We start from the raw sequence: 144,179 nt of genomic DNA on the forward strand, positions 1-144,179 counted from the left end.
GCAGGAATGAATTGAGAGAAAATCAAACAAAGACTGAGTCTTGCTTGGGGAAGTCTACGCATATCTTTGATGCCCAATGGCTTCCGCGTTACTATTTACCTTGCTCAGTTGCTAAACTGATGAAAATGAGGGGTTGGCTGAGAGGCGTGTGTATATACCTTTATAACACATTTGGGACAGGAGGGTCTGTGCCTTTTCACAAAAGTCTCTGTCATTTTGATGTTGTCAGTACAAGTGAGATGCATACTGTTTGAGATCAGGGGCTTCGGAGATAAAGCATCTGGCAGCTGGCTCTGTATGTTTCAGATGCAGAATCTTAGGCAATGGACTGAACCTCTCTGAGCCTCAGTTTCTTCATACATAAAATGGGAATAACAGTAGTCTCATGGTGCCGTTGCGAGAATGCACAAGACAGCACCGGTGAAAGGCGTGGCACGGGGCCTGGCGTACCATACAGTCGGGGCGGGGGGTGAAAGAAAGCTCACGTCTTTTTCAAAATAAACATTTTATTTAAAAATATATTTATATATTTTTTTAAAAGAACACATGCCAACTTTGGTACTTTAGCCATTGCTTCTTTTCCTGGTAATCCACCTTTCTTTCTGGTAATGGATAGTTGAGCAAGGGAGACAGACGTGAACACAACACACAGCTCCCCCCAGAAAACATATGCCGGCTTTTCTGATTTCCTTGCAAAGTATGTCTTTGGGTTTCTCCATCAAAGGGCTTCAAGCACCCTTTTTCCTCACTGTAGGCCCTCTGGAGGGGAACTCTAGGGAGCAGGGTGCTTTCTCTTCCTTTGGAAAACACTAGAATAGCATCCAAGTTCCCCATCATTATACTCCCTCTTTCCATAAACACTTTGGAGCTGTTAAACCATTCGTAGAGGAAACTCGGGTGACCAGTGTCCATGATGGGAGCTGGTGATTAAAGAAGCATGAGATGTTCAGGAGTTTGTTGGTCCTAATCCACTGGGGAAATCACCAGATCCTAGAAGCAGAATCATTACTTCTATGTTGTTGACCCTAGTGAGTCCTCTTACAATTTCCCTGGTAGAGGGTAGAGAAATTCTTCCCAGGTCTTTCCCTGTCTTGAAATCGTCTTCTTGTGCATCGTCTCAAGCTAGCCAGGAGTCCTCCGGAAATGTGGATTCTAGAATCAAAGTCAGCTTCCCTAACACAACCTGAACAGTTCCCGGAACTATAGGACCATCTGGATTTATAGGAGATTTGTAGGAGAACTACAAGAGAATGAAGACCCCCAGACTCTTTTTATTCTGAGTTGACTCATTCCTGACAGCAAACGGTGTGCCCGCCTTTGTGGGCTTCCCACTGGGAGGAATAAAGAGGGGGGGGGCTGATTGCTCTTCTCCTAAGGGGCCTGGCTTACAGTGGGCACCCCTACCCCACCCCAAATGTCCCTTTTGCAGAGAGAGCTTGTAAAGTCAAAGACAGGGACCAGAAAAATGAAGACTACATCCTCCACACCTTTTTTTTTTTTTTTTTTTTAAATCATAGCAAAGGGTTTCTGATTTGAGGACTGGGAGATTCCAAGTGCTCTTGCTTGTAGGAACCACAGCTCAAGTCCCAGAACCTGAACCGTGGGTACACCTCGTCCGATTAGTGGTGGACATCTGGGAATCGGTGTGCTCGCCGCAGACCAGACGTCAAGGAATGGCCCACGGGGTGAGTTGACTTGATGTGGGAGTTTCAGCCAGGTCTGTGTGTGTTTCTGAAGAGTTGGTGGAGTTTAAACGGATCTTGAAAAGGACTGTCTTAAATCATCGGGAAAGGGTTTTGTTTGTTTGTTTGTTTGTTTTTCCAGATCAGAAAGAAATGTCTTTGAATGTCAAAGGCCACCAGTGCAGAGACCCGTGACTATTCAGACGGAGACTCTCTTGGCTTCCCTCTTTCTTTTCCTCCCTCTTTTGCTCCTTCTCTCTCTCCCTTCCTTCCTTCTTCCTTCCTTCCTTTCTTCCTCCCCTCCCTTCTGTCCTCTCCCCCTCCCTCTCCTCCTTAAAACAGAACGCGTGCCGTCTCAATGATATTGTTAGAAGCAGGGCTACTACGAATGACCGCTCGCTTAAGGAGAGCATGTGCACAGATGCATTTTCTGACTCTGCTGAGTAAGCGCGAACCCACGCGGCCGCAGCGACATTGGGGTTGGCTGCGAACTCTGTGGGGCCTGCGTCACCACGGGAGTCCCAGAAATCTGGAGAAAACCACATGCGGCTCCTTGCAGCTCTGAGAGTGTGAAGAAGCTGGAACGTGGCCACCTTCAGTCGTCTCCGCGCATCCCCCTAGTCACGCCCCACTGGTCTCCAGAAAAGAGGACGCACTCAACGGTTTAAAAAGTACTTAAAATAAAAACTCCCGCTAGCAGATAGAGGACTTAGCGTGGTCTGATTCACTCGGTGCAGCCGACTTCTCTGAGTTTCTTCCAGGTATCCCTAGTTTTATACCGTTAAGTGCCGCATCTGACAGATGGGGAGAGAGAGAGGGAATCGGTGTGCGGGGCCTGTGGGAGGGGGCTGAGACCAGGAATCCAGGGGTCTGCTCTGTGATGCGTGTGCAGTGCTGGTAACATCCTACCGGCGTCTCCAGACAAGTGCACCATCTTAACAAAGCACAGCGGCCTCCCAACCAAGGCCAGTCCTTCTGCTGGAAATAGCCCGAGTAGGGGACCCTGCGAGTTTGTTTTCCAAAGGCGGCAAGGGCGCAAAAATAACATAAAGTCGTACAACATGGCACATGATAAAGGTACTGACTGGCAAGCTTCGTCCAGATCCTAATAAAATGTCAACATCTTTGGGACCAACAAAAGTGAGGAATGTGTTAGTAAGAGTTTTCTCCTTCCCAGGAAAGACGGGTAATGCTTCCCTCTCAGCTCCTGGTTCTGATGACTGACATAAGAGAAAATGGAAAGAAAAAAAAGAAAAAGTACAGTGTGGATCTCTCAAAGCAGGGTGCTGATCAAGGAATGTCAGAACGGTCTTCGTGTCCCTCTGATGCTTTCCTACAAGAGACGGTGTTCACCGTTCCCGGCAGCTAAGGGTGAAGCTGTTGTGTCTCTTCACGTCCATAGTCCTTGTCAAGATGAGCATGGCCATGGTGAGCAAGTGGCCGTGAGTCACGGGGCTCGAGCTGTCAGTCATACACAGAGAGGCAATGTGGGGTCTGTTGATGAATCAGGAACTCATAGTAAGAAAGGCCAAGTATCATTTCACATCAAGCTGGGGCTTAAGGGCTTTGGGTAGAGAATGCTCTGTAACACTGTGTACATGTAACATCGTGTAGAGACACAGACACATGGCATGGATACAGACACGCATATGTCTACACACATATGCACCCCTACCCCCCACCTTAGATCTGCCAGCATTTCAGAGTAGCGGTCCCCCAAAACACTCTGTGTTCACACATGTTTACAAGCTAACAATGGAATGACTTCTAAAATCTTTGGTTTATCAAAAAGAGAACTTCTAGAATCACAATGTTTTTGGTTATCTTCTCCGTAAGTGCACAGTGAATATTTCTTTTTTTTTCTTTTCTTTTCTTTTTCTTTTTTTTTTTTTTTACAAAAGAAGAAAACAGTGCCTTAAGTGATTTAAATTAAACAACACAACAACAAACCAACCAACCAACCAGCAATAGCTACTCTCTACGGCATGCACTAACGAAACGGTGGAGCCACAGTGAACGTGAGAGAGACCGTCCTGCCCTTCGAGTGTTTCGACTTCCCGCAAAAGCACGAGGTAATGAGGGAGGCGCGGGAGACCATTATTTTTCTTCTTTCCCTCCTTTTTCCATGTGCAACTGTGTTTCTTTTCACCGGCCCAGACCTGCCATCCTCTCTCCTCGCAAATATCATTCAGATCTATCTTTACAACGTAGTGATTTCCAATTTCCCCCAAACCACCCAAATCACTGATTGCTATATAAAATGAGAGCGGAACAAGGTTTGGGGGTGATGGGCCATGTCGCCAGTTTGTTTGTATTTTTCCCCCTCCAAGGACATTCTTTTGCTCCCCCCCCCCCCCCCCAATGATGCTATATGGAAAATGTGTTCTCTGGGAGAACCTGGAGTTTGGTCTTTTCAAAATATGGCTTTATTAGGAATGTGGCAGCTTTTGAGAGCTAAGGAGTCCTCTTGATGTTGGGGCAGAAAAAAACGTTTCAAAAGAGGAGCAAGAAAAGATTGGTATTTTGAAAGAAAAGTGGGAGAAAGAAAAATGGAGGTGGACCCCCAAGTCCCTTCCCCCCAAAATAGCTGGACCCCCATAAATCATCAACCTGTTGTAGGAACCCCTGGTATTTATTCTCATGACATATGAAACAAGGGTTTCTAGCACTGTCTGAATGATCCCTGGTACGGCTTCCTGAAGCTAGAGATAGCCTTCCCAACTACTCACGGGGTCACCTCCAGTCCTTGAAACTAAAGGGGGTTGTGTTGGGGAACCTTCCATGGCAAGAGGTTTGGGGTTTTGTTTGCTTTAAGGTTCTCAGCTGTTTCATGGTGTTTATGACCATGGAGACAGCAGGAGTGACCTGGTGACTGGTTGACCAAGAGGGAAATTCTCAGTGGGGTTCTGTGGACCAAATGTGGGTTCTTAGCTGTGACCAAATAGTCCCGGGTTCCTGGACTGGAACCACCTCAAGAGGGTAGCTTTGAGGCCGAGTTGATTCTCTTTCCCTGGGAATGGATGGGTTCTGTCCCTCTCTCCTACCTCGAGAACCTAAGAGGGGCCTGATTTCTGTTTAAAGACAGGGAGGGAGGCTGGGAAGCAGCCTCCACCATGGGTCTACTCTCCAGAAACACCGATGGTTAAGCTACAGTCCCTGTACCCCAGAAGAGCCCCACTTCCATTCCGCACTGTGTCTAATAAACCCATGAGAGAGGCTTCCATGATGTGAGACTATGCCCGGACAATGTCCGAGAAAAATCATGGGCTACAAAAATATTGGTATTCGAAAAGGCAGTGAATTTTTTTTTTTTTCTTTTTGGCATTTCTGATCTGAGAAAGCACATCTCTGAATGCATTGCTGAAATCATTGAGAGTAACTGACTGCGATTTGCTCTCGTTGCTGGTCACAGACATCTCCACTGTTTCTTTGCAATTCCCTCCTCCTCTTTTTGGACGATAGGAGTGCATTGGGGATTGTGTGTTTTTCCCCCCGTGAAATCCCCACTGGCCTCCCTTAGCGCCTCTGCCCAGGCAGTCTACCACTGCTGTAAGTGGAGGTCCATGGGGGAATTCAGATTGAGATCCGTGACATCCAGGAAATCAATGTTGAAGATGCTGGGGCCGCCCGTGCCGAGGGAGCTAAAGCTTGGCGTGGAGCTTGGTGGCGTGAGGTCCAGCCACTCCATGGTCTCCCAAGGAGACTCGGTGAAGCTTAGCTGTAGCCCACTGCTGTCCACGGAGGAGGGGGAGAACTGAGTCTGCATTGGGGACAGGGGGCCTGGCAAGATCTCATGGGTGCTGAACAGGTCTTCCGCAGCCTTCCCAGAGAATCCATCCATTATCCCATCGAAAGGAGGCTCTTCACTCCCGATTTTCAGCAGGGCAACATCGCCCACCTTCCCTAAGGGGCTCTGGGAGTTTAGTAAGACTTCAAGGTGCTCATCGCTGTCGGCGCCGTAGTGATCGAAGGAGAGGTGGCCCCCCGAAGAGGAGGGTTTGGGCAGGGCAGCTGGGGAGCTTCGGGAAGACCCAGGTATCTTGGGGACTTTTTGAAGACACGAATGATCATCTCTAGCATCAGCTGGCATTTCTGTTGGCAAAACATGATGGGAACTGTTAAACCATTTCAGGTTCCGCCATAGGGATCTTCGGGAGGAAGGAGTCATGCTTAGACACGAGACGGACATGTGTCTCCGGCTGTCATCCAGTCTCATCCCTAAAGAGCCCTATCTGTGTCCAGTTCTCCCTGGTCTCTCTCCAAGCCCTTTTTTCTGGAACTTCCACTCTGATCCAGCCACCTCGCAAAGCAGGTGCCTTCACCCGCTCCTTCACTGACATCTGGCTGTCCCCCGAGGACACTGCATCCTCCTCACACCCACAGGCGGGGCTCATTGACTTCAGAGCCAGAAGAGGAGTCAGTCACTGGGTGCCATGCCATGTCACTTTCTGATTGTCGGCCTGCCTCCTCCTCATGGCTCCTCAGTGGTTCTGAGGGTCACTCGGCTCTCCCTGCTCAACCCGCGTCTCCCGGTCTCTCTCCTGCATCCAATGAAAACAACTCCCCAGTTCCCTGCCTTTCCTGCTTCAGCTCTTGTCCTTCCTATGACTTCAGCATCCTAGGAAGTGACTTGACTGTCTACTGGCCTCTAGTGCCTTGACATCCTACCCCCCCCCCAACTCAATGGGTTCCTCCATTCCCACTCTGTTGTACACCCTGGACTCTGTCATCCCCAAATACTACATCCCCCTGAAAGGCACGATCTCTCGCTCTCTGTCCTTCTCTCCCATCCCTCTAGTTCATATATGAAGCACCCCACGACAGCAGTTTCTTATCCACCTGGGGCCACTCCAACCTACTGACTCTACTTCGTTCTCCAGCCATCAGTCCCCCTGGCTCTGCTCCATCATTATAGCTGCTGTCTTATAAATATTCTCTATCCCCTGGCTCTTTTCTCCTTGTACCATACTCCCTTGGCAAAACCCCACACCTAGGGACACCTGGGTGGCTCATATGGTTAAGCTTCTGCCTTCAGCTCAGGTCATGTTCTCAGGGTCCTAGAACTGAGTCCCGCATTGGGCTCCCTGCTCAGCAAGGAGCCTACTTCTCCCTCTCCATCTGCCTCTCTCCCTGCTCACATTCCTTCTCCCTCCTCCAAATAAGTAAAATCTTAAAAAGAAAAAAGCCCACACCTGGATAAATCTTAGTTCCAAAAGAAACATGACACAATGGAGCTGACTGGTCTCACTTTAAATGTATGACAACAGACCTACCAATTGCACTTAATATAACCTAGCGTCCTGTGTTTCTCCAGAAAATTCATCTGTGATTGATTTATAACTGTCCTCAAATGATGTTTCTGTCCTCAAATCTCCTATGCTCCCCTCCAGTGCCCTTACCTTTACTGACCTGACCATATAATTCATTAAAAATAGAAAGGTGTCTTGGGGTATCTGGGTGGCTCAGTCAGTTGGGAGTCCCACTCTTGGTTTCAGCTCAGGTCCTGATCTCAGGGTTGTGAGATGGGGCCCGTGTCGGGCTCTGCCTTCCGCAAGGAGTCTGCTTATCCCTCTCCCTACCCCTCTGTTCCTCTCCCTGCTCACTCTCTTATTTAAAAAAAAAAAATACATATAAGGATGTCTGATATCACCCTCTCCTCTTATCCATATAAAAATACATCAGCCCATCTTTTCCTTCTTCCTCTTGCTACGAGGGAGGAACTGCCAGTTTACTTGCCTGCTGTGCGTTCTGCCTTCCCTGACTCACAGGCTCCACAAAGGTTGGACTTGGTCGGAGCAGTACTGAGCCCCGGACAATGCCGGGCCCTGCCTTCTCCAAATTTTCAAGGTTGTTATTGAGAGGCTCAGACCTGAGGTTTTTGTTTTTTTGTTTGTTTTGGTTTTTTTTCCCCCATCTACATGTTCTCCTTACACGACCTTATTCATCTATGTGGTTTCAGATTCTGGGCACATACCATGTAATTTTGAAAAAATAAATGAATGACTAAAAAGGAGGCAAAAACAACATGTCGATCTTTATCTTTTCTTTTCTTTTTTTTTCTTTTATGGTCACAAGCTGGAAGGACATCTAAGCATGAACGGACCATCCAGCAGGAGGTCAGGAATTGAATTTCATTTTGAGTAGGTAGCACAAAACTTGCTTTGTCTGTTCTCCTCTTATTATTATTATTAAGAGGATAGGGAGATTGGGATTAGAAAGGCAAAGAGAAATGGAACGGCAAGGGAAAAAAAACTTGGGCAAATAGACCACAATGAGGATGCAAACTGGTAACATGATTGGTGGCCCAGCTCGGAGGACAGAGGGACAAGGTCAGGGAGGAATCCCCCACTGGGTCTTCTTTCATCTGCTCCAATGTGGACGGCGAGCTCACATGAAGTGACACTTGACCCCCTCTTGGTTTTGGGGTCTGACTTCCAGCAAGCACCTGACGTTGGTCCTAAGGTTCACTCCCCAGAGCACGAGCAGGTGCCGACCCTCCCCAGGGGCAAGACACAGGCGGTCTTACCTCCACTTTCAATGAGGACGTCCAGGAGCTCATCCATCTGCTGGCTCCGAGTCATTTGCTGTTGCCAATTAAGCAGAGGGGAACAGAGAAGTGAGAAGGTTGGCCCCCTCTTCCGCGGGAGTGCGTCAGAAGCAGCACGACGGACTTTGTGAGCTAGGTTTGGTTAAGGTGGGTTTTCCCCCTTAATTCTGATAAAACACAACATAGAATCTACCATCTTCATCATCTTTAAGCACACAGTGTGGTCACATGAAGTACGCTACGTTCACATCCTGTGACCGTTCCTACCATCTGTCTCCAGGACTTTCTCATCTTCCCCAATGGCAATGCTGTCCCCACGAAACGTGAGCTCCCAGCCCCTGGCGATTACCATTCTGCTTTCTGTTCCCATGAATCGGGCGACTCTAGAGACCTTGGAGAAGTGGGGTCACTCAGTGTATTTCCTCTTATTACTGGTTTACTTCACTCTGTAATATCCCCCTGTGCCCCCATGTGTCAGAATCGCTTTCCTTGTTAAGACTGACTCGTATTGGGGGCGCCTGGGTGGCTCAGTGGGTTAAGCGTCTGCCTTCAGTTCAGGTCCTGATCCTGAGGTCCCAGGATCAAGCCCCTAGTTGGGGCTCCCCTCTTAGCAGAGAGTCTGCTTCTCCCTCTGCCTCTCTTCCCACTTGTGCCCTCTCTCTCTCTCTCACATAATAAAATATTTTTTAAAAGACTGGGTAGGATTAATTGGATGTATTCACCACATTTGGGCTAACCATTCATCTACGGATGCCCCCCAGGTTGCTCCCGCAGTTTGGGAATAATGCCGCCGTGAACAGGACTTGAACTTGCTGACCGCGCGATTAAAGCCCAGTGTTCATCTCAGATGGGGAAACTCCGGGAGGAAACAATCCAGCACAGGAGAAGGGGAGAAGGCAGAGTGCGCCCCAGGAGAGCCCTTCAGAGTGAGCTTGGCGGGGAGGCTTCCACCCCAAGAACAAGGTTGCTTCTGCTGCTTCTTTTTTTTTTTTTTTTTTAAGATTTTGTTTATTTATTTGACTGAGAGCGAGAGAGCCCACAGTCTTCTCTGCCTGCCTCACACACCTGCTATGCACACCCGGCACCTTTCTGCAGTGGCCCATTCTCACCGAGGGGCCCCCGACACACACAGTGTCGCCATCTACGAACTACATGGAGGTGAATAATGAAAAACAAGATCCGTTTAGGCAACCTGTTTCCCTCCAGAAAACAAATCTTCCTAAGTTACCTGCTTGACGGCATCTTCATAGGACGGAGGCTGCGTTATCTCTGGAACGGTTGAAGTGGACTTGGAAAACGTTGGAGATGGAATGGAGAACTTTGGCCCCGTCTTCTCAGAAGAAGAGTGTAAACCAGCCATCTGTGGAGGTACAGTGCAGAGAAAGAGAGTCAACTCGTGGGGTCACAGACGGTACGGCTTCTGTTTTATAAACTCCAGGCTCGAACCTGGAACAACTGATTGGAGGGGGAACAAAAGAGAGCTAGGGTTTAGAAAACAACCTCGATATACTGACAATGGTACACATCATGGGTCTTCTACGGACAAAGGCACATAGCATGGGCGCGTTGTGGGCGTACCCAGAGGCATGTTAGGATGGGAAACTGACAGACTCCTTTCCCCCTCCAGGATGAACCCTCTTCGGTTAGGAGAAAAGCCAATAAAGTAAGACTCCAGTCCGATAGGAAGAAGTCCATCACCCCGGGAATTCCCAGAGTACTTACCCCACCCCAGAGCATTTCACTCCTAACCAAGTGCATTTGCAGAGAGGGGGCGCCGTTGCCGGGCTATGTCTTCAGGAACCAGCCTCGTGTATGGTGAGTGCTTTATGAAGTGCCCGGGCCCTTTTAGGGCACCCACCCGTGATTTCCACCTGCTGCGATGTACTACGACCTCCTCCTTTTTCCACCGAGAGTCTGCACTGTGACTCGAACTTCCTGCACCTTTCTCTACCTTTCCACATCTCCGCATACCTTCCTCTTTCCCGCGCATTATTTTCCCACACGCCTCTATTCCGATCTTCGACTGCACGGAAACTGGTGCGTTTGCCGTGTCATTTTCACCAACAGACCACATTCATGTTCATCCTTGAGATTCCCAGGATGACCCCCAGCAACGGCTCCTCGGAACACCCTAACTTCCACTGGTACATCCATGTCAATCTGTTTCCAGTGAATTTGTTTTTACCTAAGATGTCATTTATTTCCGCCTTTGGACCCCCTCATTTGGAGGACAAGACCACAGAAGAGGGAAAGAGGCAGAGTTTAAACCCTTCTCCAGGTGCCTACCTTTTGCTGGACCCCTGGGCTTTTGGGACGAGGGGTGCCCCCAGCACCATGACTGCTGTCCGCCTGGGCTCCAGAGAAAGAGGGGTGCAGGCTGGAGGGCTGGGGAGAGAAGCTCGCAGGCCGGCTCTCATGCGCCCCTGAGTTCTGGAAGGAAGAAACAGCCAATGAGGCGGCCTCTGCTAACACACTTGAGAGCTTTTGCTGAGACTCCTGGCCCCTTCCCTGGTATCTTATGTTTTCAACTCTCCCTAGATACCATGACCAGTCTCCAATCTGGATTCGTATGCATCACCCATTGTTTAAAAGCCTTCCATGGCTCCCGTGCAACCACAGCATAGGGTCTGCACCTGTAACCAGTGTTCTAGATGCTCCAGGCTGGGTACCATTTCCTTTAAGAGCGTGAATTCTATTCATCCCTCCCCAAACCTCCCTCTGCATGCCTTGCACATTGGACCTCCCTATCTTTTCCTGCATGGAATGTTCTTTTCCCGACTCCTGTTTGTTAACACTGCCCTTCTCACTGAGTCCCACCCCTCTGCAAAACCTTCCTGCCCTCCCCCCCTCCAAAAGACCTTCCTGGACCTTCCTAGCCCTTCATGACCCATGTGCTTCCCCCACCTTCCCCAACTCTTCGTGCCGCATATGACGCCAGAAGCATCCATCAGGCATGTTACTCTATATCGCTCTTTATCCTTTTAACTTGGAATTGTTCGTGTCCCCAAGGAGTGCTCTCTAAGCTGTGAACCACTGCACAAATGCTAGTTCTTCATGTTTCTACCCACATCGTTGGGATGGTCTTAGGGTCCCGAGCTGTGTTTCCAGGACTATTTTTACCTTTGTTGCCTAGGACACCGGGATGATGATGAAGTAAGCTTCATCAACAGGGATGATAACCCTTGGGATGTCCCAGTCCCCTCCCAGGGTGCCCACTCAGAAGCAGGCGCCATTCACTTGAATGTGCTGTCCGAGGCTGTAGAAAACAGATTCCCCTTGTCCAAGGCCGCAGGCCAGAGAACATTCAGTGGGAAAAGGGCACGCCCTTTAGCATCAGAAAACCCTGGGTTCCTGTGACCCTGGGCTCCTGGGTTAACCTCCTCGAGCTTCTCTTTCTTCCATGGTTAAGTCAAGAATAGAGAACTGGAGCTCATAGCGTTGTGACAATTAAGGAGAGTACTTAAGGAGAGGCAGGCCTCTCCATACTGGTCACCTGGCAGGATCCAATCCTGTGGATTTTCTTCCCATTTCCTTCCTCATGAGGTAGATTTGAGAACTTGTGATGACGAAATTTTCTGTCTCAGAGAGCCTTAGGTAGACTTTCCTAATGATTTTTTAGCTTCGAGGACAAGGGAAGTCTCTGATGCTCCCCTGGGTCGAGTCTTTGTACTAGTTGCTCCTGTAAGCCGTCCCTACAAAGCCTCTCATTCAGCTCCAGCCACAGTGGCCTCCTTCCTGGTCCCTGAACACCCACCCACGACTCCCACCACAGGGCCTTTGCCCTTGTTGTCTTTCCGTTGCCTGCAATGCCTTCCCCCCAAATATTCACCAGGCGCTCTCCCTCACTGCCTCCAAAGATTGGCTCAAATGGCCCCAGACCTTTGACTTAACGTCGCAAATCTGAAATGCTCCATCACCACCCCTCCCTGCCTTTTCTCCATAACATCTATCATCCTCTAGAGGCGCCTGGGTGGCTCAGTGGGTTAAGCATCTGCCTTTGGCTCAGGTCATGATCCTGGGGCCCTGAGGTCCTGGGATCAAGCCCCACATGGGGCTCTCTGCTCTGTGGGGATCCTGCTTCTTCCTCTCCCCCCTGCTCATGCTTTCTCTCTCTCTAAAAAATAAAATCTTAAAAAAAAAAAAAAAGATCTACCATCTTCTAATACATTATACATTTTACATGTTTATTTTATTTACTGTCTATCTTCCCATGAGAAGAGGGACTTTTGTTTGGTTAGTGCCTGGCACATTGTAGGTGCTTGGTAAATATTTGCACTCAGCACACCACTAATGGAGATAATAGTAACTTTCCGTTGGCGCTCTTGATAGACTGGTTTGGCCTATGGTAAGGCTTTACCCCGAGGAGTCCCAACAACAGGGGATGGCAATCTGGCCCACTGCCTGTTTTTATAAATAAAGTTTTATTGGAGCCCAGCCACGTGCATTCCTTTACAAGTTACAGTTGTCTATTCATGATACAAGGGTCCTACTGAGTTGCCAGACTCAGGCACCCAGGGCCCACAAAGGCAACACGTTCATTTTCTAGCCCTTTACAAGACAATTTTGCCAACCTCCACCTGGGAGAAGAGAGTCCCGTCTACTGCCAAGACCAGAGGCTGCTTTGGGCTTCTGGTAAACCCTGCCCATTAAAACTCCCAATGTCAGCTCTTCATCCTTTGCCAGGCCACCCCCCCCCCTTGCAGGAAGCTGGGTGCTGGCTGGGGAGGGGGGGCCTGGGGGCGGGAGCTCTTACCTGTGCAGCGCACACCTGGCTGACAGGTGAGGAGATCCTGTGCCCTTCCCCCGGGGCGCCCGAGGAGGAGGGCAGGAAGTAATGGTTGTTGGGTGACGGGGGCAAACTGATGTGCTGCGGGCTTTTGACAGCGCCCAGCGGCGAGTGCTGCGGGGAGCACTGGGGGCTCAGGAAGGTGGAAGGCAGCGCGTCGCTGTGGCCCGAGGCCTCGGCGCAGGGAGCAGGCCCCAGGGGCCGGCGCCCGGCCGCTTCGCCCGCCTGCACTTGGCCCTCGGCCCCCTGGCCTTGCCTCTTCCCGGGTCTCTGCTGCGGCGCGAAGGGGCAGCTGGGCACGGCGTCCTCCTGCTTGATGGGGACGGCCAGGAAGGGCGGCGGCTTCTCGGGGCCGCCGGCCCTCTTGTGCTTCTGCAGCTGCATCCGGAGCTCCTCCACGTGGCGCTGCTCCTGCTGCAGCTTCCAGGTGAGCTCGTTGATGACCTTCTGCTTCTCCACCAGCATCTTGTCCTTCTCCGAGTCCCGCCCGTCCGGCTCGGGCGCCAGCGAGCCCCCGCCCAGGCCGCCCAGCAGGCTCTCCTCGGCGCACGCGTGCACCGGCGACGGGTGCAGGCAGAGGGACGGGGACGCGTCGTTGAAGGTGTCGGGCAGGGACCCCGCTCCCGACAGGTCGGACGAGGCGGGCGAGATCGGTGGGCTGGAGCTGGTGCTGCCGAAGTGATAGAAGCCGTTGGACAGGGCGCCGGCGGACGGGGACGACTGGTAGCCGGGCAGCGCGCCGCTGGGCGTCACGGGAAAGGTGACGGTCGTGATGTCCCCGAAGTTGGCCACGGGGTTTCCCGCACAGTCCTGGAAGGGCCTCAGCCGGTCCATGAGGGCCGTCTTGGTGCCTGACACGGGCAGACCCCGGATTCGGAGCTGCTGTCTCAATTCCGAGACCTACAGAAACCAGGGCGCGGTTAGTGGCTGTTCAAGGACAATCTTAAAAAATATTGTTACATTTGCTCTAAAACATCACCGGTGGAACTGCACAACGTCCGCTTTTCTATCACTCGCTTACAATTCCCTCCCCTCCCCTGGGGCTCGATAGGGTTTTGCACCATGCTTTTCTGTGCGGTGCTTCCCCTGCACGATCCCGGAATCCTACAAAGGGACAGCCCACTTGAAACCACATGAACATAGAGGTCGCCTACCCTACCGGCTTCCAACCCCCACTCTGGTCCTCGCCCCATTCTGTAGATGAGAAGACTGATGTCTGCCGGGGTTTAGCCATCAGCTGGCAACCAATCATCCCAAAGCACACTGGGTCTTCTGCTCTGAGGCCACTGCTCACCCTCCCAGGCTCTCTCTGTCCTCTGTTCTCCAACTTGAGCAGGTGCAGGAAACGGGCCATGTGCATTTTTAACAGGTTCCCAGGGAATGTTGGTGCCACTGGTCCCGGGACCCAGTTTTGAGAACCATGGTTCTACATTATCACTTAGGTCCTGTTTTTTGTTTGTTTGAAGATTTATTTGAGAGAGCGAGCGAGCTAGGCTGAACCGGGGGAGGTGCAGAGAGAGGAAGAGAGAGAGAATTTTAGGCAGATTCTCCCAATGAGCATGGAGTGGGACACAGAGCTTGATCCTAGATCATGACCTGAGCTAAAACCAAGAGTCAGAGACTCAACCGACTGAGCCACCCAGGCACCCTACTTTACGTCCTAGTTTTAATAACGGGCTAGATGATAGTCATAGACTGAGAAAGAATGTAATGCAGGGAGTCCCTCAGTTCAAATCCTGACCTTGCCTCTTTCCAGTGCAGAGTCCGCTCTGTGCCTCGGTTCCCCTTCTGTAAAATGGAGACGGTATACCGACCTGATATGTTTTTGTGAGGCCTGAAACGGCTTAACAGTTGTAAAGTGCTTGGAATAGTGTCTCGCAAATGGTTAGTGGGGTGTAAGCGTTTGCCATTATGATGTTGATTCACGTGTGATAATTTCATCCCTGCATTTTTTATAATATTCATAAATGATGAGCTATAGCTATCTAAAAATAGCTGTACTATATTAAAACTAAATTAATGGTAGTGCCTATGAATGATGGAATACCAGAATCCATGTACTCTGATGTTACATACGAGAATGAATAATTGCTGATGGTATATTACTTTTTCTTGATTTTTAAAATTTATTTGGGAGAGAGAGAGAGGGAGCATGAGCAGGGGGAGGGACAAAGGGGGAAGGGGAAGCAGATTGCCCGCTGAGCAGGGAGCTGGATGCGGGACTTGATCCCAGGACCTTGAGATCATGACCTGAGTGGAAGTCAAACATTAACTGAGCCACCCAGGCGCCCCTGTTTATGGTATATTTTTAGGTGAAAAATAGCTTAAATTGCTTGATTCTATTTTCCTAAGAATTATATAAGTTTATATGTGTGTATATATTTAAATGTATGCTTGCAGATGAAAATATGTGGATAAAGATAGACTAAAATGTTAACAATGGTTCTCCTTATCTCTAACACCCTAAATAGGTCACAGAAGATATTACTTTTATAACTGAAACAGGAAACATTAAATATCCAAGTGTCAATAATTCCATAAAACAGCTAGAAGAATGTATAGGGAGACAGCCTTCTGATATTCTGTACGGAAGGCTCTTTTGAGCCCAAAAGCAAAGAAAGCTATCCTAAAAATAAGACAAAAATAAAAAATCCCTCTAAGTCAAAAACACCAAAAAGAAAATGCAAATGCAGATAGCAGTGTCAGACAGAAATAATCACAGGACAAGTAATAAAGTGTTAGTAAGCTCGATGTACCAAGGTTGCTTTAACAAACCCCCAATATAAACCAACACTTCAAAATGGATAATGGGTGTGGTCAACTTGCCACAAACAAAAGATGTATTTTTAAAAATTTATTTATTTGGGAGAGAGCAAGAGCAAGAGGGAGAGAGAGAGAGCCCAAGCAGGGGAGAGGAGCAGGGGGAGACAGAGAAGCAGGCTTCCCGCTGAGCAGGGATCCCTATATGGGACTCGATCCTAGGACCCCTGGGTCATGACCTGAGCCAAAGGCAGACACTTCACCAACTAAGACACCAGGAGCCCCTTTTATTGGCCATTAAAAAAAAATGTATCTTTTGTGGGCACCTGGGTAACTCAGTCAGTAAAGCATCTGCCTTTGGCTCAGGTCATGATCCCAAGGTCCTGGGATCCAGTGCCGCACTGAGCTCCTTGCTCGGCAGGGGGGCCCGCTTCTTCCTCTCCCTCTGTTGCTCCCTCTGCTTGTACGCGCTCTCTCTGTCAAATAAATAAAATCTTTTTAAAAGATTAAAAAAATAAAAAATGGCCAATAATGGACATGTACCAGCATTAGTAACCCAAATAAAACAATTATGGACATATTTTTGCACTAATGAAATTGACAAAGGAATTAAGAATACTTTGTGTTAGGGAAGTAGCAGCAAAAATAAGCCAATAAAAATGTTTTTTAAGAAAGTTCCTTAAGGGATGCCTGGGTGGCTCAGTGGGTTAAACCTCTGCTTTCGGCTCAGGTCATGATCTCAGGGTCCTGGGATCGAGCCCCGCATCGGGCTCTTTGCTCAGCAGGGAGCCTGGGTACCACACCCCCTGGCCCCCGCCGCCTGCCTCTCTACCTACTTGTGGTCTCTCTGTCAAATAAATAAATAAGATCTTTTAAAAAAAAAAGTTCCTTAATACCTTGCTATTTCAAGTGTGGTCCTTAGACCACCAGCTCCAAGGACATCTGGGAGCATGTTAGGAATGTGGACACTCGGGCCCCCTCCCCACAGCTACTGTATCAGAACCTGTATTTTACCCAGAGCCCCGGGTGATCCAGTGTGTATAGTCATGACAGATAAATGCCTCAGCCCACTGCTTCTGGCAAGTAGACCGGCATAGACGTTCAGGACAGAAATTTTTACAATATGTATTCTTTGGCAAGAACTTTAGTTTTTTTTTTCTTCTTCTTCCTTTTTTTAAAGTAGGCTCTGTGTTCAATACAGGGGTCGAACTCATGATCCTGAGATCAATACCTGAGGTCAAGAGTCAGACGCTCTACTGACTGAGCCATCCAGGTGCCCCTGGCAAGAACTTTAAAAAAAGTTAATATGTTTTGGTTCAGGAATTCTACTCCCAGGAATTTAGCCTGGAGCAGTAATCGGATACATTAAAACAAATTTATGTACGAATTATATATATATATATATATATATATATATATATATATATATATATATTTTAAGATTTTATTTATTTATTTGACAGAGAGAGATCACAAGTAGGCAAAGAGGCAGAGAGAGTGGAGGAAGCAGGCTCCCTACCGAGCAGAGAGCCTGATGTGGGGCTCGATCCCAGGACCCTGGGATCATGACATGAGCTGAAGGCAGAGGCTTTAACCCACTAAGCCACCCAGGCGCCCCACAAATTATATTTTTAATAGCAAAATTGGAAACCAAGTTAAGTGTCTGACAGAGGACTGTTAACTAGGTGGTAGAATGATATGCTATGAAAAATAAAAATTCCAGGATGCCTGTGTGGTTCAGTTGTTTTAAGTGTCTGCCTTCAGCTCAGGTCATGATACTGGGGTCCTGGGATGGAGTCCCCCATCAGGCTCCCTGCTCAGCGGGGAGCCTGCTTCTCCCTCTGCCTGCCGCTCCCCCTGCTTGTGCTCAGTCTCTCTCTGACAAATAAGTAAATAAATGAATAAAGAAAAGCTTAAAAAAATAAAAATTTCATTGAATATTGCAAATTATGAAAAATGCTTATGATATATTAAACAAAAAAGCATGCCAGAAATTCATGTTCACAGGATTATCCTAGAGCAATAATTTTTAAATTTTTTTCAACAATAATTGTCCACCTGTATTTTAAATTTATAGGGAAATATAATCTGCAATGCTATCTGTGGGTCAATTATCTTTTAAAATACTATTTACTTCTCCCTACACTGTTCTCTTTCGACAGTAAATAATCACTTTATAATCATTTAAAAGGTATTTGAGGATTACAATGTATTACAATATAAAAGGGTTACAAGTCACACCACTGCAACTGGTAAATATATCAGCCCCCTCTTCATCTTTCTGGCACCGTCTTATCTTTTTTATTCCCCCCTCCAAGATTTGCTGGTTTGAAAAAGTACAGAACGGCAACTCATTATTGTTTTAAATTTGAATTACTTAAAATTAATGAGTTCTACATTTATTTTTAGAATCTGCTCTGGCACTGAATATTTTAAGCTACCTCATTAAATAATGCAATTCATATTTGCACTCGGTTTACCTTACATTTCAGAGTATGATGCTGTGTGGGCTTGCTGGGGACAAAGGTTTGTATACATCTCTTTCCTACACTCCCTGGTGCTTTCACCGCCAATCACTCTTTCAACTGTTTATTATGGAAAATGTCTATCATACACAAAAGTTGATGAAAAAAGTAGAATGAACCCCTTGGAGCCATTCACCAGCTTCAACAATGATCCATCTGTCCAATCTTGAGTCATTTATGCCCCAAATCACTTCCACTATATTTCTTAAATTATTTTGAAGCAAATCATATAATGTGATCTGTAAATATTCCAGTTTTCTTTCTCTAAAAGATAAGTGCCTTTTATTTAAAAAAAAAAAAAAAAAGATAAAAGACCATTATCACACCTGAAACACACGAACAACTATTTCTTAATATCCATCATATTTTTCCAGTTTTAAAATTTCCCTTTATTTTCTGCTTCTCTCTCCCATGCTCTCTGGCTCTCCGGTTTCTTAGAAACAAGAGAAAAAAAATCCATATACTGGATTAGCAAAGAGAAAAAACCATATACTGTAATGTTACCATCTATAACTTAAAGGAAAAAAAGGTTTATTCATTTGGGGGAGAGACAGAGAGAGAGAGAGAATGAGCTGGAGTGAGGGACTAGGGCAGAGGGAGAGAGAGAATCTTCCAGGTGAGTGCGTGGCCAGACACAGGCCTCCATCTCACCACCCGGAGATCGCGACCTAAGCTGAAACTAACAGATGCTTAACAAACTGCGCCCCCATGAGCGCCCCCCCTCCCCTACGTATAACTTTTTAATGAAAAACCAAACTCTTCTCAGTGCTTTTCTCCTTTTACTCCTAGTCAGCAAAACATGAGCCTTTTGGGAGAATATCTACTTTTGATACCTTGTCTTTCTGATGACCTGTTTTAAGGGTCACCTTCATGAGTTCCTCCTGTGTCTTCCTTTTCTATAAAGTATGGTTAACCACCCACTTCCTTTATTTCTCTCCTTCTTCCCTTCCCACTCTTTCCAACTGCTCTCCTTCTGTCTCGTTCTGCCTTGTGGCTTCAACCTGCCCCACTAGGCAAACAATTCCAAAATTTCTGTGCCTAGGCTGACAACACAGTTGAGCTGAACTAGATCGGAAACTGCACGGACACTCGCTAGACGTTCCCCCTTGGTCGTCCTGGTGGTACCTGTGACTCGGTTTCCCCAAACGGAATGCATCTGCCACCATCCCTTCAGATCAGCTCCCCATTCTACCCTCCCAATGTCTGCCCCTGGTGTCACAATCCCTGGTGACACCTCTCCCCATACACCTGGAGGTCAAGTCCAATGAAGGTTTCTCTGTCTGTCCCTCCCCTTTTCCATCCTCATTTCAAGTGACAGTAGCGAAACCTTTGCGATCACTCAGTTGAAAATAGAACTTCTCTCCAATCCAGTAATCACAACACTGGATAGTTACTTAAAAAATTATAAAAACAGGACTTCAAAGGCATAGAGGCACCCCTGTGTTTACTGCAGCATTATTTACAATGGCCGAATTACAATGGAATATTACTCAGCCGTAAAAAAGAATGAAATCTTCCCATTTTTGCAACAACATGGATGGAGCTAGAGAGAATTATGCTAAGTGAAGTCAGTCGGAGAAAGACAAAGACCATGTGATTTCACTCCTCTGGGGAATTAAGAAACAAACAAAATGAGCAAAGGAAAAAGAGAAAGAGAGAGAAACCAAGAACAGACTCTTAATTATAGAGAACAAACTAATGGTCGCCAGAGGGGAGGGGGGACGGGGGACATAAGTGATAGGGATCAAGGAGGGCACTTGTGATGAGCTCTGGGTGTTGTACCGAACTGTCAAATCACCATACTGTAAACCCGAACCTAATATAACACGGCATGTTCACTAGACTGCAATTTAAAATAAAAGAAAACAAAATAAGAAAAAACAAACAAAAAGCACTCCCTTAAGGCCAAACCCCAGTTTTCTCATCTATAGGCTGGTTCACTTGCACAGCATTTAGTCTCTTTTTTGCGGGGGAGGGTAAGCACGACATTTATTCACTTAGCGCATGATCTCAGTGCGCCGTGTGCCTGTGGCATGAACCGTGAACTCGTGACTGACCACCATCCACACTGGACAGTGTGCAGCCCATGCAGGGAAGTGAGGCCGTCAGGATAAACGTCGTCTGTCTCCTGAATTTAACTGCAGACTTCCCACTTTAACTTAAAATACACAAATCAGTGTTACCCGAGAAACTGAAACTAAATCCTATGAGTTTACCAAACTTATTTATGCTGTAAAGGTTCTTTGGCTTCTACACAAGGAGATGTAAGTCTGTTTTTAGTGGTCAGCATTCTGGATTGACTTGTGGGCTCTGGACACACCAGGCAAGGTTGTCAAATGACCAGACGAAACCGGCACGGCGTCTCCAGGTGGGGGAGAAAATGCAAAGAATCTTTTTTGCGTGTTAGCCTGAGTCCTGATAGAACTAACCTATTTCTCCCACTTTTCTCCCCTGTGCTATTGGGGCCAGCTTTAGGTTTATCAACAGTATCTTTCTTCTAGGGGCACCTGGGTGGCTCAGTCGGTTAGGTGTATGACCTCGGCTCAGGTCGTGATCTCAGGGTCCTGGGATCGAGTCCCGCCTCGGGCTCCCTGCTCCTCGGGGAGTCTGCTTCCCCCTCTGCTCCTCCCCCCAACTCATGCTCTCTCTCTCAAATAAATAAAATCTTAAACAAACAAACCCATCAACCCAGTGTCTTTGTTCTATACAGCATACCATTTTTGAGCTCAAAAATTATCTAGGATGATCATGAGTTATGCCTTATTTATTTAGCCTCTTGGAGGTCCTGATTTTTAGGTTCACATATGAAACCTGTCTTGCAGCGTGAAAAATGGAAGCAAATCTACACAGCATGGTCGACTGATGGTTCACAACTCAAAAACTGGCAGCTGCTAACCCCATCGTTTCCTAGTACCGACGCTGATCTATTTTGACTCCAACCAGCCCATCATTCTGACCATGTGCCCATCGAGGAAACCACCTTCGGCCACTCTGCTAGATGGCACATCACCTCTGGACGATGTTGTCTGAGATCAAGGCAACTTCCGATCTACCTGACCCCGAACTCCCATCGTAAGGTAGACAACTTTTTAAAAACAAAAACAAAACAAAAAAATTTTTTTTCCAATGTGGGGCTTGAACTCACAACCCTGAGATTAAGACCTGAGCTGAAATGATGAATCAGATGCTTCACCAACTGAACCACCCAGAAGCATCCAAAAAATCTTTTTGCAGGGAGCCTGGGTGGCTCAGTTGTTAAGCGTCTGCCTTCAGCTCAGGTCATGATCCCAGGGTTCTGGGATCGAGCCCCGCATCGGGCTTCCTGCTTGGCGGGAAGCCTGCTTCTCTCTCTCCCCCTCCCCTTGCTTGTGTTCCCTCTCTCTCTGTGTTTCTCTCCGTCAAATAAATAAATAAAATCTTAAAAAAAATGTTTTTATTAACTGTGGTTAAAGACGTACAGCATGAAACATCCTTTAATCACGTTTAAGGATACAGTTCAGTGGAATTAGTAAATTCACACTGTTGTGCAAATATCACGGCTGTCTGTCTCCGAAGCATTTTCCTCATTGCATGCAGAACCCAGGTACCCGTGACACACTAACTCTCCGTTCCTCCTCCCCTCAGTCCCTGGCAGCCACCCTTCGACTTTCTGTCTCTTTGAACGTCTCTAGGTCCCTTGTGTAATTAGATTCATACAATAGTTGTCCCTTTGTGTCTGGCTTACTTCGTTTAGCATATTGTTGTCTGGGTGAGAGCAGCTGATTTTATACCGTCATGGATTTAGGACCTGCGGAGTGGAGGGTGGGTGGCCCGCTGTTCTGGAGGGCATTCCCAGAAGCGTGGCCGCCTTATCCAGCCTTCCGGAGGCTACGTTGGGACGAGCTCAATGAAACCCAAGCATTGTGATTCCAAGCGGAAGGGACAGAGGAACGCGATATCACAACCCAAGATCCATTTCATGGGTGGGTGTCAGCCACTGGTAGCCATAGAATTAATTTTCTTTCATATGAAATAATCCCCACCGCCACCTTTCCCCCAAGGCAGATAATGGCTGAAGGCTGAGAATGGGAACGGAAGGTGACAAATAAGGACTGAGAAAGCCTGGCCCCGTGAAGACCCTGGGGAACTATAGGAAATTGGCTTTTGGGGGACAAGCGATAAGGTCCTTCGGGGGAGGAGAGAGTAACAGGTGGGTGGAAAGCAGGTGTACAGGTGGGATCACAGACAACGGAATGAAGCATCGAGCGGAGCAGGTGTGCTCACACGTTAGAGGAGACGAAGGCACCGCAATTGCCTTCAGTTCTTTTGTAAGTACTGGAAGGATAAACACGTGGGTTGTGAGCGCTGTTCTGGAAGGCGTTAGGTTCAGCTCAGAGCCCAGGGTCCATCCCAGTGAAGGGACATGCCTGAGGTCTGTGATCCAGAGGAAACTGCTCCCCCACACCCAGCACTGAACGCGTCTCTGTCACATTTCAGGGCCGACGTTCTCAGACTCGGGGATTTCACAGAACCGCACGTTATTTCAAATTATGCAGCCGACACTGGGTTACCAACATGTCATCTTGTTCCCCAAGACTCACATCCTTCTTTAACAATACCCCTACTTAACACAAAGAAACAAAAGTCTACCAGCCACATTCAACTTCCGCCCACTGCTGTCATCATTACCAAACAGGATCTTTCTTTAGTTGCGGAACATCGGGAGGAAATAAATACTTTGAATAAAGATCTGCCGCGGTATGCTGAACACACTCAGGTTTATGAAAAGCCTTTTACATGGTTCTTGCTTTTCCCATTTCACCAGAGACTGGCTGACGTTCATCATGGAGCTGACTGCTGGCTTAGAACATTCTGGAAGCCCACATCAATCTTACCGCTGCTGTGTGCGCTAAGTTCTGCCATGTATATACGATTCCATCGGGTTCTCACAAGAACCCCTGTATGCAAATGAGCGATCCAGGAGGCAGAGAAATTAAGAAACTAACCCGAGGCTGCATAGCCAGGGAAAGAGCTGAGTTTTCGGAAGCCCGGGGTCTTCTGCTTTGTGAGTCGGGGCAGGGGTTCTCAACCACAGCAGTTAAAATTTTGTCATCTACTTGAGTCTCCCCCATAGCTTCTCCCTCCCAATGTCTGATTCAAGAAATCAGTTGGGGGAAATGTTAAAAAGCTACTGATGCATTTGTTGGGGTGCCTGGCTGGGTCCGTTAGTAGAACAGGTGACTCTTAATCTTGGGGTTGTGAGTTCGAGTCCCACGTTGGGTGTAGAGATGACTTACAAATAAAATCTTGAAAAAAATCTACCGATATATTTGTTGAAAGATAGGAAAGAAGGGGTGGAGGGAGACAGGGAGGGAGGAAACCACACCATATCCTATACCTTCAGATCATCTAGGTTTGATGGCAGCGGGCCAGGTTTGAGAGAAGAGACACCAGTTTGTCCAGAAAAGCTGTTTTTGACAGGAGACAAAGGGGTATTGCTCAGTGGTGTTGAAGTAGAGTTTGGATTTCTGACCATCTGTTCATTTGGCTCCCTGAAAAACAAACAGAAAAGAGGCACTTAAAATACAGCCAAATAGATATATGGGGGTGTAACGCCATGATTTACAATAAGAAATGACACATTTGGTCCTTGTCCTTCCTTCTGGCACAGAGTTCCTAAAGTCCTCGGAGTCTCCTAAGTGACGGGAGCCACGGGGGTGTCGTCTGTCATGCAGGCGAGGTGACTTCGTGAAAGCCCCAAGGTCACCTAAGGATGGGGGCCGGATGCCTGAGAACCAGCCCTGTGATTTGAGCTGGAAACTTCCAGTCCTCCCCCTTGACCCCTCGGGAGAGGAGCCGGGCTGGAAGTTGGGTTGTTCACCAATGACCAATGGTTTAATCAATCAGGCAGCCCTGCTAACACCTCAAAGAACGGAGTTCGGGATTTCCAGTTGGTGAACCCAGGGAGCACGACGAGAGTGTCACACTTGGGGTGGCGGGGGCAGGGAAGCGCCTTGTCCTTTCCCCGTCCCTTGCCCTGCGCGTCTCTTAAATCTGGCTGTTCCCGGGTAACATCCTTTTATAATAAACCGGTGGTCTAGTCAGTCAAGTGTTTCTCTGAGTTCTGGGAGCTGCTCTAGCGAATTCACGGAACCCGGGGAGGAAATTGTGGAAACCTCTGACCTATATAGCCCAGGCCACCAGAAGCCCAGGTCACAACATCTAGGCTTGCGATGGGGATCTGAAGTGGGGGAAGGTGGGGGTAGTTTTGTGGGACTGAGCCCCTCACCTGTGGGATCTGATGCTCTCTGTCCAGGCAGATGGTACCAGAATTGAGTGGAATTGCAGGGCGCCTGGCTGGTGATGTGGGGAAAGCTGCCTCCCCCCCACCAACACTGGAATTGGGTGGCCAGAACTTTTAGTGGGTAACTTGCATTTATTTTTTATTTTACTTTACTTTATTTTAAAGATCTTATTTATTTATTTGACAGGCAGAGATCACACGCAGGCAGAGAGGCAGGCAGAGAGAGAGAGGGGGAAGCAGGCTCCCCGCTGAGCAGAGAGCCCGATGCAGGGCTCCATCCCAGGACCCTGAGGTCATGACCTGAGCCGAAGGCAGCGGCTTTAACCCACTGAGCCTCCCAGGCGCCCGGGTAACTTGCATTTAGATCAGGTCACGTGCTAATGGCCTGCAAGGATCAGGCAAGAAATCAATCAGCAGGAGAGGCAGGTTGAAGACACAAACTGGGCAGGCTCAGTGCCAAGGGGCAAGTGACACTCCAGATGAGTCCCAAGGAGACAGGAGGGAGCGGTAGAGACTCTGGCATAGGGGAGAGTGTCCTGCAGGGCAGGAGTACCCCATAAGGCATGGTTGTATTCAGCTCTCAGCATCAGTGCCCACACAACCTGAGGCTGAGCAGACACAGGTGCAGGAACCCCCGCCCCAAATTTAGAGTTGAAGGGAATGGCCATTTGAAAGGTGACTGCCATGGGAGTGCCGTCTTGGGACCCCCAGACTCAATCTTTGGGGCTGGCTGTCACTCAGTCACTCAGGTCTGTTGCTTTCTAAAGCATATGGGCCAGGCAAATCCAAGAAACAGAACCACCCTGACACGGTTTCTCCTCTCGTCCATGATTCAGTCTGACAGCGCTAATCCTTTCTCTTTTCCCAGCGATACCTCCTCACAGGGCTTCGATTTCCTTGCTTCCCCCCGGCCTTCTGCTCCTGAAAAGGTGGGCATGGTTCCTACATAGAGCCCTATTCCAAACCTACCAGATGAGGACGGGGCACCATCGGGGACTTGCTGGGGTCCCAGGTGCCGGCCCCGCGTGCCTGGGACACGGAGCAGCCCTCCCCAGCCGGCCTCTGCTCGCCCCCGCTGCCCTGGGCCCTCCCGACTCACTTGAGCTGAGCTTGGTGAATCCCCGGGTAGCCGAGCCGGTGCTGCTGCTGCTGCTGCTGGCTCAGGATCTGGAGCTGCAGGAAGAGCTGCTGTTGCTGGAGCAGCCGGGCGTAGGCCGAGTCCATGGGCGGCGGGGACTTCTCTGCCTTCTGGTCCGGCGGGATGTACTGGTGGTATTTGAGCTTCTTCACCTTGGGCTTGGGGTCCTTGGGCTTTTTGTGGCGGTTCTTACTGTCGCTCAAGGACTTGGACTGCAATAGGGGGGAAGAGATGGCAGGTGCTTTAGGTGGGGCTGGGGGGTGGGGGGCGGCTGGGTGTCATGGCTAGATCGCGAGGAGGTTCTGCTGTAACGGGCTTCGTCGAGTCCCGGAGATACAACAGAGCAAAGGCACAAAGCGCAGTGAGATCTTGGGGACTGAGGCTCACCTACTGCAGGTGCCTCACTCTAGAGTGGGGAGGGGGGAATATGACTCTCAGAAGGGGCTCCAGGAGCATCTCCCTCCCAGGGCAGAGTAAGACGGAAGCCTGGGTCTCGGCTAGGAGACGTTCCTCGGCTAAAACCGACAGACGGACACGATCTGATCCTGACATGGAGTTGTGAGGGAGTTCCTCCCTCCGTATACACGAAATCACCTTTAGTGAGACACTCAGTAAATTGGCTTTATGAAGGACATCCCCTTGGATGAAATTAAGCTTGTCTTTGATGCGGATTTTTGCAGATCTGGGCGGAAAAGTAAGATAGCCTCCCCCTTCCACCACCACGTCACATATGGATGTAACCCCAGGAACTGACAGCCTCTGAGATCATGATACTTGACTTACCCTGAGAAAGGTGAGTGTCCCCCCCACCCCCCGCCCTGCTGCCCCCGGGGATCCTTCTAGAAAGACACTAGAGACATAAGGACAGGTCTCAAAGGATTACACCTATACCTGTAACCTACTCCTGAAATCAAAAGGCCTCCCTATTTTAGGAGACAGTAGACCATGACTGTCATCAGCTGAAAAAAAATCTTAGTTTTCCAGCCCTGACTTTAGGGAAGCCTGATGGATGTCTGACAAGCAGCTTGAGAATTTGGGGCAAGGCGCAGCGGGAGCCGTGATACCAGTGTTGTCCACGAGAGGGAGCTCCAGAACACCTGGCAGGCAGGTTCCCACGGGGCAGCTTCCCCTTTTTAACCACAAAACACACTTCTGAAAAGTGACCTGTCCATGGGTGCCTGGGTGGCTCAGTTGGTTAAGCAGCTGCCTTCGGCTCAGGTCGTGATCCCAGTGTCCTGGGATCCAGTCCCATATCGGGCTCCTTGCTCCACAGGGAGCCTGCTTCTCCCTCTGCCTCTGCCTGCCACTCTATCTGTGCTCACTCTCTCTGACAAATAAATAAATAAATAAAATCTTTAAAAAAAAAAAAAAAAAGAAAAAAAAAAAAGAAAAGTGACCTGTCCAAATCGGTCTACAACTTCCATTTCTCTGACTCAGCGTGTCCTACCCCCTAAGCCTGTTCTGTGTTTTCTCAAGGAGGCTTCTTCGCGGGAAGTATTAAATACAGAGCACAAGAATCTCCACATGCTTGGTGGTTCAATTTCTCCCCCTCCTCCATCGATTAGCATTCTGGCTAATTAATCAGTCTTCTGGGCTCCTGGGGAATCTCCACGGGGCTTCTGCCATCAGCCCCGCCCTGCTTTGTTCGAGCTCAGCGTCTTTTCCCATCTCACCCTAGGACTTGCCTCCTTGTCTGGGGAGCTGCAGGCCAGTTAGGGATAGGAGCTCTCTCTCCATGTTGCCTTCCTACAGGGACGCTGAGCATTCCAGAAGTTACTCCAGCTGGACCGCTTTCTTTGGAGAGCAGAAGGCAAAGCCTACAGAACCCATGGGAATCCTGATTCCATGGACCTGTATCAGTCTATACTCTTTTTGAAACCAGAATCTACAAGGTGGTAAGTTAGTCTGATGTTTCTCTCTCTCTCTCTCTCTTTTTTCTATTTTCTGCCTAGAACTGCATGGCCAAAGGGAGGGGAGCACATTCATTTCTCTAAAGCAGAGATGAATACAAGATGCAGTGGTTTCAAATCCAGGCACAGATGCGTAAAGTAGGTTAGTGTAGTGCAAGAGGGCATGGTGTGGTCTGTGGCTAAAGGTCTGTGACTTTTTTTTTTGCAAGAAGGCATTCTGATTCAAAGCTGCTCGTGCCCTGGGCCTGCCCCACAGGGCAGAAGCCTACAATCTGTTTGCCTGCCCCGCAAAGACAAAGTCCCAAACCCCCTCTGTCATAGAAGACCGTTCGCCCAACCGCCTGACCCCTCCCACCCAAGAGCTTACCCCTCCCACCTCTTTTCCTTGTGATTTCCTGCTGCCTGCAGTTCCCTCCTGCACCTGCTACCTGACTCGGGATTCTCCTCTGAGTCCGGCTCACACCCCAGCTTCCCCGAGAAGCCCTTCCCAATTCACAGTAAGGTCTCTCACGGGCAGTCTCATACAGCGTTTTGGGGATGTCTGATAATGGTCGCACCGCAGCAAGCCTTGCTCAGGGGCTGGGGGAGACTGAAGTCCAGCCCCTCTTCTGCTTCCTGCGCTACTGGCCCTGATGGAGGTGGTGCTCCGTCCCTCCCCCCAGAAAGGGGACTCTCATTCTCTATTGTGGTAAAACACAAGTAACAGGAAAAAAAAAAAAAACAAAAAAACAAACCCCAGTAACTATTTTAAAGTATAAATGCACGACATTGGGCAAGCTTCATCACTATGTAGTTCCAGAACCTCTTCACACCCCAAAAGGATACCCCATCCCCCAGGAAGCAGCCTGTCCTCATTCTCCTTCTTGGGGTCCCCAGACACTGCTCCTCTGTTCTCCATGTCTGTGGACTTGCCGGTTCAAAGTGGTTGATAGAAATGGAATCCTACATGATGAGGCCCTCCATGTCTGGCTTCTTTCTTTCAGCATCATGTTTTCAGGCTCATTTCTGCAGCAGGACTTCATTCCTCTTTATGAGTGAGGGACACCCCATTGTGCAGGCAGGCCACACACGGACCCATCCTTCCGCTGATGGACACCTGGGTTTGTCCCAACTTCTAACTACTGTGGCTAGTGCTGCCGTGAATATTCACTTCCAAGATCTCGTTAGAACACCTGTTTTTCAGTTCTGTGGAGCATATACCTAAGCAGAGGAAATTCCGGGTCCTATGGTAATTCTGGGTTTAAGTTTTTTGAAAACACCATGCTGTTTTCTGTAGTGGGCGCTCCATGTGTGACAGCTCCAATCTCTCCACATTCTCACCGATACTTGGAATTTTCCAGGATAGCCATCCCAGGGGGTGTGAAGTGGTATTTTGTTGTGAGTTTGAATTTTGTTTCTCTGGTGACTAATGACACAGAGCACCTTTTCGTGTACTTATTGGCAATTTATTTATCTTTAGTGAAATGTCTATTCAGTTCCTTTGTGGCCCATTTTTTCTTAGTTTCTACAGCACTGTATGGGTTAGTGGTGGCTGTGACACTCAGACTATAGGCTTCTTGAGTGCAAGAATCATGGTGTGTGTGTGTGTGTGTTAAGATTTTATTTATTTTGAGAGAGAGCACAAGTGAGGGGGGAAGGGCAGAAGGAAAAGGAGAAGCAGGCTCTCCTTTGAGAAGGGAGCTCGATGGATGTGGGGCTTGATCCCAGGACCCCACGATCACGACCTGAGCCAATGGCAGACACTCAACCTACTGAGCCACCCAGGCGCCCCAGGAATCATGTTTTACTCAGCTTCGATATATACCTTCTAGGAGCCTAAAACTGTGAACCTGTGAACACCTTTCCCTTACGTAGGATTTTACAGTTTTGGGATATTCTTGTGCATTCTCTCAGTAGTCAATAGGGAAGGGATGTTTCCCCCGAGCTGGGCTGCTTCCTTCTTTGAGAAGCCCTCGCTTCCTTTAGAGATGATGAATAGCAAACAACCATGGATTCATAGACAACGACACGTCAGCAGGGAGACTGGCTCTCATGGAAATGACCATTCCCGTGAGATCAGTTAAACGTGTCAATCCTGCTCTTTGTTGAAACTGACCTGTCCTTCCTCTGGGTGATTATCATGCAGTGAGGTTGCAGGAGGTACTCACTTGACTTAGACAAAATTTAAACACATTGGAAACAGTAACAAAATGTCTCCTTGGACCCAACAGTAGAAATTACGTGAGCCATCTCCTTCCTCCACCCGCTGTGAGCAAAGTTCACCGACAGGTAATGTCAAAGCTGCCAGCCTGAGTGAATTGCAAATGAGGTTTAAACCACTTAGGGAGTGAGTTTGAGGCAAGATTCAGGGACGTTTACAGGAAACTGAAAGTCCTGCCATCCACTTCTGTGTATATGAGTGTAGTGGAAGGGATTCTGAGACTCTTACTTTAACACTGAATCTTACGATCTTTTGGAAAAGTTTTCATGAGAGACTTCTCAGCTGGCATTAAGGGGTGACCCTGGAGCTGAGATAATTTGCCCCAGACTGATGAGAAATCATTTGGGAGAGGGGCACCTGGGTGGCTCTGTCATTAAGCACCTGACTCTTGATTTTGGCTCAGGTCATCATCTCATGGGGGCTCTGTGCTCAGTGGGGTATCTGTTTGAGATTCTCTCTCTCCCTCCCCCACTGCTCCTCCCCTCAACTCTGAACAAAACAAAACAAAACTAGTAAGTTGTTTGGGATAGAATATTATGAAGAAAACCAAACGATTATGAGCAGGTAGTTAATTATTAGGAGGAGAGAGTTCTTTGTGAACTAATAAGTATAATGCAGAGGAAAGTTAACCAAGAATCAGCTATGATGCTTATGGTTTACTGTGCAGACAACCCCTCCCTTTATCTTCAAAGGGAGCCAGGCTTAAATGATTGAGGTATTACATGATCCAAAGCCTTCAGATCTGCTTCTCCTGCATAAAACTCAACTCCACCTCCCACCTAATTGATGACATTTACAAATCCTATGTGTGTTCCCATCAGCTGTGTCTTCCTCTAGGCTGACCTTATGAAGTCTTTTATGTCAGGCACACATGGGCTGAGCTGTAATTCCAAAGAAATGCAAGCACATGGGTTTCTCTTCTGCAGGAAAGATCCATGGCCGTGTCTGCACAGATTAACAGACTCTTGGTCCGCATACATGCATGGCGCCTTTCTCCTCTCCTGACTTGTGATGCTCCCGGTAGGCTGAGTGACTCTCCCCCCTGACTCCCACTGAACCACCACAACTAGGCTGGAAAGCTCTGCTCCCAGCTGGCTCATGGAGCGAGCGGTCAGGCAGGTGCTGGGGGGATGGTCTGTCCCTACCTTTACGGCAGCGTGCACAGTGATCGGGTTGCCAAGAGGGCCGAGCCCCTGCTTCCCCGTGTCTGACTGGCTGCTGGGCTGGGAGGCTGAGTCTTTCCTGTCATTTTCGGAGCCAGAAGAATGATCCTGAAATCCAAATTTCAGCATGAGTCGGATGCAGGAGGAAAACTGTAAGACGCAGAAATAGAGTCAAGTTCCTTCCTCCCTCCACTGCCACATCCATAGCTCTGCTGTTCCTGTCTGCACTTCATGTCCAAGTCCATATTCAAGTCCACATGACCTCCCCGGGAAAAGGAATCATTCATATATATATGATATAGTATGATAGAATATGTCAACCAACTCAGGTCACTTCTGAGAGCTAAAGGGGTTGTCATTCATCATCATTCCAGAAGACAAGAATAGAAATGGCCTGTTTGACACCATCCCAGACAGCTGGTCCCCCTGTGAAGGGTTCCACCTGTGACAAGGTCCACCTGTTGGACTTGCTAAGGAGACCGATAAGAAACAGAAGAGGGAGGGAGGAGTCAGTGTAGGAATCTGGGGAGGAAAGTAGGACCAAAAAAAACAAACAAAAAAAACCCTCGATAAAAATGGTGTTAGCACATGGACGGAAAATGCACGCGTATGTGTATATGTGTGTTTCTGGGTATATATGTTTGTAAACGTGCATATGTGCATATGTATGTGTCTATATGTTTCTATGTGTGTGCATGTGTATATGCATGGGTCTGCATATACGTGAATGTGTATATATGTGTGAGTTTGTACATGCATGTTACAGGTATGCGCATGTGTACAGATATGTGTGTTTGTGTATATTTACACACACATATGTAGTTGTACATGTGTACGTGTATACGGGGGGTGTGCAGGTAGTGTCCTGAACAGCCTTTAGGAGAGACAGGTTTCTGTATGTGGAGGACTGGGGAAAAGGAGTAACTGTCTTCTCCGTCCCTCTGTCCCTCTTAACCAAACCTCTTAACCGTCCCTCTCCAGCAATCCGATCCTGTGACCAAGAGGGACAGGGGATGCACGTGCTCTCCCTCCTGGAGATTCTCTGCCCTTTCCTGAGCCCTGGCACCTGCAAAGTCCTGGAGAACCCTTTCCCCTCGAGCCTCAGTGTCCTGATCTGCTCACTGGGGCTTCTGGGTGTAATGACAAAATGGTTTTTGCCCTGAGCCTAGCATTGCCCCAGGCTCATTCCCTCTGACCCCTTCTCCTGGCTGGGTGAAGCAGAAAAGAACTTGTCTTCTCCTGAACCCATTCTTCAATCAGAAGCTGAGGAATTTACCCTCAGAATAATAGATACGAGAGATCTGAAATACTGTTTGCTGTTATCAGAGAAGCGGGGCTGCGAAGGCCGGCTGTGGCAGGCAGAGGGAACACGCTTCCGTATAACCCAGGCACAATGAATGTGCGGCTATTTCCGCTCTGTTCGCTCGCGGCTTCTCCCAGTCCACACCGTCTCCTCAGCGTGCCAGCTTCGCTCGCTTCAAGGTGTGCAGAAGGGCAAGACGACGGCACGGTTTCCAGAACCGGTCTCTGCCGTGAGCACTACCCAAGCTGTGCCTGATACCCCTCTGGCAATGTGCAGCGTAAGCCACGTTTCAAACACAACATCGAATTTCAGGGCACCCCGAAATTCCCGTGAAGCTGGCAGGACCCGACTCTCCCTAAAAGGGAGGCTCTCTGCAGCGTCCGTGGGTAGGAGGAGGACACATCTTGCTGCTACACCTGTGCAACTCCTTCCCCCTTGTGTATGTGTGTGCGTGTCTGTGTGTCTGTGTGTGCATGTGTGTGTGTGTGCACGTGCGTGTGCGTGTGTGTGTGCACATGCCCACACAGATCTCCTCCTAGGGGCTGCAGGAATACTATCACACAAGGCTGCTAGGCTGAGGAAAGCCCCACCAAGCTATGCTCAGACTGGGCTGGAGGTGGACCTGGCAGTGGTTCGGCAGGTAGAAGTCTGTAAGGGAAGAACCATCTCGGGGCTCCCTGCCATGCAGCCAATCAGCCCTTCCTGCTCTGCCCTCCCCAGGACCCTTAGAGATCCCTCCGTGCGTGGAAAGCCTGTGGGCTTTGAAATCGGTCCTGCTCTGGCACATTCTATCCGGGAGATCATCATGACTCATCTGATCTCACGGAGTCTCTTTGTATTTGTCCATAAATTTGGCAGATAAAAGGCATGCACTTGGCAGAGCAGACACTTCAAGAGTAAGTCAAAGGGTTATAGTCCCGAGGGTTCTCTTTTGGGGTCTTCTAGAGGTTTTGGCCACCGCACACAGATCGCTGGACTGGATGGGGACAAAAGAGGCATGAGGTTCAAGTGCCATCAAGAGACATCGTAGGGGTCTCTATGCAAAACCAAGGGTGGCAGTGTGCTTTTAAGCCTGTGAAGACAACACAGGCTGAGGTGGGGTTTGTTTACCTGGACGGGCCCCAGAGGACCTGCCAAAGGGGTCTCTGAGGCTTTCGTGTCTGCAGGGGATCCCGCTGATCCCTGGGGGTCTTCGCTCCGAGCCTGGTCTGGAGAAAGCCCGTCACTGCTGCTATCCTCTTCGAAGGCAAATGCATCTGCCGATTTGGAGAAACTCACCTGGTTACCTGATGGGGTAAAACCCAAGAATGGGGTCAGTGGCTAAGGCACATAGAAGGGCTTTCTGGAAATGCTTCGCTGTGTCCTCCCTACCAGGAGTGCACACATCTGTCTCCTTCGATCTGTTTCTAGCACAAGGTAAGAGCGAAGACAGGTTTTAACTTTATGTGGCGTCTCCTCGATTTACTCCAAATGGGAACTCGTGTTTATAAAAGGGACATGTCCGGCAGGGAAGAATGCAGGGTGTATTAAAGGTCTTCCATCGCTTGTTCAAGTTTATCTTCAGGTTTATCTGTTCCTGCCCATTTTTGGTGCGAGCCCGGTTCTCTTTCTGAAACACAGTCAGGGAAGATGAAGGAAAGAAAGGGGCTACTGGATACAGGACGAGGCCAAAGGAGATCGCAGTGGGAGGAAGCCCGTCTCCCTCAGGTTCTATGAGACATAGAGCGGAGATGACAAGGGGCCCCCAGCATCATGTTCAAATACAAAGCAGGGCACACAGCGCACACTGTGTCGCAAACTTCATTCTTTGGGATAAGCCAGAGCTGCTACTGAGTCTCAATTCCTAAATGTCAGAATTAGCTCTTGTCGCCACGGTCACAAACCCCCTATCAACGAACACGTGGCTGTTTATAAAAGCCATAAATATGTCCCAGAATCTGCAGCGTGATCATATTGTTATTATTATTTGGGTTTTCTTTGTATACCTCCTATCTCTGTGTCTATTTTGGAAACCCTCAACAGCTGGAAAGGCAGAAATTTTTCCTGAGCAGCCTGCGTGGCCTTTGGAGGGGACCAGGTTCATCGGCTTGGGGGAAGGGGCTATCCAATCAGGTGGGACTACAATGCCATCTTTATACGTCCCTTATGGTTTGTGTGTGTGTTTTTGTTTTCTTTTCTGTTTTGTTTTTGAACATTGCCGAACTGTATCTGGCTTATTATCTAGCTACTCAGTACACGATGTGCTCAGGCCCCAGAAACGCTTCTGACCCGATCCCAGGCTCAGCTCTTCTAAAGGAATTTAGGTATTATCAGGAAGTTTCCCAGCCCGGCAATCTGCAATCACATGGACAAGAACTTTTGACTCCTGCTTTGGGCAGATAAGAGAGGGGGGCTTCCGCGGTGGAGATTGGAAAAGTAGCAAGGAGCGGCAAGAAATGGAACAAATGTGGGTTGGGGCTTGTCATCACTACCACTCCTGGTCTCTGTCACGGACCCTCCAGACATCCAAGTGTCAAAGCAGGAAAGAGCCAGAAGGGACACAGCAGGTGGAAATTCCAATAGCTGCTCCCTCCGCCCCCAGCCCTGGGCACCCCACTAACCTGGAAGGACTTGGGGACCAGCCTGGCTGGTCCACCCCTTCGAGGACTGTTTTTAAACTCGTGATTGCTTTTCTGTGATGGCAGACGTAATAGTTACTTACCAGAACCTCTCATACCGTAGGAAGATGATATAAATCCATCCCACTTCCTGCTAATGATTTGGTGACTCTTCTAGATCTAGTTCTATCCATGTAACAAAATATACACACAGGTGCAGAATATTTCACTTACACGGGACTTGTGAAATAGACCTTCTGAAACTTGCTTTATTCTTGTTACAATGTTACTTAGAGTTCTTTCCTTGGGAGCATGCAGAGATAGTCCTCTATTTATATATATATATATATATATATATATATATATATATATATATATATATTTATATATATATATATTTATGTATATATATTTGGTAATAGCTACACAGGACTCCATTGTATTGTTGGAAACTTTATTTTTCTCCTGTTTTCAGAGGTGTCCTTTTCTAAAGCATAATAAAAAATTTGAAATAAGAAAAAAGTACAGAGAATAATGTAAAAGATTTGTTTACTGATTACCTGAAATAAATAAATTTTAGCCTTTTTGGATATTTACATCAGCAACCCATTCGTTTCCTGAGAGAGGGGTTTCCTTCGGTATTTGATAAATGCCAACTTTTTAATTGGAGATCGGGGGTCACTCTTCCCCACCTCCAGTACTCTCAAACACTCCCCTTTCTATTTTAAGAATCCAGCCTTACACCCTTCTCTTCTCTTACAGGGGACCCTGGGCTCTACACATACACCTTTATTTGTCACTGAAATTTCAAGTCCTACCTCTGCTGGTGGAAGTAAAGGCTTGGTCCCTGTTCAAAGGCTTACAGATGTTATTAAGGGCCAGGGAGGTTGGTGGGGGACCTTAAGCCTTCCCCCCGCAGAAATCACAGCATCGTGCTGGGTGTGTCTGGCACATGCCCTGGGACAACATCACTTCCATCCTCAGAGAACCCTTCATGTGAGTGTGTTGGTCCCTTGGGGCCAACAGGGTCAGGGTCCTGCAGGACAGGACCCTCTATCCGAAAGCTCTATCGTATTCCCTCCTGACGTCCCCCAGTCTAACTGGATAGAGAGCTTCTCCATGAGAGCTGATACTCCAGGGGACCGCTACTCCCCCACCCACGGACCCCCACCATCTCACCCACACCCACGCCGAGCATCCCATCGCAAATATGCCACACATCAGAGGAGGTTCCTTGAATGGCAAAGGCGTCCGAACATTCTAGCACGTGAGGAAGACACTTAAAAGAGGCAGGCAGGGAGAGAGAGGGGGAGGATGGTTTCTTATCGGCAACATCCCACTTTGTGTCAAACGGAGCGATGACAAACGATAAGAATAGTTTTCTTTTTTGTTTGTTTTTTTAACCAGGAATTTACTTAATGGTGGTGATAGTAACAAAAAGCATCAACTTTGTTGGGTCTCATCGTGGTCTTGTGAGTCAGAGGAGGGCTCATTTTCTCATCACTGTTTTGGGGACGAGGACATATAAGGTCTAACGCCCCATCGTATAGGGACTGCGCCAAGACGGCAGTGTGAATGCTCAGAGCCACCAGCAGAGGGAAGGCAAAATCCACTACCCTCCCTGGAAAGCATCACGTGGCAGCCTGCGCTTCAGGGAACACCCGCTGGGTAAGGGAATGGGGGAGGTAGCTGAGAAAATGCCCCTCCTTTTCCTGCACACATAAGGATAGCTCCAAACTCCACAGCCTTTAGTACTTGAGGTTTTGTAAGGGACTGATGGTGACACCAGGGTCGAGGACGCAGAAGCCGGGACATTCAGGGGAGGGCTTTCCCTGGCTATTTTGTTCCCATCCAGCTTTCCCACTGTGGGAGAAGGAGAGAAGCGGAAGTAAAATCAGATGTGATGCCGAGAAGAGCTGATCTCCATGGGTCACCACTGGGGACATTTGTCAAGGACTAGAACCACCTGGCCAGGGCCGTCCAGGACAGACGGAGGAGATCTCAATGTGGAGAAGGTCCAGGAGACTCTCGGAGGCGGCGGGATTGGGTTGAGTGTGAAATGACCACCAGCCATGGACAGGACGACACAGAGGGGGGGGGACATACTTGACCTTCATGGCAGGGGAGGGGGTTGGCGAAAGAAAAGTTAATGGAGTGTGAACAGCAGAGTGGCAAGGGGTGGGGAGGAGGAGATCCCCCCGTCAGGGGACAGAATTATTTTGGGAGCCAATCCCTGGAGAGACACACAGCTTCCAGGAGTCTACTTTAATCAAGTGACAAGCAATCATTTAAAGATGTTTTTCTGCCCAAGTCAATGGAGAAGCCGTGCGTTCATGGAACCTCATATAGGGAGTTGTTTACACCTGGGTGAGCCAACAGAGTGAGGGTTAAGGCCCCACACAGAACTCCTACTTGTCTCATCTCTAAAAGGCCCATGTGCCAGGTCAGAATACACCATTGAGAACCATGTTGTTATTGTGTCGACACAAAGACCCTGCCTTGGGGGCCCCTGCCAATCGCCACCATCTCGGGCTACAAGTGGCTTGGATTTGTGACCAAGTAGCTTAGAGTAAGCCCCCACACGGCTGCACTCCCACAGCTCAGTCCCTTTTGGCAGGAGAAACAGAACAGCAGAGAGGCGCGGGTAGCCAAAGGCAGTGGCTTCCTTTAGAGATGATGAATATGGTATCTGTTAAGCGTGGTCAGTAAGAACTTCAGTTCTGGACTCCAGATGGCTTGGTTTGTTTCTTGGTCCTGCCCCTTCAGTTCTAGTGTCTGCTGGCAAATTATTGAACCCCCGAGAGCCTCAGTGTCCCCACCTCTAAGATGAAAACAGCAGCCACAGTTACCTCTCCAGGTTTTAAGGATTCGAACAACGGAATGTGCAAAGCACCTCGCCTAGCCCCTGGGTGGGCAAGCGTTCCGTCATCCCTAGCCAGGGTGATGACGGCTACAGCCTTTGTCAGGAGTAGCTGCTTGTCTCAAGTTTGCCATTATCGAAAATAAATAAGACCACCCAGGAGGCAGCTAGTCCTGAGATCAGCTTTGCAAAGATCAGTGCAACTCCGGAGCTGGAAAAACTGATTTGTCCTCCCTGGGACCAGACAGTCCCCGGAAAGGCTGCTTGTCACGCCCTCACCCTCCTGGTTCAAGCCAGGCTCACGTGGAGAGGCACAAAGGTCGCCTTATCGCGCTGCTTTGGGAACAGCCGAGTCTGCTGACTTTGCGCTGTGACCCTGGGCCTCCGTTCCAATCTTCCCCAGCACAAGGCTCCCTGGGAGCCGCTGGAGTGCGGTGTGCTGGCTATTGTCCCCACAGACATGTCAGGCCGTGCGGTGACAAGGACCTGCTTTGGGAAGCCCTGACATCATCCTCTGGCTATGACCACGGGGCCGGCTCTGGGCACTGGCCCCTGGGGGATGTGGACCTGGCGACACTGAGCTTTCCCTGTCCCTCTTGGAAGCAATTAGATGAATGAGTCAGTTGTACTTTCTTTGCATAAACATTTAAGATTCCGAGATTAAGTGAGAGAGCTGGAGTCCTGGGTACCTTGCTGCGGGAGACCACGAAGCGGGCTGCGGAAAGGGACCTGGCTTGCTTATCTCCGTACAGGATTGCTCCGTGCCCCGCAGGAGAGCTATTTCCATTCCGGCAGGCCACCTCTTAATGCCCTCTTGGAAGAGACTGAAGGAAAATCCCTTTCCAAAGGGACAAGGAAATAGCTATGGTTTAAATGTGGCTCTTGTGGAAAGGTATTTTAATACAGGGAAGACATCCCCATCTCTCGAGGATAGATTTTACCTTCCAACAAAGACAGAACCTGCGGCCCTTGAAGGGGATCGGAGGCCTTTGCTACGGAAATGGGGTGAATGGATGTTCCCAGGAAGGAGGATTCCTTGTCCTTCAGATTCCTGGCTGTTCAGCAATGTGCCTTCAGCTCCGGTTGTAACCTTGCTGCTAGGACCACATGAGTGGAGACAACGCCTTAACCCTGAGAGGACAAAACCTGTGTTAGAGCTCGAGGTTAATTCTCGAGGGAGGAAAGATGGTCAGATGTGTGAAGATACTTGCACGGTGTTTTGCTTCCTCTTTGCAGGACCCCGACCTGTCTGAGCTCCCTCTCAGGGATGTAGCACCTGTCCCCAGCCACAGGTTCCTCCGTGAGGCGGCCAGTGACCACTTCAATGGGCAGCAGATGCCCCCAGCACAGAAACCTGTTCTTTACAGGTGCCTCATTGGGCCTCTTTCCCCTAGGATCACGTGCACTTTTGAACCAATTTCTCCTTCTGGAATGATAAATTCTGTCCACAAGAAAGTTATGCCAAAGCAAACTTTTTTTTTTTTTTTTTTTAATGACAAAGCAAATGACTCTACCATCTGGCTTAGGGCTGTGATTATTGTCTATTTGCCTTCAAATAAATGATCAGAGCCTAAGGACTATCAGCATCTCTGAAGGACAGGGATTCTTAGTAAATAGGGATTGTTTTGTTTTGCTATGAAGTCTGCACCTGGAGGGCAGGGAGTGTGAGTGAGCAGAGGTGAGTGTAGGATCTTTTGGAAAGTGTTGAGTGACAGCTGTAAAAGGATGTCTTCCGGACGAGTTCTTTTGGACTAGAAATACTGCTCCTTATGTTAAAGGGTTATAGTGACACAAAGAACTAATTTATCTTTGATGGCTAGATTGTATATTCTGAGTCACACGTTCAATTTTTTTTTTTTTTTTTTAAAGGAGCTGAGTAGCTGACTTGGGCATTCCGCTGGCTGCCTGGGTCAGACCAAGGGAAAGGTGAGGACACTTTCGCAAGGAGGGGTTTGTCTATTAGAGCTGAGAACCAGCATCCTCCCACTGTTTGGAAAAAACCAGGAAAGCCCACAGGGCTTGTGTTTCACTCAAGCAGAAGCCAGACCTCTGGACAATAAATAGCTTCTGTGGACGCTTCCAGGGATGCTCCTGGCAAGTGAAGAAAAGACTCCAATGGCCAGTGAGAGAATTAAGCTACGAGTCAGCTCCTGGGGTCTCCCACTGAGGGATCTTTAAGTAATAACGACCCTACAGCAGCTCAAGGGGGCCCACACCAAAGTCCACTATGTAATTTCTGCTCTCCTAAATCCTCAGGCCCCTGTAACATCAGATTTGGTGTTTTGTTTCAGCATTCTGTCTTGAGAGTCTGGGGCGGTTAGGGGTTGCAATATGGCGATTTATAATAAAAAATATACATTTGGAGTTTGTCTCCTTTCTGGCACAGAGCTCTGGAATTTTCTAGGCGATGAGAGCCACAAAAGTGTTGTTTGTTATGTTAACGAGGTGGCTTTTGGACCTCACCTGAGGATGGGGCTGGGGCTGGGAAAATTTTCAGTCCCACCCTCTAACCCCCAGGGAGAGGAGAGGTGGGCTGGAGCCTGAGTTCATTCACCCTTGGCCATCTTTCTAATCAGTCATGACTCTGGAATGAAGCCTCCATTAAAAACCCAAAGGGATGGGGTTTGGAGAGGTTCTGGATTGATGACCGTGCCGAGATTTGTGAAGAGTGGTGTTCCTGGAACGCAAGGAAGCTCCTCATCCTTTCCCCATACATGGCTGGTCCCCTGTATCTATTCCATCTGACTGTTACTGAGCTATCCCCTTTTATAATAAACGGGTGATCCAGTATGTAAATGGGTGTCCTGAATTCTGTGAGCTACTCTGGCAAACCAGTTGAGTTCAAGGAGGGAAGATGAATCTTGGATTTGCAAATGGCGGGTTGATCAGAAGCCCAGCTGACGCGTGCTTGTGACTGGTGTCTGGAGAGGAAGGTGATCTGGCAGGACTGAGCCCTTTACCCCTGAGATCTGATGCTGTTTCAGGTAGCTCAATTGAGTTGAACTGTAGGATGCCCAGCTGGTGTCCTGTGCATTGCTTGTTGGAATGGGCGACACCCCCCCCCCCCAACCCCATGTTGGAAGGGGTCGCTCAGACCCCTTTAATGGCTTTCCGAGAAGGGGAAAAAAGGAATCAGGGACATACTCCTCTGAGACGTGCCACGAGGAGGCCCAAGCCTTCTATGGAAGTCAAATCAGGAAGCCAAAGCAATCCTGAAAAGGAACAAAACTGGAGTGACCACAATCCCAGATTTCAAGATATACTACAAAAAAGCTGTAGTAATCAAAACAGTATGGTACTGGTATAAAAACAGACACATAGCTCAATGGAACCGAATGGAAAGCCCAGAAAAAAACCCACACTTACATGGTTAATTAATCTTCTTCAATAAAAGAGGTAAGAATATGTAATGGGAAAAAGACAAAGACTGTCTCTTCAACAAATGGGGCTGGGAGAACTGGACAGCTATGTGCAAAAGAATGAAACTGGACCTTCTTACACCACACACAGAAATTTAAACTCAAAATAAATTAAGGACCTAAAGGTGAGACCTGAAACCAGAAAAATCCCAAAAGAGAGCTCAAGCAGTCATTTCTCTGACATTGGCCATAATAACATTTTTCTAGATCTGTCTCTCCTGAGGCAAGGGAAACAAAAGCAAAAATAAACTATTGGGACTTTATCAAAATAAAAAGCTTCTTCACAACAAAGGAAACAATCAACAACCTACTGAATGGGAGAAGATATTTGCAAATGACATATCTGATAAAGGGTTAGTACCCAAATATATAAAGAACTTATACAACTCAGAACCAAACAACCAAATTATCCAACTAAAAATGGACATTTTTCCAAATAAGACATCCAAATGGCCAACAGACACATGAAAAGATGCTCAACTTCACTCATCATTAGGGAAATGCAAATCAAAACTACAATGAGGTACCACCTCACGCCTGTCAGAATGTCTCAAATCAACAACACAAGAAAAAACAGGTGTTAGTGAGAATGCAGAGAAAGGGGAAACCTTCAGGCACTGCCGGTAGGAAAGCAAACTGGTACAGCCATTGTGGAAAACAGTATGGAGGTTCTTCAAAAACTTAAAAATAGAATTACCACATGATCCAGTAATTCCACGACTGGATATTTACTCCAAGAATATGAAAACATGAATTCACAAAGACATATGCACCCTGATGTTCATAGCAGTAGTATTTACAATAGGCAAATTATGGAAGCAATCCAAGTGTCCATCAATAGATGAAGGCATCAAGAAGATGTAGTGTATATATACAACGGAAGATTACTCAGCCATAAAAAGAATGGAATCTTACATTTGCAAAAACATGGATGGAGCTAGAGGGCATAATACTAAGGGAAATAAGTCAGAGAAAGATAAATACCATATGATTTCACTCATATGTAGAATTTAAGAAATAAAACAAATGAACAAAGGTGGGTGGTGGGAGAAAAAACCAAGAAACAGACTCTTAACTATAGAGAATGCACTGATGGTCACCAGAGAGGAGGTGGGTTGGGGATGGATGAAAGAGATGAAGGGGATTAAGGGGACATTAATCATGATGACCACTGAGTCATCATGTTGAATTGCTGTATTGTATACTTGAAACTAACATAACACTGCATGTTAACTCTATGAGAATTAAAAAATAAAAAACTGGCGAGGCACCTGCGTGCCTCAGTCATTAAGCATCTGCCTTCGGCTCAGGTCATGATCCCAGGGTCCTGGGATGGAGTCCCTCACTGGGCTCCCAGCTCAGCTGGGAGCCTGCTTCTCCCTCTCCAGCTCCCTCATGCTTGTGTTCCCTCTCTCACTCTCTCTCTGTCATAAATAAATAAAATCTTTTAAAAAATAAATAAATAAAATTTTTAAATTTAAAAATTAAAAAAAAAAATCCCTTTGTGTATTGGGAGAAGTTCTAGATCGGTCTTGGGTTGGGCAACACTTGGTCTTTCCTAAAACCAAGAGGAAGACCATGACCAAGCGTTTGGCTCAGAGTCGGGCAGAAACATAGAAACCAAGCTGGAAAACCTAAGCACATCTGGAAAAGCACATGGAGAGAGGATGAAATACACAGAAGAACAAGCCAGAGGGAAACACTGCCCTGACTCACCGCTTCACCACGGGGAGGGCATTTGATCACAAGAAGCGACAGATTGTAGAGTGGGCTCCATAGCTAGTCTGTGAGCTACTCTCTCTGTCTTTCTGACACTTCATATGAGGCCATCACATTGCCCATAAAAACCATTATGCACATGGAAAGATTATTGCTATATCCTCCACCTCTTTCCATGGCCATTTGCTCCCTTCATCTTCATGGTCTCCCTACTCGGTCTTAAAGATCACTGCCTGGGAGCCTCCTAGCTCTCCTTGCTTTTATGCAGCCTCCATTCCTCCCAACGACCCTCTAGCAAGCACTCTTGATTCCTTGAACATTGCACTACTTTTATTTTTACATTACCCTTTAATTAGGATATGTAATTTCTCATTATGGGTCTGTTGACTGCCAGTGTCTCCCAACTAGAACATAAGCTCTGCTGAAGCAGAAATGTTCTAGTCACTGCCATATCCCAAGCACTCAGAATAGTGTCTGACACAGAGCATACTCCATAAATAGTAAGTGAAGAAATATATGAATGGAAAGACAATCTTATCTAGTCCATTGGTTTAAATGTTCGTACACACGGAAGTCTCCTAGATCTGTAGTTCTAGATCAACATTCTCCTGCATTCTAGTTTGATAGAACCCCATGTTTACTTAGTCCCTTGCCTTTGGATTTTCTATGGGCCCCTCTAAACCCATAGTTGAAACAGGAATCTATCATCTCTCCCCATATCTGCTATTCTACTCATGGCCCCCATATTGATAAATGGCCACCATTGACCCAGTTGCTCAACCTAGGTGTTATCTTTTGCCTTCCCTTTGTCTCGGCTGGTGTATCCCACTGATCATGCAGAATCAATTTCCTCTCTGAGTCCTTCTTTTCCATACCCCCTGTCATGACTCTCATTCATGCTTCCATCAACTTTCCTCAAACAACTCCAGCCATCCCCAACAGAAGACAGTACTCTGGCACTATTTCCCATCTCCTGAGTCCACTTTACATTGAAGCCAGAATGATCTTTGTGACTCTTGTCCATTCCCTTCAGAGGAATTGGAATGTAGAATGATGGCTTTCCTGCTCTTTTCTTGCTCAAGTGCGAAGTCGGGAGATCAGAAACCGGACTCATTCCCTAATGTATTGTCAGTGCCCGGCTATTTCTTTACATAAGTAAAAACCAAATCCACCATGAAAAAAGGCCCCAGAAGGTAGGTATTAGTGTTGCTGGGGTTTCAGAGAGGAGCAACTGAGGCATTTGGGATTAAATCGCTGCATGGCTGTGTGGTCAAAGTCGCAAAGTCCTGCTCTGAACATGAGAGCAGTGGGTCCCACAGCAACTGTACCTTCAGGGAGCTTCTTGCTCTGCCTGTTGTTGTTGTTGTTGTTGTTGTTATTATTTTGCTAGCCCTCATGTTTATTGCTTTCTACCCATTTCCGCTGACCACACTCCTGCTCACACACCCTCCAACTCCTTACCTGAAGGGGGGCCTGTTGTCCAACCTTCCCTCTGCCCCAACCTGTCCCTACTGCGCCTGAAACTGATGAACACTCTTGACCCTCAGCTCTGCTCATGGAGATTCTCCTGCTCAATGACCGTGACGAGAAGCAAAATTGAATGAATCCAAGTAGAGACCAGAAACCAACGACCACCAAAACAAGTTCATGAACTGCTTCTTTGTAATAATAACCAATTAAAAAGAAAGACTTTTAGCAAGTGTGATGAAAAAGGGAGGGAGGAAGGGAGAAAAACGCACAAATCATCAAGGCATGGAAAACCAGAGCAGAACCCCCGATCGAGGGCAGCTTAAAACAACTGTAAGCCAAGACTTTATACAACTTTAGGCTAACAATAATTACTCAGTGGAGTAATGAGAATTTTTTTTTTTAAATACAAATTTTAAAAGCACCTGGATGGCTTGGTGGGTTGAGCGTCCAACTTTTGACTTTGGCTCAGGTCATGGTCTTGGGGTTGTGAGACTGAGCTGCACATTATACTGGAAAATCACCATTCAGCCAGGAAAAAACCTTTCCCGGCCATACATGCTGTTTTCACGATGGAATATGAGCAGAAGTGTTGTGTTTCTTTCTAGGTGGAGGCTTTTACAATAGGTCCATGGGCCTTTCCATTCTTTCTTCCCCCTCACTGGCTAGATGCAGAGGATGAGGGAGCTCTAGGGCACAGGCTGACGAATTACCGCCTGTGAGCCTGCCTTTGTAAGTTAAGTTTTATTGGAACGTGGCCATGTCCACTTGTTGACTTATTGCTTATGGACCTTTTCACACCACAGCAGCAGAGCTGAGTAGTTGTGATGGACAGTTTAAATCACTCAGCCTATCTACTGTGTGGCCCTTTCTTTTTTTTTTTTTTTTTTTAAGATTTTATTTATTTATTTGACAGAGAGAGATCACAAGTAGACAGAGAGGCAGGCAGAGAGAGAGAGAGAGAGAGAGAGAGAGCTCTCTGCTGAGCAGAGAGCCCGATGCGGGACTCGATCCCAGGACCCTGGGATCATGACCTGAGCCGAAGGCAGCGGCTTAACCCACTGAGCCACCCAGGTGCCCTCTGTGTGGCCCTTTCTTAAAGAAAGTTTGCTGTCCTGCTCTAGGAGACAGGGGAGCAGGCAGACCGAAGGGGTCTGTGTGCCGGTAAAATCTGCCACTAAGGAAAATCTCTTCTGGATCATTTACGAACAAAATGTAAACTTGTGTTGTTAAGCTGCTGAAATTTTGTGGTTGGTTTAGCTGCTACTATTATCCTAACTAATAATAAAACAGATGCAAATCTCAAATAAAATATCAGATATTTCCAGAAAAGAATTCTATGTAGGATTTTTTCCACAAGTGCAAGGTGATTAGAAAAGAGAGCAATGCTGTATTCCTAGGTCAAAGAAGAAAACTCATGCGATCATCTTTCTGTGCATGTTGAAAGCATTTAAAAATTCAGCACCCATCTTATACACTACTCTTTCGTAGGATGGGATAGAGAAATACTTCCTTAGAATACCTATCTACATACCAAAAGCTAGTACCATATATAGAGATGCATGAGAGAAGAAATCCCCATTTGTGACAGAAACAAACAGAAAAATAAATGTTATCAACCTACCCAAATCATAACATATATATAATAATAAAATACTGATTAAATCCCTGGCAATGTGCAAATAGAGATAATTTTCTACTATGTAATATGTTAATAATTGCTAAAATGCATTGTTCATTATACAGTATGAAATGATATAAACTATGTGCTTTATATAATTCATATATAATTTTATATAGGACATACATCTACGTATAATATAGATTTTTATATATAATAAAGTATATGTTAAGTTTGTATAATATATTGTACACTTTGTAATTCACATATAAAATTCATATAATTCACAAATATATAATTTGTAAATAAAACATGAAAATTATATATAATTTGTTTGTTATAAATATACTGTATATGGTTTTTTAGGCAATGCTAAGTATATAATACATTAACAAAAACTTGGTGTTATTTTCAAGTATCAGGCATGCACCAAGGCAGAATAAACAAAGCGAGAGAGAAATTTTCATTTGTAGGAGACATGATGGCATACCTAGTTAGTTGAAGATAAACCGAGAAATTATAGGAATGACTGAGAAACTCTCCAAAGTTAAAAAATTAATGAGCAAACTCAATAAATTTCCTATGCGTCAGCAATAATTAACATGACTTTACTAAACAACAACAACAAAAAACAAACAAACAAAAAAAAAACAAAAACCTTACTAAGGGAAATAAAAGATCTCTTGAATCCGTAACCTCTGGTTATGGAGAGGACTCTGGAACAGTGACCCAGGGCAGGACTCCTGTCCCGTGAGAGGCCCCGCCCCCAGGACCCGTGGTGCCCCAGAGCCTTGGCTGCCCTCAGATCTCAGAGCACAGAGGGACGTACGCTGTGGGTTCTAACTACCTTTTATGGCCTCCTTCACAGCAGAATCTACGGGGAGTATGTTCTTCTCCACCAGCTCCAGTGGCCCCGGCCGGAGGGCAATCTTTTCATTGAGATCATCCGCGAGACGGGCTCTTTTTAGCTTCATCTGAGCGGTTGGGATGGATCTCTCAGCAGTGGAGCCTGCGGGGTTGAAACCGGAAGAATCAGTGCTACCGATCGGATGGCAGCTTTGGGTTTACTTTTTGCTTTTAGGCTTTTGTATGCGCACCCTAAATGAATGTTTCCATGCAATCATGGTCATTTCACATGGATTAGCAGCAAAGACCAGACACTTCCAAATAAAGGCAAATCGAGGGGCCCCGGAAGAGTTAGAGAAACATGCTTTGCACCGATTCTTGAAAAAAAAAAAAAAATGCAATTTGGCAATTCTGTGGATAGGCAGTCCCTTTGACCCTAAGCTGCAGCACAGGGATGCCCGTCCTGTCTCTCCATTGCCTGGCATGGACGGAGTCTGCCAGATAATTACCTATTATTATAATTATTTGCAGTAGTATTACTCCTTAAGGTTTGGTGATGTTGTGATACTAACGGACGCCAATGTCAAGGTCAACTATAAAATTAAAAAAAAAAAATCCCTTTGAAACAGTTACTTAATAAAACGGGGGCATTTTTAAAAATGGAGTCCATCCGGGGGGTGGTTTCTCATTATTTGGACGGCGCTAAAGGTCTCTATCAAGTCCTGAACTGCCCATATATTCCTCTCCTGATTACTCCCTGACTTATTTCTGTGTAAGAACATGGAGGAGAGCCTGGTTGACGAGCTGCTGCTGTTCAGACAGACCTGTCAGGATTCTAGCTTTACTCTAGAAGAGGAGATATTTACACATTTTAGGTATTTGCTCTAGAAGAGGAGATACTTACACATCAGCCTCCCAGCCCTCTCGTTCTATTCTCATCAACCCACTCACCCAGACCGCGTGTCTGGCGGCTGATCTAGAAATCTCCACACGGGAGCGGTCTCGGGATGTGGTATGGTTGCAACAGCTCAGGTCTGATCTAAAAGCTGTCTCTGTAATGCACCTGACATGGGGTGGGCAAAACATCAGTACTGCGGACCAAGCGTAGGTGTGCTGAGACTAGGTCCTCCCCGGACCTCCTCTAACGTCCCCTCAGGTCATGGTCAGGGCTTCTCGCTGGGTCTCCTGGCTCAGGGGTCTTGCTGATTCATCCTGTGCATCATTTAACGTTGAGAAAACACTCCTCCCTTGAAACCCCTGCACAGCGCTCCTCTGTCTCACTCTGGCTGTGCCATGAATGGAGATTCCCCATCCCCAAAGGACTACTCCAGCGACCCTGGTCCTTCCCTTCTGTCCATCACGTCTCACCGAGTTCACCTTTGTACCTTTGCTTAGTTTCCTCAGCCTGGAGAGCTTCCTACCTGCTCCCCACCACAAGCCCGGCAGCCTACTCTTTGAGTCTCAGCACAAAGCTTGCTCTTACTTGCCCCTTTCGCTGCGACTGCCTCTAGCACGTAACAGCCAAGGCTTATGCCGCTGCTTCCAAAACTGGACCACGAACCTTTGCAAAGAGGGGTCATTTTGCATCCAGCAGATCCTTGGTGCCCGAGGGCACTAATTCCTAATTTCTCTCTAAAAGACAGAGGATCCCATGGGAACCAGTAGAGTCATGCAATTGAACAGGGGGCCATGGGAGTTCACAGCCTATTTTAATTCCAGATGGTAATGATGTAACATTTCTCATGCCTTTTTTTTTTTTTTTTTTTTTTTTTTTAATTAAGTAGGCGCCATGCACAGTGTGGAGCCCACACGGGGCTTGAACTCATGACCTGAGATCGAGATCAGAACTGAGATCCAGAGTCCAAGGCTTGACTGACTGAGCCACCCAGGCGCCCCTCTCATGCTGTTTTGATTGTAGTATTATTACATACTCGTCCCTCCTAAGTGTGGGAAATACTCAAAGAGTATATGAAAGACAATGAAAGCATCGAGAAGCTTCCCTACTTTGAGTCAACGGTTTTTAACTATTTGTATTTATTGTTAGGGCTATGGATTCCTTCCTTCCTTCCTTCCATCCACCGTCTCTCCCTCCGTTTCTTCTTTCCTTCCTTTTTCTTTCTTTCAAGATTTTCTTTTAGGTCATCTACACCCGACGTGGGGCTCCAACCCACAACCCTGAGATCAAGAGTCCCGCGTTCCACCAACTGAGCCGGCCAGGTGGGTGCCCCTGGGCTATGTTGTGGGTTTTTTTGTTTTGTTTTTTTCTTTTTTAAATCACAGAATCGGACTACAAATATTGTTTATGTATATGTTTGTTCATCCCTGAATCTGACCATAAATATGGCTTTGTTTTCTAGTCTTCTTCCCTGAACATCCTTTTCTTATTAGATCCTCTTCCTTTTAAAGCCTCATTTATAGTGTGGCTGCGAGGCATTCTGTGGTACGGACCCTGCGTCCTGAATCCAGCCTGTCCCCCAGTGTGGGGACGTTTCACTGCTTTCCATGCTTCAACATCAGAAAGAACCCCTCCGTAAACATCACTGTATATGCATTTTTGTACGCCTGGTTATTTTCTTTAGTTAACGTACCAGAGGTTCATTACCGGCTAAAGGACGGACACACGGGGGAATCTGGTACACGGGTGGGAGAGACATGCACTCAGGGAGCATCAGGAGGAAGCAGAGCTGAGATCAGCCCCTGCCTTCCTGATTTGATTGCCTCCATGGCCCTCGGGTGACTCAAACGAGCGCTCCGGAATAGGAGGGGACCTTTATCAAGAGGACATAGAAAATAAGAACCTCTGGCACATGAAGAGCGGCGGGCATGCTGGGTCAGCTTGGGTGTGGGCTCACCTTGGAGTATGTGCATATTAACCACGTCCGCGCGGTGGGGCCTGTTTCTGACCTTGTGCTTGAGGGAGTCTTCAGTCTGTGGGTATAAACACAGAGCACGTTCCACTAGCGACCTCACGCGCTTGAACTGCCCCGTTTTGACTTTCAAAGGGCCTCGATTTCTCTCAAAGGGGAGAACAGTCCCTGTTTTGACAAACAGGACTTGCCAGTCTCTCTGGTTTCCTGTGTTGCGATGCAGGAAGGTTTGCAAGAGCCTCGCCAGTAGTTTTAAGATGGAAGAATCCAGTAAAGAGGGAAGAAGTCCGGACCCCACCAGGGCTGCGCACTGAAAGGCCCGGCAGGCATGTGCTGACGAAACATGAATAAAGTTTCGATGGTACAAAGTTGGTTGTGCTCTAGTCAATTCTATTCCTCGGACTCTTAAAACAGCCGTGAAACTGACTGAGGTTAGAGATGAGACGTAGCCCGCGTCCATCTAGGAGAACATGACTGCCTACTCCCGCCTCCAAGGACGCACCTGCCTTCTCTCTTAGCACCTGAGAAAATGTGATCTAGTTCTGGGTTTTGATCCCACTCTACTGGATCTCCTACTGGACTCCTGAAAGGGGTCTGGAGGCCACTCCCGTTCTGATAGAAGTCGGTTGTTATCCAGGTAGCAGGGAACACAGCCTCTCAGGAGTGACTATGAGGATGTACAGAGCTCAGCTCCTTTCTCCTCCCACGATGTAGCTGCAAAATTAGAACTCATGGACAAAGAAATCCCAGGAAAAAGGCACCCCCTCTGCATCTCCTTCTCATACAGGGCTGATGCCGGTTAAATAGTGTTTATTCTATTATTGATAAGTTCAGTTTGCAGAGATCTACTATGAAGGTATAGAGTATATGCCAATACCTCCTTCCCCAGCCCTGATTATGTTAAACAAACAAAAACAGAAAGAGACATAAACCAAAAGCCTTTTGCCTTAAGGTACCTGCCAATCAGCCTTGTATTCACAGACCCTACCTTAGTAGTACATTGGATTTTTAAAAAATCTGAGTGTAAGAAAGAGCTAGACGGCTTTCCGAAGTCTGTCTGCCTTCTTCAGTGTCCTTGCCACGATCTTCCCAACATCCGAAAGACTGGGGACACTTTCTTAAGCTAAAAAATAGTTTCAAAGCGAAAGGTGGTCAATCACCTTTCTCCAGTTTTCTGTTTGTAGGACTAGGATCCCCTGTGGTGTGGTGGAGGTCTGGGGAAGAGGGCCCATGTATCAAGTTTGTGGTACAAATTCTGCCTGCTTTAGCCAAAGCTGAACACTCAGAGATCCATACCCTGGAGTCCCAAGTTCAGAAAGAGGGAAGTTTGAAAAAAAAAAAAAAAAAGAATTTTACCTTGTCACTATCCAAATGTTTTCTTTGCTCATGGAACTCAGTTGGATTTTTCAGTGCTGCAACGGAAAGACAGGGACGTGAGCAGAGGCGGGCTAGGGCACTGAGCAGCGAAGACAGGATATGCTGGTGTGCTTGCTGAGCTGTGCAGAGGATGGATGTGAGCGCCTTTACTAGGCCACAAGCAATCGAAGAGGAGAGGCCCCGGAGGACACCAGCTTCCCTGAAGCCAGAGGATACAGAGGGGGGTGGAATTGAGCCCGAAAACAGGAGCGGCAGCAGAGGCAGACGTGCGACAGGAGACAGGTGGTGGAGACAGGGCATTCCGAGATCCTGGGGAGGTGCGGGGACTTTTGGGAGGCTGGACACAGATCCGGAGTGAGGGACGGGCAGAAGGGGTGCTTAACACCCTCTCCCACTTGGCCCTGCCCCTGAGTGCAGAAGTCTGGGTGGAGGCTGCCGGCCATGGGAGGGGCGTCCCAGCCTGCAGGGAGGGACTCGAACTGGGGATAAGGTCCGTGACGGGTCGGACGGGAACATGCAGCTAAGGGTGCTGGGTGAGAAGCACAGAATCAGACTTGGAGGGCAGGAAGGGGCCCTGGAGATGGTGAAATGAGCTCCTGCCCTGAACAGGATGTGGAAACAGAGTCCACAGAAATCTGCTGACTTGCTCAGGGTCACACAGTTAGGGCTAAGAGCCTAGGTCCTCTGACAACTTCACTTCTTCCAAGGTGTGCTGTTGAAAACATTAGCACCCAAGAGACCACACCCGGGTCAGCCAGAGTGCACAGCAGCCTGGAGAGCCTGGACCCAATGCTGCCTCAGACCTCCCCTCTTCTTCCTGCTCTCCACCATGGTGGGGAACCTCTTCTGACTTAGCAGAGAAGCAGAACATCGTTGGGCAAATTCCGCATCTCTTATGAGTTTTCCTGAGCCCCTGAAACAATCATTCCAGAGCCAAAGACAATCAAATCTGCATTCTAAGTGATAAAGTTGGTGAGAACTCAGAAAGCCGCATGGAATACTTTTCTGAGTTGCACGTCTGGACAAGCTGATGAACCACAGGATGCAGCAGATGTCCACCTGTAAGTGGTGGGCAATGAACTATTCCTCCAAGGTTTGGCCAGCTTAAAAAATTGGGTTTCTGGACAGATCAGCCACATGGAGGTGGACCTGTGTGAGTCTTGTTCAGTCTTGAAGGTAAATTCTAAATCTGAGCACAGATTTCAGGAGCGCTTGCTGCACATCAAGCAAACGGCACGGCAGTCCTGGCAGCTGGTTGACCACCTTATCCTCTACGGAGGGTACAGCTTGGGAAGCCACTAAGGCGTGCTCTCTCTCAGTGTTCCTGCCTCAGGGGACCAAAGGAGTGTCGGGCCGAAGGAACGTGTTCAGTAGTCCCAGCTGGCTGCCTACGACCTTCCTCACTTTAAGCAGAGATTAAGGGGCTTCCCTTCTTATAGGAAAAACAATGGAACTTGCTGCTTGAATATCACAGTTCCCATTGATCAAACATGTTTCTCTTTGCTGCAAAATCTGCCATTTCCAATGCCCCCTTGCCCACACCCTCCGTTCGTCCCTGCTCAGTAGGGAAATCATCTGGAGAAACGGGCTGTCCTAACTCACTGCTTAGGCATTTTCTCTGATTCAGGTCGGGTCGCCACTCCTTGTAAGGAGGCTGCATTTGATCACGGTTGCAATTTATATTGGTGGTGTTCTGAGAGCAACTCCCGTATCCCCAGGCAACCAGAGCCTCCAAATCCGCTTCAGGTCCGGGGGCCCTGGTAAATCTGTACAGTCAGCACGGAGAGGTCTTCACCTCTGTCCGAAGACCACAATCTGGTGGTCATCTAATTTGGGATTTCGTATTGGTGTTGCTCTCATCACTTACATTCTCCAGAAGGAAATGATCTTTGTGTGACTATATTAAGTGGTTAGAAAGCATTCACACATCCTTTTCCTTAAGCAGCAGCCTTAGGGGAGCAGTACGAATCCATCCCGCAGTATCACTTACATTCCAAACTCAATTGGTTTTAATGGGGCTTAGGAATTAGGAGGAACTTCTCTTGCCCCCTGGGGCTCTTTGGTTCCTATTAGCAGAACTTATTAATTGTTCAAAGAAGCAGTGCATTTCCTGTATCTTAGCCTTGGAGGGCTGTAATTCATCGCTTCTTGGTGTTAATAACTTGTGAACTGATTTGCACGGTCCAGGTCTCTGATGCCAGGAGCACAAAGGTCTTCTGGAAACTTCTATCTCAGAGACACAGTGGGAGACGCTATGTCCATTTGGCAAGGACTTGGGAAGAAAGCCAAAGAGGTCCGCGCACTGCATTTTACCATACGCTCATCTCCCCGGGGCTTAAGGGATGTCATATGGGGTGCTGGCTTGGGGTCACCCCACGGAGAACCATCCTGCCACGGCTCTGTGACTGACATTTGCTTTTTCCATGGCTCTAGAGAATGTGGGTTTTAGCCAGCTCCCCTGAGGGCCAGCAAAAGCCATAATGCACCCCCCCTCAAGTCGGCTTTTTGGAAAATACACAAAAGACCTCTTGCCGCCAGCCTTGGGAGTATCAAATGGCAAAATTTTGTTTTGGGAGATGTTGACATTTAAGATGGAAAAGGAATTTGGATTTCTAAATTGAAAAAAAAAATAAGTCAATGTGATTTCCAATTAAAATATGGTTGTAAATTCAGTCAGCCACACATCTAACTTGCTCCCCCCCGGAGGAAGATTAATCACTTCTCACAAGGGAATTCGTGTTCTCGCCTCAGCGTTTAGTTACGGCCTCGTCCTATTTCAGTTCTGCAGTTCCAGCTAATTTGGGGCAGCTGTATGTATAAACATTTGCTTACGAGAGCTCAGAAAAAGATCCCAAGGATAGAACAGGCCTCCAGCTGTCCTCCGCTCTGGACCCTAACCTCATGCCTCCAACAGGAGTCCGGGAAAAGGAGAACACGGGCCCTGGGGCCACTGAGGCATCAGTGAAGGGGACGGGCCAACCCTCCAGCACAAAGCGGGGGATTGAGACGGGGAGCCCGCGGTTGGTCAGCTCGGGGCCACAAAGGCAGGGCCATGCCTGCCTACTCTCACGGGCTTGCTCCCTCCAGGCTTGCAAGACAGAACCCAGCAACTTCAGGATTCCAGATAAGGACAGACATGCAGAATCATAGGGCTGGTGTCCTAGGGCAGCACCTCGAACGGTGGTTCTCAACACATGGCCCCCAGACCGGTATCTTTAGTCTCACCTGGAAGCTTGTTAGAAATGCCGAGGCTTGGACCCTACCTAGACCTCCACAGCCTGACCCTTGGGGGCGGGTCCCTGGGGTTTATGTTGGAACTTGCTGATCCCGATGCCTGAGTTTGAGAACCACTGGTCTGGAACCCGCCAGGGTGGTGCGTCCGGGTCTAGGGTCCTCTGGAACCTGGGCGTTCCAAAGGAGAGAAATGAATTTCTAAGACTAAGTTTCAGCATTTCAAAGAGCCGAAGGAAAAAGGTCTGTGTGCCTGGAGAAAGGCTGATAAGGCTAATGGAACAGTCAGTCCCTTTTCCTTGTGGCTGCCTAGGCACGTAACAGCGTGCCTTCGTGATGGTTCTCTCACCAAAAAGCATGGACTGTTCAGTTTAAATGCCATTAATGAATCAAAAACGGATATATGGGTTCCTCATTCATGAATGTGGGGTTCTCTGGGGCGGAGGGTAGAACGCAAAACAGTTTCCAACACGAAGGACCCGTGGCAGCGTGGAGTATAATGAAAGTCGTCTTGGGTGACTAAACATTTGGGAACTACCCATCTTGGCTCTGTCCCTGCTTTGTCTCCTCAGACACGTGCGAGAGTCTCCCACCTGTACAGCAGGCTTAGTAATGTTGGTCTTCTGTCTGTCTCACTTAGAAAGACAAACTAGATGGTGAACGGTTTTCTTCCGAGCAGATGAGATGTGCTCTGCTTTGGGAAATGATGCTCTCTCTTAGGCTGTCGACTAACTGCTTACTAAGTACCCAGAGGACAGTCCCAGGAGTCTGAAGAACTTAGCCTTGTCGGCTCTCAGACCTGGCTGCACACTTGGGAGAGGTTCATATGTGAATGCTCCGGGATTTCTACGGAGACTCTGAAAGTATGCATGTTGTGGCTGTCTTCCTAGTTTCTAGGGCACGAGGAACCCAAAGACAGAAGAAGGAGAAAGATAACATTTAGGATTTTGGACAACTTCCCCCCGCCACTACCCAGTATGGGCTCGCCATGGAAATCCAGAGTGCCTTGGCCTGTCTCTGAACTTGAGAGGTTAGACAGGGAGGGAGGAGGCAGACAGATCAAAACCCTCGTGCCATGTGCTGCTCAAACAGCCAAGAGTTGTGCGCCAGGTGCTGGAGGAAGCAGCCAAGTCAGATGGATGCACAGAGAAGAAGAGGGAAGACTTTGCATAGTCGACTTCTCAAAACTATCATGAAGCTGCATGTGGTGTGGTGGAGGAGTGTGCCCAGTCATTCTTGCTGCTACCCAGGAGAGATACCACAGAGAACTCGGGGATTTACCAAGGCTTTGCTGTGGCTGGGATTAGTCTGCAAAACAAATAAGGTGGCACCGTTCATAGACAGCTCGTCATAGCTTTCCATTCATTTACACTGATCAGATCATGGACGCAAGCTGCCCGGATGGTTCATTCTGGCCAGTGGCGGCTTTCTGGAAGTTTCCGTGGAGACGCCACAGCTTCTCTGGGCCCCCGGTCTACTGCACTTCCCTTGTTCTCATGTTCCAGGACCACAAGCTACCTGTTTCCTCCTCTATCTCTCCCCTGGGTTTTTACAGATGAGCCCCCACTTTACTAGCAGAGGGAGAGGGAAAGAGGAAGTAGTTCCTTCCTTTGGTCCCCTCGGAGACTCAGTCCCATGCATTGGTGTGATGTTTTCCAAAATCGCTGCTCAGAACAATCAAGCAGGGGTGATCTGGGGCCCCTTCCAGACGGTAAGCATCTGAAACGGAACTCACGTCTGACTCCTGTGCTTCCCCCAGGGCCTTCCTCACAGCACAGGTCAGAACACCACTGAATTGCTACTCCACAGAGCTCATTATCCATCAGCACTGAGGCCTCCCAAGGGGTTGGAATAAAGTGGTGTTGTTTTGGATTCCACCAGGAGAGGGATGCCCAAGGAAAAGAACTGTGGTGGAGAAAATCTGCACGAGAAATGGCGAACAGATCCAAGCCCCACAAGTCAACAGGGAAGGAGGCTGGTTCTGTCCTAAAGCCAGGAGAAAAACAGAGAACACAGATGTCTTTTGAAGCCTTGACCCCACAAGGGAGGGGCAGGGAAGTGCTCCCTTTGAATCCTGGCTGGCGGTGGCAGAGAAGGAAACTTGAACTCTCCATTTCGAGATTTGCAGGTGGGATTCTGGAGACAAGTCCAAGCAATAGTTTCTTAAAGTAATATTTCTGAGCTAATTATGAGAGGGTATTTCACTGATATTTCATGACTATTCTGACAACGTGAATTCTATAGTGGTATTATAAATGTGAAAACAATCTTAGAATCTGGCCAGGGCCCATGTTCCTGGTCCGAAAAACCTCTTTCCACTATTGAGTTGCTCTGGGGCCACTGTGTTGGCCTCAGAACTCTGCTGTTCTTGACTAAATTCAAGGAACAGTGAGTTTATATTCATTCAAAGCATCTGAAAGGGGAGATCCCAGACCCATAAAGGACATAAGTGAGAAATAAGTAAATGCCAAAGGGAAATATAATTAAGGGGGGTTAATTTTGGTTGTGGTGGACTGTTTGTTACTTGTCAGTAACTTTAAAACCTGCAGGATACATGCCCAAGTAGAAGGAAGGAGTTAAATTCAATCCGCTGAGACCAGTCCCACTAGTCAACAGAAATTTACACATGGTTCATTTCATCAGAGTCAGGAGGGAGAGAAACCTTATTCTTTCATCATCAATTTGATGTGCAAGTGACATAAGATCTACCACAAGGCTAAAGCAGCAGAACTTTTCCTTCACTCTTGGTCATGGTGAGGCATACATGAGGACAGAAAATCGGACGCCATTTTGTTAAAACCATTGGGTTTTTCTTGGCATTTCCACCTACGTATATTTTTAATTTCCCCAGATTCCAACTGAATTTTGGGGCCACAAAACGCTTGAGGGAAACCTAAGGAATTGCTTTTAAAGTCAAGCAATTCCTTTGGCATCTCTGAAAAAAGAGCTCTACACGGGGCCTGATGCCTCTGCAGGTTCTCATCCCAGCTCTGCCACAAATAGGAGTAGCAATGCCTTTGAGATTTAAACTAATGGAAAACTCAAGATGAATTCTGCCAAAGGATAGCAGGTGTTTCTGTGGACTGGTTAAAAAACAGTGATCCTATGCAATAATAGCACAGAGACCAGGAACACTTTGCTTGGCCATCAACCTTCCATTAAGGTGGTTTATGACAAGCTTTCAAATCTGGGGGGCAGAGGATTGCAGTTATTTCAAATTTTATGGATAAAGTGAGCTTGTACTCATAACTATATTAAAAATTCCACCTTGAATTACACTTCTGTGTGTTTCCTATCACCTCTTCCCCTAAAATTTTGAGTCCATCCAAGGGACTGTCTTGCTCACTGTTGCCTCTATGGGGCCCGGCACACTACTCTCTGTCTAGTCTGGTTTGTAACAAAATTTGTTGCATTTGATTGGCTTGATAGAACCCCAAGTCCGCTGGCTCTCCTTTCCTTCCCGATTGCTTGTCTTGACACATGCTCTGCTCTGCATTTAGAGGGCACATTTAATCTCTGGTTGGATTGACAAAAGTGAACCAACTCCGCCCCCAATCTCTCAGCAGGGGGAAGATGCGTCTTGCGTCTAACTTCCTGAGAAGAGCTAAATTGCCAAGGTCTGTCTGGGCTGGGCATGACTTGTGTTCCTACAGCAGCTTTAGTATTTTTCCACAGCAGAATCTACACCTTCAGAAAGGCTAGTTGAGAGGAACTAGCTGAAGACTTGGGAAAACGGATGACACTTAATTAACCTTTATCATTTTGCCGCATTAAAAAAGAAAAAAAATCATTTCGTTCTCATAGGACTTTTTTCTCCAGTAATTATCTTAATGGTTCAATGGACTAAGGAAGCAAAATTTCTGTCGAGCAGGGTTTTGTTAATAGGTACACTATTTGATTCTGGAAATCCCGGAGGACAAAATACCATATTCCCCCAACCCCCACTGGACCCTCCTCCACAAACAGACATTGAATTTACAAAATGCACATAGAGGTGTTATTTTAAAATATACCCTAGGGATCGTTCCTAATTTTCTTAGGTGTTTTTACGGATTCTCAGAGATTTAACCCCATAAACCTTAAAAAATAAAAGGGGAATAAAGGGGTTTAATCTCATCCAAATGCTAGCTACAAGACGCAGGTTCAGAGTACTTCTGTGACAAGTCAAGCTATGTCACTTGTGAGCAGCCTGGGCTGACTGAGAGGGACTGGTTCTCTCTACCTCACGTGCCTTTCCAGAATCAAAGGAAAGAAACCCCAGTGGGGGAACAGATGATTCTAATAGTGCCCAATTACAGGTGCTCCTCACAGACTTGAGGATGTGGGCACAGACTATGGCCCTCTGAGAGGATCTTGCTGGAGCTACAGTCTTCTACTTAGTGAACAATTCTCGGTGATGCTTAATCAGGTCAGATTTTAGATGCATGTAGGGATTCCGAAAAAGACCGGCCTGCTCAGCTTTGAGTGACAATGTACTTATGTGACCGGAAGTCAGCAGACCTTTGTTCTCTCCTGTTTTTAGCACCTCCGCTAGTGGGCTGAGATGAAACAGACCACCCAGGCAGGACTGTATGGGTTCTCACCACCATTGTACACACTGCGCATGCAGCCTTTAAAGCGCAGGCTGAGTGGTTCTACTATTAAAGTCACCTGCTGTTTACTGTTTGGAGGGCTTAGCCATGAACAAAGAGCTATTTTTGAATTATAAAGGAAAAGGCTTGAAACATTCTCAGTTCTGTTCTGGCTCTGGGGCACGGACTACGCCTAAAATTGTAGACCTTGGGTCATGGGGCTCCAATATTTATTACTAACCGCAGGACATTTGACTGGGCCAAACTTTCTGCCTGTTGCCTGCCGGACTCTGCAGTAATAGTCATGCTGCATCTAGATTACTGCAAGTGTCACTATGGGTTTTGATTTCTAAATTTTGTTGGGGAAGGAAGTTAAAAGGTATGACCTACAGGAGCTTGAACTGTGACTTCATTCATTTGGGGCCCCCTTCCTTCTGGCCCTATGGATAATCAAGAGTTAGATTTAATCACTAATTTGGTAGGAAATTTTAAATTTATCTACTAAAAGATATGATAATTCTTCTTCTTTGACCCCAGTTATGGCCAGTGATTCACTATTATACCATTAATGCTAGAAAGCCATTGGTTCTCAGTGTCCCAGAAAGGAAGCACTCGATAACATTCAATTAATTGTGGACTCAAGTGCCCCAAACGGAATGAGAACCAAGGAGGTAAGAGGGTGGACGTGTGACTGATGCTTCTGGAAGAACAGGGATGACATTCTAAAAGGAAGAGAGGGGTGAAGGGTGCCCACAGTGGACTATGTTTACCCCAAAAACAAACCCACCAGTGGGCATTTCAGCTACAACCTATGTCATGAAAGAGAAGCCCCTGCAAGTGAATAGAGTCCGGGGCAAAGCATCCAAGGTTTGGGGTTTCTGCTGACACTGAGTCTATGAGGATCTTGGGAGAGACCCATCTATACACTTAGGCTCAGTGACTCCACAGAGGTGTTTTCCAGCTCCCAAATTGCATGGTCCCCTGTAACAGATCGGTGAACGAGAGACACAGCTACTCACGTGGTGTTATGCCTTGTCCGGCCAGCTGTTCCTGGGTCCTCCTCTGCTGAAGTCGTAACTGCAAAACTTAGAAAAGAAAATGTTAGTTTGTAAGTTGGGCTATGTATGACTGTAGTTGTTTATATTTACATCAGAATTTTTGCCAGCTCTTCTCATTTGTTCTTATCTTTTTAAAGATTATTTATTTGTTCATTTAGAGAGCGAGAGTGCTCGTGCAAGGGGGGGAGGGGCAGGGGAGGAGGAAAAAGAATCTCAAGCAGGCCTCACACTCAATGAGGACCCTGACTTGGGGATCGTTCTCAAGACCCATGAGATCATGATCAGAGCCAAAATCAAGAGCTGGATGCTTCAATGAGCTGGTCCAGGCGCCCCTTGTTTTATTTTTAGAACAGTCCTGAACTTCTGCAGGAGCTACGTTTGTATTTCTGTTACGGACATGGAGAAAGGAAAGAGGAGAGACCCCGAGGGTGTTGCAGGGATTTGCAGGAAGACTGTAACAAACCGGAACTGGGAACACTCCTCTCCTCTTCTGAAGTGAATGTTGTTCCCAGGGGACTATGCTCCCTGCCTCCCTATTCACCACCTCGAAGATACACAGCAGCTGATTCTGCTGGGAATTCACCTGCACTTTCAAAAGGGAGAGAGAAGGAAGAAAGCAATAGGCTTTGGAGTCTCATGCGGGTTCAAATCTCATTTCTAGCCCCTTCAAAAGGTGGACAACCCTGAGCAAGCTGCTGAACCTCTCTGACCCCTGGTTCCCTCATCTGTAAATGGAAATGAGAACAATGCCTGCTTTGAGGTTTGATAAACAATGTGCGCGAGTCACTTAGCGCAGGGCCTGGCACAAAATAATGCATCGATAAGCAGGGGTATTATGAGCCTCCGGGACCCATTTGGAATTTCAAAGACATACTACTGGAATCAGGTTTGCTTAGAAAAGTTAAAATACTGTAAATTCTTTGAACTTTATATTTTAAAACTTTGTTGCTATCCATAGCACAAATAGATTATATATATCATATACATACAAATAGTTAAAAAAAAACTATACTTAAAATTAGGAGTGTAGCATTTGTGATTTTCTCCAATTCCCTCCCTATTTTCCCCCTAAAAATTCTATCTTTGGACACTTAGCCTCTCCCTCATGGGTGTTCCATTTCCTCGGGGAGATTCTTCTTCCTCGTCTTTTTTAATTAATTAATTTACTTGAGAGACAGAGTGAGAGAGAGAGCTCACATGTGAGCTGGGGGAGGGACAGAAGGAGAGGGAAAGAATCTCAAGCAGACTCCTTGCAGAATGCAGAGCCTGATGCGGGGCTCGATCTCACAACCCCGAGACCATAACCTAATCAAGGATTGGATGCTCAACTGACTGAGCCACCCAGGCACCCTTCTCAGGGAGATTCTAAGTTTACCATCTTGGCCCCAGCATTTAAATTGCTCAGAATAAGGATAGAACGTTTACAAAAAGGGGCATTGGTCTAATCAATTTGTAATGAAAAGAGAAAACAAGGAACTGCCTTTAAAAAGAGAAAATTAAGGCAGCTGGGTGGCTCAGTGGGTTAAGCCGCTGCCTTCAGCTCAGGTCATGATCCCAGGGTCCTGGAATCAAGCCCCGCATTGGGCTCTCTGCTCAGTGGGGAGCCTGATTCCTCCTCTCTCTGCCTGCCTCTCTGCCTACTTGTGATCTCTGTCAAATAAATAAATAAAATCTTAAAAAAAAATAGAGAGAGAAAATTAGAATGGAGAGAATTAGAGAAAAATAGGAAGGCTATGTGGGCTGACTTTCAAGTTGATTTAGTATCTCAGAGCAAGGCCTCAGAGCAAATACAGTCACAATACTGAAAGAGCAATGGGGAAAGATAATCTTTTAAAGTGGTGCCATGGTTTTGAATTGGACGCTCATCAATCTTCTTCGAGAGACATCAGTGTTGTTGAATTGTTTTTAACTATGTTTGGTTGCTAGACTGTGCTTCACCATACCCTCGTTTTACTCCAAGTTAGGACTGGACAATAAAGAAGACAAAATAAATGAAAATGGTATGAGAGTTTGTTATGTAAGCCCTCCTTCAGAAGAGCCCTCCCACTAATAAAACCTGTAACCTCTGAACAAAATATGAGATATAACTACCTGAGGATTCTGAACTGGAAACAGAATCAGGCACCTTGTTGAAACTTGGAGTTGAAACTTGGAGAAGTGATTTGCATGGGGTGAGTTTCCTGTTTGGGGGAAAACTGAGGGTGACCTGGAGTCATAAAGTGGCAGGTCCCCAGCAAATAAAACTCTAATAGAAAACATGCTCATCTTTCTGGCCAGAGAAAGCAGAGAAAGGTACCTGGACAACCACGGCTGACCATCATGGATTGAAAGGGATGTCATGTAGGGGAAAGAGCTGGAGAAGGAAGGGATCCCCTAGCTATGGGTATGAACTCACCCAAGTTTCAGGTTGATCCCTTCATGATGTTTCCATGGGGCAGATTCAAAGCAGCACAGCAAAGGTTTAAAATTAAACTGAAATTTGAACCTCTGCACACATAGACAAAAAAGGACTTAATGTTTGGATCTACCTGGACTGTATACTAAAACAAAACAAAACAAAACAAAACCAGCATTCTCCAGAGGATTGTAAAAGAACTCAGAGTTTATGTAACACAAGACAGAATGTCTAGGATACAATCCAAAATTACTTTACACACAAAGAACAAGGAAGAATCAGGAAAATGTGACCCATTTGAAACAGAAAAGACAATTAACTAATGCTAGCCTTGAGCTGACCCAGATGTTGGAATTATCATACTAGTACTTTAAAGTAGTTATTTTATTTCTTCTTTCCTTCTCCTCTCCCAACCCTTCTCCTTATTTTTACTTTTTTTGGGGGGGTGGTGCATGGAGGGGCAAGGGAGAGGGAAAGAGAATCTTATGCAGGCTCCACATCCAGCATGGAGCCCAGCTCAGGGCCTCATTTCACAGCCCTGAGATCATGACTTGACCTGAAATCAAGAGTTAGATGCTTAACTGACTGAGCTACCCAATCACCCCTAAAGTGGTTATTTTCAACTATGTTCGATGAAGTAAAAGAAAACATGCTTGAAATAAATGGAATGATACAAAATCTCAGCAGCAAAACAGACACATAAAAAGAAGACAAAATGGTAGAGTATCTGAAATAAAAAAAAATATCCATGAATGAACTTAATAAAAGAAAAAAAAATTAATAAAAAAGAAAAGGATAGTAAATAAATAAATAAATAAAAGAAAAAATATTAATAAAAGAAAAAATATCATGGGCACCTTGGTGCCTCAGTTAGTTGAGGGTCTGACTCTTGATCTTGGGTCCGGCCACACCGTTGTGAGTTTAAGCCTCCAAAAGAATAAATATTAGAGGGAATGAATCAATAAACTTGAAGATAGATCAAAATTAAGAAGATAGAGGAAAATGATGGAAAAAATGGACACAGAGAGCCTCACGGACCTGTGCCACAATATCACAAAGTCTAACATTGGCTAATTATAGTCCCAGAAAGAGAGCAGAGAAATAAATAATGGCCCCAAACTTTCCAAATTTTGTGAAAGACATAAATTTACAGATTCCAAAATGTCAACAAACCCAACAGACATATTCACAGAAAGCCACACTTAGATACACTGTAAACTAATGACTAACCCAAAGATAAAGAGTAAATTCTGAAAGTAAAACAACACATTATATAAAGGGAAATACTGATTCTCAGTCAGAAAGCATGGAAGCCAGAAGATAAAACAAAAACAAAATGCAAGACAGAAAATAAAAGTCAACACTTCATAGGAAATGTCCTTTAAAAACAAAGATAAAGTTAAGATGCGTTCGGGGAAAGAGAAAGTGAGATCATTTGTTGCTAGCAGATTTTACTGTAAGAAATGCTTCAGGAGGGGCACCTGGGTGGCTCAGTGGGTTAAAGCCTCTGCCTTTGGCTCAGGTCATGATCTCAGGGTCCTGGGATCAAGCCCTGCATCGGGCTCCATGCTCAGTGGGGATCCTGCTTCCTCCTCTCGCTGCCTGCCTCTCTGCCTATTTGTGATCTCTGTCTGTCAAATAAATAATAAAATCTTTAAAAAAAAAAAAAAGAAATGCTTCAGGAAATCTTCAGGTTGAATGGAAATGAGAGCAGAAAGAATCCTGGATATTCAGGAATGAATAAAGAGTATCAGAAATCATAATTATTTTAAAAAAATATTTTATTTATTTATTTATCAGAGAAAGAGAGCACACAAATTGGGGGGGGGCAGCAGGCAGAGAGAGAGGGAGAAACAGGCTCCCCACTGAGCAAGGAGCCTGATGTGGGACTCGATCCCAGGACCCTGGGATCATGACTTGAGCCAAAGGCAGACACTTAATGAACTGAGCCACCCAGGTGCTCAGGAATCATAACTATGATAAATATTAAACTTACTTATAACTAAAGTCGGTAATAAATACTACACTTACAACTAAATATGTAACTTCGATAAATACTAAAGATACTCCTTTTTCTTAAGTTTTAAAAGAATGTATGTAACTGTTTAGAGAAAAATTATAATATTGTCTTGTGATGTTCCTAACAGATGTAGATATAATACAGGTTAAAACCATAACAAAAAGATATCTACACTTTACATATAATGGTATAATACTCGCTATAGGTAGACTGCAAAAGATTAATGAAGAACAACTAATATAAAGACAGAGAGAAGGAATGCCTCAATGGCTCAGTCAGTTAAGCATCTGATTCTTGATCTCAGGGTCATGAGTTCAAGCCCTGTATTGGGTGTGGAGCATACTTAAAAAAAAAAAACCCAGTAAATTAAAATGGAATACTAAAAAATATTCAAACAATATGAAAGAATGTAAAAAGTAGGGACTATAGAAGCAAAAAGTAGAGGGAAAAACAGAAAACAAACGTTAAAATGGCAGAAGTATAAAAACATTAATAAACCTTCAAACTAAAAGGCAAAGATTATCAATGGCAATAGAAATTATAGTCATACAGTGTCTCCTAGAGACACACTTTATATTCAAAGACTCAGATTGGTTGGAAGTAAATAGATGGGGGAAAAATAGAGCATACAAACAATAAGCATGAGAAAGCTAGATTGACTATACAGTACCAGATAGAAGAAACTTCAAATCAAAGAGTATTATTCAAGATAAAGAAGGGATATTTCATAATCATACAAGGGACAAATCATTAGAGGACCTGGCCATCATAAATGGACAGCCATCTTATAAAATCCTTAAACAAATGAAGCAAAACCAGGCAGAATGAAACAGATAAATAGACAATTTCAAAATCATAGTAGCAGATTTTATGATTCCTCTCTCAACATTTGGTAGAACTAGATTTAAGAAAAATTACTGATGACATTGGGATTGGAACAATTACCAGTCATCTTGAGTTAACTGATATTTATAGAGCACTGTGTTCAATAATTTTAAATTTGCCATTCTTTTAAGGTTCACTTAGTATTCACCAAGATGTACTAGGCCATAAAACAAGTTTCAATACATTTTTTTGAAAAGATTATACTCAAAAATAGTATGTTCTCTGATCACACTGGAATTAGAAATCAAAAGCAACATGATATTTAAGGAAAATATATGGCAATACACTTCTTTTTTTTTTTAAAGATTTTATTTATTTGACAGAGAGAAAGAGATGGTGAGAGAGGGAATAAAAGCAGGGTGAGGGGGGAGGGAGATGCAGAGAGCCCGATGTAGGGCTCCACCCCAGGACCCTGGGATCGTGACCTGAGTCAAAGGAAGATGTTTAACTGATTGAGCCACCCAGGTGTCCCAAGACGGGAAGAAAAATTTAAAATCAGTGACCTAAGATTCTACCTAAAAAGCTAAAAAAGATGTATGCCCACAGCAAGGAGAAGGAAGAGATAGTAAGTATTAGAGCAGAAGTCTTCAAAATAGAAAGTAGACAAGTAGCAGAAAATTCAGAGCCAAAATGTAGTTCGTTGCAAAGACCAACACAATTGACAACCCCCTACCTAGACTTACCAAAAATAAGAAAGAATAAATTTTACCAATGTCAAGAACAAAAAGATGGATTATAACTACAGACCTAACAGGATATTAAAGGATTAAGGACTTTAGGAGACTATCATTAACAATTTTGTGCCAATATTTTTGACAACTTCTGGATAAAATAGAAAACTTCTTAAAAGCTACAACTTCTCAAAATCAATACAAGAACTATAAACCTGAATAGCATTATATGACTGAGTAAGTTGCATTACGAACTTGCCCCCTTAAGAAAAACCCTCCAGACCCAGATGGCTTTACTGGTAAATTCAGTCAAAATGTTGTGATTACACTTAGTTGTTTTCCAAGTTGTCCATCAAATAACTTCCATCTTCTACATGTCACATCAATAGTAAATAAGAATCCTCACGGATTGTGTATTTCAATACTGTAGATCTTAGTGCAACAGATGGAAAGAGTTTATAGAGATATCCTGTCATTAAAATCAGCCATTCTGAAGCATGTCTCAAGTGCTCTAAACCTTAAGTTATTCTGACTTCGATTGAGTTAGATAAAGGCAGTAGAAATGGAAATGAGAAAAAATGAAAAACATTTTGAACAAAAAGAACTGAAAGAATCTAGTGATAAAAGGGAGGAGAGAAATATGGACAGCTATCAAAGGGTCTTGATGGGATCTTCAGTTATGCTGTAGGAAATTTAAGAACTCCCTGATGTTATCTGTAACTATGCACTTGGACTATGTACTTACGTAATTTTTCTTGGGAGTGGGTCCATAGCCCGTGCTAGATTCCCAAAGGGGGCCAAGGCCTCCAAAATTTAAGTCCTAATAATCCAGAAACATGAAGATCCAGGGTTTTGAGAGCATGCATTAGAGTTAAGTTATAACGATGTTGACAAAGAAGTCTGGGGAAAAATGATTAGTTTAATTTTAAAGTCTGAATCTTAAAAGTCCCAGTATATTATCAACAATGTTTCTGATATGTAACTTGAAAACTGGGCTGAAGAAAAGCTCAGGGGTCAGGCATGATGTGGGATACTGTCTCCAAAGAAGGGGCCGTGAAAACTTGTATCAGAATTCCTAAAAAAAGAGGGGCAAGTTATCCGAGGAAAGGAAAGATAAAATGAAGATAGGAATAAAATTGACATTACCAGTCAAGAAAGAATAACATTCAAAGGAGCTGGTAAAGGGCATGATTAATTTGGGGTATGATTAGTTTTGAGTATGGAATGTGGAGAAATCATTGTGCTACCTGACATCGATCATTTCCCTACTCATCCCTGGCAGATCTTCCTGTTAAAAAGATCCTTCATCATTGGCAGATCTTCCTGTTGAAAAGATCAAAGGCATTATTCATCACATCCCGTCAACCTTTCAATAAGTATCTGATGGCCCGCTGTGTGAGAGACTGGCTCATTATCAGCATAACTGCTGAATAGGACAGGTGTTTACCACTCTCCAAGCCATAACTTCCTAGTTGGTGAGATAAATACTTTTCCTGGGTACATAATCTTTTTACTCCTTTTTGGTTTTTCCCTACTTTATTTTCCCTTCTCTAGGTACCATCCTTCTTTTGGAACAAATTTGTCTCCCCAGAGAAGAAGCTGGTTCTTCGGAGCTTTGTTAATTTGTTAATTTGTTAATTCCCTGAAATTGCACTCAATGTGCGTGTGTGGATTGGGTTGTGCCTTCTTTCCGATTTTAGGAAGTCTCTGGGCCATCCAGAAGTTAAGCACCATCGATTGCGATCTAGACTAGATCATCTCACATCTTTTCTAGCAGACTCTCTCCTTACAGTGCACTTTACACATAGTATCAGATTAATTTCCCTGAAACACTATTTCTGTATAGAAATTATTTCTGTTGCTTTGTGTAGTATCCTTCAGTGGCTCCTGATTCTAGCATCCGAGATCTTCTCCATAAGCACTATTCCCACACAAACTCTCTCCTCCTGTTTGGTCTGTTTCTACCGGAGCCCAACACCTACCAACTGTATTTACACACCTTGCCTCGCAGGGTGGGATCTTGTCTATGGTTTGAGGCTAGGCTATAATTTTAATTTATTCCAAAGAGTTGACAAGCTATATATCTGAAATTTATTACAGAATTTCCCTTTGTCCACTGCTTTGTAATGTCACTTTGTCATTTACTAAAATGCTGATATTAGCTATGATCTGTTTCTAGGTGCTAAGTTCTAAGGTATACTAACTTATACTTTCTATCCTCTTCTTTTTTTAAAAAAGCAAAAGTAGTACATGGTTCCTGATTCCTAGAAATAACAGATATAATAGCTTTAAAAATCTATACCTGCCCTGGAAAAGACGAAGGGCATTCCTCAGTGGATTGAAACTGTTAAGTAAACTTTGGGAGGTAAACAGAATATGGGATTGGATTTGAAAAGTACATCATAAGACACCTGCAAGTGAGTGGTAGAAGACCTTGCCCAGCCAGCCTCCTTGCCCAGGAGCAGAAGGGGGTATTAAGCTCCCTCTCACAGGGTTGTTAGATCGGGTACCCAAAGGTCAGTCTCTACCATGTCCTGCACCCTTCCCCACACTGGTCAGTCTCCAGGCAGGAACGGCCAATATGGCATCTGGGGAGACACAGGAGTGGACTCCGGATTGTTGGCAATACCCAAGAGGGTCAATAACCCTTTGTTGCCTGAAACCAGCTACTAGTCATCCTGTGCCTCTCCCCTAGTCCCTCGAATCAGATCAATGCACACACATCAGCAACGTATCTTTCCCCGCGAGGCTGTGCTCACCTGTGCATCAGACAGTCTGACAACTTTCCAAATAAGGGTACAAGGTGAGGGTTTGACTGAGAATCACCTAACCTGGGAAGAATGTCAGCACCACAAATGTAGGGTTCTAAATGTACAACAGAAGATCATACTTAAGGTGACAGTGTGAGCAAATGAAAAGGGACTTTTCTCAGAGATAGACAAGAGATTTTCATTAATTAAACGTAAAAGGGGTGCCTGGGTGGCTAAGCATCTGCCTTTGGCTCAGGTCATGATCTCCAGATCCTGGGGTCGAGCCCCATGTTGGACTTCCAGCTCAGTGGGGAGCCTGCTTCTCTGTCTCCCTCTGCCTCTACCCCTGCTTGTGCTTTCTCTGTCTCCTTCTCTCTCAAATAAACAAATAAAATCTTTAAAATAAAATAAAACAAACTGGGGGGAGGGTGGAAAAAATAATTATCACCTCACACCCATTAAAATGGCTATAATTAATAAAAAAAAAAAGAAAGTTACAAGAATTGGCAAGGCTGTGGAGAAACTGGAACCCTTGGGCACTGCTGGTGGGAATACAAAATGGTGCAACCCCTATAGAAAACAATATGATGGCTCCTCAAAAAATTCAAATAGAATTACCCTAAGATCCAGCCATCCTGCTTCTGAGTACCTAGCCCAAAGGAGTAAAAGCAGAAACCTGGAGAGATGCTTGTACTCTCATGTTCACGGCAGAATTATTCACAATAACCAAGGGATGGAAGTGACCCAAGCGTCCATCAACAGATCAATGGACAGACGACATGCTGTATACACATACGCTAGAGCATTGGTCCACCTTCAAAAGGGAAACGTTGTGATACCTGCTAGAGCACGCATGAGACTTGACATTACACTGAGTGAAACGAGCCGGCCACCCCAGGACAAATGCTGTGTGAAGTACTTCAAGTTGTCAAACCCACAAAGGCAGAAAATAGAACGGTGATTTCCAGGGGATGGGGCCAGGGTGGGGGAAGCCTTCAGAAGTTACTGTGTAACAAGGATGGAGTTTCAGTTTTGCAAGACAGAGAGAGCTCTGGAGACAGATGGTGGTGTGGTTGCATGACAATGTGAATGTACCTAATCTCACTGGACTACACACTTAAAAAACGCTCAAGATGGTACATTTTATATTAGGGGTGTTTTATAAGCACAAAATTAAATTACAAAAATAAAGCAAATGTTGAATAAGGTTATAGTCCATTAAGATAAACGCCAGTGGGTTGCTGAATATTAGAAAAATACAGTTAAACATTAATTACTAAGCAAGGAGATGAGCTGAACGGTTCTCTTAGAACGTAATACAAAGGGATAAAAGACTGGAAAGCTGGAACGCCCGGGTGGCTCAGTCAGTTAACCGGCTGCCTTTAGCTCAGGTCATGTTCCCAGGGTCCTGGGATCGAATTCTGCATCAGGCTCCCTGCTCAGTGGGGAGCCTGCTTCTCCCCCTCTCTCTCTGTCTGCCACTTTGCCCACTTGAGCTCTCTCTGATATACATAATTGAAGAAAATAAAGACTGGAAAGCAAAATCAGTATGTACTTAATTTGCACACATTGCAAACTAGAGAAAAGCTTCCAGGAAAACAAAAAACAACAAACTGATTCCTACACTAGAGCTAACTATTATTCATGTTTGATTCATGTACTTGAGGTCCTTTTCCCTAGATGTTTTTGTGGGATCCCATTATAAATCCTTCTTTTCCTAACTGAAAGGACTTTTTATTTTATTTTATTTATTTATTTACTTAGTAACACATCACAGATATGTTTCTGTATCACTTAATACCCTTCAAAAGACACTATTTTGGTATCAGCATCTTCCATTTTTTTGGTTATTCTGTATGTTGTTGAACTAAATGTCTACTATTAAATATTTAATTCCTTTTCCAGTTTTCTGTAACAGTGGACACTCTGTAGTCAATTTAGGGTAACATCGTCAATATGACTTTAGGATACACTCTTAGAAGCGGAACTGTTTGGGCTCTGGACGTGTCAAATTTGAAAGCCTGTGGTCCGTGAGATAAACAGCTCCCCTGCAAGGTGGTTCTGATTTTCTTCTCACGAGTGACGGGTGGCAGATTGCCCACCGCCCACTGCCTGGCCAGTCTTACCATGCTGTATTCCTGCTCTCCACCGAAGCTGGAGGCCTGGCTGCCAGTGAGTGCTCCAAGCCTACAGGGAATGGCCAGACGGCCAAGGCCAGGAGGATCCTGGCAGCAGACCTAACTCGCCCCTGGCTGGCTTCTTCTCCAGGGCAGGCTGAGCTCTGATGCTGGAGGTGGGAGCTGAAGGACCACCTCCATTTTGGTGGCTGCTCCCTGCTGCATGTCAGGGAGTCCTGACCCTTTGGGCAGAAACCTTGCACTTGGTGAAGCAGGCTTTCCCTGTGGGCACTGCTGCCCCCGGCCAGCACTGGCCCTCCTTCCTGAACTGCCTCTGTGTGCTTCCCTGGGCAGTCCCTCCCTCCCGGCTTTCAAGCTGGCTGGAGCCTTTCATGTCCCCAAAACTCTTGGCAAATGTCCACTGATCCACTGTAACTAAAAATACTCTTAGCAGAGGGTTGCTTTTTGGCCCAAGCCTCCCCCACCCCCACTCCCACTTCTAACCACCTACAAGTGACAGGCATTCATCAAGTCCTCTCTTCACTTCCTTGGAGGCCATACGATCATCTTTGATGGGTGAGGGGAAGGACGTTCTTGGAGTCTTTGTCGCCACAGTATGTTCTCTAACGGTTCTGGCTTTGGGGCGGCAGTCTTTCATAGCTTTCACAACTAAAGCATTTTTTTTTTTTTTTTTTTTTTGGCCTTCTTTTGGCCTTTGTCAGAGTTGGGAGTCACGTTTGCACTCTAGTTGCTCCTTTCCTGAGAAACCCTGGACTCTCGATTCTCATTTCCTCATCTGTCTGGCTATTCTTATCTCCAGGACTATGCTATTTAAGTTACTGTAGACTTACGATAGGCTTTCAGGTCTGATACAAAGAATCTCCTATTATCCTTTTAAAATAAATATTTGGGGACTACCCTAACCAGTCTCCCTCCATGCTCCTCCCAAATAAACTTTAGGACCAGAGTAGCAAGCTCCATCACCACCCCAAACACCCACCTCCTGCAAATAGGTTCCTTTACTATTTTGTAAAGTGTGAACACCATCCAGTTAGAGCAACAGCCCCCTGGTCTGATGATGATTAAAGAATACACAGAAACTTCTGGATCAAGTATAGGACAAGATGGGGTATAGGTGCCTATATGCAGCTGGGACCAAGCACCCGATTCCAGAATGGGAGCTGGAATATCTTTACACACCATTGGGTTGCAACCAGAGCGTATCACTCCCCTGTGCCCAGGAGAGGAAGCAAGGGAGTTGGGAACAGAAAACAGAGACCTATCTTTTTTTTTTTTTTTAAAGATTTTATTTATTTATTTGATAGACAGAGATCACGAGTAGGCAGAGAGGCAGGCAGAGAGAGGGAAAAGAGGAGAAGCAGGCTCCCTGCTGAACAGAGAGCCCGATGCGGGGCTTGATCTCAGGACCCTGGGATCATGACTTGAGCTGAAGGCAGAGGCTTTAACCCACTGAGCCACCCAGGTGCCCCCAGAGACCTAACTTTGACTCCACCATGCCCTGTGACCTTAGACAAGCCACTGGGACTAAGAGTCCTATCCTTCTCATCTGTATACAGCAATCCTGTCAATAATAAATCCTAAGAACCTATCTCATGGTTGTTGGGATGGAGGTAAGGAGTTAGCCACTTCCTAAAATATACAAGGCTGTCAAGTGCCTTTCTGTGTTAAACTGATGATGATAACTTCAGGAGAAAGTCCACCTGTTTGGTGCTGGTTACAGAAGCTGGAGGAGAAAGGGGAACCATTGTCAGTAGGAACAATAACGTGTAACCTTTAACAGTCCTGTTTAAATTAAGGTAGCGAGTTAGCTACTTTCTAAACTACACAAGGTTGTCAAATGCCTTTGTCATGCTGCCTAAATGCTGGCCAGGCCAGGGCTCCAGGTGGTGGAAATTGGGGAAGAGGAATCTGGAGGAATCTTACACAGAGTGCCTTAAAGATACAGGGTTGGTGCCATTCATTGAGGGAGGTGGGAATGGCGGGAGTGAAGAGAAGAAACGGAGTTATGAACTCCTCACAGAGCAGTTCTGGCCTTGAGGGAACTGAAAAGGGCCAGGGTCTGGAACAGAAGCTTTTATAGAAATCACCTCACTGAAACCTCCTGCTAATCCTATAGGACTATAAACTATTATCTTGTGTTGCAGCTCGTAGGCCCAGAGGGCACCGATAACTCCTGCAAAGCCATAAAGTTATGGCGGGAGGGAAGCACATTTCACACACGTGACTTTGGACTCACAGGTACAATTTCTAAATGCACCCATATTCTACGTTACATTTTAATGTATTTCCCGATTTGGGGGGGTTTCTTTCAGATGAAGAAGAGGAGCCACTATAATGTGAGGCATACACCTTACGCTACCTGCCACCTAAGTACCCATAACATAAGGGACCCTTGGCTCAACAGCATTGCCTGAAATGTCTCCATAGCAACAGCCACACAGGACACCATTGCCTCTCGGGAGCCAACAGGCAGCTGCGTGACTACCCTACCTGACCCAGGTGTTGGGCCCTGCTGAGTCCCTCATTAGCATGAGGCTCCTGAATGATCCCATGCTCTGACGGCATCACACAGAGTTGTTGCCATGGTTTTGGTGAGAAGTATTGCTTTTCTGAGGGTTGCAAAACACTTCATGTTCCAACCCCATGCTCGTTCATTCCTGACAGAGTGGAAAAAGTGTCTCCTTGGCTGAAATGTTCCTCTTGAGTCCAGCCCAAAGATGACATTTTTAGGAAAGTTTGAGAAGAATCCTGTGGCTGTTACTGAGTCACGATAGAGTGGAAATGGATCTTTTCTATTTAAAGAGTTTTGTGCTACTGTTTGAAAATGTCATATTGCTAGGGAACGGTGGAAATAGAAAACTTTCCATTTGCCATCAACAAAGAAAGATCGTTACTGAATGAAAAACAATGGAGGAAAAGTTTTTTTTTACCTGCCTGACTGAAGTGATAGGTTGCTGGGAGTTGAATTTAAGAACGTGAGTCTAAATTAGCTATGGTGTTCTAGAAAGGGATCATTCATCTGAAATCCAGCACATACAATTCTAGACCCCATTCTGCTACATCACAGTAACTACTTCAGACAGGTCCCAGAATCTCTCCGGATCTCAGTGTCAATTTAAATAAAAGAAGAAATTAAATTGATCACAATGTCCCCCATTTCCTTGCTATTAAGAGTCACCTGGAGACTAAAAGAAACCCCTCCATCCACTTCTTTGGTCCCTTTCCTGAAGATTATAGTGCAGCAGGTCTGGGATATAGTGGAAATATATTTTAACAAACCTTCCAGGTAGTTCTGAGGAAAAAGTAGGTTTCAGAAATAGAAACAAGCAAATACAATCTGCGAAAACACGAGACCACGTTTTTATACCACTTTGTACCTTGCTTTTTCACGGGAAATATATGGTTACTTTTTGTGTGGGTGTATATATATTTATCATTTATGCATGTATCATTTTAATGGCTACATAGTATTTCACCATGTTTCAATATCGAATTAATCCCATTTTATTGTGCATTTCATGTTCATTTTCTCCAGAAATGATAGATTACTTTGGATTCCTACGAGGACTATTGGAGGGCCCCCATTTCACTACGCCCATGTGAAAGAAAACTCCAGAGTGTAGTAAGCTTTGCTAAGAACAGGGCAGGGAGGACACTCAGGAAGGAGGCCCGTACACATCTCCTCTCTCAATTTTTGGAACACAGGGGACTTTTGACTTTTGTCAGTTGCAACTTGTCAGTTGCACCTCTGCCACCTCCCAGAACACATCCTTCTACTTTGGACTGGAACAGAGATAATGTAGCATCTGGTCGCTGGACAGCCAGTCATGTAGTAGACAGTTTAACTCTGTCAGCACCAATCATAATTTCTTCAAAACAAGTTATGTAACCTTGGGGTTTTTGCCTTTATAAGCCTACTCCCTGCTCATGATTTGGAGCACTTTTGAGTTTGGTTCCTTGCAATTCCTAAGACCCCCAAATAAGCACGTTTGGTCATTTTTATAGACTCTTCTTGATCAACACCCTTATTAACAATGGATGACATTATTGAAGAAGAAAAAAAGCTTTGCTAATGTGATAAGTAATAATGGTATCCCATTACATTTCTTAGTCAAACGTGTTTTCATAGGTTTGTTCACTATTCCTATCTTTTCCTATGTGAATTGCCTGGTAACATTCTTTGCGAATGTTTCCATTTTTCTTCCTTATAGATTTGTGAGAGCACATTAAATTTAGTCCTCTATGTTGTAAATTTCCCCTGGTTTTAGTTTGCCATTCAATCTTGTTTGTGATGATTTTGGCATTTAACATTTCTATAGCAATCCTTTTTAAAAACTTATGAATTCTATCTTTGGTATATACTTAGATCTCCAATCCAGATTATATATTCACTGATATGTTTTTAAATTTTTCTGGTTTCGGTTTTGAATCTAACTTCACATCTAACTTTGCAATGCATCACATTTTAGTATATAGGATTAGAAAAGGCTCTAATTACTTTTTCAAATTGTTAACTATATAATAAGTATATAATTCTATATATAATTGATATATAAATGATTGATCTAATTCTATATCAAATGGATTTGCAATATCATGCTTGTCATATAATACAGACTTGCATAACCTTGAATCTACTCATTTTTACGCATTCTTTGCATTCTGACCTCAATATTTTTGTTTTGTTTGGTGGCAGATGGGGTTTATGTGACGTATTAAATATCCACTTTATAGGGTGTAGGAGTCTAATTTGGGATACTTTGAATCCCCCAGTTACACAAGCCTAGTTCAGATCCTTGAAACCAAGCCTTCAGAATACAAGGTTTTAAGGGACCAAAAAGTGGAAATCACGTTAATGTTTAACATGCAACAGGTAAGGGAAGTTTAATCCCATGCACTGAGGGTTTTCTGGACAAAGAGAAACAGGCAAAAGAAGAGGAAATACGGATGGAAGAACGGTCGAAAGAGGAAGTAAAAAATAAATGATAGTAGGAAAACAGGTTCTTTTTTTTTTTTTTTTTTTTGACTGTGAGAGTATTTTTGTGTATAAATATCAGTTCCAATGAGGACTACTAATTCATGTGTTTTTGATAGAAAATGAGAGTGCTGTTAAATCATGCCACACCAGCTTCTACCCCACAAGGGACATAAGAGGCCAAGTGTCTTGGCAGAAGCACTGGTTTTATAAAGCTATGCCTTTGGCCATTTCACGGGTTATGCGTCTCCCTAGGCTCAATATTGAGGTAATTCTAAGGAAGGTGGGGAGAGGAGGACAGGAGAAAGAGGAAAGCAAAAACAAAAAAACAAAAAACAAAGAAATGAAACCAATTTTCATATGAAAGATTTGCTGTAAGGATTTCAGAATGAATCTGTGCTCAACTGTTTAATTTAGAAGCAGGAAACTAGGGACCAGAATGATGAAGCTCTATTTCCTCCTCTAATAAACAGGGTTACTACCCACCCAGGCTTCAGTTTGGGCTGTGTTGGTAAACCTGGGGAGTCCCACTGAAACCCGGAAATCTCTCCTACTTTCGCTCAAGGTGGAAAACAGCTGCTTTCTCCTCCATTGGGTCGAGGACACTTTTCAGGGCTTCCAGCAACGTTACGGTCCCCAAATAACACTAGGTATCTTAGTGTTTCTTAACTGTTACTTCTTATTTGTATTATCTTCCATCGAGAACACTTCCTGGGTCCAAGAAATTATTATCACCCAAAGCTGGGACCTCTGTGTTAACCTTGGATTTGGTCCATCTCAAGAAATCATCATGGCTAAGAACATCACCCTAACTTCTTACTTCTCCCATCCTGCCACGGATATGCTGCCTTCTTAAGACTGTCAAATTATTCATACTTGACGGAGTTTCTGTCCTACACGCCTTCCCCTCAACTGTTTGTTCCTACTGAATCCTCCATTTTTTTCTTATGCTGTTTCTGCTTGGCCTCGCTTGGCCTTGGGTCAGCAGCCCACCTGCTACCCTCTCTGTGAGTCTCTAAGCACGGTTGTATTTTGTAAAGATACCACAGGAGGCATGGTCTAACAAGGTTCTTTTTTTGAAGCCTAAACTAATTTATACTCAAACTTTATTAAAGTCATAAAATAACTTCCTTATTCTAGAGTTAGTAAGTCAACTGTCTTTAAGGAGGGGCAAAATAATTCTAAAATTACCCCCCAAATAGTGCATGATAAATAAAACATGTGTACTCACTATACCAACCCTAGATTCCTCACCCACAGAATCACTGTCCTCTCTTTCAGTGGGCCACGATTTCTAGTCCCTCTAGAAATGGCTCTGTCTTGACTATGCAGGAAGGTGAAAAGAAGCCTCCCGATTTTGCTGAGTGAACTTAAAGACTCCTTCTAACACCACTTCAAAGTAATAACACAAAGGAATCCACCTCTTTGGGTCCGAGTCTCCTAACCCAGGAAGGGAAGAGAATTAGGTGCTCTAAAACTTTAAAAAAAAAAAAAACCCAAAAAACAACAACAAAACACCAGAAACCATTTCTAAGCTGAAATCTTACATGGAGGGAAAAAGAATATAGCACAGGGGCAAACGATAAAAGCAGAACCTCTCATGAAATGTCAGAGCTCCGTGAAGCAGAGTTTGAAAAATCATTGGATTGGATCATCCTAAAATCCTTTCCAAATTAAATGTTATTTTTATGATTTCCATCTAAAAAAGTCTCCAACCTCCTAAGACATATTGCTTAGGAATAGATGGGAGTGATTCTATTCAGGAGGAAAGGAGTGAGGGGTGGATTACGGTGCCTCATTGAACTGAGAGGACCCCATGCCCCAAACCACCTTGGTCCTTGGAACCTTCCCTGCAGGACGGTGAAGGCTTGAGAGCACAGGAAAGTTCCCGATTCCAGCCGAGGACCAAGCCCAGATCCCTTAGCAACAGCTGCAGAGGGAAGCCTCCTTTTACATCAGCAGATGGTGGTGGGCCTTCTCAGCTCTACGGCACCTTCTTATAATGGATTCCTGGCTACTATTAGAATCTTCTGGACACTGTCTAGCAACCAGCACCCCTTGGTAACTAAGGAGCAATCATTCTGTCAGACCCCATGATTGCTGCTTGTCTTATCACTGCATACTTTTTCCATTTTCTGCATAGAGGGTACTCCCTGTGTCTAAATGTAAATCCTTTAAATAATTTGTATATCAGAGGACAGATGCCAAAATCCAGAAATTCACAGAAAATCAAAGTGAGTTAGTTGTATTTTAAAAATAACCTGCATCTGTAACCAACTTTTGTATGCTTTGCATACAAAATACCTAGGGATAGTGATTAGAAGGTCACCCAACGTTCTGTCTGCTGCAATAAATCAGTGTGACATTCCGAGTCTCACAAGAGTTCAGGGGACAAGGCCTTATTCCTCCAACTACGTAACTATGCGACCTCGGTCAAGACACTTCACCTCCAAGTAGTTTCTTCCTTCATAAAGCAAGAAAGATGAGCTGATGATCACAGAGGCTCCTTCGGGTGCTCACATCTCATGACCCTTGGCTTCATTTTTGACCAGGGTCTTTGTATGTCTCCAAGCCCAGACCTCTGAGTCTTTTCCTAATCCCTAGAGCTCACAATATATTCCCCCCATGAGCTCACAATACATTTCTTGTAATAGTTCTTAGCGTTATGTTCAAAGTACAGGGCAGGGCTTGCAAGACCCCAAGGCAGGACACAGGTTCTAAAAAGTCAAAAATACAGGGTCCCCAAGTGAGCCTGTGGTTGGAAATGACAAATTTCATTCATGCGTCTATCGGCCAATTCTGTCTCTCTGAAAGTATTTGACAGTTCCTTGCTATTTGCTGGAGCATCTGTAGACCCACAAGATGAGACACGGTAACTCAAAGCATGAATCATCTAGTGGGGAAAGAGATGACACACACACTTGAATTAGATAAATAAAGCCTTAGGCCACAGGTGATTCAAGAATAAATATTCACAGAAGGCTACCAAGGGTAGAACTGGACCTTTCCATTTGCAAGGGAGAATCATGGGGGGACGATGGTTGATACAGAGCATTCTTGGCCAAGGGAGTTCCCAACACGCTTACGAACTTGAATGTGGGATAAACGGAGCATCCCCACGCTCAGCGGGGCTCTGTGCTTGGCCTAACACAGCGCTCAACACAACCTGATATTGCCTTCATTTTTGAGCAAAGGATGCCATGCTGCCATTTTGGATGGAGCCCCACAATTTATGTCGTGTCTCCCAGAATACCAACTAGCTCAAGGAAAAAGATCCTATCATGGACTGGTAAGAGATGAAACTGAAGAGGGGGTGGAGATTCAAGGACAGATGTCCTTAAGTGCTGGGACGAAGTGTTTGGACGTTATCCTGTAGAAGGAGGCAGTATGGGCTGCTTTGGGCAGCAGAGCAATATGGTAACATTGAGATTCCAGGATGACTAATTTTGTGCTAACACAGATCGGGGAGACAGGACTGGTTTGAAGACTCTTCATGACCAATGGGTAAGAAAAGGAAGTCCAGTGATGTGTAGTGGGAATGGAGAAGAGAGGGAAGATTTGAGAAGCAAGTGGATTACAATTATTATTCTGTCTTGATAATAAATTAAGGAAAGATGGAGAGACAGAGAGAGAGAGAGAGAGAAAGGAAGGAATTAGAGAATTGGTGTTACTATGGCTATTGGTAGCCAAATTATAGGGCTACCAGGAGACTTGGGGTAACACTTCCAGTCAGGTGGATGGACACCCTAACACAATTCATTCATGCACTTCATTCCTTTCATATTTATTGGTCACCTAACACGATGTCCAGGCACTGTTTTAGACACTAAAGATCCGGCCACAAATAAAGCTATAATGAACTCTGTTTATATGAATTTTTCGGTCTAGGGAAAAACAACGAGGTAAAGGTTAAGCAGATAGTTAAAACTGTGGGCATGCTCTACATCGTTTGGGAAACAGAGGAGGCTTTTCTGCCTCTTTCTCCTAAGAAACCTAAACAAATCAATAAATGAAATTGTTAAGCCTACAACCCTGAATTTATTTCGGGTTCATTTCCTGAAGACTAGGCATGTCTCATGTCTCATGTGAGAAGGAAAGATGCACGGTAAAGTTACTGCAGGAGGGAGAAATAAAAGAACAATCCAGAAGCCAATGATACCTCTCCTTTTATTCATTTTCTTCCAAATGGTTTTCCACTGGGTTCTTACAAAGAAATGCTTTTTTAAAAGCTGCTAGAGAAGTGGTTTTTCTGCAGCTAAGATGTTCCCAATGGGCCGCCTCTCTCCCTGATCACAGCTGTTGTTCCCAGGATGGGCACTGACCCAGTCACACTGTGCTTGTCCTGGGAACTTTGGAAATCGGATGGAGAGACAACAAACTCGGGAGCTTTTTTTAGGGGGATGTGTGGCCATTGTCAACTGTGTGAACTGGGAAAATGGTGCAGCTGGCTGATGGAGAGAGAAGAATGCTGTGTGGACAGGAGCCACAGACCGTGGCCTGCAAGTGTTCCCGTCCCCAGTTCCAGCTGATTTTCCCCCAAGTCTCAACCGCTGAGTTCTGTGCCTGAGTTCTGGGAGACACCCAGGTATCTTTCTAGTAAGTGCTTCTTTTTGCTAGAGCTTGTTCAAGATTTCTGTGATCCGATTCTAATTTTTTTTTCCAACAAAGAGGTTTCCTACTGATGAATGTTGAGGGAAAGCATCCGAGGTGGCAGATGTTATTGGTACAACAAAGGACAATTTTGAGATCTGTTTTTGAATCATGTTTTATCAGCCTGAACTCCTCAGAGGGTGGACTGAGAGCTCATCAGGGGGCCTAGAGATGCACACCCCAGAGCGTGACCTTGGTGGGCCCAGAACCTGACTGACACATGTCACTTCAAGCATCCTGGGTGGCTGTTTACTTTGTGTCCCCTCTGTACAGCATCAGCCAAAGACCACAAGCTCTGGACACAGCAGAGCAGCCCGCTGAAGACTCTTCCCTCAGGAAGAGCAGCAGCACACACCAAGAACCTCACCCTTGACTTTAGCCAGCTGGACCTTTATGCACAACCCATGACTCTGGCACTTCTGTCTTTACAGACACTGGGCATCCTTTATCCTGTCGACAAAGGACGCCGGGAAGCTTTTGGCCATGGTTGGTCAAGCAAGAAGACTCCTGGAAGTTCTGGGTCCTAACTACAGCAGGAAATCAATACTGTGGGTGCATTAGAGATACAACTCTCTTTTTCTTGCCCAATGGGTGCCCTCCCACACACAAAATAAAATTCCTTTCTTCCACCTGGCAGTATCCCACTCTGGGCCAGATCTACCCTTTACATGAGCAGTCCGAGTCACTTACAGGGCTGGCATGTCCTTCCGTGGGGGTACACAGCTATCAGACTGCCTGGGGAAGAGGACACAGGGCTGCCCCTGATGTGTCTGGCCAGGAGAACGTGGCCGGACATGCCAGGTGGCCTATGCTATTCCTGCTCCGATCCTGGCCATGTTTCCCAAATAAGGCAGAGAGCCAGGACATATTTTTGTGTGTCCTGATGCCTGAGCACACTCTGCTCCCTGCCTTCTGACTCCAGGTACCAATAATAACTACTCCCTGGCCAAGCCAGGCCCTGTGTGCTGATGCACAGCCAAGTGGCTGCAGTGACCAAGAAGGTCAGAGGTCCAATGGGTCTGCCCGTTAATTGATGGAAGCACCCAGAGAAGAGGGGGTCAGAAGGATGACTGGGTTACCAATGCAGCCCTTGTGGTCTGGGGGTGGGGAGAAGTGAGCCTGGGGTGGGCTGGGGTACCAGACTGGCCTCAGTAGCCCTCATAATGAGCAGGCATGTAGGCAAGAGCCTGCGACCAGGCACACACTATTCCTTCTTAATCCTAAAACAGCTTCTAACTCTGGTTCCTTTTAGAAGCCTGGGAGACAGGCATTCAGAACAGCTTCGAGCCCTGGGCATTCAGAGGGTAAAAATCAGGAGAACAGTCAAACCACAAAAGACCAAACTCAGCATTGCCTCACGGTTATTTCAATGATCAAGCCTCGTGGCTTGGTCCAAAGGAGTTTTAGAAAGATGTCTGTTCACACAAACACCGCGAAGCTATTCTATTCCTAAGCACCACACTCAGTTTGTCCAAACATTTGAAGAAGACTAATTCATGCCTCAAAAGGAATTCTCTCTCACTCACAAAGCTGCCAGGTTTGGGAACTGAAGGCTTTGCATGTTACAATAGCTCAAGACACCCCAGGGACGAGGAAGCCGGACCTCCAGTGGGGCTCACCATGTCACGAAGAGGGCAGAATCACAGTTTGTGGGCTCTCCTGGAGGATGTTTGAGAGAGTCGGGTGGTGCAAGCCAGCTCTGGCCAGTTGGTGCCAGCAAGAAGCAGAGCAAGGAACAGCGGAGCCCATATGGGCTCCGAAGCCAGGGGTACAAGCGTCCAGGTCCCACCTGTTCCATTTACAGGTCGTGAAATCTTGAGAAATTTCCTGAAGGGGCTTGCATTTCTTCCTCTGTGAGTCTGGGGGTAAGCAGGGGGCGACTACCTCCCGAGGGGATTGTTGTTGTTGTTAAATTAGCACCTGCTACACGCTCAGAGTGGCGCCCAGCCAACAGTGGGCACCGGATACTTCTGGGGTGCCCTATCAGGGCTGCAGCCAATCTCCTCAAACCCTGCCCCCTGCCGTGTCAGGAGGACAGGGGGGCTGCAGGGTCACGCTGTCCCCAGAGCCACCCCACAAAGGTCCCTGCTCAGCAGCAGGAATTTTTCCCTCCATCACAAACAGGTCCCTGAGGCACAGAACAGAAACTCGGCAACTGACATAAACAATTTCAAACAATAATTTTAGAAGACAGATCGTTCCATTTGGGCATCCAGATCCCTCTCGGAGGCTTTCCCCCACTTGTTTATGTATTCCATGGCGTGAAGCCACGAGTGAATTAAGCAGACAGCCTGCACACTCCCGGGACGGCGGGAGCGGCATGCGGGAGAAACATCTTGCCATTTGACCTGCTTTCCTTGAAAGCTATTGCCGAGGGAGGTCCTTGAGAAAAGGGCCTCTGGTTTACACCTCCTGATGTCCACCCACTCACAGGGAGAGGTCACCAGATCCGAGGCCTGGGGATCCAGGTTCGAGTCCTGCTCTGCCATTTCTCTAAGCACGTGAATTGGAGGAGCTAATCAACCCTTCCCGGACCTTGGCTTCCCATCTCTACAAGGAAGGTATTATTCCTCCTGCTTTCTGTTACCCATAAGGAAGGTACCCTGACACCCGATGTAGAGCAAATTGCAACAATCCGACTGAAACTCCTTCAGGAGAGGTAAATTACTACGGGGTATTAACAAGGTCCACAGAGCTGTCCAGGGACCCCCTGGAGAACTGGTCACAAAGGTGACAGTAGAGCCTGGAGCAAAGGGCGTGTTTTAGGAGGGCAAAGAAAAGGATTTCTCCCCCAGATGAAGAGGAAAATTCATTCCACATCGCTAGAGTCTCTGAATGTCTATTTCAGTTCTTTTGAGATCGCGAGTGATGCCGGTGACACACTAGTCTAGCACTTAGAGCACACACGACTCTTCTGATTACAAAAGAAACGTGTGTGCGTTAGAGATAAACGGGAAATGTGCAAAAGTCCCAGGATGGAAGCAAAATCACTGGTAGTTCACGTGTTTAATGCCTGCCCTGATAACCTGCCAATATTTGCCTTTCCTTCTTCCAATTCACATATGTGCACATATATGCAGGAAACATCTATTCTACAATTTCTCAAGAATAGAGACTTGATAGTCGAATAGTAGGATATAGTAGGATAGTAGGATTGTTGAATACTGAAGCCTCTTTCTTGCCCTCTCGACAGCTTCCCACCTCATTTGGGATCCTTCCAAAGGACCATCTTTAATGTGCACTCTGTCCCATGGTGAGTGGATTTAAATGTTCTCCTTTGGTGGAACATTCCAGGTTTCTCTTTCAATCTTTCTGCAGCAGACAGAACACCCCAAAGATGGAATCTTTGACCTTTCATATGATATATGGAGTCTATAAATACTTATACAATAGACAGTACAAGACTATACCTTAAAATATCATACTATTATATATATACATATATACATATATAATATATATACATATATATATAAAGTGCTACATATTAAGGGTGATATAGATAAGTATATATACAAAGACACGTGAGTATATACATATTATATATGTGTATATATATATACATATTATATATATATATATAGTGTATATATATATATATATATACACACATATATACTTTACATCTCTCATTAATATACCAGTATCTTTCAAGTTTGGAAAAATAATAAATGTGGATACAGTACTTTTTTTTTTTAATGTTCCAAAGTAATCTTAGCCCTGCTCTTAGACACGGGATTTTGACGCAACCAGACATAACATTTAGAACATTTTCTGTGTCTGGGACATTCCATGGTGTCAGGCTCTAATCTATGTGTTAAGACCAGAACCTTCTGCAGAGGCTGGCATTCCACTGAGTCAGAGGTTCCTCTGCAAACTCGAGGCCCCATCCTGTTCTCGACTTCCAGCCAATAGTGTGCTCCGCTTGCTGAATTGTCCCCTCTCCTGATCCAAAGCCCTTCCAATCCGAAGGCAGCGCAGGTGGCTGCTCTGTACAAGAAAGCTTCAAGCCGGGGGAACACTGGGTTGAGAGAGACACTGCCTTCAACACCAGGCACTTGCCTCTCTTAACACTGCCCTGCCCCTGCCAGCACATTCCTCAGGGCGATCGTATGGCAAACTTGATTCTGGGGGCCCAGATGTGAAAATCTAATGGTTCTAAATCTACTGGGAGACCTTGAGCAAATTTCTTAAGGTCTTCACATCTCCTCATCTGTACAAGCAGCTTTGCGACCTCCCAGAGTTGGTATGAAAATAAAAGCATATGGACTGATATGATTTTTTGAGGGGGGGAGTTAATGCACCATAAAATATATGTGTATATATATTATATGTATATGTAATGTGCTCTGGATAATATAGTATATGGTATGTAAAGCAGACTGTTTTATATGGTCCACGAGCTCTGTGAGCCTCAAATTTTGTTCCCTCTGGAGCGAGCTCTTCGTCTAGGTTTTATTTTTAGACAGAACAGTATTTTTTATTATAAGAGCATAGGATCTGGGTTCTCAGTAGTGCCTGAAAAACAGCCATGAGCCTTTGCTAATCCTTACAGCCAGTGGTAACCTTGCAGGGTCCCAGACAAAGCCTGGGGCTCTCTTCAAAAAAGCCTAAAGACCTAATCTGGACAATAACCACCCCTGTCCGGAGATGAAAATGACAAGAAAGCTTTCCATAGACAGTCTCTTGAAAGGGAGAAAATAAATGATAACACTATCCAGAGCACTTTATAGACTACAGTGAAAATGTTACAATGATAATAACTCTTCATTTCTCTGAAACACAACCCAAGGTAACAAAGAAATGAGAATAGTAGCACATCTTAAGAGAGAACCATGATCATGATCCTGGGCTCTTCGGATCAAGCCCCATGTCGGGCCCCCTGCTTGGCAGTTTCCCTCTGCCCCTTCCCCTGCTTATGTCCCCTCTCTATCTGTCTCTGTCAAATAAATTTAAAAAGAGAGAGAGAGAGAGAGAGAGAGCGCCACAGGAAGCTCCCAGTTGTTGATTTAGAAACAATGATTTAAAGGTATTGTACAGGGTGCCTGGGTGGCTCAATGGGCTAAGCCTCTGCCTTCGGCTCAGGTCATGATCTCAGGGTCCTGGGATCGAGTCCCGCATCGGGCTCTCTGCTCAGCGGGGAGCCTGCTTCCCCCCCCACCCCCCCCACCTGCATCCCTGCCTATTTGTGATCTCTCTCTGTCAAATAAATAAATAAAATCTTTAAAAAAAAGGTATTGTACATTAACACACCATATCATAGTTACACTAACAGCCAATAGTGTGCTGTTAGTGTAACAATTGATATTAGCCAATTGATATTCATCTGTGAATAAAACTGCTACAAATTATTACACACATGGGCACACCCCTGCACTATGTCAAACACTTTTTTTTAAAGACTTTATTTAATTATTTGACAGACAGATCACAAGTGCCCTTGTGTCAAACACTTCTATGCTTTCTCACTAAAGCCTCACAGAATCTCCACGGGGAAGGCTTCTTTGTTGCCACTTCTACCAAGAGAGAGAGGTGGAGGTTCGCCTATAACCAGGAAGGGCGGAGCTAGGATTTGAACCCACAGCAGCCAGACTGCGGAGCCCACCCCAACAAAACATACATTTACAGTTTCCAATGCTGATTAACATGAGGGGCCATGGGTTTTCCGCCTTCACAGAGGAGTGAGGTTTTTAGGTTAAGTTTTTTGGGGGTGTTTTGTTTTGTTTTAGATTTTATTTATTTGAGAGAGAGAGAGAGCATGAGCAGGGAGTGAGGCAGGGGAGTGGGGGAAGGAGAGAAGTAGATTTCCCACTGATCAGGGAGAGCCCAACGTGGGGCTCGATCCCAGAACCCTGAGATCATGACCAGAGCTGGAGGCAGACATTTAATCAACTGAGCCACCCAGATACCCCTGGGTTATAGTCTGAATGTGAGCACGCTTTAGGATTGGAGGGAATTTATCCAGAGCCACCTCCTGGTCTCATTCCTCAGATATATTCTCTCTAATTGCCACTCCTCCTGTAAGGACCTATTTAACCAGAGGCTTCCATTAAGGTAACACAACAGCCTTGTTTGACCCTTAAAATGTCCCTGCTCCCCTTCCCCCAAGGGGACTGACTTAAAAACAAGTCCCAGAAACCAGCACCAGCTGCAGGTAAGAAGGCCCAGACACAAGGGTGGGTCAGGCCAGGTGGAGACATCGATCAGTCAGTCGGGAGTTGCATACTGTTGCCCTAGCTACCAAGGAGTATGGGCCGCGCCCTCTGGGAGCCTTTTGAGCGCCAATTCTAACCAAGGTGTGACAGGCTAGGTCAAATGTCTACTGTAGGGTAAATTGTAACTCAGTTGGTCACCCAGCATCACTGTGGAGTTTCCTGTATGTGTTACAATCTCATTGGCCACCTGTGCGCGGCCAGGCCCGACCGCATGGCCTTTGCCCTTAAAAGCTAGCCTGTGAAACCGAGAAGGGTCGCCCTCTCTGTAAGAGGTATGGTCCTGGCCGGTCAGTTTGATTCTTTTTGATGCTTGGCGCGAAATAAATCTTTGCTTGACCTTCGCTCCTTTAATCATGGCCCCTTTTATGGGGGGGGGGGGCATAACACTCCAGGACTTAAATAAACAAACAGTGGTCACTGCTAGTTGATTTATTACTGAAGTCATTCCTGGTTATTATAGCAGACCTAGGAGACAATGAATAATCAAACTAAAGAACATGGGAATATAGAAAGAATATAAGAAAAATTCAACATTGCTCCCAATCTTATCACTTGGAGATAATCATCTGGGGGATGGGTCTTTCTCAGCTGTTTCCTATGCATATAGTTCAACACTTTGGGTATGTTTGTGATGTGTTTTGATTCCTAACTTGTGGAGCTTAAGATACTTCAACTTTCCAAAGTATTTTCTTTCAAAACTGCCTGTGATCAAGAAATGAGTTTGAGATTTGAAATTTATTGATATTTCAGTGAGTGTTGTGTTGGGGGTGGCCACAGTTAAAATCAAAACTGTCTTCTGATATTCTAAGTCATGTCAGAGGCTTAAAATACATAGTCAGTTTACTGGTAAGTGTTCACATCCTACAAATCCCAAGGTGAATGTTTGTCTATTCGATTAGGTTTACAGAAATGTGTTTTCTTCTACCACTATGATGATGTTGTCAATTTCCCTTTGGATGCTGGCATATTTAAAAATTTCTCAGGGGCACCTGGATGGCTCAGTTGGTTAAGCATCTGCCTTAGGCTCAGGTCATGATCTCAGGGTCCTGGGTTCAAGCCCTGAGCCTGGGGCTCCCTGCTCAGTGGGGGGTGTGCTTCTCCCTAACCCTCTGCTCCTCCCCCCGCCCCACCCGCTCACTCTCTTTCCTGTTCTTTCAAATAAATAAAATATTTTAAAAACATAAAAAACTTAATTTCATAGATACCAATACATTCTTGTTTTAAAAGATTCCAATGATATATATATATATATATATATATAGAGAGAGAGAGAGAGAGAGAGAGAGAGATCTTCCCTCCTCCTAGCCCTGGGTATCACTGTGAACAGCGTGACTTATAGTCTTACAGATTTTTGTGTACTTATACCTATTTTTAAAAATAAAAATGCAAATATGCTGCCTGATTGTTTCAGTGTGTGTGTGTGTGTTTTAAACTAAGTGTATGTCTTGGAGATCTTTCCATGTCAGTTCATATAGAATTTTATCATCTCATTTTTTGCTTTGCACTGCATTTCACCGTATTTCGTGAGTGTAGCATAATTACCCACATCCTCCACTGACAGAGGTTTATGCTATTTCCATCCTCTTTGACATTATAAACTGTGATGTCCTGAAAATCCCAGTACATACAAGCATTTCTTTCAATTAGATGCCTTAATGTATCTTGGTGGACAGTGAGCTCATTTAAAATTCAATAGAAACTGGCAAACTCTATCCCTCGAGGCTTTCAGATGTGCTAACTAAGGGGATTAGGTGTCTGTTTTCTCCACGCTTGGAAAATACTTGATGTTATCGATATTTGGCATTTTTGCAGATCTGATGTTTGAAAAAAAATGTTTTCAATCTGCAAGTTCTTGAGTGTTAGTGAGTTGAATATATTTTATGTGCTTAGTGATGATTTTTCTCCTTTGAATTCTTCTGCTCTTTAGGTTGTGGACTTTTAATCTTATTGTTTATACAAGTCCTTTTAATAACTTTGAAAGTGTTTTCTTTCAATCTACTGTTTGATTTTTAAATTTCTTTTGCTGATTTTTTTTCCCATGTAGCACTTTAAACTTTTTAAGTGGCCAAAAACATCAATTTGTATTTCTCTTGTGGCTTCAGTAATATGCTTCAGAAGGTGTGTCTTACTCCAAGATTATAAAACGATTTTGTTTTCTACTAATATTTTACAGATTTCCGTAGCTCTTTAATCCACATGGATTTTTTTAAAGACTCATAAAATAGCTGAATTCATTTACTTTCAAAAGGACATCAATTTTCCCAACACTTTCATCACATACGTTATTGCTAATTTGAACAGCCACCATTATTTGTTTAATAAATTGGAGATTAGGGGTGCCTGGGTGCCTCAATGGGTTAAGCCTCTGCCTTCGGCTCAGGTCATGATCTCAGGGTCCTGGGATCGAGCCCCATATCGGGCTCTCTGCTTGGCAGCAAGCCTGCTTTCTCCTCTCTCTCTCTGCCTGCTTCTCTGCCTACTTGTGATCTCTGTCAAATAAATAAATAAATAAATCTTAAAAAAAATTTGGAGATTAAATTCTAAATTAAATTAGTTTAGTTAATTTAGTTTAATAGAGATTAAATTCATACATATATACATAAAGGTGTATATGTATGTGTACACACACACAATTCTGATCCACTGATAATGTGTTTTACTCCTAAATGAATTACCAAATCTATATATGTGTATATCTTTATGTGTATATATCTTTCCCCCTGCTTTATTGCAGTGCAATGGACAAAACTGTAAGGTAAGAGTGCATGCGTGAGATGATGGTTTGCTGTGCATACTCATTGTGGAAGGACACCCACCTCTGAGCTATTAAGAGGGCTCTCCTTTTAGATACTTACCTTCATTTCTTTGGTGAGAACCCTTATGTTCAGGGCTTTCAGCAAATTTCAATCATACACACAGTGTTATGAATGACAGTCACCATGTTATACATTAAATCCATAGACCTGATTCATCTTATTACTGAAGGTTACTAGCCTCCCAATTCCTCCCACCCTCCAGCCCCTGGCAACCACCATTCTACTCCCTGGTACTAGATATTTCTTTTATAGCTATGTTTAGGGTCTTGGGGCAAGCCTATTATTGTTGGTGTTCTTTTTTTTTTTTTTTTCTAGATTTATTTATTTGACAGAGATCACAAGTGGAGGGGGGGAAGCAGGCTCCCCACTGAGCAGAGAACCCAATGCGGGGCTCGATTCCAGGAACCTGAGACCATGACCTAAGCTGAAAGCAGAGGCTTAACCCACTGAGTCACCCAGGTGCCCCTTTTGGTGTTGGTTTTTAACAATTTTTTTGAATTTTTGTTCTCAAATTGAGATTTAAGTAGTCAGCTTTCATTTCAAGTCCTAACATTCTGGGAGGAGGGCATGCATAATTTATCCATTAACTTGTACTAGAAGCAAGTCTCTTGATAAATCACTATTTAGGAAATCAAGGACAAGAATGGTAATTGGGAGTATGTCTGAGCTGTCATCCAGAATGAAACATGTTAAATCCACTTGGCCGAGTGGGCATATATGTTGGAGGGAGGGAAGGGTCTCTAGAGGGTAGGGTTGGGGAGTAGGAGGAGAGAGACAGCTTTTAGGCTACAACATCAACGGTCATCCTGACACAGTGGAACCGATGGCATCAGATGTGGTCTACATCAGGTATTGGGTTATGTTATGCTGACCAAGGTACTTTGAGCCTTAACTTCTTCATCTATAAAATGGGGATAATCACAGATGTCCCATAGCATTCTGTAAGGATTAAATGAGATCATAACAGTGCTACAGATAATAGGTTCTCATTAACTCTTCCACCTCTTTGCTTCTCCTTTGATGAGGCATCAGTCCTATGTGGTAACACGTGGTCCCCAAAGACCAGATTACACAGAAGTTCCCAAAGGTATCCTTTGACTGTGACTCCTTTTCCTTCCTATTTTAGACTGAAAAGGTGTGAAAAGCTTACTGAACACCAGTCACTGCTGAGTAAGTACCCAAGATGACTCTGAGCTAGTTCAATTACAGGGGCAAGTATTCACTGCCATATGGAAATTGGACTTGGGTTAAGCTTGGTACATGGCTGGTGCTCTAGAAATATTAGCTACCAAAGTGAATCATAAAGACTCCCACACTTGGATACTTAAATGATGAGTATCCTATAAAACAATTAAAAAGGCTATGTGCATTAAGATTTTCACAGTAATGTTACTTAAAATATAAAAACTATAACTGTCTTCATTTTCCAACCCAAGTGGGGAAGGTTTAACAAATTCCAATATACTCACTTGATGGACTTTGAAAAAATCTTCAAAACAAGAATGTGTTACTACATAGCAGCTCAGAAAACAACTTATGATATCATGCTCCCTGATTAAAAACACTGAGCATAAACTTATGTATATTCTCACTGTAACTTTATAAAAATCTTTATGCATCTGGACAAGGACAGGAAGGAAACACAAAATAGTAAAAACTTTTAAAGTATCGAGGAGATTACTTTTCAATTAATGTTGAATAGCATTTTCTCTTTCTGGCCTGTTTTGGAGCCTTTTCACCCCGTCTGGAGCTTGAGTACCAAAAATGTTCCACATGGAAACTGACCTCAGGCAGAGAGAAACCAGCCCCACCAGTCCTGAGGAGAACAAAGTCAAATGACTTCCGGAAGGAAGAGTGTTTCGGGAAATAGGAAAGTCAGAAAGCTGTGGGCGACATTCCAGTCACTTCTCCTTATCTGTGAAAGGAGAATATTCCCTGGGGCCACCTGACTTTGTTTCCTAAGAAATGGATGACTTTTCACTCAAGGGGCTGAGAAGGGGCTCAGGGGGCAGAGAAGAACGAGATGCAGATTGAGGGTAGAAGACTTACGTAGGGGATGGACCAAACCGGGGTGCCAGCAAGGGGTGCTGGGCAAGACATCTAAGTATCTGAGAGGTTGTGGGTCCGCTCTTCATTGCTACACCTACCGAGGGATGGCTAAGTCTCCACACATGAGCAAAGCAGTTATATACACTTTACAATGTTACAGTAGCATAAGTCAGTATTTCTGCTGCTAGCCTGCTACTGCTTCTTTAATCTAAAGGTGGCTGGATACAACAAACCTCCACTAGAGTGATCGAAATGATAAGAGAACTACGTACTCCAATAGCATCTATGGGGAGATGGAAAAATGTATCTTCCATCAACCAATAGGAGAAAAGGAAGAAATTAGTCTTCCTTCAGTGGCTCCTGAGGGCACTCTGCTGTGCCCAGATAGATAGATAGATAGAAAGATACATACATACATACATGTGTAAAGTCAGGAACAACCTTATTTGTTCTAAATTTCTGGGAATAAATAACATTTGCACAGCATTTGGAGATGCTCATATTTTACCTGGGAATAAGATCTGAAACTGGTTAAGTGAAGTTTGACTTACTAGTTCTCCTGGAGGACATCAGCATAGAAGTTAGAGCAGATTATTCATTAAAAACCACCAAACACTACCTGTTTAGAAAGTTGAACTTCTAAGCACAGAAAGAGGAAGGCTGCAATACAATTACTTGGCTATGAGTTTTGTGGGGGTTTTTATAATCCTATTTATGTCCATCGAAAGATTTTAACTCTTCCATATTTGTCTCTGATGCAATTCATGTCACCAGGTCACATTATCCCTTCCTGTATGGGGACAGGGACTTATTTCTGTACAAGAAACTATTAATAATTTTGCAAAGGTCTTTCCCTCACAGATGGCATGAATCATTTTATCAGTATGGAAACAAAGGCCGAGGGAGCAGGGTTGATTCCCAGCCAAGGTCATGGAATGAGAGGGAATGTGATGGGCACCCCCACCCTCCCACCCCCTGCCATGGCCTTGCTCATGGGAGAGCATGAGTGGGCCAGGGAAGGCAGACACCTGTGAAATGCACCTGCTGGTTCCTCCTTCCGGATCTGGACAGAGACACAAGCTAGCTGGTCACCATCTGCTAGATGGCCAGTGAGTTCTTGCTAGTAACAGGGAAATAGAGGTAACGAAAGATCACCTTATGCTCTAGCATCTTCTAACTCACGTTTGGCTTCCCTGAAGTATACAAAAGTTGGACCCTGGGGCTGAACACTTCTAGGTTAGCCATGTGCTGGTTTCTCGCCAATGTAATTTAACAAGATATGAATCCATCCAATCTGGTTCAATCCAACTTGACTAAGTCTTCCTGACATGCCTGGAAAAGATGAATGCTACTCTTTCTGGTCTTGAAAAACTTATTTTTTTTTTAAAAGACCCTGGGCACACTAAATTGGACTAATTACAATGATTGATTCATATTATATTGCTACATAGGATCACTAAGCCCTGAATGAACACTGCTTAATTAACTTGCTTAATAATAAATATACAGGCACCCACTGCCTAACCTAAGAACTCCACCAGCAACTGGCTCTTTACTTAAGGCTATACCCTACCTTCTCACCCAGCTTCCCTTGTTAATTAATAATTCCCCACAGGAACTACTTTTCTGAATTTTGTATTTATCTCTCTCCTTCCCTTGCTGTTCTAGTTTTAATACACAACACCTATGCCTAAAAATATATAAAAACATGGATTTCTGGGGTGCCTGGATGGCTAAGTTGGTTAGGCATCTGCCTTCAGCTCAGGTTATGATCCTGGGTCCTGGGATCAAACCCAATCTCGGGCTCCTTGCTCAGCAGGGAGTCTGCTTCTCTCCCTCCCTCTGCCCGTCACCCCTCACTCATGCTCTCTCTTGTTCTCAAATAAAATTGTTTACTTTTATTGCTTTTGAACAGTCTTCAGGGGAAGAATAAAATGTATCTGTAACACACACTGAATGGTGCCCTCCTTATGCTGATCATGGTTCTACCTGCTGGGGATGTAGAACAAAAATTCTGGCCTCTATGGTGGGCAAATAACAAACAAATAACCAAGTCAAAAGTTTAATACACCCAATTAATGATAAGAGCTATGGATAAAAAGAAGACGGGTGGGTGGTCGGGGCTCTTGCCCCAGTAATGAAGATGGTGAAGGATGGCCGTCCAGTACGAGAGTACAGCTCACACAGCTGGGACAGGCGGGAACAGCAATGGTCTCAAGCAGGTGGCCTGAGCCAGACCCCGAGTGTTTCTTGGCTTTTAAAAAAGACTTTAAATTCCCATTTAGGAATGAAAATGCACTCATCTTTTAAGGTCCTGCCAGTTGTGTTCTCATGCGGATTTCTGCACAGGCACATGCACAGGGAAAGGGAAGGTCGGCTCTAAGATTCCATGTTAGGATGGGGAAGGTTTCTGTCCTGCTCCCCAACTGTATACCCAGCCCCCAGCTTCTCGTAACATCCACTGCAAGGGAAACGTGGAAGACATAGCTGTCGAATGAATGAATGAATGAATGAATGATATATAACTCACACAGAGCATTTTCCAGGTCACCTGTGAGCTTCTTAAGGTTATAATCCTACAAAGATTTTCCCTGGGGTAGGGAGCAGTGAAGCCTAATACCAATTAATAACAAAGATCCAAGGAGAGAAAGGATGAGTGGGCATCTAAGCAAGCAGCTAGGAAGGAAAACCATCAGAATGCTAACCTCGGGGGGGGGGGGCGGGGCAGGGGTGCAGGATGGACGAGGGAGAGACCTGCCAGGAACCTACCTATGGAAATTCACCCTATTAAAGAATTCACTGTTGCCAACTGTGAGCTTCTCTGTTCAGGGAAGAACAATGTGTTTATCCAGCTAAACCTGCCCCATGGGATGCTGTGTAAATAAATAAATAAATAAATAAATAAATGTGTGAAACATGTTTGGGAATCACTACTTTTTGAAAGTTCACAGTATAGGGCACCTGGGTGGCTCAGTGGGTTAAGCGTCTGCCTTTGCTTCAGGTCATGATCCCACTGTCCTGGCATTGAGTCCCTCGTTGGGCTCTCTGGTTGGCAGGTAGTCTGCTTCTCCCTCTGCCCCTCCCTCTGCTCATGCTCTCTCTCTTTCTCTCTCAAAAATGAATAAATAGAAAAATCTTTTTTTAAAAAAGGTCATACTATACATCAGAACCAGTAAGGTCTTCCAGAAATCCTGCAGTTAAAGATACATCATACTCTGTCTCCCTCTTGTTACAAATGTCATATCCCACAAATGTTAAGGCCCCAGGGAATCCGTCTTCTGTGGACCATGGTGGGGAAAACAGTGGGACTGTGGCCATGTAATCCATATTAAGGGAAAACTTCTGCAGAACAAAGTCTGCAGAACGAAGTCTGCAGGACAGAGGGATGGTGGAGGTAAGGAAGGTGGGAATGCTATATTAGAAGGTGGGATCATATGCGGAATAAAGTGCCCCTCCCCCAAGATGTCCGCGTCCAAATCCCTGGGACCTATGAATATGTCACTTCACATGGTCTTAGGGATTGCGTCTTGCCCCTCCCTATCCAAATTCATATGCGGAAGCCCTAAACCCCAGTGGCATGTATTTCCTTTGGGAAATATTAGGTGTAGATGAGATCAGGGGAGTGAGCCCTGCCAATGGGACTCTCTTGGCAACAAGAGAACTAGAGAGCTCACCCTTCTGCACCCCTAACTCTCTTCTTTCTTTCTCTTTCCATCTACAGCCATGATATTCCCCGTGTCGTGTGTCTAATTATTCCACCCAAAGTTGTGGATGAAATTCAGCTGACCTTAAAGGAGGGAGATTATCCTGAATAAGCCCAGTGGAATCACGAAATTCTTATATGTGCAAATGAGAGAGAGACTTGAAATTGTTACACTGTTGCTTTGGCAGAAGGCAGAAGCGACCATGAAGCAAGGGACCCAGGCTCCTCTAGGACCTAAAAGTCAAGAAAACAGATTCTTTGGAGTCTTCAAAAGGAGCACAGCTGTGCTAACACCTCGATTTTAGCTCCGTGAGACTCTTCTCAGACTTCTGACCTCCGTAACTAGAAGATAATACATATGCGCTGTTTCAAGCCACTAATCTTGTGGTAATTTGCTACAGGAGGCGGATACCACTGTTGCTGAGAAAGTAATTAGTGGCAAAGAAAGAATTAGTTCAGCTAGGAGCGGTTTGTAACGGACGCCCGGAGTGAAAATCAGCCCTACGCTTCCTTCTATTCTGCTTGCATCCAGGAGAAATTCCTGAAAGATCTTGATAGAACAAGTTTCCCCAAATTTTAAAAATAACCTCCTGGTCTTTTTCGATAGCAAGATGGAATTGAGTAGTTAAGATATTTGCACTCAAGAAGACTTCACAGGAAAAAGTAGTCTTCCTTGAAATAGTGAAGCAACGCATGCGCACATGAACAATTACCTTAGATTATTGTGTTAATTACGAAGATGACAGGTGTGATTCATTGATTCCTTCAAGAAATATGTATTGAACACCTACTGTATGTCCAGATCCCTGAGAACACAACAGTCGCAAAACGTCACGATAATGGTTTTATGAAGTTTGTCGTTTTCAAATATTACAAAAATACTCAAGGCCATTCCCTTGGGGGGAAAAAAACAAATCTTAGGGCTGGAAGCAATTGCAGATTAAACTAGTACAACAGAGTCAGCCACTGCCTCTCCAGTTCCTGCTTTGCATGTGCTCTGGGTTCTTTTGGCCGCGATCCCAAGTCTGGGAGTCCTTGCACTTGAGCACCAATCAGCCTGTTTGCTGAGCCCCCTCACTGCCCCTGCCCCCCACCCCCACCCCCAGAGCAGAAAGCCCAGAGAGAAGCTCCCATGTTCTTTCTCTGGCTTCCACCCCAGGTGACCCAGCACTCATGTTCCTGGCACCCCCTCCTCATTCCAAGTCTCCTCTTTCGTGCCTAACATGTGAGTTTTGCATTTTGAGGCATCGTTGGGCATCCAAAACCTCGAGAGCTTGATGGCGTAGTGGGGGGCCGGCACAGAGAGTTGGTCAAAGGTTGCTCAGTTTGAAGGTAGGGTTGCCAGAGAAAATACAGAATGGCTAGTTCATTTTGGATTTTCAGATAACAGTATGTCCCTAATTTGGCAATATGCTAAAAAATTATTCATTGTTTATCTAAAATTCAAATCCAACGGGGCATCTTGTGTTATACTTATTAAATCTGACAGCCCTAAATTTGTGGGGAAAGGAGGCAAGATCATGGGTTTGCCTTTGCGTGGACTGTTTGAGTCAGAAGAGGGGACGAAAAAGCCAAAGAAATATAGCCGTTCTCTTGAAGGGAGTCCATGAATGGATCTCTCTCTCCTCTTTTGATTCTTTGTGCATTGTGTGTGTTTGTATGTGTGTATGTGTGTGTGTGTACCCACAGGTCGGAGTCTGAGGTGTGTTGACACAAGGATTATGATATTGATGGTCACGGGTGACAGAGATACTGGTCACAGATATTGACAAAACAAGTGAGAATTTTTAGAAGGTAAAAAAGTGATCAGTCTAAAAGTAATACTACTTACTGCATTTATAGAAACTACCATTTATGTCCAACAGCTACACAGCCCCATCACAATTTTGTTTGCTCCCAGTTTTTGTGCGTCTTCATAAAACCATAAAATGTTATGAAAGGGTCTGCAGGATCACCTAATCCAAATCTGACATTTAAAGGTTAAGTAACCGAGACTCAGAGAGAGGAAGTGACCAACCAGGGATCGTGCCCTGTCATAACAATATTTTTCGAGGGCTTACCACGTACCAGGCATTTTTAAAATGCTCTGCTTTTATCATCACATTTAATCCTTGCAACCGCCATATAAACAACCGTTATTCGGATAAAGCAAATTGCGGCAGAGAGAATTATGACATTTATCTAAGGTCAAGGTTATACAGTTGGAAAATAGAGATGCCTGCAAAACACCCAGCTAGTTTGGCTCCAGATTCGCACACTCAACCATGAAACCCCACAGCCTCTCAAGTAAGAGAAGTTTATATCATTAAATATGTTAAAACATGCAAAATATCCCAGTTTACTGCTCCAGATTCGCACACTCAACCATGAAACCCCACAGCCTCTCAAGTAAGAGGAGTTTATATCATTAAATATGTTAAAACATGCAAAATATCCCAGTTTACTGCTCCAGTAGCAGGATTTTGTCCTTAATAACAAGGACACATGAGCATAGTTTACAGGAAGCTGGTTGGCATATGCTCACTTATAAACAAGCCCACAAACATGGGACGTTTTGCTGTGATCAGAGAACAATTTAGTTACAATTATTTTTTGAAATAATTTTAATTAGACACATCACGCCAAGGTATACCAGCAAACCCAACACCGTCAGTGGGACAGAGTTTTACGAATTTACATTAGGAGTAGCGCCTGAAAGCAAAGAAGAAAAAAGCAAATGGAGCAGAAATGAAAGCAGAGAAGAGGCTTTCCCAGTCATTGTTAAACACAGAAGAAAGGATGTTCTCTTAGGAAGAGGCAGGCCCTCTTTGCTATCAGGCTGCCTACCCAAGGTCTGAGCTGGTACAGCCAGCCAGACTTGATGTCATTCTATCCAGGAAGAATCATCGAGGTCTGCAACATGACATTTATTTGGTTTCACATGCTGCTTGTTTTTTGTGTGTGTGTGTGTGTGTCTTTCAGGAGATTATCAGCCCCTTGTATCTCCAGTCACCAAAGTGCTTTGTCCATTTCTAGCCCCCAGTTGGGCTGTTTCTCAAAGCTGGAGAATTAAGCATGCCTATATCTGTGTTGATATCATGTCTTCCCCAAGCTACCCTTTCCTGTGATGCAAAAGTCTGTCCAAGCTTAGCAGAAAAGAAAAGAAAAAAGGAAAAAAGAAAGAGAGAGAGAAAGAGAGAGAGACAAAAGAGAAAAAAAAAAAGGAAGAAAAAGAAAAAGAAAGCGAGTAGGCAACTGGAATTCTCAGAAGCTCTAGGCTCTACCTGGGAGACTCCAGGACTCCACTAACCCGCTAAATCAGTAATTAGGAATTCCCTCTCCTCCGCTTTCCCCAAGGAAGGATTCCTTGATGAGTTCCCTAAGACTGTTGTGCAGTGCTCCTACCAAGTACTTCAACTCCTTTTAGAGACAAACCAGCCCCTCCCCTGCCCCTTCCATGGACAGAGCCAGGGTGCATCCCAAAATGAGCTTAGCTTCTTGCAAAAACCAATCTGCATCTTCTCTTCTTCAGAAAGGTGGCAGTGTTGCCCTGCCGTTTTGACCACATTACACAGCAGAGGCAAGGTCTCTAGCGGATTAACAGGCCAACCAGCGCACCTCGCCAGGGAAAGGAGAGGAAGGACCTCATCCGCCGTGGAACCCAACGCCTGGCAGGTTCACCCCGGAGCCTCGGCGCACCGAGGCTCGCGGCCACGGAAACTCTTGAATGGTCATCTCCCTTCAGCAGTACAGAGCCTTAGAAAACCCCCAACAGACCCCACCGATTATCTAAGAGCCAGAAGCCTCTAAGGAACTCCCAGATGACCCTTAACTTTCCGACACCCATTTTTGAAACACGAATCCCAAGCGAAAACACTTGGTGGTCCCATTTAGCAGAGCTGCGGAGAATCATCGTAAACGAGGCCGGCATCCTACCATCGGCCACCTGTTACCGGGAACGTTCACATAGAAGTTCTCAAAGTAATCCACCTTCTAAGTAGGAATTCTGCCATTTATTGAGTGGTTTGTCGCCGCTTTATAAAACCAATATTACACACAGCGCTGTTGAGAAAGAACTTCAGGGGGCGAGCATCTCCCTGTCTAAACGTGGGGACCCACATGTTGATACCTTCCTTGGGCGCCTAGACCAACACTTCATGGCGAGCGGCTGGACTTCCCCACTGTCCCTTCCACTCACCTTCACTCCGCGTCCTCTCTGAGAAGTTTCTGTATGCGCCACTAACACAGAAATTTTGGGGGGAAAATTCTCCATTTATAAATATCAGATGGTTTGGGAAAAAATATTTGTGGCACTGGACTTTTTTTTTTCCTACAGTGATGTCATCCTAAATACTTGGTGTGCTCCAAATTTGCTATTTTTACTTCCCCCAAGTGACTTTTTTGGGAAATACATTTGTTTGGATTAGCTACATTTTAAGTGACCCTGTATCTATTAATACACAGCGTCAGGTTCATCTTCTCAGCAGTTACAACTGATATTATGTAGCTCTCCAACTTGAAATCCCTTATTTGTTCATTTTCAAAGTCCTTCCTTTCTGATGGACCCCTCCAAAATTTCTATTCACAGATACAGAAAAAAAAAAAATGAAATAAAAACAAACAAAAATCACATCCAACATTTCAAAGCACTGAAAACGGAAGACATTTGAGTTTCCCGCCCCCCCCCTCCCCAAACCCCAAAGTCAAATAAAAGTCTTCACTTTCAAAAATGTGCTTTGGCGGGGGACAAAGTGGAAGGAGCCACGGCCGGCTTTGGAACACTGGTTGGGAAGCAGTTGTGAGCTGCAGAAGAGGAAAGTTAACAAGAAATGCTAAGCGACTTAGCCCTACCTGATCTGAATTTGCTCCTAATCAGCAAAGAATGCTCAGACCCCAGGAGTGTCATGTTGAGCCTCAACGAGCCGCTGGTCCCTTGGCCAGACGCCCCCTGTTTTCCACCAGGAACGGGCTCCCGGGAGCCCAGCGGAGCGCCGCTAACAACCCAGAACGCATCCAACTCTCCGGGAGCGCCCCTGGGTGGGAGGACCGCGGCGGCCGGCGGCCGAGACTGGTGTCCCCAGGCAGCCGGCGGCTCCCCCCTCGCTGCGCGGGGCTAACTGACTCCTAGCCGGCGGGACCCTCCTCCTGCGCCGAGTCCGGCCGGCCGCGGCGGCATCCCAGGCGTGCCCGGCTGATGTCATAGACTGCCAGCGACCGCGGAGTATCGCCACCACGCCTTTATGAAGGGCTCAAGTTTGCCACCCGATACTTTTTTACTCCTGACAGCAGCTCAGCCAATCAGGCGCGGCGAGCCCCGGCCGGCGGCCGCCCGGGGGGAGCGGCGGGAGCGGGGTCCCGGCCGGCGGCGGGTGGGCGGTGCGCGGGGGCGCAGGGGCTGCGCGGGGGTGGGTGAGAGCCTCCCGCGGCGCAGGAAGCGCGCGCGCGCGCGCGCACGCGGGGAACCCAGCGGGGCTCCGGACCCAGCGCGCTCCCACCTTCTCTCCGCGTTCCCGGGCCTCGGGGGCGCAGGCAGAGCCGAGCGGCCGCGGGGAAAGGGAAAAGCTTTTCATTTTCCGGGGTGGATGCGCGGATCCGGCCCGGGGACGCAAGGCCCTCCGTCTCGGGGAAGACACAGCAGCGGAACCGACGTGGGGGCAGGAGCGTGGGACTCAAGGAGGGAGGGTCTCAGGAGCGGGGGAGGGGGTCAGAGCTGGGGTCGGGCTTAGCTTGCAAAGGCTCTAGGCTTTTCCTACGCGTGAGTCCCTCCTTCGGGGAAAAGTCTATTCTGAAGCCCCAACGGAGTTACTGGACGTCTAGAATGTGCCAGGGGTTATAAGCTCTACCTGATCTGAATTGGCTCCTCATCACCAAAGAAGGCTCATCGGGGAGTGCAACAGGCTCTGCTCTCAAGAAGCTCACTCAGTAGGTGATGGCACTGAAAATAAAACCGAAACTGTACCTACATGATGTTGGGTTAAGTTGATTTATAACCTTCTACACGCATGGGCCCCAGATCTCCTGGATCACATACGTAATTGCTTAGGACTCAGGAGAACGCAACCCTTAAAAGGTTAGGGGGTGACAGGTGAAGACCTGATAGGACAAGCTCCTGGGACAACTTCTGGTGTCCTGAGTTCAGACCTCTGCTGGAATGCTCTGATCCTTGACTCCATGCATTTGCATCAGACCAGTCCTTTGTGCACAAGTCTCCTGAGCAAGGAAGGCCCCTGCCTGGTTCAGAAGGGAGGCAAAGCTATCCCAGCCGTGTTCCCATTGGGAACCGCATCCTGGCCGCGAGAGGGGGTCCAGGCAGGTGGAAGGTACTGGAGCATCTCAGTGACCATGTTCCATTTCCACACAGTACACAGTGTGTTACTTTCCTAGTTCTGCAGTAACAAAATACTGCGAGTTCTGTGGATCAAAATGATACAAATTTATTACCTTGCAGTTCTGGAGGTCAGAAGTCTGAAATGGGTTCTCACAAGCTAAGATCGAGGTACGGTCAGACCTACGGTCCCTTCTGGAGGATCTGGGGGAGAACGGTTTCCTACCCCTGTTCCAGCTTCTCGAGACCAACCACGCTCTTTGGCTGGTGGTGCCTTTCTCCCATCTTCAGAGCCAGCAGCGGTGCACACTAGCCCTTACCCATCCGGTGACTCAGATCTCCCAACCCCCACTTCTGCCTCCCTCTTCCTTGCTTTTAGGATGCTTGTGATTACATTGGGCCCCCCTGGATAAATCTGATTGCAAGGTCAGCTGATTGCCAACCTTAATTCCTTAATTAATGGTACCTTCATTCCCCCTTTGCCGTGGAGTGTAACAAATCCCTAGGATTGAGACGTGAGCAGTGGGGAGGGGAGACATTATTCTTCCGACACAGAGTGACCCCCTTCCTCCTCCTAGCGTTCCTGTCCTCAGTCAAGCCCCAGGCTCCTGGTCTTCAGTGGAAAGAGGTCAAGAGGCTGGGGTTTGGGAACCCAGGACCCGGGAGCCTGGAGGAATGCCAGTGACTTCGAGCTGCCTGTGGTCGGGGAAGAGATCAGTGACATAGGGAATGTTGCAAGGTGATCCGAGTAGAGAAAAAACACATTAAAACGAAAACAAAAACAAAAGCCCCAAACAGATTTTTTTCCTGAGGGCCGTAGGGCTGCGAAGAGGTCCACGCAACTTGGCAGAGAATTCTTTTTCAGCGAAAGTTGTTCATGAAAACAGCTGGAGCCAGCATTGAAAGTAAGGGTCTGCGTGACCTAGGGGAGTTGGACAGGAGCGCATTGTTTTCCCTAAGCTGGTCTGACAGTGTGTGTGTGTGTGTGTGTGTGTGTGTGTGTGTGTGTGTGTAGGGGAGCTTGGTTTCTTTTTTGAGTGAGTTTGGGAAATGCTAGTCACCAAAATGTCAATTTTCCCATCGCAGCCCAGAGTTGCTGACGTCTGCCCGCTGAGATTTATGTCCCCTACGGTGTGGACTATCTCTGGATATAAATATGCTCTAATGCAAGCTCATCCTTCCTCCTCCTCCCTGGGCAAGCATTTTTTTTTCCTTTAAAGAAAGAAGTTTGGAGAGGCTGTTCCCGAGGGGAAAAGATCTCCAAGCAGTTATGAGAGCAGCAACGGGATGCCACCAAACTCTGTCCTACTATTTGACATCTTGATGGCCTTTGTCCCATATACCATGCGACCCTGGGACTTCTGTCCCAAGCCTGTGATGTAAGGTGGAGGAGGGAAATGAGCTGCCTGTGTCGGGTGGCTCTTCATCCGACTCTGAGCTCCCTCTGTGACCTGCAGTGAGTTATTGAAGTCTCCCAAGATGGCAACTTCCAGTAACATGACGTTGGAAATATTTACTTCTAGAAAGGTAGGCAAGTTTAAATGAGGTAGGACATTGTGAGTGACCTGAACAATCCTCCACGGCGTGTTTTGTGTTTTAGGTCCCTCTCTTTACCCTCCCCTGACCTCTGATCATTCTTGATGATTCCAAGCAATCCCGAATCCCTGTGCTACGGCTTTCCTTTAGTTCACCAAGGGTTATCTATGACTGGGTAACAAAGTACCACAAGTGTAGCAGCTTAACACAGCCCACATGCTTGCTATCTCACAGTTTCTGTGGATCAGGACTCTGGGCAAGTTTAGCTGGCCGGGCTTAGGAGTTCGTGGGGCTGCCGTCGAGGCAATGGCGGGGTTGTGGCCTCCTCAAAGGCCCAGCATCCTCTTTCAAGCTCACGGGCTGAGTAGAATCCAGCTCCTTGCAGCTCGAGAGCACAGCATAGCTTGCTCCATCCAAGCCAACAGGAGAATTTCTCTTTCACAAAAGACCCTTTTAAAGGACTCCTCTGATTAGGCCAGACCCACCCAAGATAATCTCCCTTTTAATGAACTCAAAGTCATATCATTAAGGAAACGTCATGGTATCTGCAAAACTCCTTGCCTTTGGCCAGATCACAGAACCTAATCGTGGCCATGTCATCTGTCACATTCAAGGGCCCCTCCCGTGCTGAAGGAGAGACGGTTATTCAAGGGTGGGTGTAACTTGCTGAGACTCTGCCCTTCACAGCTGGGGTCCTGGGCCTGCAGCCAGCTGGGAGTGTTGAGTCTGGAAGCGTGAGTCCACCGCCCAGCTCAGGGTGGTCAACTTGAACCCCAACCCTGTGTGGACCTCCTTATGGGGCCACCTGGGGACAGGGGCTGGGTTGCAGGGCACAAGTGAGCAAAGGGACAGGTCACACATGTGGACCTCAGGACCTCCAGTTCTCTTAGCACAATCCCTCCACCACCCTAAGGTCATCCCTGTCCTCTTGGACCTCATCGTCTCCTTGTCCTCAGTGCCTGTCCCTGGTATCATCTGCTCTCTGTTTCCTCTTCTATTCTTTCACATGTCTGATGAGCAACTTGAGGGGAACATTTCTGCCTCTTTCATCCATCCATTCAAAGTGTGTGTAGGGGTCCATGCAAGACACTTTGGCGATGGTGCTGGTTAGACATACACCTTACAGGCGGGTTTGCACATTCCCATGATTCGACCAGTGATCGAAGAGAATGTGTTGGGGAGACGGGTGTCTGCAGCAGACCCGACACACAGGACTGGTCCAAATGGGGCAGAGAGGACCTATAGCCTGGGCTGACCACAGCCGGACAGAAACTTATTGCCATTCCCTCCGGATATGCAAACAAACTGAAAACCCAGGGCAAGACGTTCCATGTATTGGTTTCTAAAGATGTGAGTGACTAGTAGTAATTTCAAAAAACAAAAAACAAACAAAAAATACCAACTCTTAAAACACAGTGCAAGCCAACCAGGGGCCGATTCAGGATGGGGGACCTGAGCCTTATATATCTGGGTCAGGGTGGGGCGCTTTAAAAAAATGAGTGCCAAATCAGAAAGGGGATGGTTCATAAAAGTGTGGCTTTTGACCAAAATTGAGAAATGGAATCACAACTATGACTGTAGCATGGAAGACTCATATCTTTCCGTCAACTGACCAGAAATGGAAATGCAGAAACGCTTCCTACTTGCATCCTGGCTTCCCTTCCGACCTGGAACTCTCTAGAATTCACAGCTATTCCCAGCACCCCCAGGGCCGGCGTCAGTGGGAGGAAGGACCCTGAAGCAGAAGCTTCATTAACCTCATGGTAAATCCATCTCTGGGGCCAATAAAACATGTCTCCAAGCCGAATGAGGCCCATATGCTTCTGCCAAGAAAATCTGGTCTCTAAGAGGCTCCGTGACCCCAGGAACAAGAGTGAAATTCATGCTACCAAGTTACCAATTTAAGAAATTACCTGCTTAAGGAATATAGCCTCAGCCTGTCAATTTTGTTTCAGTTTCAATTCCAGAAGTATTTATTAACTGCGAACTGTGTTCTAGCCCTGCGGGGGCTATAAAATAACACAGCCATGATCCTGGACCTTCAGGGGCTAAGGATACAGAGGCCAGGTATTCCCCAACCCCCAGCGCATCAGAAATCCAACATCATTATTATGCTATCATTGGAATGAAATCTCCGATGGAACTCATGAGGAGTGCCCTATGAATATAACCTGTTTTCTTTCATGAAAGTGAACGGAGAAGGACTTCTGCCTAAGTTAAACAAAGGCTTTAAGTTAAACAAAGGTAAAGAAAGTAGTTTCAGTTGGAAGTTATCCGTCACAGCTCCTCGCTCCCCTGCCTGCCAGCAGTGTTTCTCACCCTGTCCCCCTCTCTTAGCCTGTCTCCATCCTTGCTCATGCCTAAGGAAAGGGAATGCAATTCGATCATTCTGGTTTAAAGCCACTGAGCTGGGCCACGTTCACTAGAGGGCAGGGTCACTGCGTTAAGAAGACGTGCCTCCCTGTATTGCCTCTTCTTAGGCTGCTTCCTGGTTGCTGTTACTGTCAAGAGGGCGGGGAGAAGCGCAGATCAGAAGCAAAAAAATGTGCATTCTGACATGTGTTGGTATTTCTTCAGCTAGTTTGCACTGGATTTATGCAATGACTGTGTCCTTGGGGGCGCAGGGTATAGCCAAGAGGCTCGTTGCGTGGCTGTGACTTGCTTGCCCTAAAGAATATGGAAGTTTGGGACGCCTGGGTGGCTCAGTTGGTTAAGCAGCTGTCTTCGGCTCAGGTCATGATCCCAGCGTCCTGGGATCGAGTCCCACATCGGGCTCCTTGCTCCGCAGGGAGCCTGCTTCTCCCTCTGACTCTGCCTTCCACTCTGTCTGCCTGTGCTCGCTCTCACTCTCTCTCTTACAAATAAATAAATAAAATCTTAAAAAAAAAAAAAGAATTTGGAAGTTTGAGGTGCGTGTTGCACAGAGCGGGGCTCATGGTTGTCCTTCACGAGTGGATAGATGGAATTTTTTTCATGCCAATTCTTCAGGCCCCCTCCATTTTTACCCTGTACTTGGAGGGCATATGATGATGAATAACCTTTGTCTAGGGGGTTAGGCATTGTTTCCTTTCTCTCAAAACTCTTGCCAAATCTGTATGTCAGCCTGAAATTGTTTCTTTACATCCTAGACCCATAGATGGGTCTACGTTCTAGACCAGATGCTTTCTACACTAGACTTTACAAAAAGAGCCCATATGTCCATCGACAGGTGAATGGATAAAGAAGGTGTGTGGGGGGCACCTGGGTGGCTCAATGGGTTAAGCCGCTGCCTTCGGCTCAGGTCATGATCTCAGGGTCCCAAGATCGAGTCCCGCATTGGGCTCTCTACTCAGCGGGGAGCCTGCTTCCTCCTCTCTCTCTCTCTGCCTGCCTCTCTGCCTACTTGTGATCTCTCTCTGTCAAATAAATAAATAAAATCTTTAAAAAAAAAGAAGGTGTGTGGTGTGTGTGTATATATATATATAATATATATATATATATAAAATTATTACTCAGCCATCAAAAGATGAAATCTTACCACTTAGAACGACGTGGATGGAACTAGAGGGTCTTATGCTAAGCGAAATAAGTCAGTCGGAGAAAGACAATTTTCATATAATCTCACTCATATGTGGAATTCAGGAAATGAAACAGATGAACATGGGGAAGGGAGGGAAAAATAAAATAAGATGAAATCAGAGAAGAAGACAAACCATAAAAGACTCTTAAGTCTAGGGATCAAACTGAGGGTTGCTGGAGGGTTGGTGGGTCGGGGAATGGGATAACCGGGTGATGGACCTTAAGCAGGACATGTGATGTAATGAGCACTGGGTGTTATGTAAGACTGAGGAATCACTGAATTCTATCTCTGAAACTAGTATTACACTATATGTTAATTAATGGATTACAAAAAAAAAAAAAAAAACAAAACACCAACAGGTACAAAACCTAAACTTACTGCTCCCTCTCGCCAAGTTTCCCTACAAAACCCATCTCTTCTCCTGCCCTTTCTATTGAATGAACGGGCAAAGTATTCACTTCATGTCTGGCTTGGGAGCTAGCCCGCCATCCACCCCTGCATTCTGTCCATCAACAACCTGCCGCCGTGCCGCATCCATTCTTCCGAATTCCTCTGGAATCTACCCCTTTAATTTGTTCCTGATGCCTCTTCCTTACTTCCAGGCCTCCTTGCTTTTCTCCCGGTTTGTTCCAAGTGTCTCTTGAGTGGTCTCCAGGCTACCAATCTTTCCCAGCTCCAGCCGGTTTTCTGTGATGTCATCAAAGTATGTACTAGCGATGACAAAGAGTTTTGCAAACCTGGAGGCCCTTCTCGGTTTTTCTTTTCCGAAGATGCTTCTTTTTACCAGAATGCCTTCTTTTTCTTGGTCTCCACACATCCTCCTTCCAACTTCACAACCCAAGTTGTGACCGTATTCAGACCCAAGTTGTGACCGTATTCAGAAAGCCCTCCTTGACAGCTCAGGCAGAGGATATTAAGGCCTCCTTGCTTTGCTACTCTGGTATCTTGCATGCAATTTTGTTATTGCATTTGTCAGGGAGGCTTATCCATTACTTTTTAACACAAAAATCCTTCTACGAGTTTACGAGCCCCTGGGGGACAGAAACATTGTTTTCATTCATACCCATAACGCACTATCTATTTTCCCTTTTAATTTTATGTTGCTAGTTCTCTGCATGACTCATCTTGTAATAAACTGCCCTTTGATATAACTTCTGATTGAATTATATATAGACTAGTTTTTCTGTTATTTTTTTTAACCTTCTCTTCTGCAAAGAGTTTATAAACTTCTCAAAGGCCGTGGCTACATCTTACTATTCTTTATATTTACCAAGATGTCTTATACGGTGGCTTTCAAAGAGCAGAGAGTGGGTGAGCTGATGCCTGGGAGGTAGGGACTGTTTTGCTCTGATTCACTCCATTCACGCTTTCCAGAGATGATGAAACCCCTTCTGGTTCATTTGGTCTGATCTGGGAGCTTTGCTTTTTCTTCAAAACTTTTTTTTTTCCCCCTTCCCTTGGCAACTGGTCACATTCTGTTTTCCTAACTCCCCACTTTGCTCCGCTTCCCTGCCATCTCCCCCGCTCCCCAGAAAACAGAATGGAAGCCCATAAATCCCCGACCTGCTTCGGATGACCTGACAAGTCCTGTGTGCCTCGCCTCCTTAACCTGGGCCGCCTATTATGGCTAAGGAATGGTGAAGCACTACCCAGTGTGGGCTGGGTATGGGAGGGGCACGCAGTACTATTCAGTGAGCCACAATCATTCCAGAGGTTTCCAAACCTCTTCTTTAACTCATCGCATGTCTCCAGGGCTGTGAATAAGGAAGGAGAGTTCTGGGGTCGGTGGGGGCACTGTGTGGAAAGGTTATTTCCATCCATCTGAAAACACCATGGCCCACTCAGGGAGTTAGAACAGGTTAATTAAAACTGACATCTGACTATTAAAATTAGGACATTCCAAGTCAGAATGCCCAAAAAGGGAAAATTCCAAGTGCTATTAAAACCAGCTATGATAACAGTAAAGAACACTCAGGATGGAAGCCTTGTTAACCAACAATACCCTTGCTTGCTCATCTCAGGAACCCGGTGTCCAGTAAAAAGAAATTAAAAAACCATTCATGGGGTGCCTGGGTGGCTCAGTGGGTTAAGTACCTGCCTTCGGCTCAGGTCATAATCCTGGGGTTCTAGGATCGAGCCCCACACTGGGCTCCCTGCTAAATGGGGAGTCGTCTTCTTCTCTCTCTCTCTCCCCCTACTTGTTCTCTCTCTCAAATAAGTAAATAAAATACTTTTTAAAAATCATTCATTTTAGCCAAGGGCCAAGCACTGAATGCTTCTGCAGCAAAATTCCTTTTTATGACTATTAAGTTGAACGGATATGTCAGTTTCATAGAAACTGACCCCGGCATCTCTCAGGAGATGTGTTAGGACAGGAGTTGCAACCCTAAACATGACTCTTCTTGCAAGCTTTCTTTCCTTTTCTTTCTTTCTTTCTTTCTTTTTTTTTTTTTTCAAAGTAAATCAAGACAATCTTTTTTAAAATCGCAGCTCTGGATTCGCAGCAAAACTGAAAGGAAGGCCCAGAGATTGCCCATACACCGCCCCCGCCGACACACACCCCGCGGAGAGGTCCGTTTGTAGCAGCTGACAGACCAACGCTGACACATCGGAACAGACACAATCCAGAGTTTACATTAGAGCTTGCTTCTGGTGTTGTGCGCTCCACGGTTTTGGAGGAACGTGTGACGGCGCAGAGTACGCACCGTGACAGTATCCTAGAAGAAGCGTCGCTGCCCTAAAAAATTCTCTGTGCTGCCCTGGCTCGCCACCCTCCCCCTCCCGGAAGATCTTCCTGTTTCACAACTGCACTACTTTTCTGCTTCAATTCATAGGGACTGGTGCCATCTTGAAGCCCTTTTGCGTGTATTTGTGATCCTCCTAGTCCCCCTGTAAGGTACTGAAGACGCTTTTTTTTTTTTGGGGGGGGGGACGGCTGGAGTAGTGGACTTCGAAGAGAGGAGCACTGAGTCACCGAGCTTGTTCCCCAGGTAGAAGATCAGGTCTTCTGGGCGACTCCTCTTTTTAGAGCCTTTTTAAGCCTCTTTCTTTCCAGTTGATTCAGAAGCCTGCTCCCGTTTCCCTCTCTGGGTATATACGTGCCCTGCATTTGACAGGTGGGTTGTTGGGTTTTTTGGTTTGTTTTTGTTTTTGTTTTTGAATTCCTCTGGGTGGTCAGTTTTCACGTCAGGAGAAATTTAAATGTCTCTATGTTGCTTCCTGGTTCATGCAGTATCTTCTTATGGCATGTTGCCAATTCCGACTTTTCCTCTGCAAAATTCTTTATTAGGAACTGACCCTGGTGCTGACCCATCCCATTAAAACAACAAACAAACAAACAAAACAAAACAAACCCCCCCCCCCACACACACACAAACCAGGATTTTGTTACATTATCATGGAAAGCTAAAGAATGGTAACTGTGTGTTTAAGGCTTTCCAGTCTTGAGGCTGGAGTTATCTTCCAGCATGCCTGACAGAAAATTTGCAAGGAGGAGCCTAGAAGAGTCAGTAGAATTTATGGGTCTCCTGATGGGTTGGGTTCAGAAAGGAGTTTATTGGAACATGGGGCTGTCGGCAGTATAATTCTTCCTTTGCATATAGGGACAGTGGTAGCATGGTGGCTAATTATGGTAAAGGATGTGGTTTCTGGAGTCAGATGCCTACGTGTAATTCTGGGGCTCTACTACTTATTAGCTGGGTGACCTCAGGCAAGTCATTCAACCTCTCCATTCTTTGTGTCTCAGTTTCCTTGTCTACAAGATGAGGATATCCAGATCATAAATTTATGGAGAGGATTCAACAGATAGATATGTATAAAGCTCTTAGGACAAAGCCTGGCATGTGGGAAGCTCCCCTCAAAAAGGAGAGCCATGATGATGGCCCTAATGATGGTGGTGGGACATGCCTCAAACAACCCACTTACAGGCAAAGGTAGGGTGCAGACAAGCTCATCATGTATTTTGAAGTGCTCTTCCAATGCTACATAGTAGCATCTGTGAATGGTGACCCTTTGGGAATTTTTTTTTTTTTTTTTTCCTGTGGTAGAAAGGTCCAGAGCAATTCCAAAGCAGTGGCAAGGTCAGCATTCTGGAAACAGCCACCAGGGACCAGAAACCAGACTGCCCTTGCAAGAAATCAGTGCCTCCTTCTGGATGGGTGTGGTACTGCAGGTGGGGGAGGGCCCCCCCCCCCCCCACTTGCCGTTTTGCACTGGGGGACATCTGAGGTTTTTTTGTAGAGATTCCACTGGAAATATAAATGACAATGATCCTTCCTTAAGTTAATTGTAATAATGGAAACAATGATACTCAGTTTTAATATCTTTTTTTTTAAGATTTTATTTATTTATTTGAGAGAGAATGACAGTGAGAGAGAGCATGAGCGAGGAGAAGGTGAGAGGGAGAAGCAGATTCCCCTGGAGCTGGGGACCCGATGCAGGACTTAATCCCAGGACTCAGGGACCATGACCTGAGCCGAAGGCAGTTGCTTAACCGACTGAGCCACCCAGGTGCCCAATGATACTTAGTTTTAAGTTTTGTTTTTGTCTTACTTTTTTTTTTTTTTTTTAAGATTCATTCATTTATTAGAGGGGAGAGAGAGAATGCTCGAGCAAGGGTGGGGGGCAGAGGGAGAGATCCCAAGCAGACTCCCCACTGAGCGTGGAGCCCAGTGCAGGGTTCAATCTCAGGACTCTGGGATCATGACCTGAGCCAAACGAAGAGTCAGATATTTAGATGACTGAGCCACCAAGGTGCCCTTTAAAAAGGTGCCCTTTTTGGCCCTACTTAAAAAGGAAAACCAAAAGCTGGAGACTAATACCTACTTGGGTAGAACTTTCAGAACTTAGAACTAATGTTCCTAAAAAGTTCTGTGTCCTCTTCTTTTTTTACTGTTTTCGCTGTATTTGGGTTTGCTGACGGGCAATTTTGAAGACAGACACACTATTGTGCCTGCCAGAAAATAGAGCCACATGTTCAATGTTGATAGACCTAACCTATCATCAGAAAGTTTGGTGAATCTGGGCTACGACATACTTACTCAAACGTATGTATTTATACGTAGGTACAAATACATAACAGCATTGGCTAACATCAAGTGAATTCCAGGGATGTGAATGGTTTTGTTATCACATTTAACCCACACACTAGCCTTGGGAAGTAGTACAAGTTTATTACCATTTTACAGATAGGGAAACGGAGATTCAGAAAGTGTCCCATCCTTCAATAAGGGGCTCTACCCCAGGTGCCATATCTCAGAGACACCCGTCCCCCCTGCTCCACCTTGCTTTGGAGTGCCTCCCTTGAAATTTTCTAAGTCTTGTGGTCAGCAGTGCTACCTCGTCTAAGACCTCTGAGCCCAAATTAGATGGTCTGGGACCCCTCCCTGGTCTCTCTATCTCCTTCGGGGAGCTCTCAAATGCTCTAGCCCATGGTGGGGTTGACCAGGTGTCCATAGAAGCTCTAGCATCAGAGCTTCAGTGGTCCATGGCCCCATGATCAGCCCTGATCACATCCTTTGACTGTTGTGTTATTTGCCTGCCAGAATCATGATGACATGCTGATTTTGAGTGACTCAAATTATTTATATGAGGAGGAGCCCAGCAAAAAAAAAAAAAAAAAAAAAAAAAAAAAAATTCCCCAGAGCCCCCATAACTCCTGTGGAGGGGGGAGGTGGGGAGGTAGCCTTGCTTAGAGAAGTTTGAATGAAATCATCCAGCTGGGTAAGGGGCGGGGCTGTTATTTGACTTTGGGCATGTCAGAGGCACTCACTTGTTCATTTTTTTATCTTTAAGATACCAGGAGTTGTGATTCATATATGTAAATTTTGCAAAAATGCAAAAAAAAAAAAAAAGGAAAAAAAATTCCCTCAGCAGTACTAAAATGCTCAAAATGATCAAACAACCATTCCATAGTTTTCTTTGGTTTCTGACCACCTTCCATGCTAGGCCTACCTTATATGAGAATATGAACTTAATAGTGTCCCCAGGTTTATTTATGGGACCCTGGAACTTCCCATTAATGGTTTGGAATGGTATTATGGCACCAGCCTTTAAGCCACTCACATCAATGGTGTGGCCTGGACCTTGAAAAGACATAAATGGATTTTCAGAAATGGCTTTCCAATCTTTAGTTGGAAATGATACCAACTCTGGGAACGTAGCAAAGGCATTTCTGATGTCCAACAAAAGTGTCACCAACGAGAGAGAGAGAGAGAAGAAAAAAATACAACACTTCTGTAAACATTCATGACAGTGGAATTTAAAAATTTCTGACATCTGTTTATTAAAGATTATAACTCACTTCAACATCACACGGAATGAAACCCCTTTAAGCAGATAATAAGCACAGCACGTTCTTTATGATCATCCCGACGATAAAACGAGAAGACTTTACTATTTGTTATTTATCGGGTTGACTGGACAAATCATTCTTCCACATGTCAGCCTCAGAAAACTCCTTATTTTTCTCTCTCCTTCTTATAAGTAAAAACAGCTTAAATTTATCTTAATGCGCTTTGCTCTTTAAAAGCAACATTAGTTGGCGTTGGTGCTGAGGTCTCAGAATTTACAGCAAAGACACAATGTATGTGTGTTTTTATTTCCCATTAGTTTTGTAGAAGGGACACCTTTAGCTCTTGCCAATGGTGGACACTACTGGTTTTCTTTCAAAAAAAATTTTCCAGTGTCTATCAGAAATCCATTTGTTTTTCTTTATCTTCAGCCACCATGCTGGACCATACCAACATGCATTTCTTAGATGGTGTTAATAACCCCCTAACGATTCTCCCCAACTCACATTCTTGCCCCACGGAAGTCCACTCTCTACAGAGAGGCAGAATGATCTTTTTAATAGAAATCCGTGTAAAGCACTCCCTTACTCAAAACTCTCCAGCAGCTTCCCAATGCTCTCAGATACAACCAACCACCTTCTTGTGGCTATTCTGGATGTCTCCTGATGGCTTCTCTTTCCTCCTCCAGATCTTACTTCTTCTTCCTCTATCTCACCCTTCAGTTGGAAGGGGTAGGGGGTTGCACCAATATGGCCGGCATTAATGGGATCCTTTGCTCTTGACTTGCTGGGGTATTCATGGGAGTATCAGCTTCACAGAAAGGTCTTCTCTGATCGTCTTGCCTTAAATAGCCCACTTCTCCCAAAAACGCTCTACCAATGTCTCTGTTCTGTTTTCTTTCTTTCTTATCGTTTACTGTAACAATCTTGTTGAGTTGTCTACTGTTTTTGGTCTCCACTATGGTAATGTGAATGGGAGGACTCTTGTCTCTCCTGTGCCCCAGTGGAACCACCTCAGTGCCTGGAACTGTGCCTTGTACATAGTAGATGCTCAGTAAATGGTTGCTGTTACTTGAATGAATTCTGTTGGACTGTCTCATTTTACAGCTGAGGAAGCTGTTATCCCTTGAAATGGCCCTTGTCTAGGTCTTCACATGGGGACTTGAACCAGGGTTCCTGTGATCTACGGCTGCCCTTCTCAGGTTTTGAATTCCTGTCTTATTTGTATCCTGTCTTTTCTGTAGAAAGGGACCTCTTCTCTTTGCTATCTATTTAGCAGGTTTGTCTATTTTTAATACAATGAGTAATTTCTTCTAAAGCATGGATTTTCTACTGTGCATTTCCCCAATCTTTCTCTATTCTCTCTCTCTATTCTTTGATACGTCCTATCTCCATGCCTTCTTGTAGCCAGGAAGCACCGACTGAGAGCTGATGTTTATTTAGATAAATGGTGGGGGAAAACCATATTTACATGACAGAGCAACTGGGGAAATCAACACCTGGGAGATCTTTGAGGAAGTCGGGGCATCTGTGCACAAATGATCATAATCACAGTCACCGCTACTTAATCGGTGAGTACATGCTCTGGACCACAGGATGAGGTATTTTACACATAATTCATAAGTGTACACATAAATTCTTATCTATTCCTCAGAGTGATCCTAAGGCCTATATGCTTTCCTCTCTCTTTAGGGGAGGGAGCTGATATTCAAGGAGGTTTCTGGGAAAGTGGCAGAGATTCTGACGTGAACCTCCTTCTCCCTACACCCTCTCAAGGCTAGTGAGGCTCCTGGTAAGTCAGGAGATGGAGCTGCAGGTTACCCAGCCTCCAAAGTGGGGAATGACACAAATACCACCCTAACTAGTTCAGCCCGAGCTTAAGAAATCAGAGATGGGTGAAGAAGTGAAGCTGAAGTGAATAGAGTTGGAAAGAGCCAATTTGGGGCTCCGGGGAAAAAATTAGATCTTGAGCACCAAAAGTCAGACACGGGGAGCCAAGGCACAACATAAAGATGGTGCATTCTGGCCTTATGATGTTCTGGCAGCTTTCCTGAAACCGTAAGAGTATTCTTTGGAAATGACATGGAAAAGAAATGGAAATGACATTAAAAAAACAACAACAACAACACTTGATATTCAAGGAGGGTCTTGAGGAATTTACTGGCTGGACCCTCTCGAGGGCAGAGGTAAGTTGCCCCTGAAACATGGTGACTAGTTTTGGAAGCCTCATAAAGCAGCAATGCAGGACAGGGTTCGAGAGAAGCATTCAGAAAGTAGGAACGTCTGGCAAAGAGGGACGCAGCCAAGCTGAGGGTGTGTGGCCTTTGACTTCCAAACAGGTGACTTCAGACTGCCACCCTGCGTCAACACTTACTTGCAGCCCAAGGCCAAGCATGAAATGTATTTTCTTGACTGGAGTCCCCTACCGATGCCCACTCTGTGTCCCAGAAGGTTCTTCTCCAGTTCACAAAAGGGATGAATGGCCACAAAGAAGGGTCAGGATGTTCCATCGAAGGGGGACCAAAGCCAGGTAGAAGAAACATCTAGCCATGAAATACTAATCTCCATGCTTCAAGCATCCCAAGGAAATTTCTTAATGTATCACCATGCAAGGGATGTTGTGCAATTGACCCTAACAAAAAATACTTCTGTGCTTTACTAAAGTCTACTTTTGAGCCGCCCAATGTTTTCATCATAATATTTACTTCTGGGTAAATAGGCGAAATTCTCTCATTCTGATACAAAAACAGAAAGATCAGAGATTGAAAATAAATAGATGACATGGCTGTTTAAAGATAATGTAGAATGTTTTCTAGCAGCGTAAATATTTGATTGTAAAACTTTCAATATGTTGTGTCTATTAACTAGTAATGTACAATATTTAAATACTTCGGCCAGCCATTGTGGGCCGGGGTCACTGGGGAAGACGTGGTGAAGGCGAGACGCCAGTTGGCGAGACGCCAACTTGCAGTCATAACACAACCCCAAGCCGGGCCCCAGGCGCTATCTGTTCCATCTGGAGCTTTTTGCTCAGGACCAAGCCACAGCCAAGAGCAGAGGGTCAAATGGAACATGGGGCATTTGAAATTTCCCTGTCGCCTTCCGTTGCTAACGTCGTTTGCCTAGAGCTTCTACGCATCATTTATATTTGAACCTTCCGATGTTCAACTCAGTTGGTACTCTTTGGCACGATTCTTTGATTTTTGTGTTTGGTGGCAGGGGAGAGGGGTGGACGTTTCTGGAACACCCTCAGGACTCAAGTGGAGTTACCTGAAAATCCACCCGCCCCGCTGTTATCCCTGCCTCTCGACCTGTGTCCTCTGGCAAGGAACGTTCAATTTACAGTCGGGAGGCTGTAATTGGGAGCTGCAATTTGGGAAACCCTTTAAGCCCCCCGAATTTGGGCGTTTGTGCGAATCTCTCTGGGCCTCACTCTCATGAGTGTAAAATGGGACTCGTGAGATGGGTCCTGGCTCTTCCGCTGGGCGGTGTGATCCTCATCACACATCACAAAGGAAAAGGAGACAGAAGAGCTAAAGGTATCAAAATCCTCTAAGGGGCTGTCCTCGTTTGCGGGACCGCCAGATTCATTCCAGGGTGTACTCCTCTCTGTACACGCTCCACGGTCTAATACCGAGCCCAGCACATCGCGAATCTCTTTACATGTTTGCAGATGGACTGAATGAGCATTGCTGGCAGCCAGCTGGCCCTCTCCCCACTCTGTTCTCCGAGGAGGAGCATGCTCAAAGAGTAGGAACTTCCCAGAGTGAGGGACCCCCAGCTGATCAAAGCCCGCAATGGGCATTTTCAAGGGAATGCATCCTGCAATCTCCAGAATCCTCAGCGCTCTGAATAACGCTGAAGAGGAGAGAGGCAAGGCTGCCCTGAGATTCTGAGATTCTGGGGGATGACCTGCCCTCGCTCCTGTCCTGGTGGCTTTCTGATGGTGATCAATCTCCTGGGTGAGGCAGTTCCCAAGGAAAAGGCAAACTGATAGACAGTAGGGATTCAAAGATGGTTCATAAAAGGTAAAACACAAATCTTCAGTCAACAAATGAAAAGCATCTGCTGCTTTATTATTCAGAATAATTGGGGGGAGGGGTGCCTGCGTGGCTCAGTCGGTTAAGCATCCAACTCCTGGTTTCGGCTCAGGTCCTGACCTCAGGGTCCTGAGATCAAACCCCGTATCCGGCTCCACGCTGGGTGTGGAGTCTGCTCAAGATTCTCTCTCTCCCTCACCCTCTCCCTCTGCTCCTTCCCCTCGACCCCGGTTGCACCCATAGGCACACACACACTCTCTCCTTCTCTAAAAGAAAAAGAAAAAAAAAGAGCTACATAGATAAAATAATTGGGAAGTTATTAATTTTATAAAGTGGTACAAATAATGCATAACAATCATCTTCTGTGTTCATCTGGTTAGCCTGGAGAGTACTTGAGAGTGCCCAGTCCCATCTACATAACATGATTTCTCTCTCCCACGCATTTTAAACTGCATGCCTACCCTGCCTCCTTTATGAAGTCGTGTAAAGGCATTCACACTGAGAGGTATTTAACCTTTTTTTTTTTTTTTTTTTAGATTTTAAATTTTTATATATTTTGATAGTGAAAGAGATAGCCAGAGAGAACAAGAGCAAGTAGGAGAGGGAGATTGGGGAGCCGCTGACTGGGGATCCCTACGGGGGGCTCAAACCCAGGACCCTGAGATTGTGACCTTGACCAAAGCTGAGCGACCCAGGCATCCCAGTCTATAGTCTAACTAGTGTTCAACAGATCACATATTCTCTCGTGTCTGAATTTAGAACTGAGCTGATTGCACTGCGTACACCACTTTTTTTCTTTTATTACCTCACTCACTAAATACTGAGTGTCTACTCTGTGGCAAAATAGACATGCTACCTACTATGGAAGGCAAAGTACAAGACACCGATTTCCACCTTTAAAGACCTTACCCTCCTTTTGGGGGAGAAGGAGGGGTCAAAGTCACACGCAGCAGAGTATAAATTTGAATGTGGGCACCTTCCTGGTGTTTGTTGGTAAGATCTGCATAATGCTGAGCATATGGCAGGCAATAAGAAAATACTTATTGGGTGAAACAACTGTCATATTTTATTGGACCTCGGATGCACATTTTCCCATTCTTCACTATCACCAAAGAAGTCTCTTAAAAATCAGTGGAATGTGGGGCGCCTGGGTGGCTCAGTGGGTTAAGCCGCTGCCTTCGGCTCAGGTCATGATCTCGGGGTCCTGGGATCGAGTCCCACATCGGGCTCTCTGCTCAGCAGGGGGCCTGCTTCCCTTCCTCTCTCTCTGTGATCTCTTCCCTTCCTCTCTCCTACTGTAATCTCTCTCTGTCAAATAAATAAATAAAATCTTAAAAAAAAAAATCAGTGGAATGTCACACTGTAATTGACAGGGTTTTTTTCTTTCTTGTACATACAATAATGATGTCTCTTACAATCAACAACCTTAAATTTGATGATATATGGCAAGGAATGATAGACGCAAGGACTTATTTAGGTGTTAGAATACTGGTCCTAATTCCTCTTTAATCGAATTTCTCTGTGGAGAAGCTAGACTCCCTGTATACTGAGACCGGGGCTGGGGCTGGCAGCAGAAAAGGCCCACGTGGAAGTGGGTGGAAGAAACTTTCCAAGTGTGAAGGAAGAAAGACACAGAGACAGAAAGAATTAAAATATGTTTCAGGGCTATTGGAAAGGTGGATGTTCCTGGGGAGTTCATACTGAAAATATACAACGTGAGCCTGTAAATAAAGGGTAGGATCATGGCAGACTGCAGAGAGCTTTGAATAACAGGCTGGAAAGTTGGGATTTCTTCTTGTGTATAACTTCTGAGCCAAGGAATGACATACTAAAAATAGTGTTCTAAGAGGATTAATCCATGCGGGGCAGATGGAAGTGTGCGGAACTGGAGGTAGGGAGAACAGTTAGGGGATTATTTTTGTAATCAAGCAGAAATATAATGAGAGACTATAATAGGGTTGTAGAGATGAGATTAGAGAACAAAGGTGAGGAAATCGGTGAACGATGTCTTTTGCATTCTATATCGTCATTTATTTAACTCTTTCTACATGCCTGGCAGCATTATGGTAAGGACTTTTAAGCAACATCTCACTTAGTATTCATATAGGACTCATCTGTTACTTTCTTACTATCTCTTATTTTCTCCATTTTATGTCAAGGACACAGCAAAAGAAAGGTAGACACCCTTGTGTCATTGCAATGTCCCCTGCCTTGTGTTCTTCTTTAATGTCCATAGGACTATCTCTGTATCCTTTGTTTTCTTCTGCAAGTTACACCTTTGTACACATTTTTATTTTAACCTTTTCATGCCATGTTGTTTTAGGTACTTGTCTAATAAAAATACACAATCTGGATTCTCAATCTGATTCAACTTCAGAGTCTTTGTTAATGAGGGAGGTTTAACCTATTAATATTTATTGTGATACATTATTTGTGAACATGACTTCTGTCACCATGTTTTATGTATTCTGCTTTTCTATGATTCCATAATAGTTGCTAATTTTCTCTTTATATTGTCTTCCTATAGTGATTTTCAAATTCTCTTTTAAAAATTTCTTTTGAAGAGTATTTATTTGAGTGAGAGAGAGAGAGAGAGAGAGAATGATCAGTGGGAGGGGTAGGGAGAGGAACAAGCAAAATCCTCACTGAGCACAGAGCCCAACACAAGGCTTGATCCCAGGACCCCAAGATCATGAACTGAGCTGAAGTCAGATGCTTAATTGAGTCACTCAAGCACCCCTGATTCTCAAATTCTATATCTTATGCTTAGTCTTTTATTACTATCTTATCTATTTAAAAAATAGCCAAACATATATGTCTTTATTTACACCCTAGGCTTCCATTTACATGTTCCCTCTGTTAAGAATGATCTTCTCCTTTTTATCACCTAGACATTCTGCAGGAACTTAGTTAAATGGCACTCCGGGGAACACCTCACTGACTCTTTCCAGTTAGAGTATAAGTTAACCTCTGCTACTCTCCCTCTTCTGATTTTTGCTAAAATAATCAAGAAAATTAAACCCAGAATAATCAGACTTAATTTACTTTTCCATGATACAATTCAGTTTCAAAATCATTCTAACAAAAACTATCAAACTGTTGTTTAAAAATTACTGTTATTACTTATCACAACTTACTTGTATATTGACTTCTTCAATCTTGCATTATCTCTTTCAATTTTATTACTTATTTGTTTTTGTGAAATTCTTTTCTCTGGTCTGTTTTACAAGGATGAGTGGGCTGATGTGGTTTTAAAGTCTGAATGTTGAAAAAGTTTCTCTTGATCACAATATTTTCTCATCTAAAATCTGTAAACTTGACTTTAAGTTTTTAGTGCTGTAATGGAGACATTTGATGTAGAGTTGACTTTTTTCGTTTGTGGGTAGTTTTTAAAAAGTATCTAGATGGTTATGGGATTTCCTGCCGCCGCCCCCCCACCCCAACCAGCCCATACTTGAATTTTTTAAAAATACAAAGAAAGTATGTCTTGATGTGTGTCTCAATTCATTCATTAGATGTAAGACTTGGTGAAAAGACTCGTCTTCTTTGTAGTTCAGGAATAATTTTCTCTGAATTCTTTCGAGTATTCATCTTTTGAACACTCTTCTCTCTCTTTCTGGAATTCTTATTCCATAGAAATACTAGAGGTTCTGGATCATTCTCCCTGTGTTCTTCATCTTCAGATCCTCAAAAACATCTTCACGTTTCTCTCTTATATTCCAAGTTATGGGAAAGCTTTTTGAACTTGTACTGTAGTTACATGAATTAAATTTTTATACAGGACCCATTTACTATGTACAGCATTTACTGCATTTTAAAATGTATCTGCCCTTTTTAATTCACCAATAAGTATTTTCTAATGTCAGATTGCTTCCTTTTCAGGACCAGCTTCATAAATGTAAAATCCTCCTGGAGAGTACTGAGACTACATCTGAAAGATTAGGTTGCCTAGGATTACTGTAGCAACTGTTACTGAAAAGGAGGGGCATTTCCCTTGATACAACAGATCAGTTTCCTTTGTGGAGATTATAGAACATTTTCACACATTTACCATATTTCCCCCATGACCATTCTTAGAGATGATTTGTCCACTATTGAGAGCTGAGATGGCTTCTAGCAAGGATTTGGTGTATCAGTACTAAAATGCTTCAGGTCCAGAGGAAGGGAACCAGGAAATGTTTTGATGTATAGATCTTCAGTTTTCCAGATTAGAGAACCAGTAGCCTGTAGAGAGTAAGGAGGGCCTTCAAGCCAGAGACAACCATGGCAAGAAAGGAATCTGGCCAGGACGACACAGCATCACTTCACCTCCCCATTATTTATAGGTGTGTTGGAGCCTACTCACACTCTCCGGTGAGATTTGATTGTCTGAATCCCTTCTCAGCCCTGTGTTCAGTGACATCACCATGATAACTTGCATTATATGGCGGTGGGAATATTTACACCACGGAAACTGACCAACACTACAAACCATGGCTTCCTTTTTGACTGACCAACCCCGTAGAACATTTACCAGCAGACAACGCTCTTAGAAAACACACTCGTTTTTCATCTTCCTGGGTCTAATGTCTACACCTGCCTTGAAAAAACTGGGGATGAAGATGAAACTTGATTTTGGTGCGTGCATGCATCACCCCATTATGGGCTGAACTGTATCCTCCCAAGACTCATATTTCAGAGCCCGAACTCTCAGTACTTCAGAATGTGATTGCCTTTGGAGAGAGGGCCTTGAAAGACGTGATTATGTTAATGAGGTTAGTGGGCCCTAATCCAACCACGTAATGTCCTTGTAGAAGAGACTAGGACATGCAGAGAGACACCAGGGGCATATATGCCTAAAGGGAAGACCGACTGAAGACAGGGAGCTGCTGGCCACCTACAAGCCAAGGAGAGAGGCCTCAGAAGAAACCAACCCTGTGGCCACCTATAGACTTTCAGTGTCCAAAAAATAAATGTCTGTTGTTTAAGTCCCCTAGTCTGCAGCATTTTGTTATGACAGCCCCAGCAAACTCAGACATTCCCTCCGGTAATTCTGCATCCTCTCGTATTCCACCTTGCCCCTTTCCTCACTAAAATACCAGTTCTAAGTCCTAACAGAATACCATAGAATCATGGAATGTGGCTGCTGCCTACTTATCAGCTTACATGCTGAATTGGTGGTGTTAGATTTCAGGCTCAGGGGTCAGGTCAGTGCTCCTTTATAGGGCAAACCTACTGAAATCTCCCCTCTCCTTGTCTGGCTACCCTTGGCTTTAGAGTTCTCGTCTGCACAGACCGTCAGGCAAGGGAATGAATGGAGCGGGGGGTAGCATCCCGCGAAGGCAAGAATGCAAGTCAGAGACCAGGGGCGATGGGTTCAAAGATGATGAAAGAAGAAACAAATGTTGTTGTTTGTTTGTTTGTTTGTTTGTTTGTTGGTTGAAAGGAACTTCCTTTTTCCAAACTACACTATCTTAGAGGACTATGAAAATGACGGGCTCCAGCCAAAATTGCAAAGTTGGCATTGTTAATTACAAAGATACCCAGCTGACTCGGCTTCCCATCTCTTTGCCACCTAAGCTCATCAGATTTATGTCCCTGGTGATGCTACTTCTAGTCCTCATTAGAAATTGTAATTCAGGCCACACTACTCAAACTGTCTCCCTATTGTCTCCAAGTTGCTCCTTATATTTCAGAAGCAAGATATTCAAGGAAGCCTGGTTTCTGGGCCTATCACAGAGAGTATTGCCAACCCGCCTTTTTTTTGCCCCCACTTCCCCTATTTTGAGCCACACGTTGAATCATATGCAGACGTGTCTTTATCTCAATTTCTGGCCATTCCTGACTCTGGGGCAGTCTGACATGGGGATCAGAGAGGCGGGTTAGGATTGAGAAGTCAAGGTTTCTGCATTCCAAGTTCCAGTTCTGTACAAACTTGCCTTGCAGCCTTGACTAAGACATGTCACAAGCAGGTCTTTGTTTCCTAAGCAACGTTGTCTGGGAAAGGAGAAAGGATGAGTTGGGTTTCCTGCTCAAGAGTGGCGGAGAATCAGCCGGAGCGCAGATGTCCTCCTTCTACACAGCATCCTTTCTCGGACAACTGTGCCGACTGTCCGCAGTTCTGCTGGTGGGCAGGAGGGAGCGAGGGAGGTCGGCTGGCACACTTCTCGGTTCCCTTTCACCCATGAGTTGGCAAGTCCTCAGAGAATAAAAACGCCTTTTCGTGTAACTCTAATCAAAACACACTTTGAGAGGGGTGTCTGTTGCCAAAAAATTTATATTTATCCCGAGAAAAATTAGAAACTATTTTTGGATTATCTGCACATGACCGGCCTGCCTTACTGCAGATAAACAGGAATTGCTTACGTGAAAGCCCTCCGCGCTGCTCAGAACAGGAATTGCCCTCCTTCCAAATTCTGCCCTTGGAAATGGAGGCTCAGCATTGCTGCCCCTTCCTGACAGCTCCAAGTGGGGATAAGATTAGGGGTGGGGGCTCCTTGCAGATCTGAAACCTGGCTCTGCTACCTCCCAGCTTTGTAGCGTTGGACAAGTGATCGATCCTCTCTGAGCCTCAGCTTGCTCGTCTGTAAAATGGGGATAAAGTAACACCTCCTTTCTAGGTGGTTGTCAGGATTAATACAAAAAAAAGCATTGCTTTATGGTCTGCACTCAAAATACAGCTATCTCCCTTGACTTCCCAGATCTGTATTTGGCTTGGAAAGAGGAGTGCTTACCTTACGTTTAAGGACATGGCTGAGAAATTAAGGAAAAGTTACCTTAATCCTCTGGGTGTTTTGGCCAAACAGATCTAACCCCAGAGAGGGAAGCAGCTAGGGATGGGCTGTGGCAGAGCGGGAGAGGACATCAGATGACCATGGGAGGCCAGCACCTCTCCCAGCCTCTGGGAACAGGAACCGAGGGCAAATATGGCTCCACTGGGGGAGGCGTCTGCTAGTCAGAGGCCTTCCAAGTTCAGACCTCAGAGTGGCCCCATAAACATGCGGGGAGGCTGAATGTGGCCCTTGGGGCTCCAATTTGTAACCCTGACTTCAGATGAATATGTAGCTGCGTTTCTTCAAAAGCTATTCAGTGAGGTGCCTGGGTGGCTCAGTCAGTTGAATGTCGGACTCCTGATTTTAGTTCAAAGCATGAGATCAGGGTCGTGAGATTGAGTCCTGCATCCAGCTCTGTGCTGGGCAAGGACCCTGCTTAGAAGCCTCCCTCTAGTTTTAGGGGGAAAGGGGTGGAGTATGGGGGAGCCCAGTGATGGGTATTAAGGAGGGCACGTATTGCCTGGTGCACTGGGCGTTATATGCCAACAATGAGTCATGGAACACTACATCAAAAACTAATGATGGACTGTATGGTGACTAACATAACATAATATAATAAAAAAGAGGATTCTCCCTCTACCCCCTTCCCTCTCTTAAAAAAATAAAAAATAAAAAAAGAAGCTGTGTCAGAAAAGAAATTACCACCCCTCCGCACCTCACCTACTGCCGAAACCTATTCACTGATTTTTCCTTTCTTCCCTTGGGACTTCTGGCGTTTTCCAGCTGTGCCATCCCTTTGCAAACATTTCCTGAGCACCCATTAAGCACAAACAATGTGGAAGGGACCAATGGGGAAAAAAAAATGCATGAGAGCAGACGCAGGCATGCAAATTTGAAGCAAAGCTTCTAGCAATGGGAACGGAAGGTCAGTGTGCTTTTCCACCTCCGCTGTTGTCTATGCTCAGATGCTACGGTAATAGCACTGTGACAGGCTGTGGGAACCGAGAGAGGTGGCTTCTGTCTGGGATGGGAAAAGGGGCTGGTGCAGGAGAGCGGGACGCTTAATGGTGGAGGTGTCCCAGGAGCCCTGAAGGGTTTTGACAGGCAGTGGGCAGGGAGATGGGGACCTCCCATCTTCGGTCTGTGGTCATGGGTTTTGCTTGTCTCACCTCTGTGTTTATTCTCTCTCCCCCGTTGGAATGTTGGAACCCCCTTGAGAGAGGGGACCGTATCCTCTGAGGGGTTTTCCTGATTTCCATGACATTCCGCAACACCTATCTCTGCTTCTTGCTACTTAGGAATCTTGCTCTGGTCATTGAGAAAAGCGAGACGCCAGATTCCCCTGTCAGTGGGAAGCAAACAGTCTGGGGCGTTCAGGGGACAGAGATAAAGTCAGCAAGGCGGGTGCTGGGTGTGAATGAGCCCGTGGATTCCTGAGACTGCGGCTGACAGATGCTGTCTTGCCCCTGATAGTGGCGCATCGGGACTTCCTCCTCAGCCGGAAAGGAGAGGCAGGCACAGCAGTCCCTAATTGTCCCTAATCACAGATATTTGGAAGCCACTAAGAAGCAAGACCCCACACATTAGACTCTCACCGGGAAGCACTGGGGCAGATTATCCACGGCCAGAAGGATGAAGCGTGTTCATTCAGCTGTAGGAAGATGCACCCAGGCAGATGTGGCAAAACCAGTGAAATGCTGTCCTGTCTGCTCAGAGTTTCCGGTCTTGTCCTGCCAGGTAATGGCACTTAATCGCTTCAGCCTATTCTGCAGTCCTATTCTGCCTCCCCCAACCCCCATCCAACACCTGTTACCTGCCAGGCACGAAATGGAACTCTTTACCTAGATTAGCTCATTTACTCCTCGGAGGGCGCCCCAGGATGAAATGAAGGAAAGGCACGATTGTTCTCCTTGTGCATTGGAGAAAAACGGTCGCCAAGACTCCATGCCATGCTGGGGATCACAGTTTCCATAAATCATGGGGCTGAGCCTCGAACTCAGGTTTGCCCACCGTATTGCTTTTATCCTACCAAGGTGTCTCCCTGTCCTCTGTGAGGTTCCCCAGGAAACCGACGGGGGCGTCTTCAGGTGTGGGTGTTGGGGACTTGCTGGGCATGATTTAGGAATAGATCTGACAGGAAAGCGGGCGGAATGGTGCAGAGGGGAGTTACTCTGACCTAGGATCACAGTGGAAGACGCTTCCAGCAAACCTCAGCTGGGACCAGGGTGACCAAGTCCTGCCTTGGGATAGTACATAAGGGGTGCCAGAAAACTCAGCCGCCAAGACACATCATATTTTAACCTAGCATTTGAATAATTTTAAGCTGATAGAAAAAAAAAAAAAATCCACGATGGACACAATTTTAAACAAGGTCCAAATTCCACCCTGCACCTGCAATGACTTATTTCAATCTCCTTACCCTAATCCTGGCCCTGTGGAGGTCCGTCTGTATTTGAATCTGGCTATGTACTGTGGATTTGGGGGTATTATTTAAGAATAATGGGCATTTAAATTGTATCCACCTTGATTACTGAGATTCTGGGTGCCCTGGTAAATGTATGTGAGACGAGCCAGGGTCTCCTTCCCTCACCCCCGCTCTGGTCCTGAAACCCAGATAGCTCTGGAACCGGGCTGGTCCTTCAGAACTGTCCTGCCTCGAGGAGATGAGACTGGGCCTTTCCATCCCCCATCCTGGAGGAGCATCCAGTGCCCTGCAGAGAGGATGAAATCGTGCCTAATTCTATTCGACGGAGAGCAAATGCATTAGTGAGATCCCAGCTGGGGGTTCCGATGGTACAGGACTGTATTATTCACTACACTGCTCAACACAGCTTCACTCAGACCCAGGCCTTTCCCAATGGTGCCTTCTGAACTAGAGAGAAAGCCTGTGATTATAAGAAGAACTTTTAGGGAATAAAAGTTATTTAGACTGTACTGTTGCTTTCCGATATAGCATAGTCTGGTCAAGGCTGATGTTCAGGGGTGGAAACTTTCCTACATCTAGTCAAGAAGACATTTGTGTGCCAGGAACAGGGTGACTCAGTTGGTTAAGCATGTGCCTTTCGCTCAGGTCACAATCTCAGGGTCCGGGGATTGAGCCCCCACTTCGAGCTCCCTGCTCAGTGGAGAGTCTGCTTCTCCCACAACCTCTCCCCCATTTGTGATCTCTCTCTCTCTTAAATAAATAAATAAAATAAAATAAAAAAGAAGAAGAAGTCATTGTGTGCGGGGTTCCCATCTGCAGAGATCCCGCACCAGGGCTAGAATGTATGCCCTTCGGAGTTCACTGGCTTCAAGGAAACTTCTGTTGCTCAGCACCGATGAGATCGGAAGTGTCTGAATCTGTTCAGTATCAGCCTCCAACACCACCGGGCACATCTCCTCTGAGAACCAACTTCATTTCACTTGGTTCTCTCAGAGCTGGTTTCGTGCTAAGATGTGTTCTTCTCACTGCTCTGGCTTAGGAAGGTGGACATGAACTGGCCAAGCAACAGGTCAGGTGTGCTGCCAGCAGAGGTGTGGGCAAGGAAATGGAGAGCCCCTCCCTAATGTGCCCATAGAAGATGGGGTACGAGGCCCCCGTGAGGACGGGATATGAGGTCACAAAGGCCGGGAGATTTAGGCAGGGTCACCCCTGGATGAGAGGTGATGGACTGAGCTGGGCATCCAGAAATGCTTTATCAGGAGCCTGTGGTGGGCAGCTGGACTCTGAGTGGGATTTGGAATGATTACTCCATGGCTGTTGGGGTGCTAGGGGGTAGGGGGTGCTTAAACACAGCAGAGATTGATTTCTCACAGTCTGGAGGTTGGAAAGTCCAAGATCAGGGGCTGGAAGGTTCAGTGCCTGGTGATGGCCTGCTTTCTGGTTCACGGACAACCGTCTTCTCCCTGGGTCCTGACATGGTGTAAGGGGACACATTTATAAGGGCACTGATCCCATTCAGAGAGGCCCCACCCTCCTGACCGAATCACCCCCAAAGGCCCTGCCTCCTAATACTGTCACCTTAGGAGTCAGGTGTCAACACCTGAATTCTGAAGGTAACATGAATAGTCGAATAGTGGGTCTGCTCTCAGCCTGGCCAGGCCCTCTGTCACACCTGTCTGCACACCCACATCACCGCGGACCCTGGAGCCTGGCTGCTTGGGTTCAAATCCCACCTCCTCTCCCAGCGAGCTGGGCTGCCTTCGGCAAGTGACATCACCTCTCTGTGCTTCACGTCTTCCCAGAGGATGACCACATGGGCCTTGTGGATTGCTACGAGGACCAAAACGATCACCAGGCAGGCAGCATTTTGAACAGTGCCTGACACCAAGTAACAGCTGCTCATTTCTCTGGACGTTTGTTCTCTCCTCGATTTGCCTCCTTCCCTTCCTTTTATTTTTGGCATCTTCTTTGTCTTTTCCTTAGCTGATTCTCATATGAAGCTGGCCTCTGTGTTTTTATTCTTTACTTGCTAAAGATCTATTTACTTGAGAGAGAGAGAGAGAGAGAGAGAGAGAGCACAAGCAGGGAGGGGCCGAGGAAGAGGGAAAGGGAGAGGGGGAAGCGGACGCCCCACTGAGCAGGGAGACCGATGGAGGACTCCATCCCAGGACCCCGAGGGCATGGCCTGAGCCGAAGGCAGATGCTTCACCCGCGGAGCCACTCAGGCACCCCTTGATTTATTATTTAAGACTCGGTGTCACTCATGCTTAATATAAGATCAGGTAAGGGAAAGTTCCCAGATTTCAGGGATTTTCTATTTCAATGGTTTATGGTCTTCGAACAAGATTTTCCCATGGCTGTGTGGCTCCAAATAGAAAACCTGCTTCCCGCCCTTGACCTCTGTTCTCGCTACCTTGACATTAAGCCCCTATTAACTTTTTCTGGACCCTAAAGCCTCCTACATTAGGCTGAATGCAGTGTGGCTAAGGACATGAGGACCCTTCGGGGCCATAATTAAAAGGGTTCTCCTTGTCATGAGAAATCTCGCATCCGTTTTGAGAGGACTTCAGGAGGGCAGAGATTGGTTCTTTTTTTAAGAAGTTATTTTTGCCCGTGGAACACACCATTTCCACAAATAATGAGCTTCATCCAAAACACTGCTCCGGGCGGGCAGACTCAGGGCTTGCGAGACGGTAACTCTGGCCTCTCCCTGGGTCTCCAGTCCTTCACGGCCGCTCAGCACGGAAGAGAAAGTCCACCAGCTCCAGGGCGCCAGCCTGGAGCTATGCCCACCTAAAATGTGCCACTCGACACTGCAATGTTAAAACGCAGTAAAACCCCAGGAAGGAACCAAATGGACTGTTTTAAAAATCCAGCCACTGTCGAGGGTAGAGCTGGCGACTGATAGAGATTTACTTCATGGTGTAAAGTTGCTGAGGCAGGAACAACTTGTGGAAAATGGTGCTGGAGGCCCAGCAGACCGAATCCAGAAGTCCTTCTCTTTCTGCCAAAGAGGAGAGGCAGGAAGCAGCCCCCTCGGCAAGAAGACGCTGCTTGGGAGGAGCTGAACGAAGCCCGTTTCGGGAGCACAGCTGCCGCCCTAGCATCTGTGCGGGGAAAGCAGCGACATCTGGGTCAGAGTCCCATTCGGCAGGGACTGTTCATTTCAAAGCCGAGACACTCAGCAGGTTCAGGCCTTGCAATTAACACCAGCCCCGAGTTAGGGAAGCGATTAATCCCCACAGGTGTGGATGTGTGGCTAATGCAAAATCGGCAACGAGGAGGGAGGATCCAACTGTCCTTCTGTCCCATCCATCCATCCATCCATCCGTCGTCCATCCATCCAACCCATGGGGAACCCACTGGAACATTCCAGTTGTGGTACCAGGCGATAAGGATATGAAATGACTATCACAAAACAGGCAAGCAGACAGCTACAACACAGTACGATGAACCGGGGTGCAGGGAGCATGACCTGGATGAAGGCAAGCCTGCAGCTGCCCGGAGTCAGCTTTGCACACAAGACAGGTTTCGTGCTGGGATATCGAGGCAAAGCAGGTGTTGGCTAGATTCACAGGGCTTCTCTCTGCCCCGAGTGCCTTGCCCCCTCACCCCCAGGGCAGATGTGGAGGCACAAGTTAAAAGCGGTTTTAAGGACCACAGACCTTTTGGAGACTCCGATGAGCGCCCCGCTCCCACCTCGAATACATGCAACTTGACATGTGGTTTCCAGAGGCTCTGGAACCTACTTATGTACAGAGGTCTGAGGGGGGCAAAGCGGAAAACCCCAAAACAGAGACACTCTCCTGTTCATTCCTTCCAGAATCTGCCTACTGGGGCGGGGGCTGAAGGACGCGGAATCTCTGGACAGACGGAACCCCAAAGCCTCAGAAATGGTGAAAGAGTGGTCAGGGCTGGGGACCAGACTGGTAACAGACAACAGACTTTTAGTTAGAAGGGGCATAAGAGATGAGAACTGAATGTATAACACAGCGACTATATTAATCGCAGTTGTACTGCATCACTGAAGCAGGCTAAGAGAGAACTTACGTGTTCTCACCAAGAAATCATAAATAAAGGAGGGGATGTGTTCATTACTTAACTCCACGGGGGGCAGCATCCTGTATGCCTATATTGCATTATCTCATTGTCTATTTAAAATTTTTTACAATTTGTCAATTACACTTTGAGAAACATGAAAAAAAAAAAAATGGGCGCCTGGGTGGCTCAGTGGGTTAAGCCTCTGCTTTCCACTCAGGTCATGATCCCAGAGTCCTGGGATCGAGCCCCACATCAGGCTCTCTGCTCAGCAGGGAGCCTGCTTCCTCCTCCTCTCTCTCTCTCTCTGTCTGCCTCTCCACCTCCACCTACTTGTGATCTCTCTCTCTCTCTCTCTATCAAATAAATAAATAAATAAATCTTAAAAAAACAAAAACAAAAAAACCCCACAACCCACCAGAGCCATAAAGAAAACCTTAAGGCTGAAATGCCCATTTAGCATTTTCACCAGAGATCTCAGGTGTCCGGGGAAGCAGTCCCCATATGGAACGGCATCTGAAGTCAGTTCCATCCTGTCGCTGGCACCTGCTCTATAAACTGTGGTATAGAAACCTTGAACAAAGCTTCCAACCCAAGACCGCCTGGTGTGGTGGCTACATGGCCTCATCCCAGGAACGGGGCTGATTAAACTTGAAATGGACAGACTTTTTAGCATATCCTGGGTATCATGCTTGCTACAGAAACGGACCTTCAAGATGAGTCCACCGCCTACGTTTCCCCCTTAACTTCTGCCCTTCTAACCACACGGCGCCCAGAAGCTGTTCTGAATAGAGGTAGATCGTGGGATCTCTGGGTCTGGATGCCTCAAGCACTGGAAAGAGGTTCTCTAGAAGCTCATAGTCTTCTCAGCTTCCTTGAAAAGTCAGTTTGTTGGCGACGGCGAGGGGGGGAGGCGGGTAGGGTGTACCTGGCTGGCTCAGTCCACGGACCATGTGACTCTTGATCTTGGAATGGTGGAGTTGGGATCCCTCCCCCACCCCCAAGTGGAGTATAGAGATTACTTAGGATAAAGTCTTTTTTAAAAAAGTCACTCTAAGACACCACCTCATTATGAGACTCTACTGTGGGCTTTCTTTGCTTTTTCATACCTGCATTTTTAAAGATGAAACAGTTGCCATTTGTGATAGGTCATGAATCAACTGTATTCTCTTCAAACATCCACATTATTTCCTATGCCCAACGGTGAGCAAACACTTATAAGGGCTTTTGTGGTTTAAAATGCTGAGTTCACAGGGCACATGGGTGGCTCAGTGGGTTAAGCCGCTGCCTTCGGCTTAGGTCATGGTCTCAGGGTCCTGGGATCGAGCCCCGCATTGGTCTCTCTGCTCAGCAGGGAGCCTGCTTCCTCCTCTCTCTCTCTGCCTGCCTCTCTGCCTGCTTGTGATCTCTGTCTGTCAAATAAATAAATAAAATCTTTAAAATGCTGAGTTCAGGGGCACCTGGGTGGCTCAGGTGCCACCTGACCTCTGCCTTTGGCTCACGTCATGATCTCAGGGTCCTGGGATCGAGCCCTGCATCGGGATCTCTGCTCAGCAGGAAGCCTGCTTCCATCCCCTCTCTCTCTGTCTGCCTCTCTGCCTACTTGTGATCTCTCTCTGTGTGTCAAATAAATAAATAAAATCTTAAAAAAAAAAAAAAAAGAAAGCTGAGTTCAGGCCAGTCAGGGCCTCTGGAGGATAAGAGCAGGTTCGCTGCAGGCTCTGTATGTGAGAGAAACAGCTAGGAACAACTCCCAGCCTCCCCTGCGGCTAGCCACTGCCACATGACCACACTCTGGCCAACGAGCTGTAATGGAAGTGGTGTGTAGGATTCCTGGGACATCGCTTAAAAGAGAGGGACCGCACTCCCCCCGCTGCCTTCTTCTCTCCTCCTCCTTGGAATGCAGTTAGAATGGATGGTATCCTAGCAGCTCCCCAGGGCCATGCGGTGAATTTGGGAAATGGGAGCCACAGACTCGAGGTGGCAGAGGAAACAGTCAAAGTCTGGGTGCCTAATGACATTACGGTGTAGCCACACCAGCTGTAAGCCTCCCCTTGGATTCCAGTATGAGAGTTTTTTTTTTTTTTTTTTTTTTAAGTTTTAGCAGCACAACCGATTCGCACTGATCTACCATTCATCTGGCTCCACCAGCCAAGATCTGTCTCTGTGCCTAGGGAAACAATGAATTCGTCTCTACGTTTCTGTTGAAGTAGTCATCCATGGTTTGTCTTCCTGACTGGCAGCTGTCCAAGCGTTTCGGGCATTCCAGAAAGCTGGGCCATTGGGAGGTTGTGGGTCAGCAGCCTGATGGAAAGTTCCAGTTGGCACAGTTCAAGAATGGCTGTGACGCTGCCCCTCCACGATGTAAGAGAATCTCCAAAGCCCGGTCTTTGATCCACCATTTGTCAAAATCTCCTCTTTCTACCTGGCCTACTGGATAATGGACAAGCTCGACTCCTCTCCCTTTTGTAAAATATTCTGGGCTTGAGAAACACAACCCATTTTTCTTTCAATTATTATCTGACTCTTAGGGCTATTTGACTTTTCTGTGTCAAAAAACAAACACAGAACAAACATGAGGCTGAAGCCACGTCTGCAAAAAGTAAAACATAAAAAAAACAAAAAATACGATCTTCTTTTTTTCCCCCTCTTACCCTGAATGTTTTTCTAGTGACTCCTTTTGGAATGTTATTTTGAACTTCCAAAGGTTCTTTGAAAAAAAAAAAAAAAAACAACTAGTATATTTCTTTTAAGCATCCCTTGAGAAAGTCAGATTTAAACTTAGCCGACGCGTTGGCTTTTTAAAAGCACTTTCTTAAAATAGTCAATGTAAATCTTGGTGGGAAATCTTTAGGTGCCCCGAATGGACAGAAATAGAAATGTTAATGGAAATGCCATTTGAGAAGACACTGTGACGGCCCCATTCAGATGGACCCAGTCAGAAAGGACAGGAATTTTGCAAGCTCTTCCAGGGTGAGTCTGACTTTAGGAGCCTTAAAGAGGGGAAAAAAATAGGAAGCCAGGGGAAGAAAGCAAATTGTTTGGACAGGAAGGACTCCTAGGTGCACACGCTGACACACTGCTGAGCTGACACTTTTATGACGCAACCTCATCTTTTGGAGATTACGAATATTATTAAGTGAATCACTCTGGTAGGTCTGCAGGGCTTGGCTTGATGTCTGCTGTTTTGCTGTAGGTCAACAGGCGAGTGAAGCCTCAGAGGGCTAAGCTGGACAGAATCCCAGGGGAAAGGGCCTCTGTGCTGGTTTTGCGGGTGAGGACCTCAAGTTCCGATGTGTGTTAAACCTGGCGGTACTAGCGAGGCATGACTTGGGAACGGTGCTGTGGGGGCCCAGTGAAGCAGGGAAATTCAGCTCCCCCGAATTCTATTCCAGACACCCCAAAGCCACTGCACACAAAAGAAAAAAAATCGTGTAATTTGATAGGAAGAGCTGAGACCTTTCATAGTCTTCAGGGGGGTTTAAAAGTCTCTAGGGATATGCAGTTTGAAACATGTCTCCTACTCCTCTCATCTCCTTAGGACTTCACCTGTGCTCTTCAAATCCGAGGGGTCCCCTTGAACGATACTCCCTCTCTCTAACACCACCAGAGTTCCCAGCCCATGGGTCTTTACAGGACAGTGCATTCCTATAGCATTGCCATATTTCTTGCTAGATCCTTTGAAGATTCTTAGTCTCTATGGGCACCAGGCAGAATTTTAGGCCATTAATAAACACTATGGTTGAGAATTATGGATCCCACCATAAGTCTGGGAATTTTGTTCACTGCACACTCTAGTTTAAGTGCCATAGCTCCCTCTCTGCCTTATTGTCCCACATTATTACTTCTTCTTTCATTCGTAAGAGTGTCCTTGCTCGAGTGATAAATTTTATGAGCCCCGTACTTCCCCAGGGGATAAAAGGGCCACCTGGCTTTGTGGTCCTGACTCAGCTCAGAAGCTGCAATGGGGCATGAGTGCACCTGCTCCAGGTCAGCCAACATCGGGTGTAGGTGCTGGCGAGGCTCAAAAGGTGAACTGTTATTGGTGTGGGGGAGTGGTCATCAAGTTCAAGCTCCATCCAGCAGAGATTGCCCTCGATGTTGACACTGATGGGGTCCTGTGGGCTCAGACAGGGACCTTGCCTGGGGAGACAGCCCACTCCATGCAGAGCTCTGACAGTTCAAACACTCTTCTTCAGACTCAGCTGCAATCATGTTCCTGAGGGGGCCCCGGAAGTCTGCTCTCACTCCTCCTGACAACACTGTGATGTAATTATGGGAGTTCGGAGGGTGGACTGGAGGGTCAAGAGGAATCATCTGCTTCCCACTTCTTTTGGATTCTCCTCTGAAGGCAGAAAGGAGACAAGGCTGCGAGTTTCCTCCAGCACCACAGTGACTTGTCTGGGTGATGACAGTCACGTGCTCACTTTATGTGCCAGATGCTTAATGAGGGCGCAGGCAGGTGGCATTACACCTCCAGTTCCTTGTGTTCCTGGACATAAAAATGTAGAACCATCCATGGACTTCAAAGCAACTTTCTGCACTGCCTGGAACCTCCTTGCTCAGCTGACTCCAGAAATGCATTTGGGGTCACACTTTCTAAAACTTCATATTCCCCACTCTGAGGCACACAGTTTCTGTTCTCTGCATTTCTTCTGACCCAGAGTCTGGGCAGTGACTCTCTACATGGCATTGTCCCTTCAGTGTTCAACGAATATTCTCAGAGCATTCCTTCTGGGTGACATTTGGGGGTTATCCAGTGAACAAGATGGGTGCACTCATGCTCATGGGCCTTTATTTCAGGGGGAGGAGTTGGAGTCAAGCCTGAGCTGACAGTCTGTGGCCTGATCCTCATCAGAGCCAACAGAGCTGGAAAAACTGGACGGGACTCACCTTAAATGAAAAGCTGTAAACTTTCTTTTGTTTTGCAACTTTCCCCCCAAGCTTACTGAGATATAATTGACATATACAACAATGTGTATGTGTAAGAGGTACTCTGTATTGATTCCATACACTTACTAATTACAGAATGACTTCTGCCATTCTGTTCCGGGGCCCCCTCAGGAACATGATTGCAGCTGAGTCTGAAGCATGAGCTTCAGGTCATATAACTACCACTGCTTTTTGTGGTGAGAACATTTAAGATCTATTCCCTTGGGGCACCTGGGTGACTCAGTTAGGGGTCCGACTCTTGATACTGGTTCAGGTCACATCTCAGGGTCATGAGATCGAGCCCTGCATAGGGCTCTGTGCTGAGTGTGGAGCCTGCTTGAGAGTCTCTCTCTCCTTCTCGCTCTGCCCATCCCCATCCACTAACGCTCTTTCTCTCTCTCTTAAAAAGAAGAAGAAGAAGAAGAAGAATCTCTTCTCTTAGCAATTGCTAAGTATATAATACAGAATTGTTAACTGGAATCCTCAGCCGTACCCGAGATCACCAGAGCTTATTCATCTTCTAATTGGAACTTGGTACCTTTTGTCCAATATCTCGTTTCTCCCACCCCTATCTCCTAGCAACCGTGACTTTACTCTCTGTTTCTGTGAGTTTGGCATTATTAGATTCCACACATCAGGGAACGTGTCCAGCACTAGTCTGTCCCAGTCTGGCTTACTTCACTTAGCATGGTGCCCCCAAGTTCCATCCAGGTTGTTGCAAAGGGCAGGATTTCCTTCATTTTCATGGTCGAATAATATTCCATGCTAGAAAATTACTTACTCCATTTAGAAAAATCCATTCGTCTATCAACGGACACGTGGGATGTTTCCATGGCTCGGCTACCGTGAGCGATGCAGCAGCGAACACAGGAGTGCAGATGTCTCTGAGACAGCAATTTTGTCCCCTTGGGATATATGCCGAGAAGCAGGGATTTATGGATCATGTGGTATTTATATTTTTAATTTTTTGAGGACCCTCCATGCTCCTTTCCACAGCGGCTGCACCAGTGGGCCTTCCCACCAACAGCTCATGAGGGTTCCCCTTCCTCCACATCCTCACCAACACGTGTTATTTCCTGTCTTTCTGCTGTTGGCCATTCTGACAAGTGTGAGGTGACATGTCATTGTGCTTCTGTTTTGCAATTTCCTGACGATGAGTGACATTGGGCATCTTTTCATTGTGTCACAAATTTTCAAAGATTTTATTTATTTATTTGACCGACAGAGATCACAAGCAGGCAGAGAGGCAGGCAGAGAGAGAGGAGGAAGCAGGCTCCCCGCTGAGCAGAGAGCCCGATGCGGGGCTCGATCCCAGGACCCTGAGATCATGACCTGAGCCGAAGGCAGAGGTTTTAACCCACTGAGCCACCCAGGCGCCCCATGTGTCACAACTTTTGATGAATACTAATTAATAAAGACAATTTTAATCAAAGAAAAGGCCTTTCAGCTAATCGCCCTAACAAAATCGATCTTTTGGTACCTTAAGCCCACATTTTGGGATACAGAAGTGTGAGTGTGGGCAGAATTTGTTCCCTGATTTCTCTTCCTAAGCTCCACGTGCTCCCGACTCAGGGAGCTTGGGGCCCACTTGAGAGGCCTCTCAGCTTTTTGGTTGTCTGGTTCCCCCCAGACTTTTCGTCCCCGGTTGAGATTATTCAGCTGTTTACACACCTCGGTCGAACTTGCCTAAGAAAAAAGCAAAGATAAGGGAGGCTTTAACCCGTTTGCTCAGATTCTCTGGGTGGGCTCTGGATAGGGCTATTTGGAAGCCTACTTCTGCTATCATCGTGAAAGGTGTCAGCTGTCCAGAAAACTGCCAAGAGAAAGTAAGACAGAGATTAGCTGCGTACAGATGGCCACCATGAACCTTTCTCAAGGACAGAGGCGGGGTGAGGGCAAGCTGCGCCTTGCTGCCAGGTGCCGCCCAGAGATTTCGCTCTTGTCATTTCTCTTTCGTGCTGCTCACCGCAGACAGCTGGCTCGGTACTGAGGCCAGACTCGGAGCTCTAAACACCTTTGATTTCTTTCTCATAATCGAGATAAATCTCCTGTTTTGTTCTCATGAGCGGTGGAAACGGGAAGCAATGTGTATTTTAGGAACGCTGCTGCACCCTAAGCCCCGAAGAGATACTGTACCATGTGACATCCTTACAGGTAGAGAGACTCCCAAGGTCAAGAATTTGAAGGTGATACATGTATTTGGATATTTACGATCCCACTCCCAGGACTTTGTGGTTTGTGTCTCTGTTTTCCTGGAATGCTGCTCCCTAACATCTTGGCAGCCTCCCTCTCTCATTCCATTCATGTCTCTGCGGGACTGTCACTTCATACAAGATCTTCCTGATTTCTGTATCTAAAACAGCCTCCTCCCCCCCCCTGAAACTCCTTGTATTCTGCTGCCCAAGGTGGCAGTCACAGCCACAGGGGCTCGTGCCGCTGAATTTTTAATTGCCTATCACTTGAAGTTAAACTTCAAAATGGGAAGAGTATAAAAGACTTTCCTGTTAATTGTACTGTCCGATGGGACTATAAACTGGACGTGAGCCATTCAAAAGGTAGCATCCGACCTGTTGTGTAGTCCAAATATAATATCCATGTGAGTTTCAAACAATTTTTTAAAGGTTTTATTTATTTATTTGTCAGAGAGACAGAGAAGGCACATGCGGAGGGAGCACCAGGCCGAGAGAGAAGCTGAGCAAAGAGCTCAATGCAGGACTCGATCCCAGGACCCTGGGATCATGACCTGAGCCGAAGACCGATGCTTAATGGACTGAGCCACGCACATTTCCCAGTTTTAAACAATTATTAATTATGTTTGAAGGTTTAGTATGAGAAAAAGTCATGTAAATTAGATCTCAAATATTTGAGATAGATAATAAAGACAAAGGTCATATAATTTCACTTAATTTGTGGAATCTTAAAAAATAAAAAAAGAAAACCAAATGAACAAGCAAAACAAAACAGAAAGACTCATAAATACAGAGCAAACTGCTAGTGGCCAGAGGGGAGGCTGCGGCGGGGGGCATGGATGAGACAGGTGATGGGGAGGAAGAGGTACAAATTTTCAGTTAGAAAATCAGTTAAGTCACAGGGATGCACAGCATAGGGAATCGAGTCCATGATATTCTAAGTATCTTATTGATTTATTGATTTGACAGGGGGAGGGGGAGGAAGCGAGGGAGACGGAAAGAGAATCCCAAGCAGCCTCTCTCCTGAGCAGGGAGCCCGACGCGGGGCTCCATCTTACCATCCTGATATCATGACCTGAGCCAAAATCAAGAGTCAAGGCTTAACCGACTGAGCCATCCAGATGCCCCCTCACCAGTTATTTTAATAATTATGTACCCAGATATCTGGTAACTAGGCCTAACCTGATGATCATTTTGTAATGTATATAAATGTCCAATCACTATGTTCTACACCCGACACTAATATAATAATACTGTATAGCAACTATGTTTCAATTTTTTTAAAAAGCAGCTTACGTAAAACATGGGGCGGGGGTTACTTTAAGAAGTACTCTGAAGGCTCCAGCCAGCCTTTCCTGCACTTGCTTCTGTGAGGTTCTGAGGCTAAGAGCTGGGTGTTTGTCATTTGCCCATAAAAGAGTGTGACTAATCCTGGAGGAAGCTACCACCTGCTCTGCATGTTTATGGAGAGGGTTAAGTAAAATAATGAATGCAGAGAAACTGGCACACAACAGCATGTGACAGGTTCTCAAAAAAAAAAAAAAATGGTAGTGAGGATGAAGATGAGAACTCAAAAAAATCTTGGGGTTCTCCAAATCTTTCTCAAGCTGAAGACCCAAAGGACACACGACTCTGCGCAAACAAAAACAAAACAAAACAAAAAAAAACACAAAACCTGGCCAGTGCTGAGCATCTCAGAGGAACCTGTGTTGATCTGGGCTGCAGGAGAACCTGGTTTCTCCAAGTAAGTGCAACTCGAAGTCAGTCTGGTTCATCCGGAACAGTTGCCACGTGCCTACATCAAGCCCTCCTGGGCCTTCCTTGCAAAACGAGGCTCAGAGTATGGCTTGTGTGCAATGTTTTCCCCTAAGAAGTGTACTCTTTTATTCCCCCTTGTGAGATCTTTCGCAAAACCCAGATTATGAAGCAGATAAAAGGGGTGTTGGTTGGTGCAGCTGGGGCAGCCCCTTCCCTAGCTCACCCTGGCCTCCACTCTGCTCTCCCGGGAAATCTCCCTAGGGCATTAAGACCCCTCAGAAGATACTTGGAAAACCCTGTTGGTGGGGGTAAGGGAGAAAAGGAAGGATACAGAGGTGTCAGCTTGGCGAAGGTAACTGCTGAATTAATGTTGGAGGGGCTTCGAGCAAGGTGAGGCTTTGTGGAAACCTGCAGTGATGAAGTAGGGCATTCACCCTTGAACGTGACCTGTTATGGGCTGTCGGACACTGAGCTGGGGCAGAGGGGGCAGAGCCTCCTGGGGGGCCTGAAGCAGATTTATTCGTGGGATAAACAAGAGTGAAGATTAGAAACTGAGCTTTATTCCAGTGACATGGCAGAAGGTAGTCTGTGATTTACATGTTTCTTGCTTTCCTCTTTTTACTTCCAAAGACGATAGGTACGTTTCAGTATTGCCTTACAATTTATAAAGCCCACACTCATGCACTATCTTTTGCGTTTGCCGACTTGTATATACTAACTTTCCATGGCACTGGATCATTTATACTTCATGTGAAATTTAATTCATTCTACTTCTAAATAATTATATTCCCTTAAATAATACACGAAATGATTTTTAATGCCTGAAGAAAAGTCAAACTTGTATTTCTGCTATGTTATTCCCTCTCCCTCTCTCTTTATTTTAAGAAACAAAATCTTTTGGTTATGGGAAATTTCAAATATATACAAAAGTGGAGAGAATGGTATGATGAATGCTCGTATACCTGTCACACATCTCCAACCATTTCCTTGTGGCCAACCCATTTCATTTCTATTCCCACTTCCAGCCCTCCAGATGATCTTTGGAGCAAATTTCGGACACATATCCCTGTTTACAGCTGATTCTTACTGTTTGTGGTAGTTATGTTCTTTAGAGTCTCTTGAACACAGAAATAACAAACAAATCCTGAATCTTTCCTCTTGAGCAAATACAGGGTTACGTTCCTGCGAGCCTCCGGTCACAAGATTTGTGTCAACTGATAAATACATACCCTTGTTTCAGGTGTGTGTCTGTTTAAAGACACCTTGCTTAAGACACATTGTTGACTCGTTAACACTGAACTCACGGACAACAGCACTCATGCCTGGATGAAGCTTCAATATAACGCCTGTTTTTTCTGGAAGGCACATCGCAGCTTAGAAACACCAGACCAGCCCTTCAACACTATGCTTGGGAGCCGCTTTAAACAGCAAAGTCACCAGCAAAAGGCGCAAAAATGCAAAAAACACGGCACGACACAGACCATGAAAAGGTTACTGGTTTATATTATAAGAGCTGAAACAAGACCAGAGAGCCTTGTTGACCTCTAGCGGACCGTGCATACCCTGTGATTCAAACTTCGCCACTCTCCTCCTGTCCTCAAATGTTTGCAAAAGTCCCTTGACTATGGATTTGGGGGATACCAATAACGTTTAGCTAGTAGGCAAATTCCCAAAGCCAGAATCCATGAATTATGAGGATCAAATGTACAGAAAAATACAAACTCTTGCTAAAAAAACATCACCAGAGTCCATGTCCCATTATTGTATCGTAAAAAACCACACAAACTAGAAGTCATTACTTGCCATCATTAAATATCCAATATGTATGTAAATTTCTCCATCTCATAATTTTTTTTCATGTAAAATTTATCTGAATCTCCTTTTAGAGATTTTCTCAATGCTGGGGTGCCTGAGTGGCTCAGTCAGTTAAGCGTGTCTGATTTCGGCGCAGGTCGTGATCTCAGAGTCCTGGGATTGAGCCCTGAGTTGGGCTCCACGCTTAGCAGGGAGCCTGTTCTGCCCTCTCTCCCTACTCATGTACTCTCCCTTTCTCTCAAATAAATAAAATCTTAACAACAACAAAAAAAGATTTTGTCAAACTGTCAACTGGCCTCAATTTTCCCCTTTCTTCTAGCAGTGTTTGGACACAGAAGCCTTGAGCCTCAAGCCAGGGAAATTCAGAGGGGCTCATCTCAAGGGTGTTTTTCCATTTACCGCTCAGGTGGGGTCCACAACGCATCTGTCACACTGTGGGTGGGCTCCATCTAATGTCTCCTCGCTGCACTATATTTAACAGAAATTCCTCAGAATTGTCTTCATACGGATATCCCCCTTCCCAATTTCTCAAAGCCAACACAGACTTTTTGCTAATTTTTCTTTATGGGAGAATGGTAATTCTATGGACGTTTGGAAAGAAAAGGGGATTGAAAACATATGCTTAACCAGTCATCCTAAACTGAAAAGATTTAGTTTTAAAAGATTTCTGGTACCCTTTGTTTTACAGCCAGTAAACTAGGCTTACGTATTTCAAACAGACAAAAGAAGCACCCTCTATTTGAAGGACTGCTCGGCCCCCTGATTTTGAGATGCAACTGAGATTTTATTCATTAAAAATTTTTTTTTTTCTATGAAGATTTCTTGAGCATCTACCGGGTACTGGGCTCTATAGGAGATGCCAGAAGTAGGAAAAGGAATAGGTATAGTCCTGTCATCATGCTTCTCACTGTCCACGTAGCAGGAGAGTCACACACATGGCTTTTGAGGCACAAGTGGGATCCGGGTTGAGCCAACCACGGACACAGAGGATTCTGGGAGCAGAGGAAGGTGATTCCATGTGGGGCGCCACAGAGAAGCTACAAGATGTGCTTGGCAACTAACGGGCAATCTGGTGCTTCTGGATCATAAAGACATGAGCCCGAATTAAAGGCTGGCTTGCACTAATGAATATCTGTCCTATGAAGACTTTGGCCTTTATCCCTTATGCAGTTGAATGCCATGGATATTCTTTGTTTTTAAGATTTTATTTATTTATTTATTTATTTAACAGAGAGAGAGATCACAAGTAGGCAGAGAGGCAGGCAGACAGAGAGGGGGAAGCAGGCTCCCTGCTGAGCAGAGAGCCCGATGCGGGGCTCGATCCCAGCACCCTGAGATCCTGACCTGGGCTGAAGGCAGAGGCTTAACTCACTGAGCCACCCAGCTGCCCCGAATTCCCCAGATATTCTTAAATAGTATTGTGGCACGATTAGACGTTCCGTGAAATAAGGAGCAGTGATCGAGTGAGTCATTCTGCAATGACAGAGTATAGAAAAGACTAGATTCAAATGAATTCCAAATCGAAACCAAAACTGAAAAGTGCTTCTGATATGAGACCAGTAACATGCAAGATGGAAGAAATCTCATTTTTTGGAGAAGATAAAAAAGAGAGCACAAATGATTTTGATTCAAGTTCGATCTCAAGTAACTTATCTGGTGCTTTCATAGAGCAAAGGAAACAAGTCTCCAGATTCCTATTTTGGTTCCCCAGGGGGAATCTCTGCTTCACAAATCACAGGGACAGAAACCCTCTCAGTGCCGATCTTTTCCTTATGATTCAAGATCTGAATTTTTTTCCAAGTCAGTGAAAGCAAGCAATTCTATCACAGCCTACATTTGTCTCTTGATTTCTGGAACACCCAGCCTGTGGGAAAGAGACTATGTTTCCCTACTCCTCTTTGTTCTCATTAAAGGGTCTTATCTAAATGTTTAGAGTTTTGATTTTCATTGCAGGAAAAAGGATGTTTTTTCCTAAAATTTCAATGTGCTGACCAATCCCTAAAGTGCCAGGGCACAACAGACTTTTTCATTATCATCATCATCATCATTATTATTATTCCTATTATTAAGAATTTTGGACATATTGGCAATACTTTTCAGACACCAGGCTTTTTCCTAATAATCCAGACTCTAAGCTGGTCCATGAAATGAAGACTTTGGCATTTATCCCTTACACAGTTGAATTCTACGGTCCTAGGTCTAGACTCTAGGGTCAGTTTAGAATCTATGGATCTTTATGAGTAATGGACAACCCTGCAAGGAACACCTGTCAGAGGCCTAGAAATTTCCTTTCCAGCCAAGACACCTGTCAAGCACACCTTCATAGGTCTGGACCCACACGCTCCTTGGACACACCTGTCTTCATCAGCTTCCTAACAAACCAGTTCACACACCTAAGGCTGACTTGGTCTGTACGTAATAGCAAGTTACTGTGGCTCTTTGAGGGCATCAGAGGAATCTTCTGTCAACTTCCCTTTGTAGGCTCACTAACTGCTGACGTGTCCTGAGGTGTCAGACCCACATCTACCAGAACAGGGAAGGGATCTTAGAGACCGTCTAGTCTGTAGGTGCCCACATTTTATTGTAGCACCAAAATCTTAATAGCAAATTAAAATAAGATCTACACACAGCTCATTATTTGATACAAGAATCATGAAAGTGGGACTCTACTGGAACCGTGGTAGGAGATCTGAAGCTGCCCCTTTTCCCCCAAGGCTCCGTGAGGCAACACCGCTAAAACCCCTGGTCTCCGCAGTGCCTCGCTGGAAAGTCAATGGCTAATTGAACACTCTCTTTTCATAAGCGATGAAACTAAGGGCTGGACATAGAAAACCATTTGCCCAAGATTACACCATTAGGAAAAAAGTCAGTATCCTAATTCCAATCTGATTTATCCCATGACCCCAGATCCTTCATGAGGCCACACATTCTGTCCACCTTCCACAAAAGGGAGCTTGGTGGCTTCCAGTAAGGCAGAAGTGTGGACATTGTTGTTGATGATCCATTTGCATGGTGATAAGCCTCTCTGTATTTATTATGTATTTGTTTATTTGTTGAAGAAGTACAACTCACGGTCTCGCTCAAAGTACAAGTTTGCTCTTTGTGGCATCTTACTCCCTAAAGCGATGACGTCTGGCCCAGGAGCACCCATTTCTCAGCGTGATGTTAGCCTTCTACCTGTATGTCTTTGGGTGGATTTCCTCCTCAAACCCCTAACTAGGGTTGACTAGTTTTATGAATGTTCACTCCCTCAGGCGTGGGTGACTCATTCGTCCTGCTGAATCATACTCTAGTGAGTGTGATTACACAGTTTATCTTCCCAGCCAGGACATTTTATTTTTTTTT

At 45.8% G+C, this 144,179-nt stretch overlaps 1 protein-coding gene across 1 annotated transcript; it reads right to left on the reverse strand.

The window, feature by feature from the left end:
• Nucleotides 1-4,844: 4,844 nt before the first annotated feature.
• MYOCD (myocardin) lies at nucleotides 4,845-100,350 on the reverse strand. The gene is made up of 14 exons (XM_059378496.1): nucleotides 100,028-100,350; nucleotides 59,892-59,957; nucleotides 51,050-51,105; nucleotides 49,679-49,754; nucleotides 46,828-46,989; nucleotides 33,408-33,583; nucleotides 30,977-31,102; nucleotides 25,683-25,933; nucleotides 23,678-23,831; nucleotides 12,983-13,915; nucleotides 10,516-10,659; nucleotides 9,458-9,589; nucleotides 8,209-8,266; nucleotides 4,845-5,774 (listed from the first exon to the last, which is right to left on the reverse strand). The coding sequence occupies exons 1-14, from the start codon at nucleotides 100,080-100,082 to the stop codon at nucleotides 5,221-5,223; spliced, it is 2,943 nt and encodes a 980-aa protein (XP_059234479.1). The 5' UTR covers nucleotides 100,083-100,350; the 3' UTR covers nucleotides 4,845-5,220.
• Nucleotides 100,351-144,179: the final 43,829 nt, after the last annotated feature.

Source organism: Mustela nigripes, chromosome 16 (genome assembly GCF_022355385.1).
Source record: "Mustela nigripes isolate SB6536 chromosome 16, MUSNIG.SB6536, whole genome shotgun sequence".
Classification (NCBI taxonomy): Eukaryota; Metazoa; Chordata; class Mammalia; order Carnivora; family Mustelidae; genus Mustela; species Mustela nigripes.

Bases quoted from the DNA above. Each gene is read 5' to 3' on its own strand.
- MYOCD (XM_059378496.1), bottom strand. From the start codon at position 100,082: ATGACACTCCTGGGGTCTGAGCATTCTTTGCTGATTAGGAGCAAATTC. The intron at 51,106-59,891 runs GTGAGTAGCTGT...TTTCCGTTGCAG, and splicing joins CGGACAAGGCATAACACCAC to CACTGAAAAATCCAACTGAG. The intron at 46,990-49,678 runs GTGAGCCCACAC...TCAACCCCGCAG, and splicing joins TAATATGCACATACTCCAAG to GCTCCACTGCTGAGAGATCC.